The sequence below is a fragment of the Phragmites australis genome, chromosome 1 (genome assembly GCF_958298935.1).
Source record: "Phragmites australis chromosome 1, lpPhrAust1.1, whole genome shotgun sequence".
Lineage (NCBI taxonomy): Eukaryota > Viridiplantae > Streptophyta > Magnoliopsida > Poales > Poaceae > Phragmites > Phragmites australis.
In genome coordinates, this window is record NC_084921.1 from 43,983,640 (window position 1) to 44,126,679 (window position 143,040).

At 43.3% G+C, this 143,040-nt stretch overlaps 10 protein-coding genes and 3 pseudogenes across 16 annotated transcripts; 4 read left to right on the forward strand and 9 right to left on the reverse strand.

Annotated features, from left to right (window-relative positions):
- The first annotated feature begins 10,592 nt into the window (after nucleotides 1-10,592).
- Nucleotides 10,593-13,046, forward strand: LOC133921318 (protein CURVATURE THYLAKOID 1C, chloroplastic-like). Of its 2 annotated transcripts, none has more exons than XM_062366144.1 (5): nucleotides 10,593-11,104; nucleotides 11,412-11,498; nucleotides 11,614-11,676; nucleotides 11,805-11,872; nucleotides 12,749-13,046. In XM_062366144.1, the coding sequence occupies exons 1-4, from the start codon at nucleotides 10,781-10,783 to the stop codon at nucleotides 11,844-11,846; spliced, it is 516 nt and encodes a 171-aa protein (XP_062222128.1). In that variant the 5' UTR covers nucleotides 10,593-10,780; the 3' UTR covers nucleotides 11,847-11,872; nucleotides 12,749-13,046. The 2 variants fall into 2 exon arrangements, with proteins under 2 accessions (XP_062222128.1, XP_062222120.1); XM_062366136.1 differs by having other exon boundaries at nucleotides 10,597-11,104; nucleotides 11,805-11,842.
- A 2,284-nt stretch (nucleotides 13,047-15,330) lies between these two features.
- LOC133921331 (protein tesmin/TSO1-like CXC 5) lies at nucleotides 15,331-23,109 on the reverse strand. Of its 6 annotated transcripts, XR_009910261.1 has the most exons (10): nucleotides 22,378-23,109; nucleotides 21,884-21,988; nucleotides 21,134-21,308; nucleotides 19,597-19,953; nucleotides 18,442-18,533; nucleotides 18,265-18,359; nucleotides 17,050-17,472; nucleotides 16,336-16,388; nucleotides 15,752-15,859; nucleotides 15,332-15,637 (listed from the first exon to the last, which is right to left on the reverse strand). XR_009910261.1 is itself a non-coding variant. In XM_062366180.1 (9 exons), exons 1-9 carry the CDS (start codon nucleotides 22,776-22,778, stop codon nucleotides 15,827-15,829), a joined length of 1,734 nt encoding a protein of 577 aa, XP_062222164.1. In that variant the 5' UTR covers nucleotides 22,779-23,109; the 3' UTR covers nucleotides 15,331-15,826. The 6 variants fall into 6 exon arrangements, 5 of the variants coding, with proteins under 5 accessions (XP_062222164.1, XP_062222177.1, XP_062222140.1 ...); XM_062366180.1 differs by having other exon boundaries at nucleotides 15,331-15,859; XM_062366193.1 differs by having other exon boundaries at nucleotides 15,331-15,843; nucleotides 22,378-23,107.
- Nucleotides 23,110-28,375: 5,266 nt separating this feature from the next.
- On the reverse strand, nucleotides 28,376-30,726 carry LOC133921361 (protein NRT1/ PTR FAMILY 1.2-like). The gene is made up of 4 exons (XM_062366204.1): nucleotides 30,602-30,726; nucleotides 30,259-30,476; nucleotides 29,583-30,139; nucleotides 28,376-29,455 (listed from the first exon to the last, which is right to left on the reverse strand). Exons 1-4 carry the CDS (start codon nucleotides 30,678-30,680, stop codon nucleotides 28,549-28,551), a joined length of 1,761 nt encoding a protein of 586 aa, XP_062222188.1. The 5' UTR covers nucleotides 30,681-30,726; the 3' UTR covers nucleotides 28,376-28,548.
- Nucleotides 30,727-44,021: 13,295 nt separating this feature from the next.
- On the reverse strand, nucleotides 44,022-45,366 carry LOC133889725 (uncharacterized). The gene is made up of 4 exons (XM_062330185.1): nucleotides 45,025-45,366; nucleotides 44,877-44,926; nucleotides 44,562-44,643; nucleotides 44,022-44,466 (listed from the first exon to the last, which is right to left on the reverse strand). Exons 1-4 carry the CDS (start codon nucleotides 45,248-45,250, stop codon nucleotides 44,420-44,422), a joined length of 405 nt encoding a protein of 134 aa, XP_062186169.1. The 5' UTR covers nucleotides 45,251-45,366; the 3' UTR covers nucleotides 44,022-44,419.
- Nucleotides 45,367-49,229: 3,863 nt separating this feature from the next.
- On the forward strand, nucleotides 49,230-51,261 carry LOC133921380 (glutelin type-A 1-like). Its single transcript, XM_062366224.1, has 4 exons — nucleotides 49,230-49,766; nucleotides 49,849-50,123; nucleotides 50,238-50,747; nucleotides 50,845-51,261. Exons 1-4 carry the CDS (start codon nucleotides 49,439-49,441, stop codon nucleotides 51,259-51,261), a joined length of 1,530 nt encoding a protein of 509 aa, XP_062222208.1. The 5' UTR covers nucleotides 49,230-49,438.
- Nucleotides 51,262-54,115: 2,854 nt separating this feature from the next.
- On the reverse strand, nucleotides 54,116-56,549 carry LOC133921370 (mitochondrial import inner membrane translocase subunit TIM50-like; annotated as a pseudogene).
- A 19,228-nt stretch (nucleotides 56,550-75,777) lies between these two features.
- On the reverse strand, nucleotides 75,778-76,586 carry LOC133889733 (uncharacterized). The gene has a single exon (XM_062330197.1). It carries the CDS (start codon nucleotides 76,358-76,360, stop codon nucleotides 76,025-76,027), a length of 336 nt encoding a protein of 111 aa, XP_062186181.1. The 5' UTR covers nucleotides 76,361-76,586; the 3' UTR covers nucleotides 75,778-76,024.
- A 2,721-nt stretch (nucleotides 76,587-79,307) lies between these two features.
- LOC133889742 (probable UDP-arabinopyranose mutase 1) lies at nucleotides 79,308-80,531 on the reverse strand (annotated as a pseudogene).
- A 5,236-nt stretch (nucleotides 80,532-85,767) lies between these two features.
- LOC133921390 (uncharacterized) lies at nucleotides 85,768-88,918 on the reverse strand. Its single transcript, XM_062366234.1, has 8 exons — nucleotides 88,714-88,918; nucleotides 88,540-88,622; nucleotides 88,395-88,433; nucleotides 88,257-88,309; nucleotides 88,085-88,148; nucleotides 87,954-87,996; nucleotides 87,826-87,873; nucleotides 85,768-86,097 (listed from the first exon to the last, which is right to left on the reverse strand). The coding sequence occupies exons 1-8, from the start codon at nucleotides 88,792-88,794 to the stop codon at nucleotides 85,933-85,935; spliced, it is 576 nt and encodes a 191-aa protein (XP_062222218.1). The 5' UTR covers nucleotides 88,795-88,918; the 3' UTR covers nucleotides 85,768-85,932.
- Nucleotides 88,800-89,668, forward strand: LOC133885196 (rhomboid-like protein 17, chloroplastic; annotated as a pseudogene).
- A 25-nt stretch (nucleotides 89,669-89,693) lies between these two features.
- LOC133921397 (RHOMBOID-like protein 12, mitochondrial) lies at nucleotides 89,694-94,558 on the forward strand. Its single transcript, XM_062366246.1, has 4 exons — nucleotides 89,694-89,826; nucleotides 90,892-90,996; nucleotides 91,084-91,125; nucleotides 93,389-94,558. The coding sequence occupies exons 1-4, from the start codon at nucleotides 89,797-89,799 to the stop codon at nucleotides 93,455-93,457; spliced, it is 246 nt and encodes an 81-aa protein (XP_062222230.1). The 5' UTR covers nucleotides 89,694-89,796; the 3' UTR covers nucleotides 93,458-94,558.
- Nucleotides 94,559-102,809: 8,251 nt separating this feature from the next.
- Nucleotides 102,810-105,455, reverse strand: LOC133921403 (transcription factor TCP13-like). Its single transcript, XM_062366257.1, has 2 exons — nucleotides 104,982-105,455; nucleotides 102,810-103,994 (listed from the first exon to the last, which is right to left on the reverse strand). The coding sequence occupies exon 2, from the start codon at nucleotides 103,938-103,940 to the stop codon at nucleotides 103,122-103,124; it is 819 nt and encodes a 272-aa protein (XP_062222241.1). The 5' UTR covers nucleotides 103,941-103,994; nucleotides 104,982-105,455; the 3' UTR covers nucleotides 102,810-103,121.
- Nucleotides 105,456-125,127: 19,672 nt separating this feature from the next.
- LOC133921412 (uncharacterized) lies at nucleotides 125,128-130,750 on the reverse strand. Its single transcript, XM_062366271.1, has 2 exons — nucleotides 130,229-130,750; nucleotides 125,128-125,366 (listed from the first exon to the last, which is right to left on the reverse strand). The coding sequence occupies exon 1, from the start codon at nucleotides 130,633-130,635 to the stop codon at nucleotides 130,234-130,236; it is 402 nt and encodes a 133-aa protein (XP_062222255.1). The 5' UTR covers nucleotides 130,636-130,750; the 3' UTR covers nucleotides 125,128-125,366; nucleotides 130,229-130,233.
- Between the last annotated feature and the right edge of the window lie 12,290 nt (nucleotides 130,751-143,040).

Here is a 143,040-nt window from a genome sequence, read left to right on the forward strand (position 1 = left end):
TGGGCCGTGCCCGTGCCGGCCCGACTCGGTCGGGCCATGCCGTGCCGCGCGCTCGGCCCAGGCACGGCCCGTGGCCTCGTGCCGTGCCGGCCCAGCCCGTCTCGACTCGGGGTTGTGACGTGCCTGGGTCGTGCCTACAGTGCCATGCCTCGGGTCGACCCAGTAGACACGGCCTATTTGGGCATCTTTACCAAGTACTACGGAAAAAAATAAAAAATATATTATACTGTATTTATAAAAATAGATAATATAATGTAATATTTATAAATATAGTAAGTATATTTGATATATGGTGTGCCATGCTGAACACATAAAGAACAAATAGCATTCGACATACTGTATTCATAAATATAGCAAGTGTATTTAGTATGTGATGTGTCGTGCCAAAAATATATAGGATAAATAGTATTTGGCATACGGTGTGCTAAATACGTGGAACCTTAAGCGTATTGGCACACCGTGTGCCGAATACGACTAGATGCCATATATTCGACACATGTGTGTCGAATACGAGCAACAGTGCTGTATTCAACACACTATATGTCGAAAATGGTATGCTCCCCATCTTATCTGTCAGCCGGCTCCCTCACATGTTGAGTGTAGTGTGCTTCTGTCGTCCGGCTCCATCTGCCATATTCGGTGAAAGCATAGTGAAATCATATCGATCCACCGGCACACAATAATGAAGATGCATGCGTGCAGGATTGCTATAATTGCATTGCGTTGTGATCATGCATTTGCCCAAAGTTGATGTCAAAGGACAAAAAGATCATAAGAGATTGTTTAAGTCACAAACAATACCATCATATGCATAGTGCATAACTGTTGAATACCTAGATCATCTCAAGATGGTGGTGGAAAGTGACGATGCAAATTAGCGGAAGAATGTGAGTTATGCGAGTCAATGCTATCATGATAAGATGGTTGTCGTATCCGAGGTGGTGATGAGAAGTTATAAAGATGGATACAAACAAAGCTACTGTCATATTTAGGATCATCAGTATCCTCTAGAGATGGAGGCCTCGGAGGGAGGGGTCGTTGTGCCATAAAATCATTATCGTCATCATCATCTTGAGCTATAACGGTAGAAGCACGTCCTATTTTCTCATTAGTTGTATGCCATCTCAACGTGGTGCGTGAAAGTCCTCTTGCAATATTCCTTGAACCTTCTCTTATATTGTTGCTGGAACATCGAGATATTGATGGCATGAAATCATCATTCTTATCATCCTCGTTATTTTTTGAATAGTAGAGGGCGTCCCTACACCCTTTAGGTTCGCTGATCTTCGTTGTCTTCTACACGAACCAGACATCACACCTCCACTGAAGAGCATATATATCATCAAGAAATTTGGGATGTCTTTGTTGATAAACTCTGCGTCTTTCAGGAACACCTAACACAAAGGAGAATTCGAATCAATAGAAAAAAGGTAAGTAGGATGACCAAATAGAAAATGATGAACCTGAATGTTGGAAGCATATTGATCAGGCAACATCACTATCATTCTTTTCCTCCTAGAGAAATCTAGCACAGAATGATAACCATCTAGTTCGCATACCTTGAGATAACTTTAACGCCGCTTGTGCAAGAGGGTCTTAATGTCGTCGGTAGTTACATGTTTGAGCGAAATGGTTAACGCAGAATAGAAGGATCTTGCATGCAATTTGGATATAGCTTGGATCATATTGTTCTCTTTAAAGGAATCATCCTTCCCTTCACGCACAACCTGTAAGGAGACATTAAGTGCTATATCGATCGTTGTAGGTATCCATGCAAAGTCTGTACTAAAAGATCCCACCATAGATTTATTAATCCTTGACTGCAACGTTCTAGCTCTGTACCAAAGCACAAATCCTTGATTATTTAAGAAACATTAAGCAAGTATTAAATATCATAATTAATATGTAACAATGCTTAATAAATAGCTAATAAATAAATTTATGTGTCATAATTATTTAACAAACATTAAATAAATTAAAAGTAATTATATTGACAATACAGTGAATAAGACATAATAGAGATGACTACGATAATAAAATGAATAATACACATGTCATGAACAAGTACAAGTGCACTGAACAACAGAAGTGGCTACTCAACGATGCCGACACCGCACGCAATCCCTAATAGTGTAAGTGTTTGGCTGGTGTGTGGCCCTCATCCTAGCAGCCTACGCTGGCCCCTGCAACGTGTGCTCTTGCTTGTCATCATCATCGACCTATCCTATGGAACCCCTGCTGAATGTGTAGCTAGACCCTACATGTATCATGATGAAGGATCCTCATGCGGAAGTATGGACGCCTCTAATATGTGCTCCGATGGAGTTTGGTGTGCCGAAGGCTCATCCTTTGAGTACCACTATGAACCCCTAGCTGCATTGAGATATTAGGGGTACTGTTCGCTGAGGAGTCCGTGAAGCTAGTGGCCTGCATTACAGTAGCCCAGTTAAAATCATACATGTCACTCCAATTAGGCGTCAATTGCATGCAGTCAATGACATCCTCGTGATGAGTCGATACTGCAGGCGAAGGTGCCATCGTAGTCTGAGGAGGTTGTGTCCACTATGGGGGTTGTGAACCTGGTGTACACTGCTCGGGCTAGTACCTGCGTCCACTCCTCGGCCTCAGCTTGGGAATGTGACACATGATGCTCAGTAGCTGTAGGTGCCTCTCGCAAATGTGCTCGAACGGGTTTCTCATAGGCACTAGACGAGCGTTTGTTGTGGGAGGCGCAAGACGAGTATATGGTTGGTAGGTCGTACCCCTCCAACACGGGGCACAATCACCTAGACCACGTATAGCGGATATCAAGTGGGACCCTCTCAACCTCATGTAGTCTCGAAGAGGGTTACGATTCCTCCGCGTTGATGACCCGCTTCATTCTCCACAAGCTTACTTCGCATGCGTATGCATCTTGTACGCCTCTTCGATCTATATAGGATGAGGGTCATATCAGTAATACGGAGGTTTAACCAATAAAAATCATTATAAATACTGCATCACTTACCACAACGTGAAGAAGGTGGGCACAATCCTCGGCGAAGGGTCTGGGGATCGGCTCTATAAGTCCGCTGAGTAAGGTGACACGTGTACGCTGATGATACCATGAAAGGTATTCCTAATATGTGGTGTCATCGTATTGTTCAGCAGGAATGGTGACATCCACCGCGACTGACTCAGTCCATCTCTGTATGTGCTCGGCATTCATGGATGCCCAATCATGTATGCCTTCGCTCCCCTGCGCACTCCTCATGTATGTGACATAAACAGTTATAACTTCTTAACATGGATCACCTAAGGTACTAATGCTATATACAGTAACACACTTACTCGTGCACCCGTCTGGTGTCTCGTGGGGGAGGTACTAGCACCACCTATCGATACTCGAACTATCTCTATACACGCTCAGAAGAATATTGTCGGAGGATGAACTCGTGTCGCAGGGATCCCGAGAGACCCCTTTTTAAAAGATTCGGCCGGGGGGATGATCCTGAACGAGCTCGTCGGGGAAATAAATGGGAACGGAAATAAATGCAGCGGCTGGTGGTGGGGGATGATCGACCTAGTGCAAAAAAGATGGATGCACCGGGGTTTAGACAGGTTCGGGCTGCACGTGGGCGTAACACCCTACTCCTGTGTGAGCGCTATATCTTTCCTTGAAGGGAATTCTTCAAGGATGTATCTGGTTACAAGGGTGTGCTGTCTACAAAGAGCTTGAGGCTCCCGTGTTCTAGCTCTGCTCGAGCTTGTTTGCGATGTTCTTGTTCTATCGTGCTCGTCGCACTTCTTCTATGTCTCCTGTTTATGCTGTCTCGTCTGATCTGGACTGGCTTCTAATCTTGAATCATCGACTGGGGCTCTCTTTTTATGTGTTCTCCATCCTTTCCTTTTATAGGCGCGCCAACCTCGACTTATCCTGAATGGGAAAGAGGGGGCGCGAGTGCCAAGGTGCCACGGAGAAAGGTTCCATCATTCCGTCTTGGCGAAGTGACAAGGGCGGTGGAAAAATGCGGCGTGCATCCGACCACCCGCCACTGTGGATGTCCTCCGGCGCCATTAAGAGGGCCCACTGGGCAGCCATAGAGGTGCCCGGTGCGCCCACCCTGTCTTGTTCTTCTGCCGGGGCAGGGTGGCAGGCGGAGCGCTTCGATTCTGGCAACGTTATCCCGAGGCACCCGGATGAAACGGGACGGGACTCGTGCATTTAATGGACCCACGCCCCCGTGCCAAAGCATGGCAGGGTCTGACACTAGGGCGTGGGCAGCTGAGAATGTTAGGACGTCAGGATGTCAGGCCGCGTGTGCCTATTAAATGCGGCATTGGGTTTTTTGACTGGCTAACACCCCGCCGATGGGACCCTTCGGGTCGTCGGACGATCTTGCGCGAACCTTCAGGGAACCGAGTCCTCGGGGGCTGCCACGTGCAGCCCCGGGCACTCTCTCCCGAGCACTTGGGTGAGACCTTCGGGGAACCGAGTCCTCGGGGACTGCCACGTGCAGCCCCGGGCACTCTCTCCCGAGCACTTGGGTGAGACCTTCGGGGAACCGAGTCCTCGGGGGCTGCCACGTGCAGCCCCGAGCACCCTCTCCCGAGCACTTCGGTGAGACCTTCGGGGAACCGAGTCCTCGGGGACTGCCACGTGCACCCCCGAGCACTCTCTCCCGAGCACTTTCTTCCCGGTCCTTGGACTCTGCGGGTCATCGGGGGACTGGGGTGCTCGGAAACCGGAGGCTGCGGCCCCGAGCGCCTTCTCCCGGAACTTAAGTTTCTTCTCATTCTGCAGGGCGGACCTCACGGGATGGTGACACGTGGCGGACGGCCGGCCTGGTCTCGGGACTCAGGGACCCCTGGTTCCTGATACACCGACAAATATATTTCCACGTTATTCATGTACAATAATAAGCATATTGTCATCCATAAGTCTGAATAACGCAAACAAGAGGATACGATGAGCCCTCCGGTTAATTTTGACCACTCGTGGTATATGCCATGGATCTCACTCCACGAGATCGACGCTGAGGATATCTGGATCACTGATCATCCGAGAGTAGCTATCATGGTCTTATTGCTGACTTCATCTCAGCTGGCATGAATCCACCAATACTCTATCGTAGGCATCATGCCATCTATAATACCATCAGAGATGGAGACTGGATAGTAGCTCTTGCTCACCTAAGGCCGACAAACCAGCATGTACTCCTAGATCTATAGCTGTAAGAGGTGTAGGAAGTCTGTAACAGATCCCTTCTTCTTTGACCACTGAGTTGCATCACACAATCCTTTGTATGTTACAGCTAGCACAATTGATCCCCAACTGTAAGATGTTGGCTCATAAGGATGTGACATGAGCTGACCCACTAACCGTACAATATTGGGGAGGATATAATCATCTGTCGTGCTGCAAAACATGATGCCTTCCAGTAGGATGTACATGCAGACCTCATAGTGCTGCATAATTGTAGCCTCGTTTGCATCCGGTGGGCATGGACTAAACTGTGGTAACCTATGAATCTAGGACATGTAGAGTCCAACATTCTTCATGTCATATTGCATATCAAACCTACAAGATGCAGAGAGTCAATAAAGCTTGAATAACATTAGAACATTTGAATTTCATTACATAACAAATAATTACCTGCACTCAACGTAACCATTCCACTGCTCCTTTGTTGGTCGTGAAACAACTAATGGGGCGTCCCTGATCGGCAGCCCGGTCAGCATGGCCACGTCACTCGATGTTATGGTCATCTCGCCAAAAGGAAAGTTGAGCGTGTGCATCTCAGGACGCCACCGGTCAACGAGACATGTGAGTAGTGCCACCTCAATCGGCGGGAGAGGTATCCTGCCACCGCACGCCATGGGAGCTCCGGTCATCATGAGAACAAAAGGTAGTAGTCTTGTCCATGCGAGTGGCTCATGGAATCGAGGGTCTAACTCCTTAATTGTGTGGAGACTCCGGGCACGCAACAGAAGCAATTACAAATATATCCAATATATGTACTAAGTAAGTAATAAATTATCATTGCAATTAAAGAACACATATAACTATGGTGCCTGCTGCCATGTGAAAATCTTCTTTCCCCTATGGTTCTCCTCGTGCTGCTGCTAAAAAAGCTCGGGAAGACCACCACAAACCATGATAATGATTTCAAGCTTCATGGTTTAATAAAAAACATCGTCTGTGATGCCAGTATCATATGATATATTACAAAATAGGTAGTACAACTAATAGGTGAATAACAATTTAGAATATAAATCATGTCTATGAATAACTTTATAAAACAAACTAAATTGCAACAACCTTAATACAATATATTATGATAGTGGCCTGATAGTTTACTGCTGAGTTGGGCAAGTCCTCCTATCATGGTTAGGTTGTTTGCAAATTCTACACTTGCATAGACTGTCAATAGCATCTGTTGCATCCATGTAACCTTACAAACTCATGGCTCTAGGTCTTCCAAGATCCGTGTGTCGTTCTTGGAGATAAGGTACCCGCTTAGGCCCCTCTATTGCTTTATAGCTGCTTTCAATATTGAAGGAACACATCTTTAAAAGCCGTGTGCTTCTCAATACATCGATCATGAAGTACGATGATACATACTATGATTTACTGTTGCCGCCCATGTCCTTACAAGCGGTAAAGACATGGGAGCAAGGGATATGGTTCAGTTTTAGCTTATTGCATGTGCACTTTACCTCGTGAGATCCAAGTTGACATTGATGCACGGTGTCCCCAGCGGTATACCCTGAAGCATACTGTGGCGACACATGACCTTGAATTCATTGTTGGTTCAGTCGTAGATCCTTGCCTGATGAAAGTGTGCTTTGTTCTTCCTTCTAGATATGATTTCCTCTATCTTATGTGTGAACTGCGTGCTGCACTCCATAACAGTATTACCACGGTCTCGAAAGTAATCGGCTGTTCTATAGAATGTGAGCTCAATAATAGCACACAATGAGAGAATCTGTACACCTTTTAGGACTTTGTTGAACGCCTTCGCTATGTTCATTGTCATGATGGTGTACCTAATATGGGATACAATAATTTTAGAATGACTATTTGCACAAGAAAGGGTAAAATACGACCATTAAAATGCTATATGCTAACATGGTACCGTCAATGTCATGGATTAGGGTCCAACGTTCCGTCGGCTTCCCACGATCCACTGGCTAAACGTAGCATGTGAACGGCTAACAATAGTTTGGCCCCCAACCATTTGCATCTATAGATAGTCCTCATGTTCTTGTTGCTCTGCCATCATCTTGCGAGTGGTCTCATTTAACGCTCTCCATATCTCGTTGAACTTCGCCTGCTGGTTCTGAAGACATAACCTTTTGAATCTCTTTACAAGAGACTTGTTACAGTACCTTGTGTACATGTTCCCAACCAAGTGTCGTAAGCACCACCTTCTCTCCACATCAGGCTATAGAATGGAGTAGTTTGAGCTATCATGCAGCACGCCCAACGGATGCAGAAGACCCTTGTTGCGGTCTAAGATGATGCAAATGCGTTCCCTATTGCCCACGACAAGTGTCCTTACCAAGATGAGAAACCACAACCAGCTATCATTGTTCTCACTCTCAACTATTGCAAAGGTGAGAGGAATAATCTTATTATTTGCATCCGCGTCATCGCTGTCATAAGGGTGTCATGGTACTTGCTGCTTAGAAATGTGGCATCCACGCATACAACCAGCATGTAATATCTGAAAGCTTCGATGCATTATCCAAAGGAGCAGAATAACCTAATGAGGTATCGGTCAGTGGTGTTGTATAACTCATCCTCTAGTTTGCGGCTCATTCTTCATGGCCCACTGAGTCTCTAGATTCGTCATCGCAATCTTCTGCAGTAACCTCAGAGCATAGTTGTAAGACTCTTCAAAGCTTCTAAACAGCATCTTCAACATCTTCTACTTCGCTCGCTACACGGTGTGGTAATTGATCAGCATACTCATCTTATTATGCACCTCCTCCATAATCAAGTTTGGTGACAAACATATATCCGTGCCAACAAGGGCGATGAGGAGTTGGGCTATGAACCTCGCGTCAACGGCGTGTCTCACATTCCTAACAGCCTCTTCTCTACATGTATGTGGGGTGTGTCTACTAATCACAAAATAGTTCTCATATTTTGGCTTATGTGCTTGTACGAAGTAAAGATAATTTAGGTGCTTCATACACCTAACCTCATACTCCGTAGGGTTGGACCAGGTGCACTTGTGGTCCATTCTTGTGATTATAGTATAATTGCTAATAAAGTGGATGATCTCCTCCTTATTACGAAATCGTTGTCCGTCCTAGATGTCACTATTCTGACATCCACAGTTAGATAATGTGTTATACTCCATACAGCACAATCTAGTAGCCCGGCACCACGAAAGTGCTGGATCGTCCGCATTGTCTCATCGTTGTTGGCAGCTTTTTCATCCCCGCTACCACTGGCTTCATCACCCATGTATCTTGTATCTACCTCCAAAGGGTCCACTCTAGCTTCCTCTATATCAGAATTGTCCTCCCTGACATACCCTCCTCACTTCATGCATCACCTGCTAGCCTGATCCTTCCATTCTAGTCACTATATCATCTTGCACCAGTTGTGACACTATGTTTACATACACCCCTATTTTAAATTTCTCCTCTAATGTCTTGCGTGAGTACAAAGCTCATGCATTGTTCCTTCCCATCTCGAACAACATATGAACAACGACTGACCTATTTGAAACAAGTTGTGGCCACACACCCTACAGGACAACAGTATAAGACTGCTGGTTCACACGTAAAAGGATCACAACATGTAATTTCATGCCATCTAGGTTAATAGGTAGCTCAACCAGACTCTCTATGTGATGACAGTTCTGAATTATTACGAGCCCTCAGTGCAAAATAGTAGGATATTCTCTATAATAAATATATATAATTATACCGTATCTGTTAAACAAATGTACATATAATAAAATAACTACTTAGACATATGTACTATACACAAATAATTACGCCCCCGATAAATAATAAGTAAATTAACCATGCAAATTAAATAGTACAGCACTTAACAATGCTAAATATTTAAGTAATTAATAATGCTAATTAAATCATCAATATTGAATTCAAATCAAATAATTAATATTTAAGATTGAATTAAATATTTAATAAACATTAACTAAGTATTAATATACAACTATTATGATTAAATATTTAATACATATTAAAAGTAATAATAAATATTTACTAAATAACTATTACATAAGCATTAAACAGCAGGAATCCCAAAATAATTAATAAATAATAAATATCTATAAAATCAAAATTAATATTTAAAGTTATGTACCATAATTATTTAACAACTATTAAATAAATTTACAGTACCTATTTAAATAATCCAACTAATCATATTACTCTACTTAACCTAAGTGATTAAGCTAATTAATCAAATTAGTTGAATTAAACAAATTAATCCGATTAAACATATAATTCTAATAACTTTGATTAAATTACGTAAATACTCTAATTATACTAGTTAATAACATTCATACAATTATACTAAAAGAATAATCTAATTATACTTATTAATGAAATTCGTATTATTGAACTAAGTAAATAATCTAATTACACTGACTAATCAAATTTATATAATAAAATTAAGCAAATAATCTAAGTACTCTAGGTTATCAATTTAATATAATTAAACAAATGTAATTGAATGAACTAAACAATCTACTTACTCTAATTACTATTACCAATCTAAGTATTAATTAAATAGTAATCTAAGTACTTACTACCCTGAAGGGAGCGCTCACGAAGTATTCAACTCGTGCTACTGCTCCTCACGTTGCTCCTCTTCTGCTCCTCCTCCTCTCCTTGCGCTACTCCTCCTCTTTTCACGCTACTACTCCTCAATTGAAGCCTACTCTCACTTTATATCACTGGCTCACACCGAAAGCATCACTGAAAGCTGTAGCAGACAAAGAGACAATAGCTTTGTCGTGGCAGGGACAATGGTGTTTTCGTACCTCATATTCTGAATACGGTACTGTGCACCGTATTCGACACATGAGGCGTCAAAAACATCCGAGCCTTCCTTTTTCGGTGCACGGTGTACCAAAACCTATTTTCGGTTAATAAAATATCAAATACACGTACTATATTTATAAATACGGTAATATATTATCTATTTTTATAATATAGGTTTTGTATGCTATCTATTTTGTCAATAAAGCCAAGTACTACATGTTCATCGTGGTTAAGGAATCTGGTGTTTGTTTAATATTTATTTGGTATAGTTCTCATATAAGTTCTTGAGTAGAATTGGTAAGAGCTATGTAAAATAGTTTTTTTTTTAGTTTTTAGCTCTAGAGTGATTGTATGGGGTGATTATCCGAAATAACTGATTCACTCCCTCACAAAACCACTTTATTCATATAGTTACACAAAAATCATTTTCAACCATGCCATCACTTTTCAAAAAATCATTTCTCTTAAAATTTTGGATCGGAGTAAACTTTACCGAACAGCCTGATCTCCGTCACCGACCAGAGTCCGTAGTGCTTCCTTGTTGGTTGGTTCACATCTGGTGGAGGGGCGAGTCAAAATATCTGCAATAGGCAAGGAGCAATCCATGTGATGTTGCGTTAGTGGCTTAGTGAGCTCCGGTTCACATCCGGCGCAGTGCAGCAGGCGGAGGCCAAACAGTTGTTCAGTTCTTCCACGCACCCATACATCGCTCGTATCGCCACCTCCCAATTCCACCTCATCCCGCAACAATTCTCAGGCGTGGGCAGCCATGATGGCCGGCGCCCTTGCCGTTGCGCAACCCGCAGCAGCTCTCCTGCCATGCGGCGGGACGAACCTCTCCGGCCGTCTCCCACGGCTGCCGTCTCCCAGATTTTCAGGCGATTCATCTCTCAGTCGCTCACTATGCTCTGCTGCCTCTGCGTATTTTCCACCTGGTTTCTCTGTATACAGGCACGGTGTTGTGTTTACACGCATGATGTGCCCTGCAATGCGTGGCGCAGGTAGGAGCATAAGGAGCCGCAGCGTCGTTGCAAAGGTTGCGCAAGACAGTTCAGAATCGTCGGGGAGCATCGTGAAATACGTCAACAACTCTGTGAGTTTCTTGTCCTTCACATTACTAGTTCGCTAAGCAAATTTGGCTTTTTCAAGATTGGACAAGGCTACGTAGCTGGGGAACACCGTACTGACAATACAAGAAAAACAATACTCCATGTCTGAATAATAAAACTTAACAGGCGTCATCACTTCCGATGGCTTTCGGTTCAGCAGCCTTGGCGGTGTTATGCATTGTTCAGCTTCTCCAGTATATTTATTCTGAATTGTACTTCCATGATGCACCAATTTAGGATAAGAAACTCATCAAGCTCGTCTTTTTTTTTCCTGTTCTTGAACTGAAACAGTTCAGCGCTCCTGAAGACATCATTGCTCTAGTTGGTATAGGCTTTGCAGCAATAGCTGCATTATGGGCTTCAGTAAATCTTGTTGAGGTAAAATTCTAGATCACCTATCTTCAAATATGCAGCTTTTAATTTCTAAAAGAAGAAAGTATTTTGCCACTAGGCGGATAAGATTAATCTGATTCGTGAATAATTTCACCTTCAGGCCATCGATAAGCTCCCTGTTCTTCCTCTTCTCTTTGAATTAATTGGGATATTAGTTGCATGGGTAAGTTTTAGTCCAGAACCTTCAGGGTCTAGACTACAAAATTTTTCCATCTTTTCAAATATTTCTATATTATCACAATTATAAGTTTTTCCAAACCCTCACTATATAACTCCTTTTGACATTTTCAGCTCTTCATCTACAACAATCTCTTCTTCAAGTCAGATAGGTAATAACTAGGCGGATTGGCGCGCCTATGGTACTTTCATGCATACATGCATTTTTTATAATGTATACATACATGTACGTACAAAGCATGATAAAAGAAGATTAAAAAATTAGGTTCACTAATTTTAGCATCCCAATATTTATTTATAAATTTATCAATATTTAACACATTCATTTAATTATGGAGAAAACAACGGTACTTTCATGCATGCATATAATATTAACATGTAGACGATAGTAATACGAACCTAACTAAATTTTTTCATATTTTTTTGAGTTTTAGATATTTTCTTATGTATTTTAGGTTATTTCAGCCAATTTATCAATCTAACTATTATTACTTTCGCTATTTTTTCTGGAATTTCGCAAAAGAATATATGTGCGTACATGTATGTATACATATATATGTATATGGGTAAGTACACGTATGTGGGATCCACATGACCAGTAGCTACAACAACTTAGGCACCTAGAATCGCTTCAAATCTTAATTCTTTAATATATGTAATAGATAATTTAATAGCCATACACTTCTCAAGGGTTTGCAATGTCTTTGAGGCATTAATATGATAAATTTACAATTGCCGGTATGAACTAAAATTTGATTTATACTAAGCGGTATAGCAAAAGTTTTCGACATTCCTTTGAATTCTTTATTGAAATTCGACTACTTTTTATCCTTGACGTAAATGTAATGATAGGTAGCTCGCCATGCAGACATATGTTCACAAGACCATAATGTAATGACATTTTCTTCTTTTTCTTCTTTCTATGACGCACATCGACATCAATGAAAAATACACCCTACTCCTACATCTGAGTTGTTATTCCGTGCAACACTATTGTAGTTCAATTTAGTCTTGTAGTCTTGTACGTTACGGATTTACTCGTCCAATATTATTTGCAGGGAAGAGTTTCTGAAGAACGTCAAAAGCTCAGTATCTCGAATCTTGGGGCAGTAAATTTTTGAAGCAGCAGCTGACAGCAAGCATTCGGTCATTGGTTCTCTTTAGGCCTGGCGAGATGTAATGTTTAACTGTATGCATATACTGTGAGCAGCGAGTGCTACCATATTTCACTCTCTAGAAGCAATACCTTTTTCTTGTACAGCCGTACAGGTTAGTGTGATTATAATCATACTCCTAATGTGATGCCGGAAGTTTCTTCTATTATGGAAAAAAGAAAGACTTCCAACTTCCATTATAGACCTCTTGTACAAGCCAAATAAGAACCGACCCCCCAATTTCTAACAATCTAAACGCGGTCGCGTAGGGGTTGGGTCGAGGAATATGGAGCACCTGATGATGAGGATGTAGTGATTCGGCAGGTAGGGAGGAGAAGCAGTCGAGGAAGAAGCCACTGCATAAGCCAGTCGAGGGGCTTTCTTCAAAGAGCGGGTAGGAGGCATCAGAATTGGGGTGGCACAACCCATATCCGGTGACCAGCTACTGTCCATCATTACCCAGCAGCAACATTGCAGCCAGGTGGTGTTGCGTAGCTCCAAACAGGGGCTGCAGGGAAGGTACAATAGAGGGGTAGGGAAGGTTGATGGTGATGGGTATCTTGCTGGGAGTGTGGATCAGCATAACTTGGACCGGTGATTTCCCCGCACTCGAGCGGCGGCCGCACCAGGGCAATGACAGCCGCGCGCCACCTGCGACAGACGCAGGCGCATGCCACCACGTCACGATGTCGCGGTCACCTCTCAGCGCCGGCATGCACGCGTCGTAGGATGTCGGTGAGCAGCTCGGGCACCGGCGCGGACCACCTCTCCTCGACGGCCACCTATTCCGTTGAGATCTCCGACGAGACCCTAGCGTTGCCACCGGCGAGCGATCTCACAGGCTCCGAGGGAGCACCGGTGGCGCGGGCCCTCACAAGTTGCTGGTGGGGGATGGGATGGAACGGGGGCACAAGGGGCGCCCAACAGTACTACCATAGGTGCCAGACCAGGAAAGAGAGAGGGAGTTGTGACCGAGAAGGACGACTGGGGAACGAAGATGATAAAGTTGGGTTGTATGTAGTTATGTGGACATGTACAGAGAGAAGAGATTAGGGGAGCAGAGGAGGAGCTACCAGGTGGGGCTCGAGGGCGGTTGGTCCACATATGAGGGATTATTATCTGGCAACCTTTAGTGAAAACAAGCTGATTGACACCCTTTTTCTGTTTCTCGATTTTTTGTTTGGCTTCTTTTGCAAAAATGGACTAGGGCAGCTAAGGTTTGCAAAAAATTCTAAAACTTTTTTATATGTGAACTACAACTTGAATGCGACCCATTTTAACTGATGGCACTCAAAAAGTATTCACAAAATTTAAACCAAAATTCATCCTTGACCGAGGTTTTTAGCTGCCATTTGGATTTATATGTTTTGATTTGGTTTCCAAAAAGTTAGAAAATTTTACTTCAATTAATGTTACTGACTATAGTAGTTTAAAAAATTAGTTACAATTATATGTTGTATGAAAGATTTTAAAGTTACTTCACAATGCATAAGTTTCATTTGCTTCAATAATTTGAATTCTAAAATTCAAATGCATTAAAAAAAATCAACACTCAGTGTTGAAGCATATGATGCATGAAGTTCATGAACAACATTGTTGGAATTTTTGGCTGTGACCCTGGTCTTACACTTCCCCTCATCTTGACGTACCTCTCTCATCCATCTGCCCTCTGTCTTCTAAGTTCCACAATACGGCATCAAAGCCATAATGGTTCAAGGCACTAGAGAGCTAATGGACTGAAATAATACAAATACATAGCGGGTCAACTTGCAGCTAGAGGAATCACTCAAGAAACACTGGAGATAATATCCTATCATGACACAATTTAAAATCTTTGCTTCTCTGGGATGGCATAGGCAGCTCATGGCGGCAGCAACAGCTGCAGCCAGGTGGCAGCGGTAGCTATTGGATGGGGTGGTTAGGGTTTAGAAAACCCTAAGCCGCCTCTCTTTTATATACTGCAAGTGAGGAGTGTGGCAGCTGATCTGGGATAGGCCGAAAAGGACTCTTGAGCCTTTCAAGTTATGTTGGTCCACCACATCCGAATTAAAAAAGAAAGGATTTCAATTTACAGATAAACTCTCAGGCTTTCTTTAAATTCCATATAGATCCATCTACCTTACTTAATTGTTGTATTTTCCTATTTAAGTCCACAAACTTTTCCATACAAACACAAATCAACGTTAGATGAAAATTGCCACTTTAATAGTTCATCACCTCAAGAATATGTACAAGATAAGAATAATTGTATTAGTTCAATCTCCAAAAGATAATTTCATATCGGTGATGGGACATATGGCTCCATACTATATCTATGCACTTCTATGTTTATGTACAAAGTTTAGAACTTGTAATATATCTATACACCTTTATAAGTATACACTTTTTTACCTATGCCTTTTTTTTATGCTAAATATACAAAAATAATATATTGCATTGATGACAGGTTATAGAGCGCACCATCGGCGCGCCATTTTTCTAGTCCATTCTAGAACTGAATGCTTTGGCCGATCAATTTCATATTCAAGGATGAACAACATATTTTACATCTGAAATTTGCAGAAAAGTGCAGCAACATGGAGCGGAGTCAAAGATTCAGTAAGAACCAGCCCTGAACATAGAGGCCGGCTAAATTGTTCGTGGGTTGACAACCAAATGTCACATGAACTCAGGTTGCCACATCTTTCTCCAGCTCAAAATCCACAGTTCTGAACAATTACAACCGGTAGCTACCCAGTAACCAACTCAAATCCAATTGTAAAACCACGGAATTGATGTAGTGTGCCCATGGCACTAAAGAGATCAAAAATCATGGGATTTGAAAAATAAAATCAGTGCCTCGGTAACAAAAGGGCGCACATCTTTTGCAATGTTGCCCTTTCTTTAAAAAGCAAAGTAGGTACCCACCCTGCCACGCCTTGGTTCATCCAGGTGGATGGCTTTGCTACCCCACCTCCAGACCAACTGAGAACACATCCCGCTTCATCTTTGCAGTGTTACTAAAAGAATTTTTCCCTAGGAATTGGTCAGTGGTAAATAACACATAAAGTTATACGGAACGATCTCATATCAGCTATTAGTATGGTGGTCAGTGAAATTTCAAGAGGGAAATCGAAAAGAGTGGTAAATAACACATGATGTTATATGGAATAATCTCATATCAGCATTTTTGACTAAACTAACTATCTGACATTACACTTATTCTGGCCAATGAGAATAAACTGGAACTCTCTAGAATCTAAATTATCAGTCAAGACTGATACATGTATCTGGTAAACCTGTTAAGAGGGTGCAAACATGATTCTCTTGATCATTGCTTCACCCCAAATACAAACCTGGTACACCTATGAATTCTCAGGTTTCAGTTTTTTGTCCAAATGCCCAGTAACAGGGTTCTCAGCACCAGGTTGACTGCTGGAACTCTGCGGAAATGTTTTTAAAACAGCAGGTACATCTACTTTTGAATATGGTACCTGAGAAACACCATTTACCTGTCCGAGATGGCCAGATACTTCAGATTTTATTGCCATGGAATACCTTTCCTCTGCAGGAGAGAATATTCAGGATTAGACTCATCCCAGCCTTACAAAGCAAAAAGAAAAGATGCAACTGACACAATCATATATAAGTGCTCTGGCCTTCTAGGTTTATTAATGGATTTTCACCTCTCCGACAACAGGAAAGCAAGCACTAGCCAGGAAAAGTGTATAAATGAGACAGCAAGTCACTAAGTTAGGGCTGGTTTGTTTGAGCTTCTACTTTTGAGCTTTTTTGAAAAGCTGTGCTTTTTGGCTTGTCTGAAAAGCTGCTTTTGGAAATAGATTGTTGGCTTCTATAACAATTTTTTTGCTTCTCAACACATAGCTTATCAGAAAAACGTCTCTCAGCGAGTTTCTCAGCTTTAGTTTATTTTTCTCAGAAGCAGGCTTCTAATTTCTCCAAAAGCCACTTCTCCAGAACCTCATTTGTTCTTACTTCTGATTTCTGGCTTCTAGCAGCAGCAAAACCAGAACCAGAAGCAGGAAACAAATAGAGCCTTAAATTCTTAAGTCAGCCAACACGAAACTGAATAAGACCATCCAGTCAGATGAATCGAAGTTAATCAATACTACCATGTATAACTATGACTCAAAGTAACAGGATGAGGTCAGGTGCAATGATTTTGTGTTAGCAATTATCATGATGAATAAGAATGTTTGGTGTACCTTTCATTCTTCCACATGTGACAAGCTTACGGAGGCAATCACGAAATTCCGTCAGCACACATCTTTCTTGTTCTGCATACAGCTCAGATCGGTTCTGGTTGACAGCTACCGTCTGCTCAGCAACAGCATTTTGAGAAGTCGTAAACATTGTATCTCGTTCATTACACATCAGTGCTAGTGTTCCAGGAGACATAGGCCTATGGGACTTCTGATCATCAGAACAATTAGGTCTGAATTCTTCTCGAAGAGCTTTGTCTGTATGAGTTCCTCCACTTGAACGGTCATAAATTGATGCTTTTTTATCTAGATTCTGATTATTTTCTTCTCTATCATGATTTGTCGATGTCAGGGAACCTGCCTTATCTTCCTTCTTCCCTCCCATTTCATCTTCCTGCTCTGCCTCCTCTTCCTGGGTCTTCCTACCTGGTTTTTTAAATTTTCCAATGAGCAGCACATAACCATCAAATAATGTCCCTTTTAGCAGACTATGTAAATCACTCTTTTGATGTTCTTGGTTGCTCTATCTTAACAAGTGAAATGCTATTGCTGGTTCATAGGGGGGAAAATAAAAATAGTGCTACATATGATGTGACCATACCTTATTTTGATAAATAGACTAAAATATAGCAACTGAAGGACAAAACTGTAAATATGCAGTAAAAACACTTGTAGATGATTTAAGAAACGCCAAGTGTCACTATAGGTACCACTACTCACCATTAAAGTCTTGTACAATATGGTTTCAACTTTCAACAGAATGACAAATGGTAACCTTGACCACATTGTGCAATGCTTAGTAAATTATAAAACCACATAAAAAGGTAATAGCTGCACAACAAAGCAAAGCCCTAATAAGTATCTTACAATTATGTTTTCTTTGCGGAGGGATGAAACATTAAAACTTAGATCCCCTATATCTTTGTCCTCTGTTTTCAGAAGAAATTCGATACACCACTTCATCAGAATCCAAGTTCCAGGCTCAAGAAATGATGTGGACAGAATAAAAAAATAGGTACAATCCAAGTTTCCAAGAACAGAAAAGAAAAACTTGTATGCAACCTTGAAAAGTAAATATTGAAACCAAGAGGTTCTGATCTATGTGAGTTGCTTTAATGAATATCACCAAGATAGGTCATGCATACAGGGTCAAGATATTTGGCCATACGAACTGATAAACTGCAAAAGGTAAAACCAGCATAATGCCAAGAGCAATACCAGCGTATGCCTTTGCAGCCTCCCCTGATACCACCACCAAAAGCTTACAGAGCTCCTTTATGTCCTCTGCTTGAACAATATCTGCTAAAAGGGGCCTGAAGTAGGTTGGCATAAACCCATCAATAGAAAACAGATACCATAGGCATTCTAGGAAAATGTTGTATAGCTGACAGGTACCTGTAGGTAACTTTAAAGGGCCCCAGAGTAGGAGGATGCGCAGACTGGCTTGGAAGTGAACCATCATGTACTGCATTCTTCTGATAAATAGACTGGTTAAAGTATAAAGTAAGAGTATATACTATATACAACAAGTATTGAGCTGCATGCACCAACCAGTTGCACCTAAAAGCCTAAGCTGATGAGAAAAGATGAACAATTCACTTATACTTCAACCCTCCTACTAACATGGAGGCTCCCTCAGGCCTCACACATGGAACACAAGAGCGGGCGATAATTTTTTTATTTAAATTGCATTGGCTAGGACTCGAACTCGAGACATCTAGCTCTGATATCATATTGAGTTGCATGCACCAACCTGTTGCACTCAAAAGCCTAAGTTGATGAGGAAAGGTGGGCAATTCATTTATACTTCAACAACTAGCCTTGTTGGGATCTCATAATAATTGTTGCTATAAGTAGCTTTATCTTATGTCCTTGCAAAAGGTCAAGTTTTATTTGCAATTCTGTTCTAGAATAATTTGTCCTTTCTCACTAAAAAAATCTAATTTCATAAGCTGTAGCTATCTACTAGGAGCAGAATGTGATGAGCAAACACTGCTTTATCATGTAAAAAGAGAAGTGCCTACTCAAATACATGTTGATGATTAGTTAACTAAGTATTTAGTAAGAAATGTGGTATCATCACTCTTCTGGCTTCTTGCTTATGAAGTTATTATACTTCAGTAGTAAATAGTTGACCTCTTCTACCTAGTTCCAATGCATAAAACAGGTCAGGCAGTCTATGGCTCTATGCAGGCTGAAGAGTGGGGAAGATTATGTTTTCCTTATGTTATGCTCCTGGGGATGTCAGTAATAATGGTCATGTAACTGCTGCATCACTGTGGTCTTGGCAGTGATGGTGCAAAGAGACTGATTTCCTTTACAACCATAACCAAACCAGCAAACAGTGTTTGTTAACAACTAGATCTCAATGACACGGGCCTGATTCATCACTTCGATTCATGTTATGCACAACATAACATTCACACTCATAGTGATGAAACAGAGCGCTTCAGCTTACATCTGAAGTCAACAACTCAAAAACACAACGCTATGCACAGATAAAGAAATGAGACAAAAACTGTGCATGTTGAAATCATTGACTGGCCTTACCTGAGGTAGGTGACCATTCCTGTTCGATACATGTTCCTTATTCGAATGGTCAAGTGAAGGGTCTATGTGTTTCCTCTTCCTTGATGTGGAAGGAGAAGGGAATCCTGTAGCTCCAATAGCACCATTTACTGCTGCATTTGCTGCTTGCTGCATGTGAATGGCATTTTTCTGATCCCCTTGGAAAAGAGCCCTTCTTTCTTCGCTTGCTTCAAAATTCTTGCAATCCATACACTTGCAATTTTCAGAGCATAGTATATTAGCTTGAAAGCATTCACAGTACTTCTTGAGGCATCCTGACTTCTTGCAGTGGCACCCTTTATTATGCTTCCCTACTAAAGGGAGGTCCCCAGATGCCTCCTGGCAATTTCATGGACTAGTATCAACCACACAAGTCATAGCAGCGCAAATAACAAGAACATGTCCGTATTAGACAGTAAACATTTGGATAAGGTTAGGGTAATGGAGCCTAAGGTTAGTGGAATAAAATATTTGTTTTTTATTGAAAATCTCTTAGTTCTCACTTTTTATTATTAGTTATGAATAACAAGTGAAAACATGCATTTGTGCTTCCTATTGAAAACATGATCTGTGTTTGAACTAAAAATACTACCGCCGGTCTCTTCACTTGTTTAGGACATCGATAGAATCTCTAATGCCCACCTTTTACTGTTACTTTATCTAAGTATATGTTACAGAAAATTAATACAATTATAATGACATAGAAGTACTTTTGATGGTGAATCTATTAATATTGTTTTATTGTGACACATCTAAGCAGTTTAAAACTTTAAATGCAGAAAGAGCCAATCTTATAAAAGTTTGACTGCATGCATTCTAGAGTGACATCTATTTTTGGCTGGAGGTAGTACTTCATATTAAAAGTGGGATGTGAAAGGAAACATGCACCTTTTCACTGTTGGTGGCAGAGGTGGCAAGCATTTTGCATCGAGGATTGGATATTGGACTTTCACCTATTTTGTCTTTTTCCCTACTTTATTAGAGTAAATTTTTTACAAGACTTCAGTTATTCAATAGTCAATTGAAGTTCAACACTGGCATGTTCCATTTTAAACAGTGTTGAAGATGGTATGTTAATATTTGATTTTAAGGATTCAAATTTAGTTGCTAAAGTATGAATCTTTTAAAACCTTAAGCACATGTAGAAATACACTTATACACATTTCCTATGAGGTACGACGTTTCTGAGAACAAAACAGAGAAAATGACTTGCAGAAGAAGGCTTCTAAAATTGAAAATTCATAGTTGTCAATAGTAAAAGTTTTAATGCTTTCTAATTCTAAGGAAACTTCTGGTGTAAATTTCTCACGCCTCACACTGTTCTGTTTTCCCCCCATTCAGCTAGAATGGTATTTCAATTCAACTCCTTTTAATTAGAATAACTGAATAAGCTGTGGATCGCCAACATGTGCATGAGCATTGCTAGTACAAGCAATTAATACTCAAGGAATAACAGACAGCAAGTATAAAGTCCCTTAGCAAGCAACTATTAGAATAAGATTTGGACCTCAAAACATACATTATTCCGATTTGCATGTGGGCTACTCCCAATCTTAGGCCTGAATGCATCTGGATTACGCTCCAATGTAGCATCAATGGCTTCACGCCTGGCAGCATCATTCTCAACATTATTAAAACAGTTGGTGCAGTTGCATCCATCACAGTGGGCACCAGAAGCAAAACATTCACAGTACCTGTGCATAAACAACCATAAAAAAATTTCAAATGGACAGTATCAGTAGACGCAAAGATGTACAGCTGGAAAAAGTATTGAAACAGCAAAACATGTTTCATATTGCAAAAAGGGAGGAGGTCTAACTCGAGATAGGAAGGTCCAAACATAACAAACTGTACAGATTTGTGAAAGTGCGCAGAGAGTCGGAAATTAGAGTTTTGGAGATGATATGAAGGATTGAAGGAGTGTTAGATTTTTCAATTTATCTGTATAACTATTACTATTAATCATCTAACCTACATGAACATCCCTACATAATGAAGCATAGAACTGTCTAAACTCCATTTGAGTAAGCTCTAACTCCTTTTGAAACCATGGATAAACTTCAGTAATAAGGCCATAGCTCAAGCAGGTTCCGCATATATTACGCCATATAAATATTTTGACTGGCCATACATTGCTCTTTCAGCTCAGCCTCTTTTACAGTATGTCAAAGAAGGCATGCGTTGCTAAGGAGAACACTATCCTCATTGACAAATCTCCCTTTGCGATATTCCATTCCTCTCATGATAAGAAGGATAGAATCTGACTTACAACTTCAAACATCTGGAGTTCCTGCAATTGCAGCACTTCTTCTTCGTGGGGGTGCCATCTTTCCCTTCATAGAGGCTTGCTCGCGGCTTCGGTGACTCTGGCTTCCTATAATACAAGGTCCCAAAGCATAATTAGAACAGAATATCGCAGGAGAATGAAGCGAAGTTAAGAAGAAGGAAAAACTAGGAATAGAAATATCGCATCAATGAGATCATCGACAGAACGTACGTGCTAAAAATTTGTTAGAAATGCCAGAGTAAAACCAAGAAGTTCATCTAATGCAGACATGTGTCTACGTTTCCAAGGAAAGACAAGTCCAGAGTAAAATTTGTAAACCAAGTTGCAGACTCGTGTAATGCTCAGAAAAAACAGGAAACCTCCAAGTTCAGCTACGTGATTCAATACGAAAACGGAAGCCCCAAAATTACCAAACAGAGAAGTGGAAAATTCAAAACTTCGAGGCTAGATATAAATCTCAGAACGGGGACACTCACAAGGGAACGGCGACCGGGGGCCGTGGCACTGGCTGCGCCTGTGCCGGGCGAAGCTGCGGTACGGGGACCGCCACCGTCACCGCCTGCCGCGGCAGCGGCACATGCCCCACGACCTGATGCGGGCGCATCACCGGCAGCCCCCGCGCCTGCAGCTGCTGCGGCACCCCCAACGGCACCGCAGCCCTCGCGTGCTGCGGATGCGGGAACCCCACGGGAACCGCCCTCGGCTGCAGCGCCCTGGACACGGCGGCCGCGGCCGCCGCCATCGCGGGGTTCCCCGCCAACGCCGCCGAGTTGAAGTCGAGCTGCCTCACTAGCTTCTTAATCGGCGGCTGCGTGGACGCCGCGGGCACCGGAGATCTTTGCAGCGGCCCGCCGCCGCTCTGCTCCTTCCCCTCCATCCACTCAACCCCGAAGCTACTAGATCAAAACGCCCCTGCCCACCGGTAACGCCAACCCAATTAGCGGGGACCCGCGGCGAGATCGCGGCCTCCGCCGCCAGATCGAAGGGGGCGGAGGCCCCGCGGCGGAGGGCGGGGCTCGCCCGCGAGCTTCGGCGCGTGTTTGCGGCGGAGGGGAATGGCGGATTTTGAGAGAGTTCGGGTGGGGGCTTAGTGGATTTTTCCCTCTCGCTGCTGCTCTTCTCTGCCCCTTCTCTCTCTTCCCCCCACTCACCTTTCTTTCTCTCCCACTCCTCGCTCTCGAAATCAAATTCATAATCTACGGCCGGATCCGCGAGGCGGGCCGCCATCGGACGGCGGATCGCCCCCCAAGCGCATCCTGCGGCTCGAATTCATAGATGTGGGGTATTAGGGCGGCCGCCGTTCGATTCGACGGGGGCGGAATGGTTCAGCTGGTCGCAGGGTGGACGCGCACGCTGCATCTACTACTGACGCGTGGGCCGCAGGAGATAAGGGCTCGGTGGGGCCGCCCAGTCAGTGTGCGCTGGTGGCGTGGCGGCAGTGTCGCCATCGTGCCATGTGATCCGTCCTGTCATTTCTGGGCTTCTTTTGTAGGGAACGATCTGTGACACGTGATATTTTCGAGTCTATTTCGATGACATATTGGTCCAAGGTAAGGTATGACCCACCTGTCAGTTACGTAAAGTTTATATTCAGCTAGAGATTTTGAAAAACAGCTTTAGATCGTGTATTATAAAAAGTTGATTATGAAAAACTTTTAATTGTAGATTCTAAAAACTTTTATAGATACTTTAGTAAAATAAATTTTTACAATCTATAAAAAGCTGAGAGAAATCAGTTTTTTAATTTCTATAATTCAATAAACGAATTATAAAAAACTATAAAAAAAACTATCTGTTTACTTATCATAATCTAAAATTGAAACAAATACATCCTTAATGGTGGTTAGCCCGTGGAGGTGAACACCATTTGCTTCCTGAGCTTTCTTTGTATGGGCTCCGCTGATTTTCTACTTCTAGAGGTGAGAAGAAGTGTCCAATGCGGCAATGCAAATGACTATTGCTTAGATTCTCGGAAGGAAAAAGTCCATCGCGGCTCGTTCCCGCAGAACTCCAACACCAGATAACAGGCTAAATATGGGTGTATTGTAATGAAAATATAGATATTAAATATAATAATACTAAATATAGACTTAAGTACGACGATGTAGATATGTTATATGAGTATCACTGAATAAATACGTCGGGAGCGTTACCGTAATTTCATTTTCGATAGTATCCAATAAAAGAGAAGAAAATTATTAACTAACTTTTCTTTTAATATTTTTTATTAGTAAAACGGATCTCATATATATAACCGGTAATGAGACGGAAAGGTTAAAAGACAATAATAGTTATTAAAAATGAATAAATTATTCAAAAAATTAAAAAAATTAAAGGAGATAAGAGTAAGAAAAAAATGACATGATAACCGCTCATAATTTATATATAGTTGATATTGATAGCGTCCCTGGACCATCGATACAATACAAATTACCCACTCGACCCATTTCACTCTTGTTTTGATCCTACACGGCAGTTGTTTTGCCACGTAAGCTACCTAGACCACACTGTCATCAAAACAAATAAAGAATATGACGTGGGTCCCATCTGTCATCCTCTTCTAACCTCTTCCTCCCTCTCTTTCTTCCCTTCTCTCTCCCAATGTCTTTCTTCCTCTCTCTCCCAATGCGTACGGTTATTCTATGAATATGGTGGTGTTCATATTCATGTGCGCTCAACTCTGATACTGGTCGACTACAACGCCTGGGCCAGTGGAAAGAAGTTCAAAGTCGAGGAGACGAGGACACGCTGGGTACATACGTGTGATCGACGCCGGCACAGCACACTAACATGTGATCAGTCAATTGCAACGGTCGCATGATGTTGTGTACGTATGCGCGCGGTGACTAGTTGATTATTGATTCGCAGAGTGGCCTTCGGAGACGACAGGGTGGCGCTGCGGCTGGCCAGACATTAGCGAGAGAGCCCCATGAGCGCCTCGATTGCAGATCAAGTAGTTCCAGATAACGGCATAACGGCAAAATGGAGGATTAAGACTGCAGCAAAACTAAATCAGTACAGAACAACAAATTTTCCTATAATAATATGTCCAGTAGAAGCAGTTATGCGCGCAGTGGTGCACGAACAACTTCGTCTCTAAGCCATCCATAACCATAGGTTGAATAGCTGAAAAACGTGGCATGTCGCCATTTTCAGGTTACTGAAGAGAAGACGGTCACGGCCTTGTATACAGACAGCACGTTGCAGATCACTTGGAGTGACGATTTCTGCTTCTCCTCGCCGGCTGCAGTTGGGCTCCAATTCCGGCACGCCATAGTGTCGTGTTAAGGCGGAGGAACATGTCCTCAAGGAGCTTGTCAGGTAGAACCGGCTGCGTAGCCTAGTGCGCCGTCGTCGCTGTGGAGGCCATCGCGCCGTGGGTGAGATGGGCTCACTTTTGATTTGATTGCGGAGCTATAGTGAAAATGATCTTATTAAAATATAATTATAATTTTGATGATTAATGATAATATAGTTAATAGAGCTAACATGTTTGTCAAGAATATATATTAGTAGGTCTTATGGATGCAATATATGGAGAAGTTATTTCAGCCGAAACAAAGTTGGTCTGAATTTGAGAAGTCCCGAAAAAATTTACCTCACCGGATGATCCGATGCTCTGGGTGTTAAACTCACCAGAGCATATTTGACAAATGTAAGAGAGGCTTAAAGACCTCACTGGAAGATCCGATGATCAAAGAAGATACACACTGGAACATTTTATCCAGAGAGGGTTGCAACCATTGAAGTTGAAGATCAAAGCACTGGATGGTTCGGTGATCAATATGTTGCACACATCGGATAATGAACAGTGCAAAGAGGCAGAACAAAGATCAACACATCAGATGGTCCGGTGATGAAGGTTGTACACACAGAAGCATTATTTTCAGGGAGGGTTGCATTAGCTAGATTGACTGAAGTCAACTCACCGAATAGTTCGGTGATAAAGTGATGTGCACCGGATGTTTACACCGGAGCAATTTACACAGAGAAAAAGGAAAGACTCGGATGATTCAGGATAATTCACCAGATCGTTTGGTGATGGAGATAAAATATACACCAGAGTGTCCGGTGTTCATAGATGCTTGAGTGGGGTTCTAATGACTAGTTTGTGATAGTGTACTCATCGAATGATCCGGTGTTAGTACTATTATTCTCACCAAATCATCTGGTGTTAACAACTTTTCTAAGTTGTTGGGTTAACAGCTAGTGCGCGGGTTTGAGGCTATAAATACTCCCCCCCCCACTTGGCTATTTGAAGATGCTGGAGTCCAGAGAAGTTCATATACACGTGAGAAGACATCCAAGCCATCAAAGTGCTTAATATGATTATCTAAGTTGATTAAGTATAAGATTATTGAGTGATTAGTGTTTATAGGCTTAGAGAGAGTGTTACTAGGTGATTGTTGCCTAGAGAGTGAATCAAGGAGTGATCCAACCTTGTACAACGGTACTTTGAAGTCTTGGTGACTCGTCGGCAAGCTTGTTGACCCTCCGACTTGGTGTGGAGCGGTGGCAAGGCGATTGTACGGGGACGCGGAGAACTTTGCTTTGGTGGTTCAAGCTTCGAAGTGATCACGACAGTAAGGAACCGGAAGAGAGACTAGTGGTGAGATCTTGCCTTGGTGGATTGGTGTTTCATCCGAGTAGGGGCCTTATCTTTATGACTTGGTGGTTTAAGAGCCATAACTGGGTGCCGACCGGGAGTATATCTTTTGTGGAGCTCTAATATGAACTAGGGGTGACATTCATGCCATCAATACCACAGAAAAAAATTCATATGCCAAGTTTGCTCTCTCTACCTGATTTACATTTTCGTATTTACATTCTTATAATTTACCTTCTTAGATAGGTTGCAAGTACTTTGATCGGTACAGTAGGCATACTAGATTAACCTAAAACACGTCTAGATATAATTTGATATGGGTTTATTGTGTTATTTTTGGAGCCGAAATAGTTTTTTTTCCTAATTCACCTCCCTCTTAGGACGTCACTGATCCCTTCAAGAGTGGGATTAGGCGAGCGGGAGCAGGAGCGGGGGCAGTGGCGGCCCGATGCGCCATCACTGTGGAGGCCATCATGCGGTGGAAGAGATGGGCTCGATACTTTTGATTTGATTATGGAGTGGGACTCGGCGAGTGGGCGCGGGACTAGGAGTTGAGCTGGGATGTTGAGCCTAGCTATTCTACACTTGGAACTGCTCCCATACCCTTCTCCTGCGCCTGCTAGCCAAGCATGCCTTCGCGCGCATCACTTCGTCCTTAGCTCGACGCTGACACACTTATCACCGACGATTGAGCCACCGCCACCTCTGTTCTCTGTAGACTGCGTTTAGCTGGGGGTCAGCGGCAAGAGCATCAACGCATGCACGCGGATCCATTTGAGGCACATGTGGCAAATGGCGATGACCGGGAGGTGGCCAGTAATGGCACATGGCGACAACTATTACGGTGGCGATGCACGCACGAGGACAAGGCGGAGGAGCACGGGCTTTGGCTGGACAAAGGCATGGTAAGCTGCGGCGGGCTAAGGGGAAACCGGCTGCAGGCATTATTACCTTATTTGAGAGAGGTTAAGGCAGTTCAGTTGGAAGAGATGCACTTCAAGTTTTCCACACAAATGGATACCCTTAGTGCAGTTCGATTTAAATGTGCACTCCCATCCTATTAAATATATGTGTGACTTATAATTTGTACAGTCAAACAATTCTATCTAAAATTGTCATTATGGACATTAAGATCAACCATATCAAAATGATAAATGTGGGGGAACATATTAAAATAATATATTTTTCTTTAATTTTATTAGGTTTCAGGATCATGTAAATATCCAAAACCAACATTTTCTTTTGCTGGGTGGAGTATATGATGTATAAGCATAGTTATACAAATATACCTATAACACTTTCATTTTAAGATGCATGTCACAAGCGGGGCGAGATACAGATACCCTAGAGTTTTTATTAGGTGGACTTTATATATTTGTGTACGAGTACTGCTATGTTAGTGAGGCCAATAATATCTGAAATTACAACTTTATATATCTAATGTTAACAAGTGGTTCATTGTACCTCCCAACACACATACAGCCCTGTTTGGCTACCCTGCAACTTGATTATTTATAGCTACCCTGGCGTTTTGATTCAAAAGTTTGAATTCAATTGCATTGAGAATTTAGTTGTTAAAGAAACAATTGCATAATTTCAAAACTTTGTTTGGAATGAAATGTTTTTGAAATCAAACTCCATCAGATGAGTTTGCCCCTTGACTCTAAGTAGATCATCACACACTAGAGCTGTTGGCGGTGGCGCTAGCAGCTACATCAAAAAGGCGTTGTTGAGATGAGGGGAGGGAAACGTGAGGTGGGGAAGTGGGAAGGGGAGCATGGGGGAGCACATGGCCGGCTTGCGAGATTGAAGTCCTCTCTAACTTCATTGGCAAAAATCTATATAATATATGCATATGGCGTTGCATATTCACAACAATCTATAGAACACTAGGTCCCATAAATTTATTTTTTGATGAAAGGATTATCTTTCAGTAAGAAAATATCAACATTTAAGTTCACATACACACACAATTCAAACCAGAGAGGGAGAGAAGTGCCCACAGTGCTCACGCAGCCACCAAGGCTTAAAATGGCTCAATCTAACGAATTGCCGCCTTGTGCTGCTGCTCTTCCTTGGCGTCCTCCACTGCATCGGCCGCCACCACCCGATTCTGCCCCTCCTCGCCGTACGCCCAGCCGCACACCACGAAGTACACCACGTTGGCCGCGCACAGCACCGCGAGGACCAGGTAGTAGTAGTCATAGTGCCCCTTGTTCAGGTTGCTCACCAGCCAGCCGTCGCGCCCGTCCCTTCCGGTCGCCGCGCCGATGATCCCGACGATGGCGCTGCCCAGCACGCCGCCGAACCCAAGGCCGAGCGCCAGCAGCGACACACCGATGCTGGACATGGTCTTGGGAAACTCGGAGTAGTAGAACTCGATCTGCCCGATGAGGTTCAGTCCCTCGGCGAGGCCGCTCAGGCAGTGCTGCGGCACCAGCCGCATGGCTGACATGTGAACCGTGCGCCCCGAGTGCGGGCCGAAGTCCCGGAGCCCCTCGGCGATAGCGGCGGCGCGGCGGACGCTCTCGGTGTGCGCGGCCACGGCCATGGCCACGGCGAAGAGCGCCAGTCCGGCGCCCATGCGCTGCCGCAGGCTGAGCCCGAGCGGGTGACCGGTGAGACGCGACAGGGGCCGCACCAGAGCGCGGTCGTACACGACCACCCACACGGTGAGCGTGAGGATGCTGAATACGCCGAAGGAGGCAGCAGGGATCTCCAGCTTGCCCATCTGCCGCTCCATCGTCTTCGCCTGCAGCACCGGGAACATCTGCTGCCCGATGATCACGCCGGGCATGATGCCCGTCGACCATATCGGAAGCACGCGGATGGTGGCCTTCGCGTCCTCCACCTGCTGCACCGTGCACAGCCTCCACGGGTGGCACGCCGTCCCGTCGGGGCTGAGCTCCTTGCCCGGGTTCCTAAGCACGCATGCCCGGTTCAAGTACCTGCGCCATGAACAAAGCCATATTAATGTCACAACACAAAACCATGTAACGGTTTCACCTTTGCACACATCTGACATCTGTGCGGTGCTTAATTAAGATCATATCTTTGTTGGCAATAGTCCCGTACCTTAGCTTGTTCGTGGGAGTCCTGGGATTCGAGCCTGCTTTGTTATAGAAGCTCGAGGAATCGGCCGTCTCCAGCGGCAAGGGCTCGTGGCGGTTCTTGTAGCTAGCGACGAGCACCTGCACGAGCCCGACGAGCACGCTCCTGTCGGCCTCCGCCTTGAGGTAGAAGGGCGAGCCGATGAGGAGCAGCGTGAGCGCGGTGACCATGAGCACGACGGGCACGGCGAAGCCGACGACCCAGCCCTTGGCCTGCTGGATGTACACGATGACGGTGGCCGCGAACACGATGGAGAGGCCCAGCACGGTGTAGTACCAGTTGAAGAAGGTCTGCAGCGTTCTCACGTTCTTGGCGCTGTTGTCCCGCTTGTCCAGCTGGTCCGCGCCGAACGCCAGAGCGCACGGCCGGATGCCTCCCGACCCGACGGACATGAGCACGAACGACGTGAACAGCAGCGGAAGCTGCCACGGCACCAGCGCGCACTCCCCCGGCCGCGCGGCGCACTCCGGGGTCTTCTTGAACACCGGCAGGATCGCCGTCAGGCACAGCAGGCACATCCCCTGATGCATGCAACACGCCACCAAGACCAACAATTAGCATGCCGATCGTTCGTTTGCGACCGATTGGGCTGCCGGCCCGGTACTGCACGGAACGCGGGGTTGAGCTGATGTGCGCTTACGAAGAGGCTGACGAAAGAGCCGAGGGCGATGACCCGGAACCGGCCGAGGTACGCGTCGGCGAGCACGGCGCCGAAGATGGGCAGGAAGTTGGAGAGGGCGTTCCAGAAGTAGAGCACGACGGTGGCGAGTGCGCTCGACATGCGGTACCGTTCGGTGAGGTACAGGATCATGTTGGCGTGCAGGCCGAAGGTCGCCACCTTCTCGAAGATCTCGTTCGCTGCCACAAAATCCCCATCAGGCCAAACAACTCACACATACTAACCATGTACGATGAAGCTTCACTCAATCAAAACGCGATACGAAAGGAAACAGCGTTGCGGCACGGTTGCCTGATTGGCTTACAAATGATGAACGGTATGGTTCTGAGGCCTCCCTTCTTGTTCGCCTTGGGGAGGGCTTCCTCCATGGCTGAGACCTCCATGCTCAAGACGGAGCGCGCAAGGCTACGACCGGCACTGTGCACAAGCAACAAGAAGGGCTACCGAATATTTATACGCAAAACGTATATATGTACGGCAGTGGCCACTGGTGAGTGGTGATCCCAGTCCCGGTGCTCTCTCCCGAAAGGAAAACCGTTCAGGTTCAGAGCATGACAAGCTCCTAATTTCTGGCGGGTGTGTTTGCGATAGGTGATTAATCGACATGGATCTGTGATCGATCGGCATGGACAAACAAACACTGCCGTCAAGGCACGGCTGGCGACGGTAACTGCAGTGAGTTTTGCAGTGGACTAGCTGTTGCTAAATTTTAGCATGGGCGGGTAAGGGTGACACAAATTGTAGTTTGATTTTGCTTCAAAACATGGAGCATATTGATCTGATTTTTTCTTGACATGGATTTTAATTTGCTTTCCGACTCTAGTCTGATTTTAAAATGCTTTTATGTATCTAGTGAATTGAGAAGAACATACGATCTTCCCATCTGCACGAGCAAAGCGCGCCGGGGATGGGGAGATGGAGAGCATACTGGTGGTTAGTTAATTAATCATTTTCCTTAAATAAAAAGAAAGCATAGTTATTTAATTAATTTTCTAATTAAGGTGTGCATGTCCAAAGACTAATGTATGTACGTGCATGCATTAGCCTGGTCCTTATTTTTTATATTAGGAGAGGCACGGATGAAACTTTGATTATGTTTCTATTCTTGGTCAGATCCGTCTAACACGACGACTCACCTTTTGAGCAAATTAATCCAGATACAACGTGTTAAAAATGGTATCAAATCGTCAATAGTACAAGTAGTGGGGAAACATATGTTTTGCTATATTTCATGCCTAAAACAGAGCAACTATCAGTTGATGAATGTCAGTGATCTGATCTCCATCCTACGACCATAGTTCTTTCATCTTCCTCTAGTTCTCCCTGTACTATTCGTCTTCTTGCTCGAGCCAATATAATTTGCCCACCCACCACCGCTGGGCTATCTCCGCTCACCCTCACCATCCTCCACCACCCACGGCTGGTATCGTCTCCGCGGCCTCGCCCCTTCTCTTGCCTCCTCTGTTAGGCCAGTCTCTCTCTTAAGACCTCTTCTAAGTCATGCGACGAAAGAACCCCTCAAATCATCAACCCCTCCCTGACCCCGCCCGTGGCTGCTGTTCTTCATCGCCTGATCGATGATCTCGTTTTCAGCATCTGATCATTAGGAGTGTGGGAAAACATAATATAATGTAGCGGAGCAAGCCGCGGTTTCCCTCCCCATCGTTGCCGAGTGACCACCACCTCTTGCAGGTTGGACGACGACGTACGGTCGAGGGTGCGTCGCAGGTTGGGCAAGATGGCGAAGGTGCAGCGCCTGACGCCGCGGAGCTTGGGCAGGCTAGCGAGCGCCTGCATGCGCTTGGGAGTGTGGCGTAGGCTGAGCATAGCATCGGAGGCGCGCACGATGCCGGCCGGAGCCCGGAGCTTGGCCATGGCCAGGCAAAACGATGGAGGGCGTGGTGTCAGGCTAGATTCTAGCAACTACGGATGAACAATTCGATTTTCTTTATTCTACCAAAGGTTGAACGTACACCTAATCAATTGCTAAGGACGCTGGACGCCACACATATATTTGGATCATGCTCCATCTGGTCAATTGCTAAGGACGTCGTCCGACCTATCGCAGTTTGCTATTTTCTCATATATTCCCCACGCATAAAAATATAGCTGTGGTAGGAGGAACTAGGAATATATAGGAAGTATACCTAGGGCCGGGTGCATTTGGCGCCACAGAATTTCGCGCACTAGCTCGAGTGCACAACGTACGCGACATTTTACACGGCCCATTTCACTTTTATCGTATCACTGTACGTCTGGTCGCGCCAAGACCGGACGGAAGGGCCTGCACTGAACATGCGTAAAACATAGGATACATCACCTTGACCGCTTCATTGGATACATCACATCCGGAGCTGTCTTGTCCCTCGCCGAAAGAACGCCCACAAGGCTTTACATTCCGAGCCCCGGCCCTTTGATTAATATCTTTTCGTTGGACGTTGCTATACAGGAAAGATGGATATGAGCGGCACACAACATGCATGAGAGCATCTTGCTTTGGCGCCCTGCGGTGGATTCCACCGAGGTCGCAACTCGCAACCAAAAGTGATGAAACACACTCGAAAGCATGATTTGTCCGCAGCTGAACCACGTCAATTGTGTCGAGCCGTTTGCGATTGGCACACCAAGATAAATACATGAGCGAGCGATGTGTGAATTAAAGCGGATGGGATCGATCGAAACTGTGGAGGAAAAAGATCAATTCTCTTTAATTATGGATGGAGCCGGCAGCGACCGGAAGTTCGGCCCGCAGGTACGCGTCAAATGATTGCCGTACGCACCGGTTCAACAATCGAAACGTTGGGGGTGACAAGAAACTGGCAGGTCGCTCGGTTGCCGCGTGAAAAGATTGCAACAAATGCACCGTGAATGGGAAACATCTGGTACCATCGACCGCGTGCGTCGTCGCGCAAGAGAGGCCGCGCGCGCGCCGCATCCGTCCAAACGTGTCGTCGTCGGGCAGCAGCTCACTCAACGGCCGGCCGGCCTCGATCGATCAGCCGCTGCATGCACGTATGATTGCAGCGTGATAAAACAGCATAGCCGCCGCTGCGGCCCACGGCGCGTGACACGACGACTCGTGGGCTCGATCGTCGCGTCAGGAGAGGAGACATATCCCAACCCCCGGAACCCCCCAACTAGCTGGAGCGCGCGCGGCGGCAGCGTCACCCGCATCGCGCGGATGCATGCATGATTCGCTAGCTCCAGCCAGGCGAGCCGCGCGCCCTGATCGGCGCGGTGCAAGGCGCCGCAGTAGCATACGTGAGACTCTATCCGCCCGTGCCGCGAAGGACGACGACGCGCGCGCTCCCGGGGAGGCTCCCGGTGAGCCGGTGATGATCTATGCCCGCACACCGATTTCGCATGATTGATCAGGCAGTCGCGTACGGTTCCGTGTATGCTGGCACGTGTGCTACGAGACGCAAACACGGCCAAAATCGTAGCTGCTCCATGTATGTCGTTTAGGGTCGAGGCGCCGTATATGTTGAAGCGGATCACCCGTACCCGTACGAAGAATCAAGCACTAAGCTACCATAACTGTAGCAGGCCATGGCGATGTATCTCCGCCTCCGGTCGAGACGCGCGAACGAACGCGCGTACGGCTCCTGATCGATCGATAGCTGTGCCCGGCCGGCCGGGCTTGGTATCACAACTGAAGTCAGTGGGTCGACCGACTTGCGTATGGAAAAGTCCAGCTGCTATCTAGCAGCTCCGGCGCGAAAGGCGTGAGCAGAGACCAGGTGAGTGCTCCTTCCGATGGCGTCTTGGGCTCTTGGCGTCACGTACGTACGTACGTAGCTGAGTGTAGGAGCGAGTGGGCGGATTCAACACGCATGCCGAGGGTGATGCGTGTCCAGTACCGCGGGTGTGAGTGCGGGGGCGTCGCCTGCGCCGGTGCCATGAGATTCTCAGAAGCAAGGTGACGAGCACCGGACGTCGATGCCCTGGATTTCACTCTTTCACGGTACTAGACTGATGACGACAAAAAGTCTTCTCTGAACTGATAGATGAAACAATGGGAAGCAATGATTTATGTCCTGTAATTAAGCCCTAAATATTTAGTCACGGCCAAACAATAGCTGGCAATATTTAGTCTCTCGCAGCTAAAACAATTTGAGAAGCAAGTAATTCTCCGATAAGAACAAGACCAACAGTTCCCGCCTTGTATCAAAACTATTGTCATGGGAGTAATAGTAGCTTGGTAAGAATATGATATCGTAGATTTTTGGTGGAGCACACATTCCATCCACATCAACACTCCCTCTCAACATAGACGATGAATATTTATCATTCACATCTTGCTACAAGCAGAACGATTCGGCGATAGCTTTCTACATCGAGGGTAATAGGCTTAACAAATTCGCCCATCGCTCAGCCATGGGCACCCGGGGGGGGGGGCTTCTACTCCTATGGAATGACACTTTTGTCGACATTCGTGATGTGGACATTCGTGATATGGTCCTGGGGGATCACCATATCAGCGCCACGGTGACAATTAAGGAATGCTTAACTTCTTACCTTCTGACTTCAATCTACGGGCCTTCATGTGATGCCCAAAAGTTGACCTTTTTGCAAGAAATTCAAGATATTAGGCCACCAGCAGGTCACAAATGGCTCATCCTCAACGATTTCAACCTTATCTATAGGGCACGAGACAAAAGCAACTGAAACCTCAATGGCAGCCTTATGGGACACTTCCGGTCGGCCTTAAACTAATGTTAACTCTAAAAAATTTATCTTCAAACCAAGAAATTCACATGGAGCAATGAGCGGCAAGACCCCACTTTGTGAGGCTCGACAGAGTTTTCTGCAATATAGAATTAAATTCCTCCTTAGATAACCATATCCTACATGCACTGTCTACCTCCTTATCCGACCATTGCCCGCTCCTTCTCTCAAACCAAAGTGGCCCACGTCGGCCGTGGTCCTTCAAATTGGAGAACTTCTGGACTAAAATCCCAAGGTTCATGGACACAGTGGCGAAAATCTGGAACTCCCTGACAACCCACCACAAGCATGTGCATCATATTTATCATAAAATGCTTCCTACAAGCCAACACCTCAGAGAGTGGAGCAAGAACATTGTCTCAGATGCAAAGTTGTAGTTACACATGGCACTTGATGTTATACTACAATTAGATACAGCTTAGGAAAGTAAAGGTCGCACTACATCAGAACACAAACTATGGACGCAGCTCAAAAGGAGGATTATAGGCCTAGCCATCATTGAACGATCTCGGAAAAGGCAAGTGTCACGCATCACAAACCTAAAAGAGGGCGACACTAACACAAAATATTTTCACCTTGATGTGAATTCAAGGCGAAGGAAAAATCACATTCAGTGTCTGCAAAAAGGAAATGGCTCAGGTTAGGTCATCATACATGTGGAAAAGGTCATGATCGCCCAAGAACACTTCACCAACATAATGGGCTACCCACCTATTCGCCCGGCGGACTTCAACTGGGAAGCCATGAACATACAATCCACTGACCTGCACTCCCTTGACGAGCCTTTCTCTGAGGAGAAAATTCGCGGTACCATCAACCAGCTACCCTCAGATAAGGCACCAGGCCTGGATGGTTTCATAGGAGCTTTCTTAAAGAAATACTGGGATATCATAAAGCATGACCTCATGTAGGCCATCAACACCTTCTGTGATCTATGTTGCACAAATTTTCAGATGCTCAACATGGCCAACATCATCCTTCTTCCAAAGAAGGAATAGGCAGATAAGATCAACGATTCTAGGCCGATTAGCCTCATTCACTCCATCACCAAGATTATTTTCAAGATCCTTGCTTTGCGTCTAGCTCCACACATGAACTCCATCATCTCAACTTGCCAAAGCGCTTTCATCAAATGTAGGAGCATACATGATAACTTCCTGGCAGTTAGGAATACAGCCAGATGCCTCCACCTGCAACAAGACACCCACCCTCCTTCTTAAATGAGACATTGCGAAAGACTTTGACTCAGTCCGCTGGAATTACATCCTTAACCTAATGCAATGGGTGGGGTTCCCGACAAGATGGCGGGATTAGATCTCTATGCTCTTTGCAACCTCATCATCGCGCGTGCTCATCAACGGCATCCCAAATGCCCCCATCGGCCATGGGCGTGGCCATAGGCAAGGTGACCCGCTATCTCCATTACTCTTCATCCTAGCAATTGACCCATTGTAACGTCTACTAGAGCTAGCAACAGAGTCTGGCATCCTAAGCTCATTGAATGGGCGTGCCCCATGGATGTGAATCTCAATGTATGCCGATGATGCAGCTGTGTTCATTAACCCAACGAAAGAGGACGTCTCAATCTTGGCTGAACTTCTGCATCTTTTCGGGGAGGCCACGGGGCTTTGCACAAACATCAATAAATCTTTGGTTGCATGTATTAGATGCGAGTCAATGGACATGGATCACATCTTGGACGATTTTTGGCCAAGCGCTCACATTTTCCAATTAAGTACCTTGACCTGCCATTAGCCATCAGAAGACTCCGCCACATTGACTTCCAACTGTTGTGGACAAAGCAATCAACAACTACATGAATTGGAATGGACGACTACTTGCTCCTTTTGGTCGCCTCACTATAGGACCAAGAATGGCGACTAGAGGGGGGGGGGGTTGAATAGACACCTCACAAATTTCTTTGATGGTATTCTCCTATCTTGTCACCTAACGCACCTCAAAATCAAAAGCGAAAGCACAAACTTAAGAAAGACAAGCTGCAACAAAAGATTCTCAAAGAAAGCTTAGCTCTCTTGGATGTAGATGAACACTAGGTTCCACTAAAACACATTTCACGAGTCATCGCCACATAAAGATAGCAACTTGAAGGAAGAAACATTTGCTCCAAAGAGAAGATCCATGAACAAGAAGTTCTTCGAGTTGATGATTTAGAGGTAAGGGAATTCAAGACCCACTTGTATACATTTTTATGTGATTTTTTATGACTGTAGCAATAAGAAGAACAACTTTCCAAGGTAGAAAAATCTCAACTCATCAACAAAAACAAAAATCACAAACAAAAAAGAAAAACTCGCTACGAAGCAAGTGAGCCAATAGAAGAAAACTAGAAGGAGATGAACACAAGAATCGAAGGAAACATGCACTTTATTTCTTGCAGATGTCAGCTCTCTTTTTGGAAGATTACAAGATATTTTTCTTACAAAAAGCTCTCACCTATTAAAAAGGCTAAGCTCCCCCTCTCCTTTCCTCTAAAACCTAGCACTCAAGCTCAAATGGTTGTCCTAAGCCTCCCACACAGCCCTACCTCTCTATTTATAGGCATAGAGAGGTAGCTTAGCCTTTAAGATTTCTTCTTTTCAAAATATCCCTCTTCCAATGGCCTCCTACCTACCACCGGGGTATTTTAGTCTGTTTTTCGCTCTATCCATCGAACGGTCATGGTGCCTTCATGACTTAGCTTTGTCTCAATACAAGCTTCACCATGATGTCATGTGTCCTCCATCCTTCCATAGTTTTGAGATCAAACCACGAAACTGCCTTGCATACTTCTCAAAGTGTGACTCACTGCCACTTACTTTCACCTCAAGCATCTTGATGTAGACACGTGTACTCCGTCTTACGATCTTGACCATCTCCAAGTCTCTCCCACTCCCGATCCCTTAGTCTGCCTTGTCACGTGCACCGGTATCCCCTTCTCTTGACTTCGTCAACACACCGTCTTCATCCTTCCTTCCATGCTTTGCTTAATCTCCACAGCTAAAATCACCCTTGACTCCACCTGGCCCTCTTGATCGTCTGGCACCAAGCACTCCGCTTGGCCCCGATTATCTCGCCGTCGCCACCAAGTTGCATCCATCACATGCACAACATTAGATAAGCACATGCATATCTACAACTACATTATAGATTAGTCCTATTCAAAATCCTCCGTCAATGCACATCTCAGAAAAAATCGTGAATGCCGATTATTCCGGCATTGTCACCTCCCTAGTGTCAGATCATCCGTCGTGTTCAATCTAGCAGACCGGCCATCTTGCAACCCTTCTGCAAGAAATGCTTTGGCATACACTTCATCCCATCGCGGACCATCCGGTGAGTTCACTTTCACCAGACTGCCGTTCTGCAACCTTTCTGCAAGAAATTATCCGACGTGTATTGCTCTCCATCGCCGGACCATCCAGCGAGTTTAAGTTCACCAGAGCCGACTTGCAACCTCTCTGCAAGAAATGCTCCGGTGTATATTACTACCCATAGCCGGACCATCCGGCGTGTACTTCAATTTTTGCTTCTGAGTTGAAAAGCTCCAGCGTGAACCTCTTCTGCATGCCGAACCTTTCGGCGTGTACAAAATCCCAAGCACCGGATCATCCAGCGTGTAAAATTTTCCTGGACTTAGAGATAAAAATGCAAACTCCATTTTCTCTAAAACTTTGGTTAGTCATGATAAAAAATGCAGTACATAACCATATTCATGCAACCCACAAATTAACAAACCAAAATAACAACATTATCAATCACTCATCACATATAGATCAATGCACATTTCAACTTGGTTTCTCACTCACCCTTGTCAAAGCAGTGATCATGTCACACCCAATCTTCTTCCTATCAGTTTTACGGGTGCCTAAACAAGTTCTAAAGGAGATTGATAGTAAACACAAGCAATTCTTGTGGACTGGAATTGAGGCTCTCACAGTGGGGGGGGGGGGGGAGTGTAAGGTCAATTGGAAACGCGTCACCTGGCCGATAGCAAAGGGTGGGCTAGGTATCATGCACCTAGGGAACTTTGCATGAGCACTACGCCTACGTTGGCTCAGGCAGGAAAAGCAGGCTCCGAACAAGCCATGGGCCAGAACGGAAATACCATGCAACGAAACAGACATGCAACTATTTGCAGCATCAACCATAGTAACCCTTAGCAATGGCTCCCAAACGGGCTTCTGGCAAGATGGGTGGCTGCAGGGCCGCCAGCCTAAGGACATAGCCCTGAACATTTTCGCTATCACCACAAAGAAGATAACGGTCCAAGAGGCTCTCACTGCCAATGCCCGGGTCCGTGATATAAACCTTTCATCTCCCAACATCATGAACCAATGCATTGCAGACCTGGTGCACTTTTGGACACTTGTACAACAACTACAACTACAACCATAATTGCCTGATGCCACAATCTAGAAGCTCACACACCATGGGCAATATAGTGCCTCTTCGACCTACTATGCGCAACTCTTCGGTACCACTGACACTAACTACAACACCTTGATCTGGAAAGTGTGGGCACTACCAAAATGCAAATACTTCTCTTGGCTAGTCGTCCAAAACCAATTGTGGACGTCTGACAGGTTAGCGGCTCGAGGGCGCCCAAATACCTTATATTGCCTCTTATGCAGACACACGTTGGAAACTGCCCATCATCTATTTGTGGAGTGCAGATACACACGACAGGTCTGGGAAGAAGTAGCACAATGGCTTGCTCAACCACAGTTACGACCTGCTATATGGAGCCAGAGTGACTCGATCCACCAATGGTGGACAACCATGGCAACCATACAAAACACGCTGAGGAAAGGACTCCAGATAGTCATCATCCCTCGTGTGCTAGAAGATTTGGAAGGAGCGGAACACACACATTTTTTAGTACAAAGAGCTAGTTGTAAACTCGTTGCTTTCAAAGATCAAAGAGGAAGCGATGACTTGGATCATTGTAGGGGCGAGGCACTTTAGGCGCATTGTATCGCGAGAGTAGGCTTTTGTATCGGCCGCTACGCCACTATGTAATTTTGCCTGTCTGGGCTTAAAACCCTCCTTTTTAATATAATTGGCAGCTCTCCTACTGATTTGTTTTTAAAAAAACTCCTAAGCCGTTTGTTAAATAGTCTTCCACTTGATTGGCTGAAGCCACATAACTTACTCTAAGTGTTCCATCATCCAATCCTTGTTTGATGAAGAAGCGATAAATCTCTACATGCTTGGTTCTATCATGTTGAACTAGATTATTAGCGATGCTCGGTTCTCTACATGCCACACCAAAGCTTCAAGGTACCTTCCGATAGCTTCAATTCAGATAATAAGTTTTTTTATCCATAACATCTCACTTAGGTCTTAGGCACACTAACATGGCTATATACTCTGCCTCTACAGTTGACTGAGAAACCACTTATTGCTTCTTGCTTCTCCACAACACTAGATTTCCTCCAACAAAAATGTTTCGTGAAAACTTTTTCATTAAACATTTTGTGAAAACTTTTTCACTAAAAGTATTTTGTGAAATTGGTGAAACTTTGTATCTAATTTTTTGTGGAAAATTTTCATGAAATTTTACTGTAAAAAATTTCTCACAAAAATATTTGTGAATCTTTTTCTTGACATTTTCTTTAGTCAGTTTCCTTTTTCTAGGTGGATTTCACATGGTTTTTTTCTCAATCATTTAAAGGGAAAGGAGAAACAGACCAACGTGCCACACAGGACGAAGTCTGAAAGGGAGATCGGTGGGTGGGACGCAACACTCCAGAAAGGGGATGTCAGGAGCTATGTCGGATGGTGCTTGAGGAGTCCTGCGAGCGAGCACGCTAATTAGCAGGCTCGAGATGAATGTGACATCATGATTTTTAGAATTTTAGAATATAGTAAAATTCACTATTTTTTTAAAAAATCTAATTATTAAAGCACATAAAATAAAAAATATATATATTTGAACATATATATATACACACACACATTTGTATGCATATATTCAAATATATTATTTTGGCTAAGTATTCTATATTGTACAAATTAAATTTTAAATTAATCCCTGCAATAATTTGAATCATATATATTTTGGTTTATTTATTTTTATGGTTCTTTGAGGGAAGATTTGAATTTGAATGTCTCTTAGATTCAAATATTTTCTTAGATTCTTTTCAGCTCAAATTTAAACTGAATTCAACTCTTTGGATTTAAGCATCTCCTAAATTCCAAAACTTCAAATTCAAAACCCTTATCTTGATTCAAATAAACATATTTGAATTGAGGCCAAATCCAAATTCAAATACTTCTATTTGAATTTACCAAAATCAATTCCTATTCTTTTATTGTCTCAGGTCGTTTTCCTTCTCCTTCCTTTTTGCGCAGCCTAGCCAGCTCTCTCTTTGTCTCCCTCAGGCCGCCTTCCTTCTCCTCTGCACAGCCAACAACACGCGTTGGCCCAGCTTCAACCCCCAACCCCCTGCTCACGCTCGCCTGCGTGGCCCATCCAAAGCGCCAGCCCACTGCACGCGTTAGCCTAGCGCCACCACGCACACACATGAGCAGCAGCCGCCCGACACGTCACCTCGCTCTCTCACCAACGATGTCGGTGTCTTCTCCCTCCTCCAGCACACCGCCATGCACTACTTCTAGTCGTTGTCCATCCCATCGTCATTAAGCCATATATGACCTTCGTCGTCCTGCTGCCATCTCTCCCTCCCTCTCCCGCCATCCGCATGTGCAGCCGAGCTGCCCTCTGATAAGCGCTCCGGCGACCACCACACGTGCTGGCCGACACAGAGCTGCCACGCTCTATGGGAAATCTAGTGGACGCTATCCCACCGTCATGCCACTCACCGATCACAGCGCTACACCGCACCACACTGCCTCTCTACTTCTTCCTCTCCCTCCTTCTATAAAACGGGGAGCCGGTCACCCATTTCCCCCCTTTTTCCACCACCACCACAAATCAGACGAGCCCAAGCTCAAATCAGCCGTGCTCGAGCTACATGGAGTGAAGAGAGGTGTCGTGCATGGTTTCTCCATCCGATTTGGCATGTTTCCCCGCCGAATTGGAGCTCGCGCCACCTTCTTCTTCGTCTCCAGGCACCACCCGATTTGCCCTCACTGTCAAGCCACCTCATCGTTGCCGCTTCGCATCAACCAACCCCACAATGAGTTTCCCCTCGCCCTCCTCCTTCTTTTGCGCGCGTCGCTTTTCCTTTGGCCTAACGCTGCCTCGACCGCACGCTGCCGCCCGGGCCACGGCCAGACCCTTGGCCCTTGAACCCCCTGGCCCCTCGTGTTGCGCTAAACCTGTAGCCACCCTTAGCCGACCAAATCTCCTTCTCCTCCCTCTTCTCCACCAATGACTGAGCCACCGCCACCTAGTCGACTTCAGCCGCCACTTGGGCCCGCTCTGGTGGCCATTGGTCGTCATTGACCGGCAAAACGAGTTGCTCGTGCCTCCCTATCACCCAGCTGCGGATCCCTTTGGTAGCATGTCGCCTATGTCCCTAGTCGATGAGGCTCTAGCATAGTGCCGCCATGAAGCCCCATCGTGTGCCTCTCCTCCCAACGCCAGTGATCGAGCAGCCCAGCACGCCACACACATCGCACCTGCACATGAGCCAGGCCAGCTCGACCTAGTCGAGCAGGCCGCATTAGCTCGGCCCAATAAATGGTCGGCTTGCTAGCCAGCTCGGAGGCCCGGGGCCCTTTTCTTTCGGGTTGATCTATTTCCTCAGCCCATCAACTTGAGCGGCCCAGCAATGAAAAGCCTGGGAAGTCGGGCGGTCCAACCTCAATGGGCCGCTATAGTGCAAACTCGGCCCTAGCCTAAGTCCAGCCTAGATCCAGCTCAAACCCGAGTACTGTACAGTGGCCCCACCAATCAACTGTTGTCACACCCCAAAACCCTAATATAGTCATTAAACATGCATAATCATCATGACATCATGCTTCATGTGGTTGGTTTTAATTTAAGTAATTAAACATATTTTGAAAATGTTACGTTATTGATCAATGTGTGTTTCCACTATGTGTATGTATATAATATATTATGAGTGGAAATTGTTTAGACATAGTTAGGAAGACCCCAAAGTCATTTAAGAAGGAGAAGAAAAAGAAATGGAAGAAATGGGGAAAAGAATGAAGGCTTTCAGCATATGTGCCTTTCCCACGGTCTGACCGTCAGAGTGCAGAGGCTCCACTTAAAGCCATCGACTAACTCTTACTTGCTCTGTCTTAATCATTCACTCCCTCACTTCCTCCCCCTCACCAAACCGAGAGAGAGAGAGAGAGAGGGAGAGGGAGAGAGAGAGAGAGGATCACCTCGACGCCCAGAAATTGACAGAGAGGACTTCCCCAAGCTCCCCAAAGGTTTCCCTAAGCTCCTTCCTGCCGTCTTCTTCATTCGAGACGCTTCCACGTGACTTCTTCAATCTCAAGACCAAACCTCACCCCGGAGCCCAATCTTTGAATAGAAGGATCCCCGGAGTTGGCCAAGCCCCTAGAAAGCTTTCCCACGCTGATGTGAGACTTCCTCTACCATTTCTCCGGCGTTCTCGAGCACTAACCAGCCCCGATTTTGTTTAGAAACGAGCTCCACCCTAGCCATGGACGTTATTCATGGGGTCCTCGAGTTTGGCCCTGTGTATATTGCCCAAATCACCCAAGAAATACTTCCCTAGTCTTGTAGAATGTTTTGGTACCCTTCATGATCGAAGGTATCGCCGGAGCCTTCGCCAGTGACCTAACCGAGGTGTCGTCGGCCAGGCCCAGCGGTCTGACCGCTAGGCTGTGACTTGGCCGGGTCGACCTAACCGCCAGACCCACAATCTGACCGCTAGGTCTACTCAATACATTTTCTTCTCTATTCGACCCCCATGGTCTGACCGCCGAGGCAGTTTGACCACCAGCTACTCAATACAAAATGTGGCCTGTGGAGCATCTTGTTCACTATCTGATCTATATTTGATGATCATGTACTGCAGTAGATAAGAGAGATCTATCTATTTCGTCTCTGATAGTGATAAGCCATAGTCTCACATAATTAAATTCAAAAAGGATGACTAGAAAACCATTTCCTTGCACCGATCATTACAGGAAGGCCACGGAGTTACAGACTCGCGGTGAAGCTTGAGCGTTGTTCTTGAAACGCAAAAATGAGCACCACCGGAAGCCCGGAACGCAGGGTGATAACTCTACAATGACCCCATCTGTCTATACGTAAAAGTCGACAATATGCACGAGCAGCTCTGCAGTTTTACATTACTTCTTTGATGAACGGCAACTGACAAGGCATTCCGAATGCAGTGCTGATCAGTTTATATAGAACTTTTTGCTGTATCCTCATCCATCTTTAGTTGTACTGGTACTCTGGTAGTAAAGTACTAGTAATGATCAGGGTGCCAGATGACCACGTTCAGCCTGTGAAGAATCTTCTCCAAGACTGCCATGGAAGGAATCCACCTGAGAAAGAGACAGAGCAACTCATCTTGTCACGGGTTAAGGTCTACTGAATCTGCATTCGCAAAGCTTAAGTGAAACTGAAACATAGTACTTACCACACCCTTGGCATCGGACATAATAATCGTTCTTCGCTACAAGACCAGAGCCTCCACAGACTTCACATTTCTTTTGTGCAATCTGGATAATCAGGAAACAGCAATCATCAAATAAAAGATGAAATTCAGTGAGTGAAGACTCTTCAAGAAAACCGACATATAAGGCTAAGTACTAGCGATTTTTTAGACTAAAATACGAACTTTAGTATCACTAATTATATAACATTTACTCAAAATCGGGATTTTTTTTGGCAATGCTCAAGACTGATTTCAAAACTTTTACTCAAGAAGTCAAGAATAAAAAGGCAGACTTACGATTTTTTTGCCGAATTCGACTCCTGCAACGACGAAAGGCGTCACTCCAGCTGCACAAAGAATAGCCACGAGCCGATTCTGTCAGGCACACGAACGGGAGGAACTACCAACAAGCAAGTCACTCAAGGAAGGAAACAAGGGACCCCACCTACAGCGCCGACGACAATCTGCCAGGTGACCTGCGCGGGCGGGAGCGGGGCATCGGCGGCCGCGGCGACAGCGGCCGCAGCGGAAGCCCCGTCAACGGCGTGAACGCTGGTGGCACCGCCTCGGCCGGCGGGAGTCCTCCTGCCGCGCGGGAAAAGGCCGCTGCGCCCGGCGCCCGCCAGTGGGCCGCTGCCCAGCAGGCACGCCGGATAAGCGCGCGCCTGCATCGCCACGAGCTGAGCTACTGCTGCCGTGCCGCACGGCCGGTCGCGCGAGCGCGATGCTTGCGTACACAAACCACCTGGTGCGAGTTGTGGGGATTCGTGCCTCGTGCGAACGTCCACTTGTACGCGATTTTGTGTTGGAGACGGTCCTCAGCCCGTCCGGGGCGAGGGGCCCAGTCTCTGCCACGCGATGCTCGCACATCCACGATTAATAGTTAGGGACTGATATGCTTCCATATGGCTCAGCTGGGCGTGTCGGATACATGTAGTGTTTAGTTATTTATATTTTCTCTTCAATCTAGTTCTAAGGAGATAAAAGAGGTCTCTCAACATGACTCTATAGATATATAGATTTAAGATGTTTTTGCAGAGCTAAGCTTACTGGATGCATGCTGTTGCTATGCTAATTATGTTATTAGTGTGTAATCAATGTGTATTAAGTGATATTTGATATATTTTGAAGAATATTAAGACTTAATAAGATAAATTAAGAATTATAAAAGTATAGTTACATAAAATAAATATTATTGTATAGTTACATATATATGAGTCAGGCTACAGCATGCGAGCAACCAATGAGACCCTTAAATAAATGTTAGTAAGTTACTACAAGACTTAGGGCAATTAACAACTAAATCTAGTAACTAGCTACCCTGTCGAGGAGCAACATCAAACACCTAGAGTGCCCTCAACAGAAGTTAAATCTTGCATGGTGAACTATAAAGCTATACACCGCAGCCTATCAACTACGAGAAGTTAGCAGCAAGAATGCCCTAATATGGAATCTTCAGCGCTGATAATAGCAAGTAAACCCTCTGGATCTTATCAACATTACCATGTGATAGGGCTTCTCCTTCTCAGATTGTACCTGTTCTTTCCAGTCACTTGGGGCTTGAGGATCCTGCTAGTTGGAGCCATGATTACCTACTTACCTCTGGGTAATCATGGCAGAGCTGTAGCAGAGGTGGAGGGGGTCGACAGGGCCAACAGAATAGAAAGGAGAGGGAGAGAGAGAGAGAGATCGGCCGTGAGAAAGAGAAACTAGACGAGAGGGAGGAAGGAGGAGGAGGGAAATATATCTATTTTCATTGATATGATCAGCCAGGAGGTCCTCCGTATTTATAGTCGGTTGGACATGACCCCAGCCGGCCCACACAATCTAATTGATCTCTATCTCTTAAACAAATCTATCTCTAATACTTATCTCTAAATAAACTGATTTATTTTATTTCTTAATTGTAGCCGAAATTCTGTTGGACAGCCTTTCTAATTCCGAATTAACCTCCTTTGCTGCTGCTAGCCACTTTTGGTGCACCGTCTATAGTATTTGCCGGTCATAACATCACTCCCCCCTCGGCAAACCGCTCGTCCCCGAGCTGAACCAAGGGGTAGGCCTTCCTGAACTCCTCAACAGGCTCCCAGGTAGCGTCTACCAATTCCATGCCTTCCCGGCGGACCAAGACATGCCACACGCCCCCACGGAGACTTGCGCGAACCACTTGAGCGGGGATCAGGATGGCACGAGCACTTTCCAAGGGTGGCAACGTAGGAGGGAGTTCTTGAGGCGTGCCATGGAAACACTTGAGGAGGCCCACATGGAATACATCATGAAAGCGAGTGCCATGAAAGCGCTTGAGGAGGCCCACATGGAATACATCATGAAAGCGAGTGCCTGCTGGAAGGTGGAGGCGATATGCCACTGAGCCTACCCGAGCAGCCACCTGAAATGGCCCGACGGAGCGCAGACCAAGCTTGCCTAATGGGTACATTGATAAGGACTGCACTTGGTGGTGGAGGAGATGAAGCGCCCTGGGTTATCCCGGTGCTTAAAACTATTATTATACCAATCTCTGGATCAGTCACTAGTAAATAAAAGTTTTACAACAGATGATATCATAGTCATACAACACGAGGGGCAGTGATAAAACTCCACCGGCCTAATAAGGCCTCGTTTGGTAGAGCTCTGGGAGTTGATTCCGCTCTGGAATCCCTCCCAGCGCTGCCAAACTGGCTGGTCAGGGAGTGATCCATGCGGGAATTACTTTCCGTTTTGTATAGCGAGGTGGGAGCTGAAAAAACTAGCTTCCATCTGATTCCCAACTGATTCTCCTCGATTTCAACACAATATTCTCTCAGGAATCACTTCCACCACTAGCATACCAAACGATTTTACAAACAGAATCACTTCCACCACAAAATCACTCTCACCACAGAATCAGAGCTCTACCAAACAGGCCCTAAGACATAGAGCACTAAACAACAGTGCATAAACAATAAGATCCATGACATCAGAGTACACAGCAGAGACATCATGAAGGCATCATAGGCCTTGCGGTAGTTGTCTACACAGGAATATTCTGAGTTTTCTTGGACTTACGATGTTACTACTTCCTCCTTTTTTCTTTAACTTGAAGTCCTAAAATGCATGCAGTCAACATTTCAAAATATTAGCCACAAATTTACATCACAGTTAGATGGAAATTACATTGTTAGATCTTTTCATCAAAAGCAGTCCCTCCGTATAAAAATACAAGGTGTATCTTATCTTAGCACATACATAAAGGAGTATCAAAGATGACTAGACTACCCCTAATTACTCTCTCTAAGGACAATATTAAATGCATGCATGTAATACGTGATAGGGTATACGTGATGATATACGTGATAGGGTAGGGGTAGCACCAATTGAAGAAAAACTTATCCAACATCGGTTGAGATGGTTTGGATATATACAACGGAGGCTTCCAGAGTTACCTATGCATAGCAGGATACTGAGACGCACTGATAATGTAAAGAGAGATAGAGGTTAACCAAATCTAACATGGGAGGAGTCTGTAAAGAGAGACTTGAAGGAATGGAATATCTTCAAAGAACTATCCACGGATAGAAGCGCGTTAAAATTAACAATCTACATGCTAGAAACATAACTTATGCATCAGTCTCCTTATACCGTTATTACTTTTATTTTGTTACTATTACTAGTATCTTTATTATCATTATAGTTTTCACATCATCATTTTAATTAGATCTTGTAGATTTTATCTCTAGCCTATCCCAATTTGCTTGGGACAAAGGCTGCTGCTGTTGTTGAAAGTGAACTAAGCCTTATTTTTGTGAACAAGACCATTCAAAATGCAAGCCTTGTATTTTTGGACTGAGAGAGTACTTTAATATCATTATTCTAGTTTTATAAGTTTTCCTAACATATAATTAAGGAAATGTCAAAAGAAGTATTGGAGACTGTATTGATGCCCAGAACAAGTAAATCAGAATGAAGTTAGTGGTAAGTAACTACGATGGACCAAAAGCATAGCAGTGGCAGTAAAAACCTAGCAAACAAGACTACGAGTTTACAGTCGCTACCTCACGTACCACTCCAAATGCCCCCTCATTAAAGTACTTACTAAAACAGAAATGCATGATATGTCATGACAACCAGCAACGATGTATAGAAAATAGCAAACCAGGTTACAATGGAAGAAAAGCTTAAACCATGTGTGCTGTCCGTATACAAAGTTTCACAGCGTATGTGTCATGTCGCAAAAAGAGAGCAGGTAAATGCCATGAAACTCACGCATATTTGTATGTCTGTTATTATCCCTCCACCTTCCGTCTAAGACACTTAGTTGTCGTGAGTCATTTCATGCAAGGACATTAACAAACTATACTTTACAGCAAAAAAGAGAGCGAATACAGCCTTTTGTCATACATGTGTATGCCCATTATAATCCAGCCACCTTTTTTCTATGGCACTTCCAATATCATGAATCACTTCATGTAAGGACATTAACAAACTATATCTTTGCGGCATAAAAGGGAGCAAATACGACGTTCTGTTACACATGTATAGTCATATGTCCATTATTACCCATCCACCTTTCATATACCCCAATTCTGATGCATGAGTTACTTCATGGAAGGACATTAACAAACTTTATCTTTACAGCATCTATGCCATGTTCCAACAAAAGAAAGCAAACACGATGTTTTGTCACTCAAGCATATTTGTATGTCCATTGTTATCCATTTACCTTTCGTGTGCCACACTTATATCATGAGTCACTTCGTGTAAGGACATCAACAATCTCTATCTCAACCTTTAGATATAGACAACTTTACTACACTATAAAAGCCTAGTGATGTGCCGTTGTTTTTCACAAAAGCATCGGAGTTCATTAGTCCCACAAGAACATGGCGACCATTAATCGCTCCATAGTTTTCTTCACTGTTTGCTTGTTCCTGTTGTGCCATGGCTCCATAGCCCAGCTATTCAGCCAGGGTACTAGTCAGTGGCAGAGTGCTCGTCGTGGAAGTCCAAGAGAGTGCAGACTCGATAGGTTGCAAGCACTCGAGCCGCTTCGAAGTGTAAAGTCCCAAGCTGGTACAACTGAGTTCTATGATGCCTCTAGTGAGATGTTTCAATGTACCGGTGTATCTGTCGTCCGTCGAGTTATTGAACCTAAAGGCCTTCTACTACCTCGTTACACCAATACACCAACTCTAGTGTATATCATCCAAGGTTTGTGCAATGATTTAATTAGGTGTTGATCAATAACACGCTTCTATCGCTTGTGATTGACATGGATGTACCAAACTTGAAGGGAGAGGTATAACAGGGCCGACCTTCCCAGGATGTCCCGAGACCTACCAACAACAGTTCCAACAATCTGGGCAAGCCCAAGTGTTCGAGGGTCAGAGTCAAAGCCACCAGTTCAGAGATGAGCACCAGAAGATCCACCGTTTCAGACAAGGAGATGTTGTCGCATTGCCTGCTGGCATAGCTCATTGGTGCTACAATGACGGTGAAGAGCCTGTTGTAGCCATATATGTCTCTGATACAAACAATGGTGCAAACCAACTTGAACCAAGACAAAGGGTAATTAAGCATAGCCTATCCAAAGTCAATATTACACAGTATTTTGAAATTTTGATTATATCTTTCTTGGATGACAATCTGCTAGCACATTAATGCCTCTTAATCAATCGCTAGGATTTCTTGTTAGCTGGCAACAAGAGAGGCCAGCAAACATACAGGCCTGAGGTTGAGGAGCGCTCTCAGAACGTCTTCAGTGGCTTCAGCGTCGAACTGCTTAGCGAGGCTCTTGGCATAAGCAGAGGGGTGGCAAGGCAACTCCAGAGTCAAAATGACCCAAGAGGGGAAATAGTTCACGCCGAGCGTGGCCTTGCGTTTCTCCAACCATATGCATCATTGCAGGAGCAGGAGCAGGAGCAGGAGCAGCAACAGCAACAGCAACAGCAACAGGTACAACAGGAAGAGTATTACCAACCAAGACCATATCAGCAACAACAATATGGGGCTGGCTCCTCTAACGGTTTGGATGAGAATTTCTGTACCATGAGGGTAAGGCAGAACATCGATAACCCTAACCTTGCTGATACATACAACCCGAGAGCTGGGAGGATTACACATCTCAACAGCCAAAAGTTCCCAATTCTAAATCTCATACAGATGAGTGCTGTCAAAGTTAATCTATACCAGGTAAATAAACACAACATATTTTTCTTGGTGAAAAGATAGCACACGTATTATTCTAATTGCTAACAATGTGTTCATTCACAAAACTTTTCTATGGCAGGATGCTCTTCTTTCACCATTCTGGAACATCAATGCTCACAGCGTGGTGTACATTACTCAAGGTTCTGCACGGGTTCAAGTTGTTAACAACAGAGGGAAAACAGTTTTCAACGGAGAGCTTCGCCGTGGACAGTTGCTAATTATACCAGAACACCATGTAGTGCTGAAGAAGGCACAGAGAGAGGGATGTGCATATATTGCATTTAAGACCAACCCTAACTCCATGGTGAGCCACATTGCAGGAAAGAGTTCCATTTTCCGTGCCCTCCCAAATGATGTTATAGCAACTGCATACCGCATCTCAAGAGAAGAGGCTAGGAGGCTCAAGAATAACAGAGGAAATGAGTTTGGTGCATTCACTCCAAGTCACTCCTACAGAGGTTACCAAGATGTAGCTGGTGGGGCTCAATCCTCTTAGGCTTGAATTGCTAGAATGGTACGCAGCTAAAGAATAAATAAACAAAAGATTGCAAGCCAGTTGCTTTGCATCTATGTACCGTTCAACCATTCCAATAATGATAATAAAGTCAGTCTAGCATTATCCGTTATATTTGCCTTTCCGTCTAGCATAATGATATTTCAAATTAAGCAATTGTTGCTGTATCATCCATGCAAATTATACCGTTTTGAGAAAGGGCAATTTACATGTCAGAACCATAAATACCTAAAATTGTGTATGGTTTTTTTTGTTGGGGGGGGGGGGGGGGGGGAGTAAACAGCGTACTCCGGGTGAATATTACGGCGTTTCCCTTAGTCTGTTTCCCTCCATCTGCACATGCTACCGTAGAACTGGAAACTCTTGTCATGCCATTGCAAAATTGGAACATACATGCAATTGTGACAAGGGCAAAGGCCCTGAGCAAGATGTAAATGAGAAATGACCATATCACTCTTTGAAAAACTAGACTATATTAACTGAACATGTAAATGAGAGAGAGAGAGAGAGAGAAGGAATTAGACTATGATAAAATAGAATCTCAGAGATAGGGCACAAGCTATGACTTGGTTGTGAAAGCCTGGAATGCAAAGTGAAAGCAAGACGAACACCAGGTAAGTCACATATAGCTTCTGTTAAATACCTAATACATGGACAGAAAATAATTTTATCATAACAACATTTTCACTTCTCACATCCTCGATCAGTTATTTCGAGAAACATATACCATATTTCAAGCTGATGCTATGCCTATGTTAGCCGACCATGCTGTAAATTATTAGCAAGAGTATTCCAGTCTTCCAGAAAAGCATAACACAGATAACATGGGACTTATCTGACAGAAAAGAGTTTTAAAAGATCAATACATGAAACTGTTCCAACCAGCATATAACACTCCCTCCATTCTCAAATAGATGTCATTTAGGGATACGTGCAGTCAAATTTATAAACTTTGGCCACTAATATATACAAAAATATTAAGATTTGTCACATGAAAATGATATTAGTAGATTTATAATGGAAAATACTATCAAACAATTGTGTTTTCAATAACTTTGGATAACAAATACTTAGAAAAAGTAATGGTCAAAGGCATGCATTGGATACTGAAGCGATGTCCTAAACGACAAGTAAAAAAGAATGGAGGTAGTGTATTTAAGCACTGCAAAAAGGATAAATATCTGGGTATATAGTAGGTAAGATTTCCCATACCGATAATGCTTCCATTTTCATATTTAGTCACAACTCTTGATAGTCTGTGCCGAACAGTACCTTTTGGATCCAGCCTGTCAACAACAGGATCAACATACTACACATGTAACAACATTTCATCCAGGTTAGATGTTTGCAAATACAAGCGAACAGTTGAAAATTCTGATAAACTTACCATACTAAGCTGATCAGAATACACAACTATTTCATAGAACTTCCCAAGATGTTCCAGAAAGGCGTCCACACCTGGCCTCTTGAAAGTCCTCCACCCTCTCTCATGCTATACACATATTTAACATTAGCTAGGGATTCTTGATCAAGCAGTCTCCCAAACTCCCAAAGGAGCGAGCGAACATATAAAATGAACGTGATAGAAACCAAAATAGAAAGAATTGACCATATGTTAATAAAAGAAATATAGCCCCTATATAAAACCTAGCCTACATATTTGTAGTCCATGTACATTAGATTTTGGCTCATTTTGCGGTATACACGAGGTCCATGGCAACAAGATCGAAAAACTTTGTACGAAACACAAAAGCTCACCTTCCAATCTGAGTATAGGAGAGTCTCGTTCAGATCCAGAACTAGGGTGAAGAGAAGATCTGGAAGAAGTTTGTCTGATACCTTCCAATTTGTATGTCTGTATATATATAATTGTGTTGCTATTCTGTGCCTATGCGCAGCGTATGTGCAGCATGTGCACAGGCACAGAATAGCAACTCACGAGTTGCAACTCGCCGTATACTGTATTGTAACTGTCCACTGACCCAACACGCTCCCCTCCACCTACCCTGCGGGCCCACTAGATGACCTATCACGTTCTCACCTCGTGAGCAGCGATTTGCAGCCAGTTACAACTAGGTGTATAGATGAGTTACAACATGTAGTATAGAGTGATTGCAACTACAGATAGAGCGGTTACAACTATTAGTTGCAATCACAGACAGAGCGGTTACAACTATATGCATGTTGTAACTAGATTGACTATCATGTTGTAAGTGTAGTGTTCACCATATTGTAACTGTTTTTAGTTGCATGATGCAATTAATTTGATTTTATTTTTTCATGTTGCAACTGTACTGCTTGACCATATTGCAACTGTAATGTTCAACATGTTGTAACTAAAGAGTTCACCATGTTGTAACTAAAGTACCTACCACCACCAGAAAACACTGCAGTTCACCATGTTGTAACTGCGATGTTCACCATGTTGTAACTGTATGGACGTAACTCCTTTATGATTCTAAAACTTTATCAAAATATAGTCTTGATGGATTTTATTTTGTTAAGCACATTTTTTCTAACAATATGCATCAAACGGGCCGAGAATCGGATCTATAGTTCTAGAGATATTGCATTTTAACGATTCGAATCAACAAAATATTCTCCGTATGCAACGCTCTGGCGGGTGGATGATGGGTGACGTGGCACAAGCTGGTTGGCTGGCTCATGTTGTTTGGTGCATGTTGGAGGCCGAGTTATAACTCAGAGTTGTAACTGGTCTATGTAACAAGTTGTAACTCGCAATTCTTCGGATTATAACTGGTGGTTGCGGGATGTGCACAACGCGAATGATAACTATGCATAAGCGCAGAATAGCCTCGTCGTGTGTGTGTGTGTGTGTATTAACATGATTATGGACCTTTCTGACAATATCCAAGATGGATCACAAAGGAAAAAAGTTTTACCATTTATTACTGAATACTGACCTGAATTTGATCTTCAATTTGGCTCCTGACATCCAAGTATACCTCAATAGCAGCAACAGGAACTACAGATAAAAGATACAATTCTGAGTACTAAAGAGGAAGGAAAGGGGAAATACAGCATGCAGCATATAATCTAAGCCAGCAGTTCACAACAATGCAGTGGATGAAGATGTTACCTGAAAAACTTCAATGTCTAGGGTGCTCAAGTTAATCAGTAAGCTCATAACCATGCTCCTTCCCTGTGACATACGTTTGTATAGAGTTATCTACAGTATGCAGATACAGTCATCATCATTCATTAATTGACAGTCGGTACGACTTAACTTTTCACTAATGTTTTTTTGTGCCAATGACACTTGCCCTTCTTAGCAATTGGCTGCAGTAAACGTTACACATATAACTAGATAGAATCTAATGATTTGGTTGCTACAATTATCAAACCTGCTCTAGTCAATCACAAAGAGTGATGGCTACAATTATCAAACCTGCTCTAGTCAATAACAAAGAGTGATGTAAGCTTCTGCTATAAAAGGTTGGGTGTTCTTGTTACCTAGCTATTCCCTCGGCCCAAGAATATAAGGCTTATATTTTGTTCAATAATACAAGGCTTATTTCACATTCCAATGCAAAATGTGTGTTGTACCCTATGTACCGCTAATAAATACTTATTTTTTACTTTGCCATACTTACATGCATCCATTGAATATAGTGTTTAGAGATAGTAATTAGGGGTAGTCTACTCATCTGCAATGATTCCTTGGTCTATGTGCAAGACAAAATAAGCCTTGTATTCTTGCACGGAGAGAGTACTTTACACACTTGGGTGTAGTGTAGTATTCACAAAAGCAAACTCTAGTATCGTCTTTTCGTCTTTCGGAGTTTATGCATAGAGATTGGAAATTTAATAATTGCAGCATGCATACAGTAAGCTACTTCTTACTGACTACCACTACTGTTAGGGCATACGGAATTATATTTTTTAGAACAAAGAGACCTAGTTATTCACTGTGAAGTGGACAGAAATTGCCCAAGGATACCCAAAAGCTCCATAGTTTATACGCAAAGAAACAATAATAGAATGGTGAATTGCTTATTGGGTGGATGGACACCAACTCCAGAGTCCAGAGGTAGCAATGAGAGAGATTAGGAAAGAGTATGTTGTAGTCACTACCTTTCATAGCTGCCGAATAGGCCATAGCCTGAAACTTCTGCAGACAAGAAAAAAAATTACATTATTAGACATGGTTGAAATACAGTGGAGAACACTACTGGTTCTGAATCCCAGTTGTTTTCCCCTATATTCCCGGAATTCAAGCTTACCATAGAACATCCTGTGTCAGACTAAAACTGAAACCTCTTCTTAGTTATCAAAGAATCCCCCCCCCCGCCTCCCCCCTCTGAAGCAGTAAGGAAATGAACTAAAACCAAACTGCCCCATATGTAAGTTCAGCATATGCAAATTCCTAGCAGAAGATCTAATGCAAAGCTCAGCCATGAAATAGCCATATCAACAGCTTCACCATGTACCATGATCTGTGGAAAGTCTTTTATACCGCTAATAAGATCTCCCTCCAAGGTCACATTTCTTAACCCCCTCTAAATTATTGCATAAGGCGCTGCTGCTCATGACTTTACACAACTAACCAAATATTAAGTTGAGAACAGGCACCCAAACATGACATGCTACCTCACTACCTCAAAGCCAGACGCGTCCTCACGGATGGGATGCTTCGAGTTCCTCCCGCGTCATCTGATCTACTTCCTCCAGAGAATAAGCTACAAACAGCAAAACGGAAAAAAAAAACGAGAGAACGAATCACACACGGAACACTAAACCAAACCGAGGACGCATTTAATCTAAAACGGGGAGCGAAACCGCAACGCTAAGTATTGGAACCGCAAGACGCCGCGCTGGGCAGGGATCGGGAGCCGCACCGTAGCTGACGTAGCCGGTGGCGCCGAGCGCGGACACGGCGGCGAAGGCGGCGAACTTGAGGGCGCCCCACGGCTTATGGGCCACCGGAGGCGGCGTGGCCGAGGGGTCGCTGGCGGCTGACGAGGCCTCGGAGGAGGAGGAGGAGGAGGAGGAAGCGGCGAATGCCGCCGGGGAGGGGGTGGAGAAGGAGAGTGCGGAGATCCTGAGAAGGAGCGCGGGGAGGACGCGCGAGCTCGCGACGCGGGACATGGCTTGGGTTTTGGTTTGGTTGGCGCCGAGGGTTTAACGAGACGAGGCGGCCGAGCCCGAGGGAGGCGTAGCCGTGTAGGTGATGGCGTGAGATGGATAGCCGGACGGGCGATGGCGAAGGCGGAAGATGAGGGAGGAGTTGTGACTTGTGGCCTCACCTGTCAGATGGGCTGGCATAGGATGCGTTCTGTTCGGAGGGAGGGACTAACCGTGTATTTGGTTCACGGTAATACTACCGGATAGGATCGCTCCATCAAGTTTTTTTTTTTTTACCGCTGCTTGGTTCTGGATAAGAAAAAAACTAAAAATAGGTAATATATCATATTATATTTAAAAATTAGTTAATATGATGTTATATTTATAAATGTAGCATATGTATTTGGTGTATGGTGTGCTAAATCAGTGTTCGGCACATAATGTGCCGAAAATATATAGGATAAATAGTATTCAGCACATGGTGTGTTGAAAACGAGCAACACACGGTGTGTAGAAAACGAGCAGTTTTCAGCACACAGTGTGCCAAAAATATATATAGGATAAATAGTATTCAGCACACGATGTATCGAATACGAGCGTATTTAGCACATCGTACGCTGAAATGCACCTAGATGCCTTGTATTCTGCATATAGTATGCCAAATACGGACAATAGTGTCATATTCGGCACACCATATACCGAAAATAGGCTGCTCCCCATCTTTTCTATCGGTTGGCTCCCTCCCGTATTGAGTGCAATGTGCTTCTGTCGGTCAACTTTATGTGCCATAATTCGGTGAAAGCACAGCAAAATCTATCGAGCCACCAGCCTGCAATGCAGGATTGCTATAATTGTATCACGTTATAATTGTATCGTGTTGTGATGGTGTCTTCGCCCAAAGTTAATATCAAAGGAGAAAAAGATTGCAGGAGATTGGTTAAGCCACAAACAATACCATCATATGCATAGTGCATAGTTGTTGAATACCTAGATCATCTTAAGATGACAATGAAAAGTGATGACATAAATTAGCGGAAGAATGTGGGTTGTGTCAGTCAATGTTGTCATGATAAGATGGTTGTCGTCTCCAAGGTGGTGATGAAAAATTGTAAGGATTGGTATAAGCAAATTCATCATCATCTTCAGGGTCATCATTGTCTTCCGGAGATGGAGACCTCGAAGGGAGGGGTAGTTGTGGCATGAAATCGTTGTTGTCGCCATCATCTTGAGCTATCACCGTAGGAACACATCATATTTCCTTGTTGATTGCACGCCATCTCGATATGTTGCATTAATGTCCTCTTGTAGTATTCCTTGAACATTCTCATGTATTGTTATTAGAACGTCGAGGCATTAGTGGTATGAAATCACCATCCTCATCGTCCTCGTCTTTTTTTGGTTGAATAATAGAGGGCGCCTCTGTACCCCTTAGGTTTGCTGATATTCGTCGTCTTCTACACGAACTAGGCATCACACCCCCGCCGAATAGCATATACATCACCAAGAAGTTTAAGATGTCTTTGTTGATCAACTTTGCATCTTCTTGGAACGCCCAAAAGAGGAGAATTCGAATCAATGAAAAAAAAGGTAAGTAGTGTGATCAAATAGAAATGATGAATTTGAATGTGGGATGCATATTGGTCGATCGACATCACTATCCTTCTTTGCCTCATAAAGAAACCTATCATAGAAGGATGGTCGGCTAATTCGCACACCCTGAGATACCTTTGACGCCGCTTGTGTAGAAGAGCCCTAAGATCGTCGGTGGTTATATGTTAGAGCGAAGCGGTTAACATAGAACAGAAGGGTCTTACATGCAATTTGGACCCAACTTAGATTAGGGTGTTCTCCTTGAAGGGATCATCCTTCCCTTCACGCATAACCAACAATGAGACATTAAGTGCTATATCAATCGTTGTATGTGTCTATGAAAAGTTTGTGCTAGAAGATCTCGCTATAGATTTATTGATCCTTGACTGTAACGTTCTGATTCTGCACCAAAGCACGAATTCCTAATTATTTAAAAAAATAAACAAGTATTAAATAGCATAATTAATATGTAACAATGCCTAATAAATAACTAACAAATAAAGTTATGTGCTATAATTATTTGACAAACATTAAATAAATTAAAAGTAATTACATTAACAATGCAGTGAATAAGATGACTACGACAATAAAATGAATAATACATGTGCACCGAACAATTGCACTTGCTACTCAGCGATGACGATACCACACGCAATCCCCAGGAGTGTAAGCGTTTGGCGGGTATCGTGGGTTAATCCCAGATAATGATTTGTATCGTGGGTTAATCCCGGATAATGATTACAGGGTGTACTGGTCGATGGATGTATGAACAAAGCTTACGGTGTGATGAACTCAAAAACACCAGGGGTTATCTAGGTTAAGCCTCCCAAAGGATAACAACCCTATATTCTGTGTATTTTGTTATGAGTGTTTGTGAAATAGTTACATATGAGTTCTTCTTTCTCCTTCTAGACCCGTTCCTCCCCATTTTATATACAAGAGAAGGAGAACTTACAAGTAGGCCTCTTTCAGTAGACCCATACCTAGCTAAATATTCTTTTCTCAGGCCATCACCACGCAGAGCGTGTGCGCTGCACTTGCGCCAGTGGTACTGCGGGGCCCATCTCATCCTCTTGGACACCTTCACTTTTACTTTACCTCGGTATCCCTGCCTGTCCCCTCGCCATGAGCCGCAAGCTTATCCGTCAAGCCATTCTGTCCTAACCTTCTATGAGCCTGCCTACGAACTCATCCATTTGCCTGGTCGTTCTGCAGACCTTATCTTATCTATTGCGCGGTGCCAAGTCATTCTGTAAAACCCCACTCCATAGCATTTAATGCTACAGGACAGGGCTTTACCGCCTATATAGTAAAGATGTCGACTAGCGAATTAGTGCACATAGAGCTACTCTTATCAGATGTTTCTAATTACTTTGAGTGGATTACTCACATGCTTAATATCTTTAGGGCCATGGGTTCTCAAACAGAGCGAGTTGTAGATGTAAGTATTTCTCCTCCCAATTACACCTTGCTAACCCCCGGAGAGAAAGAGAAATGTATACATCTCAATGCTCAAGCTACTAATATCTTATTTGATGCTATGAGTATAGATATGGTTGAATCTATCATGCCACTTCAAGATGCTTATCTCATTTGAACTACTCTCAAGAAATATATGGCAAGCCCAAATGTGATAGAGAAGAACTCCTTTCAGAGGCGCCATTTGAGGAGTGCTCTACTTCATCAACACATCATGAAGATCCTCAAATGATTTCCTCCATCAACCACATTGGTCTTGCCGTGCAAACCGCCTCACCAACATATTGCTCCGAGGAAGGTAATAAAATTGTGAGTGAGTTTAGTGAGTGTCCAATTCTCTCTTCGGACTTTAACAACTCTTACAATGAAATTTCTAAATCTACTAGTGTTGTTAGCTCTTGCATATCATCTAGTGTAATTATGCCTATTTATCATGAGGATATGGTTAATTGTCCTCATTGTAATGAATTTATTTCTATTAGTATTTGTGAGACTAATATTTTGAAGGAAATAGAAGCTTATTTGAGACAAAGCTTAGGTGGAAAGACTTCAAGAAAAATCAAGAAGAGAAATTCACCTAAGAGAAGATCAAAAAGGATGTGTAAAGGGATTGGTGACGTCCTAAGAGGAGTGAATTAGGATACTTAGAAACTATTCGGCTTCAAAAACTACACAAGATAAACATATATCAATTTCTATTTAAATGTGCTGTAAGTTTATTTAGTGTGTCTACTCTACTGATCAAAGCACTTGCAACCTATCTAAGAAGGCAAATTGTAAAAATGTAAATGCGAAAATGTAAATAAAATAGAGAGAGCAAACTCGGCACAATAGATTTTTATCTCGTGGTATCAATAGTATGAATGTCACCCCTAGTATACGTTGGAGCTCCACAAAGGATATGCTTCCGATCGGCACTCGGTCACGGCTCTTGAGCCACCAAGTTACAAAGACAATGCCTCTACTCGGATGAGCCACCAAGCCACCAAGGCAATGTCTCACTACTAGTCTCTCCTCCGGTTTCTTGCCGCCGTCATCACTTCAGAGCTTGAGCCACCAAAACAAGGGTCTCCGCGTCCCCATACACGCTTCTCGTCACCGCTCCACACCAAGTCACAGGTCAACAAGCTTGTCAGCGAGTCACCAAGACTCTAAGGTGCCGACGTATCACTTGGTACAAGGTTGGATCACTCCTTGATCCACTATATAGGAAACAATCACCTAACAACACTCTTTCTAGGCATATAAACACTAATCACTCACTAATCTTATGCTTAATCATCTTAGATGATCACATTAAGCACTTGGTGGCTTGGATGTCTTCTCAAGTGTGTATGAGCTTCCTCTAGACTCCAGCAGCATGCCACCCCTTCAAATGACTGAGTAGAGGGATATTTATAGCCTCAAATTCGTGGACTAGCCGTTAACCCCACAATTTAGAAAAGTTGTTAACATCGGATGATCCAGTAAGAATAATAGTACTAACATTAGATCATCCGATGAGTACACTCTCAAAAACTAGCTGTTAGAACCCCACTCAAGCCTCTACACTCTCAAAAACTAGCTGTTAGAACCCCACTCAAGCCTCTGTGAACACTAGACACTCTGGTGTATACTTCATCTTCATCAACGGACTATCCGATGAGTTATCCTGAGCCATCCGAGCCAACTGCATCCTCTCTGTGTAAATTGTTTCGGTGTTAGCATCCAATGCACATCACTTAATCACCAGACTATACGATGCCTTGAACTTCATTCTGTCTCTTTGCACTATTCATTGTCAGGTGTAGCCTTGCTTCATCACCAGACCTTCCGACGTGTTGATCTTTGATCTTTCACAGCTGCAACCTTCTCTGGTGGAAATGCTCCTATGTGTATCTTCCTCTGATCATCAGACTATCTGGTGGGTTGTTCCATTTTGAATTATGGTTAGAAACACTTCGGTGTTGCCATGTTTTGATCACCGGATTATCCGGTGAGGCTTAGCTTTCATTCTTCAGCACGACACCCTTCTCTAGAAGAATTGCTCTGATGAGCACACTTGCTAATCACTGGACCTTCCGGTGAGTTATTCAGGCCTCTCTCCCTCTTTTCCAAATATGCTCCGATGAGTTCAACACCCAGAGCACCAGACCATCCAGTGAGGCAAATCTTCTTGGAACTTCTCCAATTCAATTTAACTTTGTCTCAGCTACGGTGGTTTCTTTATGTATTACATCCATGAGACCTGCTAACATATATTCTTGACAAACATATTAGTCTTATTGACTATGTTATCATTAATCACCAAAATCACAATCATATCCTAATATGATCATTTTCGCTACTATCATCAATATAGACATTATAGCATGAATTATTGTCAACTTGGAAGAGAAGCATCCACCTCTCTAAGGTGCTTATCCTCTCACACCGATTCTCCATTGTGCCTCATAGTAAAAGGTAAAAACAAAACGGTAAGTGAGGTTAATAATGCTAATGCTAGTTCTAACGCTAGTGATAATGATAAGCTCGGGTTTGATCATTTGAGCAAAAAGGATATGTCTAAAATGATCAAACTCATGCGCATTATAGAAGGCCATAAGGAAAGGCTCGAGAGGCAAGAGGAATTCTTCATTGAAAAAATTGAAGAGCTTAAGAACTCAAATATGAAATATGAAAACTTCAAGAATCTCATAGTTCTTTATCTAATATTTATGGGAATCTTAAAGTTAAGCATATTTCTTTTCTTAATAAATTAGATGCTATGTCTGTAGTGGATTTAGAAAAATCATATCCTAATTGTAACATTTTATCTAAGGATAAATCCACTATTTCTTCTATTGATGATGCTTGTGCTACTAACTCTACTTCTTAGGTAGTATCTTTGGAGAGAGAAAATATTGAGCTAAGGGCTAAACTTGAAAAGCTTACTGGCAAGTATGTGAGCCTACAAGAAAGTCATGACAAGATTTTGTGCACTCATGAGGATCTTGTAGATTCTTATGCCATGCTAGAAATAACTCATGAGGTAATGGTCATCACGATAAAATTCTATGAACCTCATGTGAACATCAGCACATTTTATTTGCTGAATGTAAATTTGACATGTGCTAGTTCTGACAATTCATTTGATGTCAATTCTATATCTAATGATGAATTTCCAACAAGAAGAACAAGTCCAATAATTTTAAGATCAAGAGGTAAAATCAAAAGAAGATCAATACTCTCATCACTTGCTTCAAGTGCAAGAAAGAGGGCTACTATGTGAGAGATTTCTTCTTGAAGAAAGATAAGGACATGAGCAAGAGCCAAGATAAGAAGATGGCTCATATCAAGTGCTTTAAGTGCTCAAGCATGGGATACTATGCCTCTATGTGTTCTTACAAGGTTGATGACAAGGCCATACTTCCAAAGAAGAAAACAAAAAAAAGCAAGAGGAAGTATTGTGGATGCAACGAGAAGAGACATGAAGTTGCATCATGCCCCTACATGAAAAATGAAGGTCTTATCTCATCAAGGAAGAGGCTCATTGGTAAGGAAGCAAGCAAGAAGCAAAAATGAAAAGACATCTTTCAAGGACATGCATCGCATTTGCTACATTTGTCGAGCCAAGGGATATATTGGTAAAAATTATCCTAAAGGTAACATTTCTAAGCCTAACTCTTTCAATAATGATCAATACTTGCTTAGGAAGGCTAAGAATGATGCTTGTGTTGCTAAGTTGATTAGTTCACCTGATGTCAATATAAAGATCATTTTGGTGCCTAAGTCTCTAGTGACTAACCTTAAAAGATCTAACATGGTTTGGGTACAACAAAGTGCTTAGATTGCTAAATAGGTACCTAGAGACGCATTGAACACTTGGCCCACTTGAGAAGAATTATATTACACATATCTTGTCAAGTTTTCTTTCAAGTGGTATTTCTCATCATTTGTGGAAAAGGCACCAAGTATAAAGATTATTGTTCTAATATCAAGAACCAATGGTATCTCATTGGTTAGGCAATGAATGTTTGGTGGGAGTCATCAAGAAAAATATCAAGAAAGATTAAAAGCTCATCAAGTATCCAAGATACTATTTCATCAATGATGTTCAAATAGACATTTCAAAAAAGATGGTAGTTGCTAAAATCTTTAGTTACAATCTCTTATGAATTTTACCTTTTATGTCTTTGTGAGATATAAGGTAAAAGAAGCACTAGAGGATTTGGACTTGGTGATGGCTATGGAAGATGAACTTACTTTACATGATCTCATAGTTTCTCTTGATGAAATGGAGGACATTGAAGACTTGTCTAAATTATTTGAAAATTTATCTAATTGATTAAAAGGGCACAATTGTGTTGAAATATATTTATTATTATCCAATGTCACTCTATAAAGGTAACTCTCTATCATAATACCTTAAATTTATATTCTTATTTATTATGTTAGATTTATTGTTCTACACATTTTCTAGAATGTTCCAGAACTCGGATGTTCTGGGTCAGTCTGGAATATCCGTGTGTTCCAGAATCTGAAAGTTTCGGGTTGTATCCGGAAACTCTATGAATTAGGTTATTCTATAGGAGATGCATAAATGATGAAGCTTAGATTTGTTGAGAATTGCTATGAGTTCAAATAATTGTATCAAAGTCATTGAGATCTTAGTGGTGCTCATAAGAGGAAAGAAAAACTCATAGAAGATTGGCGATAAGCGTGAATGTTAAGTTACTTGTGGAGATCAAGCAACTAAAGGTATGTCATTGTTAATAGAGTATTATGGACTAACTTATGTACTTTGTGCTTGAGAGTGAGTTAGGATTAGGATCCATAAGAAGATATAAGTTGAATTGAAATCATATATTCCAAAAGTGAAGAACAACATTGGACTCCGTATATGATAAAGTGAATTAATTGAAGATGTCATATACAAAATGGTTTTCTATGGAAAGACGGTGAAGGCCAAGCAAGACTCGGTTGCAATGGATCATCCAGTGGTGAAGAATAAGCAAATGACTTAGCATCGAAGGACCAAGGCGATGGTGAAGAGCAAGAGAAGGCTTTGCGTCAGTGGACCATGTGGGGCTATAGGAAGCTATGGGTGACTCGCATCAGTTATATGAAGAATCAAGAAAAGATGGAATAAAGATTATATGGAAGCCAACAACCCTCAAGGTTTGAAAGAAATAAGCGGTACTTGAAAGTACTCAAAGGCTCAAATTGGTTCAAATTAGTTTTACATTTGAATTTGAGTATAGGTATGCCACACTATTAAGACGGATGTAACGCAGAGCTAATTGTCATGTATAAGTGCTCAAGAGTTTTCTAACCAATCCAAAGTGAGAGTTAGCTTAAGGAGCCCGGTGTGAAAAGTATGGAAGTATCTGAATTGGGTTTCGGAGTGTTCTTAGCTTGATCAACTGTTTTTGAGGTCATGAAGTCAGTTGGGATGTGTAGACTTCTAAATAAGCTTTCTATAGAGTCCAAAATCGTTGAAATTGAACTTCGGGATTAAAAGTTATCGCCGTTTTTTCATGGATCAGTTTTGTTGAACTCGGAGGTTCCGGGTGGAATCCGGATTTTTTGGTTTCCGGACCCTCTGGCTGAGGTTCTAAGTTGGGGTCTCAATTTGGGCCTTTGCTAGTTCACCCAAAATCTCCAGGTTGACCCGGATACTCCGGGTTCTGGTGTTCTGTCCGGAGTCTCCGAGATGAGCTCTAGCCAGGGTTCTCGGTTAAGCGTTCTAGTGCCAACCCGAAGTCTCCAAGTTGATCCGGATACTCCAGATCAGTACAAAAAGCTGTGTAACAGCTAGGTTTTAGGATTGGGTATATATACCCTCTCACCCTCATCCTTTGTTATGGCTGAAAGAGCACGAAAAAGAACATGTTTAGAGCCAAAAGAACTCCCTCCTACTCTAATCTAGTGTGTGATTTGAGAAGAAAAGTGAGTTGGGTTAAGGGATTGCAAGTTTGAGTGCAAGTGAGCGTATCTCCCATCTTGAGCACTCGAGTTCATCGGCAAGAAGTTCGCGAAACGTTCGTTACTCTTGGAGCTTTGAGCTCCTAGGCGGCTAGGCGTCGATGGCGAGCACATAAGGTTGTAGTGTGCCGCAGAAAGTTTGTGAAGCCTTCGGTTTCACCTCGAGAAGGAAAAAAAATCAAAAGTGGAAGCCAAGCTGAAGTGTGACCGAGCTTGAAGAGGAAAATAGTTGAGAAAGATCTAGCTCAAGTGTGACCGAGCCCCTCAACGAAGATGTAGGAATCTCTAGAGGAGGTGTCTGAACTTCGGGAAACAAATCTTGTGTCTCCTCTCTTGTTTCCTTTTTTTTTGAGTTCCTACTCAACATTTATGCATATTGCTCGATCTATTTGCTCGTGTGAAATTGATGGTAGGTACTCCATGGCTCTACTTAGAATCATCACTTGGAACACACAACTTCATTTAGTTTGAGCTAGAACTCTTTAGTCGTACTTTAATTTCAATTTCAAGATCATTCTGTGTTGAACCAGGAGTATCCGAGTTAGCCCAAAAGCTTCGGATATTGTACAATCAGATCTAAACCCAGAGTATCCGGGTCAACCCGGAGTATCCGGTGAACAGTATTTTAGGATTTTCAACTAAACTTTTCTTGCACATCTTTTGCTAGTTTTAGGATTGTAACTTTTACACTTATTTAGGGTGATTGTGCACTAGTTGAGCCTGATATATTTAGGATTTTTACATGTGAAAAATCCGTTAGTTTATTTTCCACTACAAGTTTATACCAACGGTAGAAGGGGACGATTTTTTTAAAATCTTCTATTCACCCCCCTCTAGGCGACATCATTGTCCTTTCAGGTTCTACCACTCTTTAATCACGATAATCCTCAGTTGGCCAAGTGAGGCTCGATCAACTGACTCCTACATGACTTGCAACTTGTTCTCTTGACCAGCTTGTCAGGAGGATCTATTCAAGGTACGGAGAGACCTAGAGCAGATAACACAAGACAACGAGCAGCAACGGGTATAATTCTATGATCGCCTTAGTTAGGCCTAAGAAAAAGAATAACCAGTCAATGCGACAAGAAGGGTTTGGACCCTTTGACTCGCTGCTGGTACCGCCGACGTCAGGTTCGCCCCACTCCCGGAGACACTGTGACTGGTCACATCGACTGATTTTTGGCAGGCTCCGAGGAGGCGAGTGCCCTTGAGGACAGGCTACATGTGACGGTGGGTGACCACTTGCTGGATGTTGGAACCATCGATGTCTGTCTTGCCGTAGCCTGCATCCATGAGCACTTTCCAGATATTAACCTTATCCCGGCAGTCTCTGAGGGTTTTGGCAGATCCATGAAGAACACGGAGGAGCTCCACGACCTCACTGATTCGTATCTGCCTGCAATCCACTCCCTTCTCTTGTTTGTTCAATTCGAACCACTGTCCTGTATTTTTGGGTCTCGTGTGTACTGAATAGATTGTTTAGAAACAACTCCCGAGAGCTGCCTGAGTGGTCGCTTAGTAATGAAAGGACTGGTCCTCATGTAAATTTCTACTATGTTCGAGTGTCAAGTAGGCTCGGGGTGCTCGCTAGTAAGGTTCTTGGCACTTAGGATGCCCCTTAGCATGACAAGCTCTTCAGGGGTGACCAACGCTCAACTCGATCTAGGACTTGTGGCCTCGTGGTCGTCATCCCTCGGACGCCCATACCTTCGACATTGCACGAACATCAATTTTGACTCACACTCAATCGATATGATCAATCGGGTAGAACAAAACATGTATGCTACATAAAAACAAACTACATATCCTAAAAGCTCTAGCTCCTGACCATCTGGTTAGGCAAAAAATTGCTGACCAGGTGGTCTAGCCTATGATTCGGAAAAACTTACAATTTGGTGAGACCGTTCATACTCGGGTTATCCTGCAAAATAGAGTTTTATTTTTTAAATTGAAAAAAAAACTTACAAGTCATGTTCCACGCTCACCCGAAAGATCATGCAAAATAGAAAAACAGGCTCATCTTCAATCAGCCTTATACATAGAACTCGTGTTCTACGAGTTTGTGTAATTTGTAGCTAGCCATTGTGGCTCAGTCGACCGTGTTAGGTCACGAAATGCAGACTACTTTGTAAGACCCCTCCCCCTTAGGGAAGAGCATGTTATGACCTACCTTATTCCTGGACTCGTCTGAGGTCGAGATCGTCTACGACCAGTGTTTGCTTCTGCACCGTATGGTCACGGTAGTGCCTGAGGCCCTGTTGGTATCGGGCTACCCGAATTTTGAGCACGTTTGTGGGACTCTTAACTAGTGGGCATTTTACCCCTCGTGCGGATGATGCTCGTATTCCAGATAAGAGGCCTTCATACTCCTCAACATTGTTTGGTGGCCTGAAAATTTAATTTAAATGTGTACCTAAAGGTGTCACTGGCTTGTGGGATCGAGATCGCTTCAGCCCCCAGTCCATTCAACATGAATGACCTATCAACATGTGTGGTCATGTGCCTGTTCATCTCTGGTTGCAGAAACCCTCACCGCTCGATGACCAGTAACGCTCCCACGACCTGTGGGGGTAGCTGCAAAATAGGGCAATGACTCCTCGTCTGGTCGAGGAGTGATCAATATAGGAGGAGAAAAAGGTTACCTGTTGAGATCCTGAAAGGTTTCCCCCATTTCTGGTATCCACCGAAAGTGGTTGTTCTTTCTATTAGAAACTTAAAGAGCGGAAGACCCTTTTTCTATCCTCGAGATGACCCTGACCAAAAGGCCACACACCCGATTAGTTTTAGGTTACCCTCTTACATGTTTGGGGATCTTGCCCGGTGCTGATCTGATTCCCCTCTGGGCGCATGGACTAGGGATCATTGCTAGCACTCGGAACATGGGAGCCTTCGTTGCCCCCATTGCATGAATTGTCATGCAAACTTTCCATTGAGCCTTGGAGCCTACAGACTCCTATTTGATATCCTATTTCTGAGCACATCGGGCTCATCTGGGTCGCATCCCATGACGAATACCTTGCGGTGACTAGGGTCCTCAGAACAGGACTCAGCGGTTGCTGTGGATCCGATCATGGATAGCCCAAGCTAATCTCCAACACTTACTGAAACGTAGAAACATGCCCCTACCTAGTGTGCCAATGTGGGTTAATCCCAAACAATGATAACAGGGTGTACCGGTCGATAGGCACATGAACGACGCTTACGATGCGATGAACTTAAGAACACCAGAGGTTATCTAGGTTTAGGCCTCCTAAAAGGTAACAACTCTACATCATGTGTATTTTGTTATGAGTATTTGTGAACTAGTTACAGATAAGTTTATCTTCCCCTTCTATACCAGTTCCTCCCCCCTTCTTTATATACAAGAGAATGAGAACTTACAAGTGGGTCCCTTTCAGTAGACTCATACCTAACTAGATATTCTTTTCTCAGGCCATCACCATGCAGAGCATGCGCACTGCACCTTCCGCCGATGGTACTGCGGGGCCTATCCCATCCTCTTGGACACCTACTTTTACTTCCTCGGTAGCCCTGCCTGTCTCCTCGTAGTGAGTCGCAAGCTTATCCGTTAAGACGTTCCATCCCATCCTTCTGTGAGCCTGCCTGCAAACTCATCCACTTACCTAGTTGTTCTGCAAACCATGTCCCATCTGTTGTGCGGTGGCAAGTCGGTCCGCAAAACCCCACTCTATAACATTTAATGCTACAGGATGGGACACTGCCTATTTGCGTCAGCCACGATATTGTTCGCTGAAGGAAGTGCCTTGAGAAAGAAAACTCTTGAGTAGAAATTAATAAATGCGATTAGACAGGTTAGGTATGGACATCCCGTGATCAGTCCTTGCTGGTCACGGGATCACAATATATCGCAAGGAGGCTGATCGCACAAGCCTCGCGCTGGTCGAGCGAGCCTTGACCTGGTCACACGATGGGCCAGGGTTCATGAAATATCCCCTGTCGGTCGTCATATTCCTCGTGGGACCCATTAGCTAGGATGCCCACCTTACTCAATACTCCGACAGCGGGTGTGTGGCCCTTATCCCAATGGCCTGCGCTGGCCACTGCCATGTGTACCTTTGCTCGTCATCATCATTGTCCTGCCCTATGGGACCCCCATTGAGCGTATATCCAGACCCCCTAACTCGAACCTGGATGTACCATGATGAATGATCCTCATGTGAAAGTATTGATGCCTCTAGTACGTGCACCTATGGAGTCTGGTGTGCCAAAGGCTCACATGCTGATACCACTGTGAACTCCTAGGTGCATCAAAATATTAGGAGTACTGTCTGTTGAGGAGCTTAGTGAAGCTAGCGGCTGCATTCCAGCAGCCCAGTCAAAATAATATGTTTCGCTCTAGTCAGACGTCTACTACGTGTAGTCCATGGCATCCTCAAGATGGGTCGATGCTGCAGGTGGATTTGTCTTCATAGTCTAAGGAGGATGTGTCCACTATGGGGATTTTGAGCCCAATGTACATTGCTCAAGCTCAAGAACCTACAAGAACTCCTTGGCCTTAGCACAGTAACATGACACATGACGCTCCGTTGCCGAAGGTGCCTCTCGCGACTATGCTCGAACAGGTTCCTCACGGGCACTGGACAAGCCCTTGTTGCAGGAGGCACGGGACATATCCATGACTGGTAGGTCGTACCCCCTCTAATGCGGGGCACAACCACCTGGACTACGTATAGCGAATAGCAAACAAGACCCTCTCGACCTCATGTAGTCCTCGAGAGGGTTCTGATCCCTCCGCGTTGATGAGTCGCTTGCTTCCCCACAAGCTTGCTCCTCCTGCATATGAATCTCATATGCCTCTTCAGTCTGTATAAGATGAGGGTCATGCTAGTAATACAGAAGTTTAACCAATGAAAATTGTTAGAAGTACTGCATCACATACCCAAACATGAAGAAGGCGGGCACAATCTTCGGGGAAGGGTCTGGGGGCCGACAATATAAGTTCGCTGAGTAAGGTGGCTCACGTGTGTGGACAGTACCACAAAAGGTACTCCTAGTATGTGGTATCGTCATATTGTCAAGCAGGAACAATGACATCCATCACGACTGACTCCATCCACCTCTGTATGTGCTCGACATTCATAGATGGCCAGATCTGCATGCCTCCGCTCCCCTATGCTCTCCTCCTGTACGTGACATAAACAGTTAGAACTTCTTAACATAGATCACCTAAGGTACTAATGATACCTACAATAACACACTAATTCGTGCGCCCGTCCAACGTCTCGTGGGAGAGGTATTGGCACCACCTATCGGTATCCGAACTGCCTCTATACACGCTTAGGAGAATATACTTCCACGTTATTCATGTACAACAAGAAGCATCTGGTCATCCAAAAGTCCGAGTCGCGCAAACAAAAGGATGTGATGAGCCCTCCAGTCACAATTTCGACCACTTGTGCTATACGCCATGGATTCCACTCCACGAGATTGGCACTGAGGACATCCAAGTCACTAATCACCTAGGAGTAGGTATCATGGTCTTGGTGCTGACTCCATCTCGGCCTAGTATGAAGCCACCGATACCCTATTGTAGGCCACATGTCTTCTACAACGCCATCCGGTTTCGGGTGACTGCGTGCTTCTACTGGCCACACCTCCTCGGAATCAAAACCCTAACGGAGCAAGGGATCTAACGTCTCCTGATCATCCGCAGGGGCTCTCCCTAGATCTAAAACATGATTCATCTAAAAGATTGATTAGTAGTTAAGACTAGAGTTTTGAGATATGCTTGTTGGCATTATGTAATTCTTAGAAAAGTTATGTTACTGATGTAATAAATAATACAACTTTTTTTTGCAAGTATCTTTCTTTATGCTCTTTTGAGATGTGCCTTTCCTTGTTCTATCATTGTACCAAGGTGAGGAACCACATCTAGTTCTCATTGTTCTCACTCTCAATCATTGCAAATACGAGAGAAATGATCTTATTATTTGCATCCGCTGTTATCATTGTCATAAGGGTACCATGGTACTTGCCGCTTAGAAATGTGGCATCCATGCATACTACCGGTCTGCAATGTCTGAAAGCTTCGATGCATTGTCTAAAGAACCAAAATAACCTAATGAGATATCGGTCGGTGGTGTTGTATGACACATCCTCTAGCATGATCGGCGCATCCGTCATGGCCCACTAAGTTCCCGGATTCATCATGGAAATCTTCTGCATAGCCTTAGAGCACAATTGTGAGACTCTTCGAAGCTTCCAAACAACATCTTCAACGCCTACTGCTTCGCTCGCCACGCAGAAGGTTTGTATTTCAAGAGAAATATAAACATGTCCAAAAGATAGTATGCAAGTTTTCTACATTTTGGCATTACATAGCCAATCTAGGTTTGTATTTCAAGAGAAATAGAAACATGTCCAAAAGATAGTATGCAAGTTTTCTACATTTTGATATTGCATAGCCAACATTTAGCTTTAATGGAACTTAATACCATTTTGGCAATATATCATATCAATTGCCCAAACATATTTGTTTCTATTTGTGTACGAAGCAACTTCTAATAGCTTTTTTTAGTGACAATATAGTGCGGCAAACACTTGTTCCAAAAGAAGGTAGACCTACTTGTACATATGTCTTGTACTTAGTATTCAACAGTGATTGCATTACCTATTTTCAACCAACCAAATTTGGCCCATTATATGAATGTGTTCGGATTCTCAGTTAGCTTAATTGGTCTGGTGAGGAGAGGCGAGGCTAACATTGCTAATGCAAGTGAGTATGATGGGCTCTTCGTAGCAAGAAAGCAAATCCTTGCGAACATGAACTAGCTTCCCCGGCAAAGCTGCTCTACCAAACAACGATACTTACTAGGCTTACCTGTTGCTAGAGATCCAAACATGACCTATGTTAACGACGGCGTCCGTACAGAATAAATAATGAAGGCTAACCAAACATGCTTTTGGGCACCTCCAGCATTGGGTTTTTGAGGGTACTAGGAGGAGAGGGAAAGAGATATCACGTGGAGCTATAAGCTAAAAAAAACATCGGCACCAGTGCCAAATTAGCTCCGGATCTAAGGATTAGGGTATTATTTCAGCCATCTTCCTCCATCTACCACTCCTGGCTACGGCGACACCTAGTGGAGAGCGAGGCCATCAGTAATTGTGGTAGTCATCGAGTTGGATGTTGGGGAGGAGACCATCGAGCTGAAAGCCGATCGAGGTGGTCGCCGGCTGCGATCGCAACCATGGACCAGTCCCAAGTTGACGACGTTGTCAATGCGTTCAGATCCAACGCCCGGGATCTCCTTCCGGGTTTTCGTCGGACGGGATTGGGGCAGGAGGAAAAGGAGGTAGGCATGGTAATGAGCTCTCCATCACCATGGGAAGCGCGTAGCGAGGTGCACCGTGGAGCTGTTCCGACTACGCTGTTTAGCCCCGACGATGGTGGGAGCGGAGATCGTGTCGCATGCCATCATTGAAAAAAGCAAATAGGCGGTCCTTATCCCAGTCCCTTCCATTTGAATCCATCAGCTCAGAAACCCAAGGAACCATTCCCTTCGGGTGACAAGCACAAGACATAGATGCAGGCTCCACTGGGTTTCTGAGCTGATGGATTCAAATGGAAGGGACTGGGATAAGGACCGCCTATTTGCTTTTTTCAACACCGCTGATATTGAGGCTATCTCCAAACTGAAACTCCCTCCAAGGCACTGTGAAGATTTTATTGCTTGGCAGCCGGAAAAAACTGGAGTCTTCAAAGTGCGCAGTGCTTATAATCTAGCTCTTCAAATGCGCTCTACGGCATCAATGGCTGGGAGCTCCAGCACAGCGGTACATGGTGAACGAAAGCTTTGGCAGCATGTCTGGTCGGGGCACATACCGCAGAAAATCAAAATCTTCGCATGGAAGCTCGCTCGAGATGCTCTCCCTATGAAGCACAACAAATATAGAAGGAGATTAGAAGTTGATAACATCTGTAATCTGTGTGGTAATGCAATTGAAGATAGCCACCATGCTGTTGTTCGATGTCCTAAGGCGCTTGCACTTCGTCAGGCTTTGAGGGGGCACTGGCCTCTGCCGGAGGAAAAGCGTTTTGACTACTCGGGACCTGACTGGCTTCTTTTACTCCTCCAAAATGTGACGATTGAACAGCGAGATCTGGTACGGCTCTTATTCTGGAGAGCTTGGGCTACTCGCAACGATATTGTGCATAACTCGGGTGCTTCCTCGGTTGAGAGCTCTGTCCATGTCTTGTTGTCTCTTCGGGGAACTCTGATGGATATCCGGCAACACCCGCAAATTTATGATGTGAAAGGTAAAGGTCTGCCCTGGAAACCAGAGGGAAATCTGCATATGACATATAGCTCTGTTGAGAACTTGGCTAGGAACACATGGACACCCCCGAATTTTGGATGGGTTAAAGTAAAAGTTGATGGTGCGTTTATTGAGCAGACTGGGGAGGCTGGGATTGGGATGCTGGCTAGAGACCACACAGGCTCGGTCTGTTTCTCTGCTTGGCGGGTCCTGTTCCATTGCTCTAGTTCAATTGAAGCTGAAATTCGAGCATGTGTTGAAGGATTGAGGCTTGTAGCTCAGTGGGTTCATATGCCAGTAATTCTGGAATCCGATTGCTCTCATGTGGTCAGTGTTTTCAAAAGCCCAAAGGAGGACAGGTCTGAGTATGCGTTTCTTTTCAGAGAAGGCAAAGATTTAGCTCTTTCGCTTCAAGAGGTGGAGTTTGCCCAGGTAAATCGCGAGCGTAATTCAGCGGCGCATTTGTTAGCGCATCTAGCTAGGAGGAACGTTCATTCTGCTGTCTGGCTGAGGCAACTTCCCACTTGTATTGCCCAGCTGGTTGATGTTGTTTCTATTACGCCTCCTTAATCGAAAATGTTGTGCCCGGGTGGCCTTGACACAAAAAAAAAGGAGATCTCCAGCGTCGTGCAGCTGCCCGGGCCGAAGTCGTGCTCCAATCAATTGTCTTGCTCTTGAGCTTGGTCGAGGTGGAGTCGTGGCGACCGTCATCATGCTGCTGGCTTTGAGCTTGCAATGGGTTGTACAGGACGAGGACAGAGCTTGGGGAAAGGAGAAGTTTTTTTGGGTAGTGCTATATATTTCAACTGACTAAAAATAAAACTTTTCTAAGTCAATCATTCATAGCCAATGAAACAAGATCAGACGTTCCTCATTCTTTCTTCTTCCATTAGATGCCTAGCAATGTTTTTCTTCTCTATGCTTCCACCTGTCTTTCGTAGCTCTCCTATTATTATATCCATCCCAGCCGTCTATTATCAACACCATCCATTGGTTGTTCTTCACCACCCATAGCCAGCAATGTCCCTATCACCTCGTCGGCCGCACAACTCCTCCACTGGGCCTGCCTGCCTCCCACGATCATCTCTCTAAGCCATGTGATGACGAAATCCCCTAGAAGCAAACCATCGCCGGTGAACAAGAAGACCGTTGACTAAAATTTTTGCCGTGATCGGTGGACTGAAATCTAGAAAACGTGTTTTTATTTTACTGTGTGGCCCACACGAAGAGCTAGGTAGTGGAGCATTTTTTGCTAAGCTAGCTCTTGGTGATGTCTCCTGTTATAGCACTCTTTGAAAGAGAATTATGCACTAAAGTTGCCCTCAGCCATTCCCAAATCTCAACGCCACGGAGCATCCGAGCACGCGGAGCCACGACTTCATTCCACGTCGCACGCATTGACTGCTACACAGTGAGCATAGCCTGGTAGCGTCGTTACTTTAAACTAGCGTTTAGTTGGAGAACCAAATAAAATGAGATTACTTTATCTATATATTTAAAAATGAGATAATTTTATATTCTTATCTAGTAGAAGAGATAAAATAATTTTATTTTAAAATCTCGATCCTACCGTCGTACTCATGTTCCAAGTGAGATGAGTGTGTTTCAGAATTTTCTAAAATTCTCTCATCCAACATAAAAAAAAATACTTTCTATAGAAATCATCTCATCTTACATCACTCTTCAATCAAACGCTTAAAAAATAAAATAAAATCATCTCATTTGCTCTCTAACAAAGACTACCTTGTAACAAACCAAAATTTAGTACGTAGCTCCTTCGTGAACGAGCCGAATTTAGCATGACTGGTGGGGCCTTACGAGGACAGCGACGGGAGGCGTCGGTCATCAACTCATTCTGCGATTTGGCCGTCGTCATCCCTAGGAGACTCAATCTGTCCTAACGGCTGACGCCGAGAAGGATGCAGCAACCTACCACCTTTTCTCAGTGATGCTCAGCTTTGAAATGAGATCAATGAATGTAATGTACCCAGAGCTTGATCTCTGGTTGCAACCTCTCGCTCAAATCTGCTAGGGACGCAAGACCTTGGAAAGGTAGATGCAGACATGGAGTTTTTTGAGAAGAGGCTTTAGAGTAGATGACCCAAACGAAAGCTAAGGTTGAAGTTCTTCACCTCTCGATGATTTATTATTGAATTCCACGGTATTATTGACCAGGGAGACATGGAGGAATCCTACGCTACTGAGCGGCGTACGTGCGCCGGCCGGGGCCGCCCGCCACTTACAGGTGGGCCTGTACAGGTTATCCCCACCGTCCCATTCGAAATGCCCCCCGGCGACGAAGCACCCACGCCACGCACCGCAGCTCGGCCGCGCCAACCTCCTTGGCTCCTCCTCCGGCCGTCCGCTAGATCTCTGGCTCCGGCGGCGCCTCCACGGAGGCCGCGGCTGCGGCCAACTCCGGGACGAGGTGCTCTGGGCGGCACCCGGCGACAAAGTCGATGAGCTCCTTGCCGGACTCGTCGGCGCCCGCGGGCGGCGGCGAGATCCGGAGCAGCACAGCGACCGCCACGAGGAAGAAGCCCGTGGAGACGAGCAGCGGCCAGAAGAAGGAGACCACGGCGCCGAGCCTGAGCCCGACGGCGGAGATCGAGACGGTGGCAGCGGCCACGAACGCCACCGCGGCCGCCGCCTGCAACCGGTGCTCCCACATTAGCTCCCCGAGCCTCGCCTTCGTCGCCATCGCCAGATCGGCCGCGGCCGGGAGAGAATGAGAGATCTAGGAGGAGGGAGGCGAGGGGAAGCTTCTGGAGCGAGCAAGCGAGCTAGCTAGGAGTTTGGCTCTTGGCGAAGGAGGACGGGGGAGTGGGGAAAGGGATGGTGGGAAGCTTGGGGTTATCTGAGACTGCGGAGATTCGCCCTGCCGCCGCCTCCAGCCAAGGTTCTGTGCTATTTTGGCAATGTTTTTTTTCTCGTAGCGCCGGGGTGCTGCGAGCTGTGGACGGCGGGCCTACGTTTCTTTGCAGTTGGTGCTTACCAAATTGCCCTCCTGTCAGCGGTGGCATGTGTGCATAGTTTTTGGTTCCGAAGTAATTTTAGTGGTTTAAAGGAGTGAATGCATATTTATTGTTTGTACGTTAAAAGTTACTAAGCACATAGTAACGTACTCTAACAGTGGACCACGACCGTTAAAATATACCATTATTTAAATCTTGTGTAAGTTTTAGTGGTGTATGAGTATCTAAATAAGTCAACAAGCTACTATCACTATTGCCACCATTTATAGTATCTACCTTTACATGACTACACCCATTTAACTCCTAATGAAGCTACCTACCGGAGAAGCAGCCTCTTGACTCTGTCTTTATCGGATTTTCGTTGCTCCAAATTAGCCTTCAAAATATTATCACTTTTATTAGGATCATCTGCATAAGAGAATAAAGAACATGATGAAAAAGATCCAACGATAAAGATCTATAATTATTTAGGACATACTTGAATTCTTTACCAGGCTAAGCTAGCTTGGCAAACCTAGCTTAACCTCACTTGTCAAGGTTAGGCAAAGACTACAAAGTTAGGTCTCGTTTGGTTGAGTAAATCGCTTCTGATTCTCAGCCGTTTCATCGAATCCGGCAACCAAATGTGATGCGGTGGAACATTTCTTCTCATGTGATTCTGGAATCGATTGTCAGAAATGTGAAACGGCCTCCGCGTGGTTTCTACGAGAATCGAAAATAGCTGCTTTGTGAAATGTTTCTCCAAGAAACGAAAACCGAACCAAACGTGGCCTTATTTGATTTTTCATTTCTCCTCATCCTTGTCACCTCTGGCGGCAAATGAAAAAGAAACAAATCACGTACAAATGAACAGCAGATTGCATCCAAGCAAAGCTAGCTATCTACAAAACAAGAAATCGATCGAAGTACGGATGCACTCCGTCACCACAATAATTTAAAGCTGCACTGCTAAATTTGGATGGGCGTTCAGGCATATGTTCAATTTGGCTTCAATTTCACGGCTGCAAGGTCGGTTTGAGCTCAACTTAACAACAAGGAGGTCGTGCTGGTCCGTGACTATGAACATTAGCTCCATTCATAAACGAGCGAAGCTTACACGTAAAAGATAGCAATCAAAACGTCTCTCCTATACGGATAAGGAAATTCTTGCCAAACCAATCAAGCTTGCCAGGCTCGGGAAGAGTTAGCAAAAAACCAAGCACGCCCCCCCCCCCCCCCCCCCGGTTTTCTCGTACTAGTTGGGTCTCAACTTTGGAAAGGGCATTTTGGGGACCTTGGATTATCAGGACCCGTTTGTCAGTACAAGTCGTAACGTGGGGACAACAGTGTTTGCGCCCCTTTGTTCACGTGCCAGGCACTCGCTCAGCGGCAGTTTCTCCCGATCCCGATTGGGCCGGATTGCTTAACAGGCTGAAGGAGAGACGCCACATCTACCCATTCCCAAACGTGATCGTGCGGACATCTGTTTGGTACCGTTGCATTTGCATGTTTCTACCGCAGGATCAAATTCTTGCGAAATGTGACCCGTAAATTAGATTGAGTTGAGCCCATAGAAAAAAACATGCTACTTGCTTTTATCGACAAATAAAATCCTAATGGGTAGCTCCCCCATGAAATTGGTTGCCGCATCATATTCAGACTTCAGGATGTCGGGCAAGAATAGAACAGAATAAAGATGAACGTGTTAATAAAAACTGAAAAGAAAAAAAGGGTGAACATCTGAAAACATAAACAGCGCCGTTGACTAGCAGGAGCAGGGTGGACACTCGCATATGACTCCCAAATCCTAATTAACTTACTTAAGTATATACTTAATCAGAGGAAAAAAAGAAAAGACAAGTAAAACTCAATACGCGAACGTGAAGTGAAAGAATTCTGATCAGTCTCAACAACCGATCGTGGTCCGTGAATTCTGATCGATCCTGTTGTTCGCGCACCCTGCCCTGCCGCCGAACCCTACCGCTGCCGTCGTGCGGCTCGTGCCGAGTTGCCGACGCCCTCACGCCCGACACATCCTGTCCTGTTACAACCTAAACCATAGCTATTCTTATCTTCTGGACCTGAATTAAAATGAATCTTCTTGGTGCCTCTTTTAGTCAATACAGACCTTCGCTCCCTGTGGACAGTGGACTTCTTGGCTTCTCACCTCCAACTCCAAGTCCGAGATTTCCACAGATTGATACATTGCAGCAACGATTTAAGGTTCAATCTTTTTTCTTTTGATCTTTTCTTATCTTGCTAATCCTAGAATTAATGTACTGTTTAAATCATTAAGTGAAAGTATACTTTGGTTATATGAAAATTTCAATTTTAAGATCTCATTTTGTATTTCAAACGGGTCCCTCAAATCTCTAGAGACGGCCCTGAATATAGAAGTCACTTACACTCCCAATATTTATTCAATTATTCTCATGTTTCAGTGTAGGCAATATAAGGAAACTCTCATCTTCCAAGAATGAACGGTGAATCTTGAGAAAATAACCTCAATCGACTTGACAAAAGAAAGAAAAGAAAATAAATACCACAAACTAATTAATGTTTTCGGAGTTGTACTCCATGTGGAAGAAACACAACAGCTTGAAGAACCTGGTGCACGCAACCTAGCTACATGAGAACCGTCGGCTCACGGGCCGGCGGCATCTATTTCCCCTTGGGCTTGCCGTTGGCAGCGGCCTAGCTGGAGTTGAGCATGTCCCAGGCCTCAATCCAGGTGACCATGGCGTTGGCGAGCATGGTGAAGTAGGGGTCGACCTTGCTGAGCTTCTCCTTGACCTGCTGCGAGAGCGCGACGTAGCACTTCTGTATGGTATCTCAGTCCTTGGACAACGTCACGGCCTGGAAGAAGGGGATGATGTCCTCCTGCCAGAAGATGCCCTTGTATTCCTTCTTGAGGTTCACGAACGGGTTGCTGGCCTTGTTGTGCCAGATGTAGGGCAGCCCGGTCTTCATAGCCAGTCCCAGGCTCGCAGATCACCTGAGCTTATATGTTTCGATGCGAATTAAGTGTACGTGCACGACAACTACAAGACGACCAAGCAAAGCGATGATCCATCCATGGCACAAGCTGTGCAGGGCATTGTTACCTTGATACACCAGCCGGCCCACACATCGTCGTAGCGTCTGATGGGCTGTCTGTCGCCCATGAGGTCGAAATACATGGCCGGGCCAATGAGGTCGCGGTCGAAGGCGAGGTTCATGCTGCACATGGCGAAGAGAGTGCCCTTGGGGATGGTCATCACGGCATTGACGTACCTTTCATTCCTCTTGCGTGGCTTGACCAGCTGCGTCGGGGCGTCGTAATCCGGGATGTTGAGCCACAAGCTGTGCGACATGGCGGTTGGCGCGCCCTCCCAGTGGCTGAAGGGGTAGCCGCGCACAAAGTCGATGCCCTCATCAAAGGGGTCGTACAGGGTGTTGAAGAAGAGCGGCATGGACGGGCAGACCAGGTTCTTGATGTGCTGCGCCAGCGCGTCGATGTCCTTCCCCGTGGGGTCCTTGGCCACCTGGATGCAAATCCATTGACACAGTACTCGCATTACTACAAGGAAATGCACATACCAAATGGCCCGACGGCTGGAGGCTCGCCAATCACTCACGAAACAGTCGTCGTGGATGGTGTGGATGTACTTCTTCTTTAGACCATGTAGCCGAAGCAGCGGCAAATGGAGTCCTTGAAGGAGATGCAGGATGCCCTGGGGCCGAGGATCTTGTTGATGTCGTTGCGGTTGTAGAGCTCGTAGTCGAATCCCTCGGGCACCTTGATGGTCTTGGCTGGGTCACTGTCTTGCACATGATGAGGTGGTACGGCTGGAAGAAGGGCCACCACATCTCCAGGAAGTTCAGGTTGCGGATCGTCGGGATCACGATGTCCAGCTCGTCCTTGAGCGACGGCGCCATCACGAACCGGCGGCCGGGGGAATCGATCCGAGACGCGAGCAGGAAAGGTGGGCGGTGAGAATGGGGTAGGAGCAGGAGCAGGAGGCAGGCGCGGCTATATAACGCCATGTGGGTCATGCTGGTTTGGGGGTTCCATGCGTTAGCCAGCCGCGAAAAGGGGTGCCTTGAATTGGCGAGGGCCGTGGAGTGGCACGCGGGAATGGTGAATCGGGAGCCCGGTGGCTGAGTGCTTGCCGGGGAAAGGAGCGGTTGGCTTTGCTGCGGTCAGCTACCGGTGAAGGGCCGCTGGATCAGGAGCCAAAGGCCAGATCTGGCAAACCGTTGTTGTCTCGGATGCGTTTGCTTTGCTTTGATTTGCAAAAAGGTAATTTGTACGTTGCGTACAGAGAAGTGGCCAACCATCCAGTGTAGCGTGGTCCCTAATGAAGGAGCTCAAGAGAACCTTCGACTTTAGATTTGCTCACACTGTTGCCCGAAATTTAAAGCAACCTATGAAATCAGCGTTGACTTAGAGCCTATCAATGTCCCCCTGGTCCGCACAGCCCACTAGATCCCTGCCACCCGGATCTTGTCGATGCTACTGGGAGCTTGACGTCGTGTGTCATTAATATATATATATATATAGCAATAGATAATTCTAGCGTGATATGTATTTTGGATGATAACATTTATGACACGGCAAGTGTTATAATAGGATTAACTATTACAAGCAGATTGTAAAAGCGCAATACATAGCACATGTGATATAAGTCCAGTTTTAATTGATCATGTAGATTAGTTGAAAACATATATTTAATATGATCAAGGAGACAAGACTTGCCTTCTCTGAGGTTTTTTTCAAGATCTTAGTTGTAGTCAGGATCTTCCTTGCTCCTAACGCTTTCCGCGCAGCACTCGTAGAATTCTGACAATTCTGCAATTATGACTACGATCATTAACAGGCTATACTAGGGAATAATCAAATAACACCAAATGAAAAGCCAAATAAGTCACACTATTATGGATAGATAGATCTCGAATTTAGATGAATTTCAGGGAAAGAATCATTGGAATCAGAGACAGAACAGAGAAGTTATGACTCTCGAAAGATTCAATCTAAAATTAAATCGGGACTCGGTGGGCCCACATCAATCAGAGCCAGAACAGTAGCCTAGGCCTACATGAATAGTGACTCAGTGGAACCCACATAAACAATACCAGTTGGGCTGAAATGGGCTCGAATTGGGCTGGGTCGGGCCAAGCTTGGGCTACATAGTGCTGGGTTGCACAGTGTTGGCCCACTCGTGTATGGGCTAGTGGCTTAACGGGCTGCAAATATTGGTCGGCCCATTGAGGTGTGGCCTGTGGGCGGCTGGGGCCAGCCTGGTAGGTCGGCCGCTACCAAGTCAAGCCAGGCTGAGCAGCGCGCGGGCGATGACCCGGCTGCACACGCGCGGGTGCGTGAAGAAGAGGGGGGGGGGGGACCGCAGCGGTGAGGGATTGCGGTGGAACATCGTTGAAAAGCTCACCAGAGCGAGATATCCGCCAAAGTTCCTTGACGATGGACGATGGGCTTCTATGAGATTCGACGGATGTGGCGGAGAGCTCATCGACGTCGCCCGACAGTGGGAGCAATACTAGATGGCGGCCAGAGCAAACGGCGACAACGCACAAAAATTGGGCAGCACCACCCCACTACTACATGTTATCTTCATGCAAGGAAAAGGGTTCTAGCACCCCTGGACACGAGAGGGGACTGGGAGGCTCACCGTGCTCAGAGACGGTGAGGAGATGGATGGTGGCCGGTGGAGAGTCAATGCGTTAGCGGCGAAGCGGCTCAGCATCGGCTCAGACGGCCTCCCATCGGGCTTCCGGCCAACGGAGAGCGGCACTGGGATGGTGTCGGCTCTCTGGTGCTCCTCAGCGGCTTGTGGACGGCAGATTGGCGATGGCAGAGGTGCGGTGGTGAGAATGGCGACAATGACGGTGAAATGAGGAAGAGGGGAAAGAGAAGAGCTGGGCTACGCTATTTATAGAGGGAGAGGCGCACAGAGGTGAGCAGAGAGGCGGTGAGCGACACACTGTATTTCTCGCGGTATGCGGTCATCAACGGTGAGGTGGTGGGGCAGTGCCCACAATATTTCTCGCGGCAAGGCCGCCCTGCACTGTCCACGCACGGGCATGGACGCGGATGTCGTGCGGCATGGGCGCACGAGCATGGGCGGAGAGAGAGGGTGAAGAGAGAGAGAGCGAGGGCGTGGAGGCTGGGCGGGGATATTTTCGGGGAGGGGAAAACAGCGGCCAGCGCGGCAGTGAGGTGGTGGAGGGAGGAGAAGGCACAGTGGGCGATGGCGAGATGACTGACATGTGGTTGACCGAGCGACGCACGATGCGAGAGCATGAGTGGGAGCTGGCCAGCGCGGTGCGAGCTGGGCTGAGTGCGCGCGGGCGGGAGGAACGACCGCCTAGGTTGAATGGCTGGGCCGTTCCAAAGAGAAGAGAGAGAAGGAAGGGAGGCCATGCCTGGTTGCATGTGGGCTGAACAAGAGATGGGAGGGGGATTTCGGCCCTGGGTAAAAAGAAAAGGAAAAGGAAAAGGAAAGAGAAAAGGGTTTTGGGATTAAACTCAAATGGGGGATTTGAATTTGAATTTTGACTTTGGATTAAGATCAACTCAATTGAACATATTTGAACTTTGATTTGGAAATGGATCTTTATTTTTGGGGAGAGGATTTGAATCCAATTTGATTTGATCTAAATGGATACTATGAGTAGATTTGAAAGTGAGAGACATTTAATTTCAAATCTCTACACAAGAACCATAAAAACCTCAAACCAACATACATGAATCAATTCAATGCAGAGACTATTTTGGAAAATGACTCTAGAGCATTTTGGAATACCTAGTTAATTTGATACATTTATTACATATGAAGGTATACATATTAGTACATATACATTCATATGCATATCCCCTTGACTTTAGTTAGCCTAATTACCACAAAAAGTTTTAAATTGGAGTGAAATTTGCAATTCATTAACATGCTTAAAACTCAGGATGTTACACCTACGTCCTATCTTGCATTGATTATCACACGAGCAAATGTTACACACAATATGAGGAGTATGTGTGTATCTAGTCCTAAGGATCAAGGCAAATTGCTCCGTGTTTTTTGTTCTAAGCCCTAGTCAGATGATGAGGCTTTCTATCATGGATCTTCGATGGGTATGTGGTTTCTACCCGACTAGGCTTGATCTAGGGTTTCACAACTCTGTAGATCTTGAAGGCACGAGTTGCTATGCTGTTGAAAGGCTTGTAGGCTTCAATTGACGTGGCTTGGACGTACCCCTCCCCTCCTTTTATAGTTAGGGTTAGGTGAGTGTAAATTACTCAAACATATCTGAGCGTATCTTCCATGTATTGTAGATCTTCCGGATATCTTGGAGAGACTTGCTAAATATATGAATAACTTACTTATTGGGGACGATTTGCCTACCTGATGTTTATCCATATGCCTTAGATACTCTATGGCGGTTACGAACTATACCGAAATGAGTAAACTACATGTGCAGTGTGGGTATCCCTTGTACATATACCATATTTATAGGATATATAATAAATAATTATATATCCTCATCATCCGCTGACTGCGGTGTGTTGGCTGATGTTTCTAAGGCTAAAACTCAGCTAATCACACCACCCATATCCGCAACCTCCCACCACACATTGTGGGCAGTCGACTGCAACATACCCACTTGACATGTCAGTGCCCTCAATTCCTACACCAATTCCGGTCATTGATGAAGTTATGCGATGTTTTTCGTAGGGATTAACCATTTGCTATTGGAGGTGCCTCGCGTCATGGGTACATCAGGCCAAGGCTCAAGGACGGCAACCATGGAACCCCTGCATGCGATGTCTCCCCTAAGAGTAATCATCACGAGGGTTGAGGACCTCTTCAGCACTCCAACAAGGCCTCTCCTGCAGAATCCCCAGCAGCCTCCATCGCCGATGGCAGCACAAGCGAGACACCGACCGACGTCAGACCTTTAACATGTCCTCGGTCCGCTGTAGCGCATGCCTTGCCTCATGGTGGCTAATAACGACAATGCAACATGCCCAACATAACTTATGGCGCAAGCTCGGCCTACTCCAAGATGAACTTGAGCCCTTGGAAGCCGTTCTATAGAGTACTTAGCTATGTTTGACTATCTGCTACCTCCAGAGGTGATTTCAGCACTAATGTCACTCTTCAACCTTAACAACGACGATGTCATCTGGATGGACAATGCCCTTATTGAGCTGGTTGGAGAAGGTGTCGACGGCTTGCAGGATGTGGTGTGCCTTGGGGGCTGCTCCATAGGCAGCCCAATTGACCCGAGGTGCTCTAAGTGTTCAGATTATTGTTAGAAGTGGAATGTGGATGGAGTGCAATGCAAGGTTAGCGTCAAAATAACGAGCCGTCCACACAACTGCTGAGGGCCAATAGGAGGTGAGAATGAGAACCTTTGTAGGGGCTAGGCGATTGGTTTGCTTCCTACCAGGAGATTGGGTGTCATTTCCTTTTTTTTTTTCTCACAGGCCTCGTTGCCCCTTTGTATTTTGTCCGTTTGGGTTTTACTCTTGCTTTATTAATATATAAAAGAAAATAATGGTATGGACAGTACCAATTTATATAGTATGGAATGATTTAAATTAGAATGATACAAGATTGTATTTAGACATTTGTATAGGATGATCCGGATTATACAAGTTGTTGTTTGGTTGGAAGGATATGGTTTAATCAAGATACGGTGATAACACATTTCTTTTTCCCCTATTTTTTCCTTTTTTCCCCTTTTCTTTTCCCCCTTTTTATTCTTTCCTTTTTATTATTTTTCTTTAATTTTCTTTTTTTCATTTTATATTTTTTCTAAGGTCCATAGGCATGGCTCGCATCTCGGCATCCTCTCTCCCATGGGTGTCTCATGGGGCTATCTATCAGAAGCGCCTGACTGTTTCGACCCTGTATTGCGATAGAACATGAGTTCATCCATAAACCATTCCATTCTGTTCACCTTGATTCTTCAAACCAAACACACCAGAACATGTGTACGATGATTTCACCTTTTGTGAATATAAATGCTGAATCGTGATAAGCTTATAGTAACAGCACATTTTCGCTACCTATCTGGCGATTGTTTAAACTAAGTTCTGTTTTGTAGTAACAGAATATCTGAACTAGAGATACATCAATACGCAGCAAAAACAATCAGCGCGGTGGAGCAGCAAACTGCAATTTAACAGCTTTCAGTTCTAAGCTTTGGAGAAATACAACAGAAAGAGTCGAACAATCCCGATCCATAGCATTTTGCCTGGAGTCTGAAATATCTCGTCACCTCATGAAAGAGAAAATGCTTTTACAACATAAAGCACCCAGAATTAATCTTCTACAAAATCTCTGGCCTCTTCATCAGACTCATCTTCCTCTCTAGCTTGTTCAGCGTATTCATCAAGTGATGCGACAGGGAAGATGTCACCTTCTCGACTTCTGTCAGCAATCTTTGGGACCGACGGCCCACTCTCCCCACCGTTGCCTTTGTTCATCTGCCAGGAAATGTTAACCATATCAATTAGTCACATGTTTCCAGTGTAGAGTTTTTGTGCAAAGAATAACAGATTATCAGTGTGAAAACAAGAGTAAAAAACGATCCGAAGGTTCAATTTGGTTACTGAAATCAAAATTCGAATACTGAACAGGAGTTCCAAATTAAGTAAGGTACCACAATAATTTGGAACCATATTCCAGTTCCATCTCAACAACTTCCAAGTAGAAATTTTCACTTTTTCACATTTGAACATACAAAGCAGCCTACTTAAGCATGGACGTCTCAAACAAAATACCACATCCCATGAATGAGGGATTCTCACCAATATTAACACTATATAGCAAAACAGGAAGATTATTCCTATTTATTTCAAGACAAGGCACAGAGAATTTCTATATCGCATAATAGTTTCTTTATTATGACATTTCAACTTCTTTTCAATGTAATGTAAAAGAATCTGAGCACAGCAGAGTATAGATTAGTGTAAAAAACAATGGCGATAGAATGTGTGATACATGATGAAAATAGATGGTTGATAGACACAGTAATAAAATGATTATATCTAGGTACTAGTAAGACTGATGCAAAACGGGGGAATCAATAACTGTTCAAAGGAGATATCAAATGGAGCATTTTTTATTTTTATCCCAACAACTTTTTATTTTTATCCCAACACATAGCTCACTTAACAATAGACTTTCTCGCATCGTAGGGTTTCTTTTATTTTTTGGATGGAGACAAGAAACAAAAGATAGTTAATGATGAATTAACAAGGTATTGGACTTTCCTGGTAAATTAGTTGCGACCAGTGAGGGAATATTGCACAACAGAATGCTCATAGCATGGGTAGATTATAAAATTGCTGCCTTGGTGTTCCATTGCATCTCAAGGTTCATCAAATGGAACCTTGTCAGAACGTGCCCCAAGTTCAAAGGGGAAAGCTCTGGAGCAGCACTGATGCATAATAGAAGAATCAGATGATTGCTTATGTTGACTTTACAAAAAAGGATAATGCCAGCAGAGTCGTGCAAGTCAGCCTATTATAAGATTAACATAGCACTGCTTCATTGATGATTGGCATGCCTATATTTTGTTGTTAATAGCAGAAAAGCTCCTGCCGCCAGGACTATCTTCCAACAGACAATTACCCGCCAAATCGCTTTCAATACACTGAAGGGACATGAGAGTTTTGAGTTTTAAGCTTTAACCAGCTCTTTAATAAGCAAGCCTTAACAGTTTCCACCAGGAAGGTGAGTACAGATCAACATCCATTATCTAGATTTGGAAAACCCAAAAGACATTTAATCACTCGAATAGTTGTTAGGAGTCGACAACGTAGAGTACAATCACAGTACAATCACGTCTAAAATTGAACAATTCATCTTGAAATGACGTGCTACATAATGGAAAAATAGAACCTTATATAGCATCTACATAAAGAAAGAATAGAATGTACATATCTCCATTCAGTTCCAACGTCATACTAGGCAAGGAATAGTTTAGTCAACTGAAAGCATAGCCACAAGATATCCAGAATTTGTCAAACAATGAAACAATCAGTCAACTACAGTGATGGAAAGGAATTTCCCTTTTCATACTAATGGGTTTCCTAGTCCTATGTCAATTCAGACTTAGCAGTTAGCTTCAATGAGAGCATAAATAGAAGAGGCAAGCGCAAAATAATAAGATTTTATTAAGTGCGAAGAGTTGAACAGTAAGTACTCACCATTCGAAGAAGGGTACGTCTTTCCCTCTCCCTAGCACCTTTGATGGCCTGGAAATACAATTGAGTGGTCAGCACAAAACATACATTTTTCCATGTTTACAGGTTCAAGTATAATAACACAATCAAACCTCCTCTAGTGCCCTGCGTTCACTCTCCTCTTCATTAGCATCCCTATAATACACACCAAATAGGTCACATTTCAGACGCTACATAGCTATTGCAGTACTACTATTACAACAAGATTAACAGCAAGGATCACCTTCCGACAAGCTCGTTGACACGAGTGCAGCACTTGGCACATATCCCGAGGTCCTTGGAGCAATCTGCATTGAACAGAGGCAGCAAAAATCAGCAAAAATCCATGAATCCAACAAATAACTAGTTCACTACTAGACCGAGCGTCACAAAATGACTGAGCTGCCAAAATTCACCTCTGCAGACGTTGTGGTACGCCTGCCGGACGTTTCGCTTCCCGCACTTCTGGCTGCCAAACCAAAACAATCATCAGCATCATCTAGCTGCTCAGTATACGTGCTAAATAGTAAACACGCAGAGGGAAAGAAAGCTACCATTTGGCGGGTTCAACGATTGGCTTGTACTTGCCGTATCTGCAAAAGGAGACGAACGTATTGGACCCAGGAGCAGCGAAACAGTCGAAACCATGCTAACTGCGAGTCAAGACAAGATAACTGATGAGGGACGAGAACTCCCGACCTGCGCTTCCAGTCGATCTGGTCCCGGCAGCGCTGGCAGACGCCGGTGATCTCCGACAGTGGCCGGAACCTGCCCCCGGGCTCCTGCGGCGGCGAGGGTTTCCAACGGTGAGATTTCGACGGTCGAGAACTACAGGGAGGAGGGGAAGGCGAGGGGAGGCGGTGGTGGGCTTACGGTCTCGTTGATCTTCTGGCCGAGGTTTGGCTTCCACGCGTAGCGGTTCTGGTGCTTCGGGGGTCCCTGCCGCTTCGACATCTCCGATGAATTCTGATCGCTCCCTCTTCGCTCCGCGCCGCCGGGGGTTTTTCTCTTCTCCTGGTCGCGCCCCGCCCCTCTCGCGCTGCTTGCCCTCAAAACCTCGCTGCGGCGGCGGCACGATGGGGGTGCCATCCTATCCGTCCGATCGAAAAATATTTCTACATGCAACGGGCCCGAGCTCACAAGGTCAAGGGCCCAAGAAAATCCCCATTGGCCCAAATGAAGCACACCTGCAGGCCCATATTTTCCAGACCTGACCTACACCGAGGCCCGAGCAAATTCGTCAGTTACGGCCACGGCAACCAAGGACGGCAGGAGGAATCCGGCGATCTCCCATTTCTGAGTTGGCCCCAAAACCCAGACCCCAACCCCATCCTCACCACCGCCTCCTCCACTCCCCCTCGGCGTCCCCCTCCCCCTCCCCGTCGGCCCACCTCCTATGGAGGCGCCCCTCCGGCACCACCGCGACCGGCTCGCTCCTCCCGTGGAGCGCCGCGGCGGCCGCGCGGGCCGCCGCGTCCCGGTGGCTGGCCGGCTGCTCGCGGCGCCAGCTCGCTAGAGCTCTTCTCGTTGCAGTGGCGGAGGACCTCGGGGTCGGGGTGGCCCGTCTCCGCGCCCACCTTTGTCCAAGGCGCGCCCTGGTGAGGTTTAAGGTTGGCGCGATTTCACTAGGGGAAAGTTTTGGTCGTTTCGTGATTTTGGTTTCTGGTGTCCCCGGAAGGGCGCACTGGATGGAGTCCGCGGACGGGGTGGTGTGGATGCTCGTCGTCGCGAATGTGTCCGTCTTCATGCTGTGGCGTGTGGCTGATCCAGGTGTTCATGAGGAGGCATTTCATGGCAAGTGAAGTGATCAATCAAGGGACTCATGCATTATAGCAGCAGCTACTTTATCATTGTTGCAATGAGCAGATTTCTCTGGACAATTTCAAGAGCGGACGGCTGCACACGTTTCTCACAAGTGCTTTCAGCCACGCACAACTTGATCACCTCTTCACCAATATGATCGGGCTCTACTTCTTTGGGACCAGTGTAAGTTACACACTCTTCCTTTATTTTACGGGTAGAAAGATGTATAATTCGTCTGGGAGGTCCCAACAGGGAATCAATGTGCAAAGAGTATGTAACAAATGGGCAATCAATCTGCAAATGGTATGTGTAACCTTAGGTTTTGTATGTGTTACATTGGGTGTTCTTAAACCCAAGAAAGAAAAAAGGAAGTAGAGGAAGAGACAAGTTGAGATTCTTTAATCTTGGTTTTACTTGAGTCCAGCACCCATTGACGGAATATATGGTTCCTGAAAATCTAGTGAAAGAATGTGCAACACAGATTACACTTTCCAAACATATGAAATAGCCTCAATGTTTTATCAGCCAGACTGTAACTATGCTTGCTAACATTATATCTAGAACATGATTTAGCATCAATCACAATAATGTATTCTTAAATGATCATTTGAATCACATCATTTCTTTTGTTATATTATCTTAGTTTGAAGTTAGGCCACAGTTCCAACCACCTATTTCCAAAAGAAATGATGGATGCACATGATCATACGAAATTACAAAACGACATTACATTTTGAATGCGGTGAATTCCTTCTGCCATGATTTCATCTTTCCTTCTCTTCTCTCCAGCGTATCAAGAATACAATTTCTTGAACCAAAGCGTGTAACTTAGCCTTTAAAAGTGATTCTGCCTTGAAGGAGGATACCCCAGTTAGCTAGGCTTTGCCAATTTCAACGGGGTCCTTTATTCCATTAGGACTAGCCTTCCATGACTTCAAATTAGCTTAGTGAGATGTTTGTCTTTTTAGGGGCCTGTTCCAACAATGTAGTCTTTATTCATGTTGAGACTCTAAACAAGCCACGTTATCTTGTACTTTTGTATGGGTAGTTGAATTTTCTAAAGGTAATGAATTTGACCAAATGTACCAACTATTTTATTCACCATTTATCTAGGAAGAAGTAGATAGGCCAATGTATGATGATATGGCAATTTAGTTCAATCTAATGTTTGACCACTGTATGGGCATTATTGATGGCATTGCACGTAGCTTACTCATCCTAAATATGACTCCTGTTCATATCACACAGGGTGCAAGTGCTGCAGTTAATGCAACTATCCTTCTGGAGATTTTTCTGTATCCCAAGAGACTAGTCTATCTTTACTTTCTCATTCCTATTCCAGCTGCATTCATGGTGAGAAGCTTTTCATTTTTCTTAAAAAAAATTCCATTATGCATTTAGTTGCTCAGAGCAGAATTTCTTTGTTTCTTCTCATTTCAGGGGGCTGCTTTGATTGGTGCTGACTTATTAAGGGTCAAGAAGGTATGTGTTATGGCTTTGAATATAACCTTTTATTTGGTTTTCTTGTACAGTAAGTGAATGTTTTTGTGCCACTCTATTTCCTGTGTTCATCGCCCATGAGTTTTGACATGTAACTTTTTTTATTTGTTTTGTTAATAGCATGTGAATGTTTTTGGTGCCACCATAGTTATTAGGGCGTCGTCAAATCATCGCTATATCGATGATATGTCGGCGTGGCGGTGAATCGCCATGGCTTGGGCGTGTATGGCGTCTGCCATAGCGGTGTGGTGTCGTCGTGGCACCTCTGTGGTGTCCTATGGCAAGAAGAAACCCTGTGGTGCCCACCACGGGCGAATGGAGAAGAAGAAGAGGAAATGGAAAGGGTGGCGCCATTGGGGCTGAGGGCCAGCGGCAATCACGGCGAGTGGGCGAGTGCGGTGGCGCAGGGGCAAGCGGAGGAGCGCTACGATGTTGAGGCAGGCGGGAGAGGGTGGCGGCGCTGGGGCAAGCGGGCCTGCACACCAGCCGTGGGACCTCATTTGCAGGCAGAGGCGGACAACACCTAGGGGAGGAGACGATGTCGATGGGGAAAGGGATCGAGATTTTTATTAGATATAGAACGGACTGATAGAGTTTGCAAGCAATCAGGTGCTAGTGAATTGGGCAGAAGACCCAACCTAATATGCATCCGACGATCCATATCACGAGTTTGGCGAATTAGACGGTTGACACTTAACGGGCGACATGGGTTAATGGGCGTTCAAAAACTCTGCGGGTTTTAGCTTGGTAGATATTCTGCAGGAAATAGAAGGAAATTACTCCCCCATCGCATAGACAAAATCCAGAATACTTTTTTTTGTGCTCAAATAATTCTCCTGCAGTCCTGCTAAATCAAAGCAGAAATTACTTGTTAAATCTTTGGATACTATTTGTTAAACAGATTCCTTGCACATTCCTTCTTTTTCTTTCCTCCTCACTGCTGCTGTTTTGGTGTTTCTTTAGCTCGTATGCCGTCACCATGCCGCACGCCATACGCGATATAATGTAAAGGTGGTGGGATGCCACGCCTCGCCACACCTCCATAATAACTATGGGTGGCACTCTGTTGCTTGCGTATATCGCTCACCGGTTTTTGACAAGGTCAGGGGTGCCAGTTTACCTCGTAAGGGAAGAGACATGCGGGGTTAATCCCCACCGGGATGGGGACAGTGCCCCAGTATCCTGGGGAGCTGTGGTGTCCCAGTAAAAGTTAAAGACTTTGTTATATTATACAATTTTTATATGTTTGGGTTAATACTTGTATATGCACAGTAGAACTGAAGCCTTGAAGCTATGTTTTGATGGGGAAAAAACCTAAATACTTAAAGACTAGTGAAATTCACATTTACTTTCAAGAAAACTACTTGCAACATTTTCTATCACCATGGGATACCCAAAGCGGCATGGACGTGGGAGGGCCTCCCATGTTACTGTTAGTTTTGGTGTGGACGGTGGTGAGTGCAGGAAATGCTTGTGAGCTGCATGTTCTGTGTGGTTGACCATACGACATCAGGCATGCCGTGTGGGAACGTTGGTGGTTGTAGGGGATGTTTGTGAGTTGCATGGTCTATGTGGTTTCTTCAGCATACGACATCAGGTCTTACATCAATCTGATCTATTAGATACAAGAAAATATTCATCAAGCTGTTTAGTTTGCATAATTGAGTATATAACTATATGATATTTTTGTTTCCTGGGCTGTAGTGTTTCCTATCTGGTATGCATCTTTTGCACCTTTGTGCTCAACCTTCACATTTTTTTTAATACATATTTTGAAATGCGCACACCTTTTTACTCTATAATATTGTCAGTATTGTGATCTGCTATGCAATTAAGGCCTCGTTTGGCACAGCTATAGATCCAAGATCTATACTGGATCTAGAGTTTGTATAATAAAATAATGTAGTATAAATAATTATTTTTTGTCCAAAATAAAATCAGATAACTTAACTAAATACCCTCAATCCACCCACAGTTTCAGATCTTGAATTTTTTAGAGCTGGTCATATCCAGCTCTAAGAAATCTAGGATCTGGATCCGTGCCAACTGGTTCGTAACTATGTCTTACTGTCTTACTGATACATTCACTATCAATGAAGCGGAAGCTATCGTTATCTGTAAACCTGTATTTCTTTGAGCCATACTATTCATATACTATAATTGATGATCTAACACCCATGAAATACGTGTTTTTCGCCCCTTTTTTAAGAAAATGGGGCTAACTGATTCCTCTTCCTCTTTTTAGGGGCAGGGTCATGTATCTGGTTCTGCTCATTTAGGGGGTGCCCTAGTTGCTGCTCTCGTGTGTGCTTGAATTGGGAAAGGCTGGATCTGATCTTTTAGCTTTATAGATGGACCAAAAGTGCAAACCCAACCAACTGCGCCCACCTTGTGGCCCCTTTGGTTGAAATTTGTATTTATTGTTATTTGGTAACTTACTGAGGATTGAGGGATGACTCCTAGAACATGCTGCTTACTGTCCTAGAAAATATCATGGCGGATATTGTCAACTTTGGCTGAAATTTAGAATTTAATTCTGTCAAAGACCATCCTTGAACAAAGAAGATCCCAATCTCAGTTGGCAGGTAAATTTTGAGTAGTGGAGATTATGACGGGGCTACCTGTGCTGCCAGAAAGCAGGGAAAAAAGGATGGCAGGAGAGTAATGCAGGAATGGTTCAAGGGGCGCGTTAAAGGATGCCTGTTGAGTGATAAAGATCTTATGGATGTCAAAAGAATTATTGCCACTCCTAATTATTATCTTGTCTTAACGGTGCTTTCCTTTCCTCTCCTGTCTTATGCTACTTGTCATACATGCTGTTCGAAGATGCTGCATTTTGCAAATAAATCACTGAGTGTGAGGCCACGCACCGTAGCGAACTGCATGTATCTGGGGAGCGTTCTTCGAGTCATGAGCTACCGTTGCAGAGAGGTGCACGGCCGTTGATCCACTCTAATTTGATTTACTGATGCCCTAAGTGCCTCATCTTTTGTTTTTCGAGGACAATCAAGTTCCCTGCTTCTGGCATTGTGTGCCACGAGATTGGGCAAAACTGGGGTGTAATCCACTGAGCGCTGGCGTTTCCTCCGGCGTTTCCACTGGGTTTATGATCCCCGGCGTGACCCGAATTTCCTCCGTTCCGGCGGCCGGCGCCGAGACGTTGGCTTCCTGCATAAGCAACACGAGTTCAACGTGCTGCCTACATGCTCATATGATTCAGCACGAGCCGTCTCGTCCCAATCATCAGACGAGATAACACTACGGCGCCCGACGAGCCTCAGACGACACGTCGACCCGTATGCCTGCCAGTGCTAGGCCTGTAGCCCTTGATGAGACCACAATCATCACGAACGCAATCTGGCATGTAGCCCTTGATGAGACTACATTCATTACGAACGCAATCACAACTGGCAATTCATATAGCCTATGCAACAAGTATATTTTTGTGCCCATAATTTTTTCGTTTATATGATAATAAATTTGTTGCAAGGATGAATAATAGCACACTATTTCTCCCGCTTCAGAATGATCATGATATGGTGTTGCACGGATATGACTATAACTACTCTAACATATATGGTCGAGCATTCCTCTACTTCCCCTATAATGATATGACTGTAACCAATTTAGGACAACCTAACAACATTGTCTCCCAAAGACCATAATTATTTCACCCAGAGTTTGATGGGGTGTATAAGTACTTGATAAAAAACTTATTTCATGATATTTTCAATAGATCCAGTCCCACATCAAAATTTGACCAGGAAAGACTTCAAAACACTGCAACAAAACGTTGTTTGTACTATGTGTTGCATCATCTTTTATCGGGGCTTAGACCTTATAAATTCGTTTAGGGCCCAAGGCTAAGTTGATGTGCGCCCCCACCACTACGAGCACGCTCAAGAGTGCCCTAGGGCATCCACCCCTTTGTTGTTGCCATCTGCTCTCTTATATAGTTTGTTATCACCATTTTTAGACTTGAATTTCGATTAGATTGCATCTATACACCTTGCTTGTAAGATTTTCATCTCAGTATAGGGCCGACTAGAATGATACTTTGGTTTGTAAAACCTCAATTGAGAAATCAAATTAAAATATGTCTTGATTTATATATGATGAGTGATTAACAAGGTTAATAATTTGGTTTGATGATTTTGGGATTGCATAAGCATGTCTATGTATTGTAATTATGATCATGACTAATCTATGATAGAGTTTGAGATACGTTTGTGCTTGTCTTATCATGTGTAGATAATGGATGTAACTTGACGGTCAACGACGGTATGGTCAGGGCTAAACAGGGTGCTTGGTGCCAGACATTCAAGGAAGCCGAGCGGAATCAGGGGTGATCCTAGCTGTACACATGGAGATCAAGCAAAACATGAGAAGGCGGATAAAAACGGTGTGTTGACAAAGTCAAGCGAATGGGATGTCGGTGCAAGTGACAAGGCGGTTCGAGGGATCGGAAGCAGGGGAGACTTGTCGACGGTCAAGATCACAAGACGGAGTACATGTATCGACATCGGATCGCTTGCTAAAGGTGTAAACAAGTAGCGATGAGTCATGCTTTGAGAAGTGTGCAATGCGGTTTCGCGGTTTGGTCTCAAAATCGTGGAAGGATGGAATGCACGTGACATCATCGCGAAGCTTGCGTCGAGATGAAGCTAAGTCATGAAGACGCCACAACCGTCCGATGGACGAGAAAAAAGATGAGCAAAAATGCCCTCGGTGGTAGGTAGGAGTGTATTAGAAGAGATGATTATTTTGGAAATAAAGTAGAAAACTTAGGGATCAAAGAACCTTGTCTATAAATAGAGAAGAGGGATGGTTGAGCCATTCGAGCCATCCATTTGAGAGTTGTGCGCTCGAGTTTTAATATAGGGGATGAGTGCTTAGCCTATGTATTAGGTGAGAGCTTTTGTATACAAAACATTTTGTAATCCGTTGAAAATAGAGCATTCCTTTGCTCCTAATGAAGTTGTTGGTTTCTCTCATGCGTGTGTTCATCTCCTTCTAGTTTTTCTCTATTGACTCCCTAGCTTGGTTGTAAGTTTCTCGATTTTTGTTTTATTTTTCGTTTTTGTTTGAAAACTGAAATTTTCACTTGTTGAAGTTGTACCTTTTGTTACTAGAGGTATAAAATTCACATTCAAAATTGCTCTTGAATTCCCTTATCTCTAAATCATCAATTTAAAGAGTTTCTTCACCGGTGACTATCTCCTTAGATTTAAGTGTTTGTTTCTCAAATTGCAAGCTTTTGTGTGTGATGACGTATGGATTAGTTTTCAGTGAAACATAATGTTCAATTCTATCTATGAGAGCCATGATTTCTTAGAAGTTCTTTTTGGTGTAACGTGTTTCTCTTGAGTTTTTTTACTTCTGTTCTTTGTTTTGATATGCGTTGGATGAGGAAATAAGAAAAGGTCATCCGTTTTGAAAGAAATTGGTTGATGCACATATTCTCCCTCCTCTAATCGTTGTTCTTGGTCCTACACCAACTTCGAGTACTTAACCCAATTCGTAATTTTTAGATTAATTTTTTTTACGTTCTTACTCATGTTCTCGGTACGCTTACAGGGAATTAGCCTTATTGATTAGTGCAACCGTGTAACCGGGTTTATACATGATTAATAACCTACAGTGTAATGTAATGATTATAAGAGGATCAATTTATTCTCATCAGAACCCTTGAATCATTAGTACCCAGTTCTCCACGACCGATATATTGCTGTGTTATTTCAGAAGATCCAGCCCATTCACCCATTAGCCATCGCGAAATCTGCTATACTATGGTGGCCCAACCATTCAAGGGTGGTAGTACAATACCGTGCTTGTTGGGAGTTTTTTTATATATTTTTTAACATTAATATTTAAATAAATAGATCTATGATGAAAAAAGTAAAAAATTGACGTTGTAATTTTTTATATTTTTTAATATTAATATTTAAATAAATAGATCTCTGATAAAAAAAATAAAAAAAATAAATTCAAAGTTAACAGCCCGTTACAACAGGTGGGAACAGTATTTCGTAGAAATCACTGTTCACACTACTATTTTTCTCAGATTTACCTTATTTATACAAAATTGTGGTCTTCTGTTCCTCAAAAAATTTAAAACTTTTTTACTTGTTTCATAATTCATGTGCAATCCATTTTAATTGGATTCATCTAAAAATCATGTGTAGAATTTAAACTAAAATTCTCCGAAAAAGACTACTTTTATAACTTTTAACAATTGTTAGTGTCTCAAATAAAATTTCAAAAATCTGAGAAAATTCACTAATATTCATCTTATGTGATGGAATAATTTCTAAAATTATTTCTAGCCCTAGGATATATGGTGAAAAAAATGAGTTTCTTTGTAATACTCTATTTATATGCATTTTTATCATTTCATGTGAATAGAATTACAAAGGAACTCACTTTTTCACCATATATCCTAGGGCTAGAAATATTTTAGAAATTAGTCCATCACATAATATGAGTATTAGTGAATTTTTCCAGATTTTTGAAAATTTATTTGAGCACTAACAATTGTTAAAAGTTATAAAAGTAGTCTTTTTTTTGAAGAATTTTAGTTTAAATTCTACGCATGATTTTTAGACGAATACAATTAAAATGGATTGCGCATGAATTATGAAACACGTACAAAAAGTTTTAAATTTTTTGATAATTGAAGACCATAATTTATATAAATAAGCCTTGAATTGCGCATCAGCCTGCTTACTGCTCTCTGAGAGGGTGGTACTGCTCTTTGAGAGGGTGGTAAGGGGCTAACAGCCCTCCCCTATTAGAAAGTGGTAGTCGTCTATTTTATAATTTTTTTTATCAGAGATCTATTTATTTAAATATTAATGTTAATTTTTTTTTAAAAAAAAAACTCTGTTTGTTGGTGGCTTTGGTGTTGTCCCTGTCCTGGCCCGGCCAGCTCGCGCGCAGTCGCTCTCCAGCGAGCGGCGCGGAACGCGACAAAACCACCGGCACAGTTCGTCAGCTAGCTCGGTCCTCCCTGCACAGCGCTCAACAGTAGTGCACATGCGTAGCGCGCGCAAAGCCTGACGCCGTGTACACGTACATGCGCGCGCGGTGCTCCTCGTATGGCTGCTGTATCACATGAGCACGAACAGTACATTGGTGAACCGAAACCTGCCTGTGTGGGGTGTGCTCATGCTGCCGGCCGTTTGATGCATGCGGTGACAGCGCTGTGCGGTACGGGTCCATGCATGTGCTCGGGGTTCAGGACAAAAGGGATGGCCCGAGCCGTGGGTTAGTCAACTCAGGAGTCGGAAAACGTGTCACCGATCGTCCTGCCAGCGTTTGTAGCTTTGGAGTTTGGGGGGCATGTTTGGATGGCTGTCAATGCTAACCAAAATTTAATTTTGATCATGCTTAAGTTTTTTGACGTGTGTTTGGATGGAGATTAACAATTAGCTCGCTCAACCCAGGTTTGGCGCGTCCAGCTCCTTTTTCATTCACGTGCGGACGAAAACGCGCCCAGCTCTTTTTTCGTTCAGGTGCGAGTGAAAACATGGGCGCCAAAATCGTTCGACAAAGAATTGGCTACCTAGCCGATGGAAGCAAAGCCAAGTAGCAACAGCTTAGATGGAAGACAATGCTGCACAGATTTCAAAAACATATATTAACGAGTTTTAAATAACTATATCTGCTGAATAGTATATTTAATTTGCTATCCGTTTGCACCGTTATATTCTTACAGTTAAATCTATAAAATAAAATCTCATATATCATACATACAGCTTTAGCAAGAATTAATAAGACTAAAATATAAACAACATTTTTTCTTTCGCGTTTTGATATTGCTCGTGAGTTGTCAAGCTGCAATCCAAACAATATTTTTTTCACCTTCATTTTGCATTGTTCACGTTGTGGTGAGACGGGCTCAAACCAAACAAGCCTTGAACTTTTGACCGCGCATCTTGTCTAAACGTGTACGGAGCGGGGCGTCTCGCGGGCGCGCAGGCCGTTGCATCGCCATCTCCTGTGCACACGTCGAGTCGCTCCCTAGTGCTGCAGGGACAAGACAAGTCGATCTAAAGCGAGCTGAGAGCCTCTGCCACTGCAAGTCTGCATGCATGCAGGATATACGTACATCACCTGTAGTGTAGCTACATGTCGTCCATCGTCTATTCATCGTTACAGGTGTGGTTCTGAATCAAAGGCCCACCGGGGGAAAATCAGTGCTCCCTACTGCATGACTATATACTGCGCGCGCAGTACGTAGTCGATCCGTAAACGCTAGCGCAAGCGTACGCACACAGACAGCCTAGAAGTTGCCATGTATATACAGTAGTAGGACACAGTAAGTTGATGAAGAATGATCCAGCGATGCAAAACTGGATGCGAACCTATGTAGCTACGCATCTGCAGTAGGCCACTTCCCTACACTGATCCCTACCCAAAAGAAATCCAACAACTGTGCAAGATAGATTGTGGCCAACTTGCTCTCCTTTGTCAAGTACCTCCAGCCGCCCAAAGACACTGCCAAACACCACACTGCTCGTCATTTATCTGTACCAACATAAACAACCTAACTTAGCCATCACACTACCTCTAGCTATACTACTCCATAACCATCTAGGAGTAGCATGCAAATGCAATCATCAAGATAGCTACTCCATAACCTAGCTATCACACTCGATCCGTATCGAATCCATAACTTAGGCACAGCTTTCTGCAGCACGGGCAACAGCTAGCTGCTAGAGCCTAATGACAACTTGGTGCTACTCGCTATAGCTAGCCGCTACCCCAAGTTAACTAAGCAAAAGAGAAGAGATGGATTGATGCGTGATGATGCATGGATCATGCATAGCTTAACCGGGGGCATGCAGCATCTCTCAGGGGACCAATATTCATGTGAAGAAGGGTATATATTGGTCCATGGCAAAAGATATGGACAGGTGCATGTGATCGTTCCGCTGCACGCACGCATGCAAACCCTAGCTAGCTACAGGGCTATGCAGGGTCGTTTTACTTCCAAGAGTTCTGCCTCACCATGCACCAAGTCCGCCAGCCCACGGCCCCAGTGACCCACCCCCGCCGGGCTGGTCTTTTACTACTCATCAACCCCACGTCCTCAACCCCCTCGGATCCTCTCTCTCATGTGGCTGCATACGCTTTTGTGTCTTTGCAGATGTGCCTGTCTGTCTTGTCCATATATGGAGACAGGGGGAAATGTTTGGAAGGTTTTTTAGGCTCTCTTTGCAGGTAATGTTTTCCTCCACCTCCAGTAAGCATCTAGCAGTAGTATCTTTTCCTCTATAAGCTAGTAGCAGTAGCGAATCATGCGTGCATGCATGAGCATGGATAGATTAGGTATGCCAGATTGCCAGCGCAGAAAAAGAAAGGCCGCTTTGAGATTTAGCTAGGTTCAGCTTTAGCAAAGGTGCAGGCCGGAAAAAGGAGCTCGACGATTGCGCCAGGCCACACATATCTAAGGGGAGAGATAGTGAGCAATGGCTCTCTATTTTTTAATATAGTAATTAGTATGATTCTCCATACCTTATAGAAAATAGAGCGAAGCAAATACTAGTTTTTAAAAAGAAAATATAAAGAGCTAGTTCTTGCAAGTCATCTCAACATTTCTATTCTTTGTGAGATATGAAATATTATAAAACATATGACCTATATAAATTTTAAGAAGTGTGCTCTCTCAGCTAAGAAACAATAGCTATATATATATAACTACTGGAGATGCCTTTAGGTTTTCTTTCCTGTTGGTCAAAACAGACAGGATGGCACACAGTATGTACCAGCTGAGCACTGCTTTAATTTGTGATTTAAATTCAGGATTATTGTTTAGCACGCGATTAATCCGTGGACATGACTTAAAATCACATGCAGAATTGCTGATAGGATAGCTGCTGGGTAGCTAGCTATACTAGTTGTGCATTAGTTGGTGGGTCTGCACCAACAAATGCGTCCATCATGTCACATTCTCTTGTTTTTATTTGGCCGTGTCAGTGCTAGCTGGTGGGGTGACGCAGGATGATGTGGGAGAGAGTGTGTTCGCGCTCAGAGAGTTTACATTGAATATCCTCGTGATTTTGCTCTTACCTCTCGCCGCTTTACCATTCTAGAATGTAATTTAATTCAGGCTCCGGCATGATAATTTCCCCCGAATCCTATTCGAATTGAAATATTTTGGTAATTTTTCTGCAATTCATGTGAACTTCCTACGTTCCAAACAGGGCCTGGCTAAGTGTGTGTATGATTATCTATATATGTTCTTAAGTTCGATGCGTCCTTCTTTCACCAAACAATCCAGAAATTGAATTTGTTTTAGATGACAATACATCCGGCAATAGCTGTCCCTCTCTAGTCTCTACACAGAGAGGCATGGCTCTACCCCAATTTAAAAACCATTTAACTCTACAAAAATACCAGTCTTTCAGTTATAAACTATAACATATATGCATTTTACAGAAAATAATATAAATGATTAGACTTGACAATATATGCATATATAGTTTCAACGCATATGTAACACACTTCACTCCACAAATGCACAAGTAAGGCTGATCGAGTTGTCTCAAAGTTAGCAATGACGTGAAGATTTAAAAATTAGACCTGTAAAATGAAGAATATGAAGCGATATGATTAAGATGACTAAATTAAGTACATTATGTTAACTAGACATCAATATCACCCTATTGTTAACTATCCCATTTTGAGCCCTTTAATAGCTAGGTTTGGTTAAGTTGGTATGTATAAATTGAAACTTGAGATAAAAAAAAGCATCAATATAATTTTTAGCACTTCTATAATATATTGGCTAAGTAATTAACATTTTAATTGCTAGAGTACTCACCTATAAATTTAAGATGAATATAGATGCTCTAATTAAAGAGGCTTAGTACTGTGTTAATGTTCACCATATATCGATCTATGGAAAAATGTTGTTCACAAAGCTCGAAAATGTGATACCATGAAATACAGGTGTAGCGATTCTAGTTCATGAGTAAACTTTTGCTTGACTATCATGTGAAGATACGGAATATAATCCCCTTGTTTTGTTTTGTATTTAAAATGTTGTTTACGCCACAAATGGGAAGATAATCGATAAGGTAGAATAATTATTTGAAATATCGGCTCCAAAATCAAGTACATCTGACACACCTCTTCTATGCTCTTCTGTGGCGCATCCATTGCATATATGCTTAGGGGTGACAGCCTTTTTTTAAGAATGGAGAGGTGAGATCTATGATCTATCGCATCTACCCAGTGGCAATATTACCATTAAATGTAAATAAAGATGACTTTAAAAATAGTTTAGAAGTAACGGTGTTCATTACTCATATATCATATTTTTGTCATTTTCTTGACACATACTGACTACATTTAGAATTTATAATTCAATTTATTCAGTTTCCAATTGTGCCACTGGAATATATATGGGTTATGATAGATCAACATTGCTGTTTAGGCACTATTTCGATATGGATGAATTCATTGGGAACAATTATTTCCGGATTTAGTTTCCTAAGAATTCTAGGGGGGAGCTCCTCATACAAACATGTCCTTGAACCCTAGATTGCTCACTATGAATGCATACAATGAACTAGCTAGAAAGTATGTGACATGCAATGCTCAATTCTGCAATGTAAAAGAATGGAAGTAGCAACAGAACGCAATATAGCCAATCAAGGTTCTAACTAAAAAATCAGAATATTATGAAAATTCATATTATTATTGTACAAGCCAGCAAACATTAATATTACTCCTTTGTGTATAACAGAAGTAACAAATTCGTATTGCACACACCCGCTGCAAGCCCCGCAAGTTTACTCTGTTTCATATCTAGCAACGTATCAATTATGAAACCACGCGCTTAATTGTCCCTTGAAGAAGCACTTAGAAATTGATGCCACACTTGTACCAGGCAGCTAGATTGTACTTTGGGATCAGAGAGCATTATTCTTACCTTAATCTCGACCGAAGAGTTCCAGCAGTCTAGCTAGCTAGCTTCCTGTCTGATCATGGAAAGCCCTCGCCGACCTCAAGGACAAGCCATGCGAGGCAAGGTTATCCACCTGGAACTGCTGGTCTGCTTCCGAGGAGTAGAACACCAGCTGGTGCGGGTGCGGCCCTGGAGCCAAGGACAGCAGCGACGGGAACGGAAAGTGGTGAGCCGCCGCAGCGGCTGCTACCTGCGTCGAGCCGGCGCCGCTGTCATGCACGCTGCTGTTATTCCATGACTCGCCGGTATAGTTGTTGTACGGCGCCATTGCGCTACTACTGACCATGCCCAGGGGATCGTTCAGCCCCATGAAGCGGTGGTAGCCACCGGGAAACCTCCCCAGGTGGTGTGCTCCGCTCCCATCGACGTCGCTCTGGCCGGCCTTGGCGCCGTCGCTCGCGAGCGCCACCGCGGCGGCGATGTGGCCGAACTTCTCCTCGTGCACCAGAGGCATGGGCGACGGCAGGTGGCCGACCATGAGGTGGTCCTGCGGCGGGAACTGGAGCGGCGGCAGTTTGTCGATCTCGTGGCGCGCGGCGTTGAGCAGCCAGTCGACGACCTTGCTGGGCTGGTTAAGGCCGAGGCGGTCCTGCAGGTCGTAGAGCTGGATCGCCGTCGGCACGGAGAGACGCACCCGGCGGTCGCGCAGCCCCTTGACGGTCTTCACCTTGCTGTGGCGGTCCTTGCCGCCGAAGACGCGCGAGACGCGGACGATGCGCGACTCCGTCTGCGCCGACCATTGCCGCGAGGTCGCCACGGCGGCGGCGTACTTCCGGGCTGGCTCCTCGTCCGCCGGCTGTTGGTCGCTGCTGCTTATCATCTTACCGTGACGGCGCTCGTCATCAATCGATGTGTTATCCTCGATTCACAGCACCTAGTTAGCATCATCAATTAGCACGTTAATTATAACATCGCATGCACGCAGCAACAGAGATTAGCATGAAATGGTGCTCCATGACTGAACACTGTGCATGCACGCCAGGGTCGATCTACCGCTGCTGTTCCATTGAGGGATAGGGAAAGCGCTGCAGCTTTATTCGCTCCATGGAACAGCAAGATAGCGCTATGGACTGGTATGAAATAGTGCAGGTGAGCGCCGAGCAGCAGTAGTCTGTGTATCGGTGCGCGGCAGTGGCAGCGGCACTATATGCGCACATGATGCTCTGCGCAACGGGACGATGATTCCATGATTGAGCGGTCTCCACATCTTTGCTTGCTTTTGCAGTCAAAAAAAATATGAAGACATCGTACACAGATTAATTTATTTGATTTGATCTTGGACATGAGCAGCGTGAGAAGAAACGGTGTACGAAGAAATACTAATTAGAGCGATTAAACAAAGAAATACCTGGCTAATGAGGAAAGTCTGGACGATTTTTATGATTAGTTTAGTACAGTGGGTTGGGGATTTTTGGAATAAAGGTTACCGAAGCAAGCCTTCACTGGGTTCTTGAAATCATAAGGTTCAGATCCACACCGTCGTAGGTTGTTCCAAAAAGAAGAGAAGAGAACAAAGAGAAGGAACCATGATATCTGGCTGGGGATCCAGTGCATGCAACTTGGGTTTGGAGAAAGCTCTCAGCAGTGGGTAAAGGAAAGAATTTCAAGTGGTGCTTCAAAATTCCAGAGAATTAATTTGTGCAGTAAGGAAGCAACTGAGTGAACAAATCTGCGCTTAGATCTGGGCCTGATAATCTAATTAACGACCATCAAAAGGTTTCGAAATTAAAAACTCCCAAAGAGAGGCCGAAAACTTTTATAATCTTATTCGTCAAATCCCCAGAAGAAACCATCAAGAATTAACAAATCAAGCGACCAAACCAACTGCGGATATATATGTTCCGAGTCAAGAAACACTTACAAGATCTTAGGAAATGGGCTCCAATTCCTTCAAATCAACCGAATTTCCTGCGCGCGGGCGACCACCGGCAAGCAGATCTCGCCGCCGTCGAGTTCGATTGCCCACTCCCGGCCGCTAGCGCCCGGATCCCGATCGGCGCCCTGCGTAGCGTAAACCCTAGCTAGCTAGAGAGCGGCAGCAGCTGAGCTAGCAGTGGGAGATGAATGAGAAGGATGTGGAAGCCGACCTGCGAAGCTGCTAGCTTGTGGTGGGTATCGACACGGCCGCATAAATGATCAGCGTCGCTGTCGCAGCCCCGTCCTTTTACCACCACCATGCACTGCTAGCTGCTACTGCTGCTGCTCCCCGTCTTGCACGCTTCACTCGCCGTCGCCGTAGTGGCAGCGCGCGGCTGCTGACCAGGACCTGCAGCTAGCCCAGCTGATAAGCTAAGCTCCATGGCATGGCTTAGCGTACATGTGCGTGTACGGGACTACGGGTCATTCGCGTTAGTGCTCATACTAGCTAACTGCCAAGTACTCCAGCTAGAAATATATAGGGGGACAGAGGAGAAATATGCATGCAGCATGGTATGTACGTAGGTAGAAATGTATTTTCAGGGTATACCAGCGGCATAAAATATGCTTTCTCTAACTTTCACCAGTGGCAAAAGCAAAGTATTGGATTAGTTGACATTTGGAATCGAAGGGAGTATATGGATATTAGCAAGAGATATACGCACTGCTTGCTGCTTTGGCCTATATATGCTCCCTTTTAATTGATGCTCAACCAAGTACCCTGTCTAATGTTGCATGGGTGCATTGTTTAATTAACCTGACAGAATTTTCCATTTCGAATAACAATTGAACTGTTTTTCTCTTCAAATTTTGGTTAAGCAGCTTGTGCAAAATTAATTGAACATTACTATTTATTTTTCGAATGTTTTTTTTGGGGGGGGGTGGGGGACCTGACTATATCGGTACCTAAACTCATGTTTTATCCGAATCATGGGAAGAAAAAAGCTATTAGCAATATACTGTTGAGTTGGTTACCTAATGTGCTCAGCTCATTCCCTGTTGAACCAAAATACACAATCTTTACAAATCTTTCAACATTAAAATCTAGGAGACTAGTTTAGTCTAGGGACCATCCTTCTTTTGGGCACCAACTTGCAGGACCACTCTCACTTTTATCCACAGCTCAGTAAAAGACACAAATTTGGGAAAAATCGTTTCAATGGAAAAGGTAAAATAGTTAGGATCCATTATCATTCCCGCATGCTAATTTTTTTAATAATTAATTAAGATATACATATATGCATTTATATATACCTCCTCTTGTCCTAACTAAAACTGACCATTTCTTAACTTTCTGCATGCAATAAGAATAAATAAATGAATGAATAAATTACATTGCCTCCCCAAGTATCGGTCCGTGAACTCCTGATAAGTTGCACTTGTCCCCGGCCCTCAACTATATATCATAGGTACATCGTTTCTGTTTCATGGTATACATTGTTTTTTTTGTCATTTTTTCCGGATGTGGATCTGAACGAATGCTATATGAAGTGCAAGGTACGCATAGGGCTCAACCTATATAGCAGGTCTAGTGTACCATGCATGCATGCATCAGATCAGAATAGTCAAAGTGTTCTCTCAGATAGCTAGCACCCGTTGATGCCTAGCTACTCACTTGAATGAGCATATAAAGAGAGTTACAGAGTTGATCATATATCAAGTTTACATAAACTCTCTTCCACACACACATTAGCATATATACACTTTTTCGTCAGTAGTTGGTCCCTCATTTTGCAATGTTTCTCGCGTTCTCGCCAAGAGGGTGGATGATTCCCACATACTGTATTGACATTTGGCGTTTCCTTCGATTCCCAACAAGGAGCCGTCTTTTGATCATATAGGAGTATGTACTATGCAGGTAGCAATCTTTATCTTTTTTACTGGGACATATGAACCTGCATCACTGGCTCACTGCAACATAATACCCAGAAGCGATGCATGCTTCTCTGACATCACATTCACAAAGTCGATATCTTGCATGCATCATAATAAGATAGATTTTTGCAGAGAGTACCTTCCCATATCTTGATTCCTAGCTTGCAGGAGGCTGTCTAGCACTGTCATGAACTCACGATAGTATATCCTCCTCGGTATTCATGTAATCATGTCTTTAAGCACTCACCCTTTTGATGCAAAGATGGATAGCTAGTGTTCCATCAGATAGTAAGCAAAGATGGATAGCAAGTTTTCCGCAACTGTCTGTAATTATCACAGTCACGTTGTTTTAGTCGGTTCGAAAACCGACTGCAATATGGCTCAGGAACCGACTGGAATCAGCTTTGTTTTTTTTTACTTCTTAAGACACATCAAGTGACACAACTCTCGTTGGCCATCACAACACCATGATAGGTTGGTTCCTTGGGACAGATCATCCATCAGAGGTCCCCTAGCCAGCAGCAGTAATGGAAAAAGGAGACATCTACACCTGCTGTAAATGTAGGAAAAACATCGGTTGGATATGGACTCGCCTGCTTTAAATGTAGGAGAAAAACATCGATTGGGCATGGATTCGCCTGCAGTAAACGTCGGAAACACGCATAGCTTTTCCCTGCAAGGTTGCAATCCGATTTAAAAGGACCAAAACAAGATAGACATGTTGCGGCGTTCCGTCCATTTCTAGGACATTTCTCTTACGAGTAGCTAGCATCTCCCCGGCCTGATCACTGCCTGCTCCCAATGCATGGAGACACTCCAGCCAGCTAGAAGACATGCGGGAAGAGACAGAGCTGCCGTGCCTGTGGACATGCATGCAATGCAGTCCGATACGGCGAGTAGTGGTTGTCCCCGCATGCAGTTTCATGATCACGCCCTTTTCCTTTTGAGCTCGTCCCAGCAGTGGTCGCCCAGTAACTGCATGCTTCACCGCAATGCATGCCGACCAGTGAACACTAAACACACTGGAGCAGCAGCCAGAGAGAGAGAGAGAGAGAGAGAGAGAGAGAGAGAGAGAGAGAGAGAGAGAGAGAGAGAGAGAGAGAGAGAGAGAGAGAGAGAGAGAGAGAGAGATCAGGAGCTACTTGCAGCTGGGCGTTGTAGATGAAAAAGAGGGAGGAGATGAGATCGGTGGTCCTGCACTGTTCCCGGAGGAGGATGGTCGATGGATGCAGGCAGGCAGCGCTAGGGACAGAGAGACACCGGCCAGGCCTTTAAGTTTGTGCGAGCAGCGCTGTGCTGCTACCTGCGTGCGGCAGCAGCTGCAACGGAAATGCATGCATGTACACAGGACAGGCAGGACGGATGCATCATGCATGCATGGCTCCCAAAGTCAGATCCCATCATGGATAGATCCAGGCACCGATCGAGATGATGAAGAGTCGCAGCATCAGCATGCATGCAGGCATGCAGTGGATGCACGGAGGATCGATGGCTGCAGATAGGCCGGTCCTGTCTCGGTGGATATTAATACGCAGTTCATCCACCACGATTGTTGTATCGATCCACTGATCTGATGCGTGGATTAGATCTTGCAGGCCATGGATTCCATTGGCCGTTAGCTACCGCTACGTCCATTCACCCGGCCGCTGGCCAGTGCCCAGCTATCACACGTAAGTAAGCTAGTAATGGCGCGATGTTTGATTAGGCCACGTCTAATGTTTTATTTCTTGGATGATTTTTTTTTAAAAAGTGAGAAACTAAGTTGAAATATATCTTGATTTACTTGTGATGAGTGATTGATATTGATATTTATTTGGTTCGATGATATTTAGTTTTGTATAATCTTTGACGTGATTTGAATTAACTTGGGATTTCTTTTGAACATATTGATTATGAATTAATTAGAGTTGGGAATATATGTTTGCTTGTCTCATAGTGTGCAGGTGATGGATGCAACTTGATGGTCGATGGCGGGATGATCGGGGCCAAGCGGAGTGTTTGGTGTCAGACGATCAAGGAGGCCGGACGGAGTCAAGGGTGATTTTAGCTGAACACGTGAAGGTAAAGCAAAGCATGAAAGACGGATGGAGATGGCGTGTTGACAAAGTCAAACGAAGGGAATGCCGGTGCAAGTGACAAGACGGCCCGAAGGATCGGGAGCGAGAGAGACTTGTCGATGGTCAGGATAGCATGATGGAGTACACGCGTCGATTGAAACGCTTGCTTAAGGTATAAGCAAGGCAAAGAGTCACGCTTTGAGAAGTGTGCAGATAGTTTCGCAGTTTGGCCTCAAAACCGTGGAAGGACTGGAGGAGTACGTCGCACCATCGTGAAGCTTGCATCAAGGCGAAGCTAAGTCGTGAAGGCATCATGACCGTCCAATAAATAGAGAAAAAAATGGAACAAAATGCCCTCAGTGTTAGATAGAAGTGTACTACAAGAGAAGAGTATTTTGAGAAAAAGCTAAGAAACTTAGGGGTGAAATTTTCTAGGTCTATAATTAGAGTGGTAGGGCTATGAGAGAGTTTGAACGAGCCACTTGAGCCCCCTTGTGCCACCCATTTGAGAGCTTAGAGCTAGGATTTTAGATGAGAGAATGATGTGTGCTTAGACTATGTAATAAGTGAGAGTTTTGAGAGATAGATCTTTGTAATCCGTCTAAAATAGGGTTGACCTCTTTGAGTAATAAAGTTTATATTTTTGCATATGCTTGAACTCTTCTCCTTCTAGTTTTTCTTTATTTATTCCCTTGTAACATTGCAAGTTTTTTGTTTTTTGTTTCTGGTTTTGATTTTCATTTTGGTTTTTTTGGCTGAATATCTCGAGCATTGAAGAGTCATCAAGTTATGACACGTTAATTTGTGATGAACTCTTCAGCAAGCTCAAGTCTATCGAGATAGACAAGGTGGCTCAGATTGGTCTCGGAAACCCCCTGTCTCCGAACATGGCGTTGGTTTCTGGACCTAGTTGTGGCAACCAGTCTAGAGTTATTATTTCTTGTGCTAACATTTTATCTGGTGGATTTGCTTTGTCTTCTTTGATCTCTATCACAGAGGAGCAGGTGGATGTGCTTGATGATGAGGATCTTACACTGATCGTGAAAAAATTCACCCGCTTCTACAACAACCACCGAGACTGGAGGAGGGTCAGTTCCCATGCCTGATTTGAATGTGGTAACACCACCCACTTCAAGGCAGACTGCCCCAATCTCAAGAAGAAGGAAGACCACGACCACGACTACGACAAGCACAAGAAGAAAAATAAGAAGCCCTTCTTCAAGAAGAATCGCGATAAGATGGTCAAGAAGGCAGCTAAGGCGGCTTCTAAGGCGTTCGTGGTAGCTCTTAGCGACATTGATACCTCTTCAAGCGAGGAGGAGAGCTCAGAGGAGGAAGAACCACAGGTGAAGAGCAAGAAGAAGGCCAAGGACTGAAAGGACAATGATGTCACCTAGAGGGGGGGGGGGTTGAATAGGCGTTTTTACAAAAAATTATCCCTTTTTACCGTTGGTCTAAACTTATAGCGGAATATAAACTAACGGGTTTTTCACAAGTGAAAAACCTAAATATGCTAGGATCAACTAGTGCACAATCACCCTAAATAAGTGTGGAAATTACAATCCCAAGGTGACAAAAATTACTCTATTCTAGCGAGAGATATGCAATAAAACTTAAATTGAAAAAGTCTGAAAACACTGTTTATGTGCATGAAATTACTGTTCATTCGGATACTCCGGTGAAGACCGGAGTCTTCGGGTTGTACAGGTCCGAAAACTCCGGTGAAGTCCGGATTCTCCGGTTTCTGTACAAAACAGAGCCCAAAACTGAATAAAAAGGATGGGTAGAGAGTTCTAGCTCAAACCAAATGATGTCGTGTGTTTCTGGAGATGATTCCAAGTAGATTCATAGAGAACCTACACTCAAATACACACAAACAAGTAGATCGAGCAATATGCACAAAGATTTAAGCAAGAACTTAAAAGTAAGGAAATAAAAGAGGAGACACAAAGATTTGTTTCCCGAAGTTCGGATTCACCACCGTGAATCCTACGTCTCCGTTGAGGAAGCTCCAATGAGCCAGGTCTCTTTCAACCACTTTCCTCTCCAAGCTCGGTCACACTTGAGCTTGGCTTCCACTAACTTGATCTCTTCCCTTCCGGAGGCGAGATCGACCTTCACAAACTTTCTCGTGGTTCACCACAAGCACGGGAGCTCACCGGTGACACTTAGCCGGCTAGGAGGCTTCACCTCCAAGAGTAACAAACGCTTCGAGAACTTCTTGTCAAGAACTCAAGTGCTCAAGATTGGATTTTAGCTCACATGCACTCAATCTTCCAATCTCACAACCCAACTCTCTTTTCTTCTCAAATCACACACTAGATTGGAGTGGGAAGGAGTTCTTTTGGCTCTAGAGGATGTTCTTTTCGTGCCCTTGCAGCAGCCCCAAAGGATGGGGGTGAGTGGGGTATAAATAGCCCACTTCAAACAACTAGCCGTTACTGTTCTGACACACCTACCCTGAAGTATCCAGTGAATACCGGAGTCTCCGACCTAAAATCCAAAACGGCATCAGAACGGTCACAGAACTGTGTCAGAACTAGCCGTTAGGCTCTTTTCTGGACTTTACCGGAGTATTCGGCCTACACCGGAGTCTCCGGTCGGCACTTAACACAGAAAATAGCACCGGAGACTTCCCGGAGTCTCCGACCACTCCAGGTACCGGAGTATCCGGACTTCACCGGAGTCTCCGGCCACTCCAGGTACCGGAGTATTCGGACTTCACCGAAGTCTCCGAGCACAGCACAGCTAACCTCCGAAAAACGGCGATAACTTTTGATTTCGGAGTCCGATTTCGACGATTTTGGACTCTATGAAAAGCTTATTCAGAGGGATACACATCCCAACTAAATTCATGACCTAAAACACATAGGATCAAACTAGGAACACTCCAAAACCCATTTTAGACACTTCCACACTTTCCGCTCCGGACTCTTAACAAGAAACTCACACTTTGGGTTTGGTTGGGAACTCTTGAGCTCTGAGACGCGATAATTAGCTCATGTTGCATCTCTCTTAATAGTGCGATATACCTAGACTCAATTTCAAAGATAAAACATATTTGAACCAATTTGAGCCTTTTGAATACTTTCAAATACCGCTTCTTACTTTCAAACCTTTGAGGGTTGCCAACTTCCATAAAATCTTCACTCCATCTATTCTTGATTCCTCATGTGATTGATGTGAATCACTCATAGCTTCTCATGGCCTTGCACGGTCCATTGGCACAAAGCTTCACTTGCTCTTCACCATCGCCTTCGTCCTTCGGCGCCAAGCCATTTGCTTGCCCTTCACCACCGGATGGTCCATCGCAGCCGAGTCTTGCTTGCCCTTCACCGTCTTGCCATAGAAAACCATTTTGTATTTGACATCTTCAGAGAATTCACTTTTTCATATATGGAGTCCATTTTTGTTCTTCACTCTTAGCATATGTGATTTCAATTCAACTTATGACTTCTTATAGATCCTAACCCCAACTCACTCTCAAGCACAAAACACATGGATTAGTCCATAAAACCTAAATGACAACATTTATACCTTAAGTTACTTGATCTCCATAAGTAACTTATTAGCCTTCATGCATATTGTCAATCTTCATATAGAACCTAACTCCACTCATTCTTAAACACATAGCACACAGGTTAGTCCATAAAACTCTATTAACAAGTCATACCTTTAGTTACTTAATCTCCACAAATAATTTAGCCTTCAAGCTTATTGCTAATCTTATTGAGCTTCATCTTCTTTCTATGAGCATCACTAAAATCTCAATGACTTTTGATGCAATTCTTTGAACTCATGGCATTTCTCAAAGAATCCATGCTTCATCATCTATACATCTCCTATGGAATAACCTAATAGCAATTCTCAATATGATTGTTAGTCCATAGGCATTGTCATAGAGTATACAAGCTTCAGAAAGCTTTGTATGGGCTTAAGTAGGCAGCTAGGGCTTGATATGATAGGCTTAGGTCTTTCTTGCTAGGGCATAGGTATGTGATGGGGTTAGCTTATAAAACTTTATTCACTCTCAAGCATGACAATAATTTTTTACTTGTTCAGATTTACGTGAATGATATCATTTTTTTTGGCTCTTCTCATGCACTTGTGGGTAAGTTTGCAGAAATTATGAGCAGTGAGTTTGAGATGTCGATGATGGGCGACCTCAACTTCTTTCGTGGGCTGTAAATCATGCAATGCAAGCAAGATACATTCGTACACCAATGATTTGATGAAGAAGTTTGACATGAGCGATGCAAAACTATTACCAACACCAATGGCTACCTTGACCGTGCTTGATCCGAATGAAGATGGCGAGGACGTTGTCACACCCCGAATTTTGAAATTTGCATGATTAATATTGAACGTGCATCATTAGCTTCATATTTGAATCTGAATCGCTTTTGATCGCCAGATTGAAATTTGAATTGCAAATCCGCGATTAGGATTTCCTAAGGATTTAAATCATGACATAAAAATTTCATGAGTTTTTGGAGCTCTACCGCACCTCGATTAGGATTAATGAGGTGGGAGAAAAGAAATTGTGAGAGATAAAAGAATCAGAAGCAAAATTGGATTTGGTTACTTGCATGTGGGCCCATTTGAGTGGAAATATCTCTCTCTCTCACTCAAAAGGGGCAGCCCACCCTCACTCTCTCCTCCCTCACTCCCCACCGCCACCAGGATGGTCTGACCACCAGGGTCATTTTGCCACTGAGTTGTGGCGGTCCAACCATCCATTGGGCTGGTCTAACTGCTGAGGGCTAGAACCTAATGAGTGGGGGTGGTCTGACCTCCACAAGGGGCCGGTCTGACCGCCAATACACAGAAGCTAGGGTGAGTTAGGGTTGCTTGTTTGGGGTTTCGAACTTCGGAACCCTAACACTTTAGCGATCTTTTACATATATAATTGAGCCTTGGCTCTCTACCACTGCTAGAAGTCGCATATTTTCATGCATTTACATTTGTTCGTATATTTATGCATTGCACACATGTATGTCTTATAGTGACCGCCGATCCATCGATTCCGGAGGCCGAAGGCGATCCCGTCGCGTAGTATCTTTCTGATCCAGGGCAACAAAGCAAGCATCTATCATATTGCACCGTGTTAACTTGAAAGTCTAAAGTGTTATCTATGCTTATGTATGTATGCATGTGTCAGGTGCCCTTGGGTAGAACCTATGCTGTTGCATTCTTCTACCTTGGTCACGAGTTCATGTGTGTTCCTTGAAGCCTAGAGGTGATGTCGATGTCTAAAGATCTTCGCTATGGTTAGTAATACTTAGGTATTTCGGTAGAAGTCGAATGACGACGTTCTTCGTTGTTCACGAGAATAGGATCTACTACTGTTTACAATTACATGTTGTTGGTGATGGTATGGTTGGTGAGTGGTGAGTATGAGATGAGATGTGGGCGGTGTTAGGGGTGTCGTCTGCCTCGGTGGAAAGTCCAGGGGGCAAGTCGGGAGAGGAAACCCGAGCACCATAAACCGCTTGCATCGTTTAAGCCGATCGTCGCGGTTGTTGGCTTTAGCACTTACCTTACTCACCACATGCCGATCTAATGGTAAGGCGAGCTGAATACCTTCGCAGCTGTGGTTTTATGGGCATGAACATCGACGGTGTGAGAGGGCGGGCTTGTAAGCAGTACTAGTTTACTCCGGGAGTAGTTCTAGTATCGCCGCGCCGAGCAATGCATGCCCTCACAAGGTTGGGGATGGTTGGGAAAGGTTGTCACGAGTACCCCCTTGTGTGCACTTTGGCCGGTGGCACAAGTCGAATGGTCCTCGTGTCGTGTGGGGTCCAGGAGTATCACCCTGCAGGGTGTATAAACAGTTTGAACTGCCGCGCTCTCGGTCATGAGCATGTTATTGTGGTTTGTGGATGATGGCATGAGATTGATGGTTGGGCATGTGATTATGGTCTGAGTATGGTGGTTGGTGGTTCGAGTTGGCACTTGTTCACATTGATATACTTGTTGTTACATTTGCATATGCTCAGTTGTTGGTTGTGGCAGGGTAGTTTCATATAAGTCGGTTAAGTTAGTTGCTCACACCTATGTCTAGGATGCTTACCGCTTAATTAACTTAACCATGTTTAAGTCTTGTTACCAGCTTAAATGCATGATCCTTGGAGTCGGGAATATGTATACCTATATTGTGTAAGACTTGCGAGTACCTTCGTACTCAGGGTGCTGCCCTTAAGTTGATGCAGGTTCACAGGTCAGTGAGGAAGAGGCGGTGTTCGGCTACTTTGTGCCTACCGATCAGGGTGGCGGGCAGGAGTAGCACACTCTACTCCGAACTCAGTGTTTTGGTATGGAGCCTATGGGCATGTGGCTCTATATCCTTTTGTTGTATAAATTTCTCCCGTTGCGTAGTTATTGTTTCCTTTTTGTTGTAAATTATGGAAACAGTTGCATGTTTAAATTTTTTTAATATAATGTTAATTATTCACTCTTTCTTAAGCTTTGTTGTGATATATATGTTGAAAAGGCATGCGTTCCGATCTTGGGTACAAAACACATGCTGGGACTATCGGGACGATATTCTGATTAATCGTCAAGGTTGTGATTATGAAAAATAATCCGCCTGATGATTAATTTGAATACCGTTTGGACAGTTCCTTACAGACATGGACCAGCGGGATTACAAGATCATGATCGGCTCCCTCCTGTACCTGATGGCGATAAGACCCTACATCCACTTCAACGTCTGTTTGTGTGCTCGCTTCCAGGCTTCACCGAAGATGTCTCACGCCAAGCGGTGAAATGTATTCTGAGGTATCTCAAGCACACTGTCGAGTATGGTCTTTGATTTTCTGTATCCTCTTCGCTTTCTCTTTGTGGATTTTTTGATGCGGATTTTGCTAATTGTAGAATTGACAAGAAGAGTGTCTCTGGTACTTGTCATTTCTTGGGTACTTCTCTTGTGTATTTCTCTTGTGTATTGGTCTTCTCGCAAGTAGTCTAACATTGTGCAGTCTATTACTGAAGCTGAATATGTAGCTGTTGCTAGTTGTTGCTCACAGATTTATGGATGGTTGCTACCTTGAGGGATTTTGGATTCGATTTCAGGAGTGTGCCATTTTTGTGTGCCAACACCAGTGCCATAAGCTTAGCCAATAACCCAGTTCAACACTCCAGAACCAAAAACATAGATGTGAGATTCCACTTTCTAAGAGGTTGAGTTGAGCTACATAGATGCCAACATCAGGTAGCCGACATCTTTACCAACCTTTTAGATGCAACAAGGTTTGTCTTTATGAGTGGAGAGCTTGGTATGTGCCATCCCTATTGTATTGTGTGAGGGGGAGTTAATTTTCTACATACTCTATCTTATTTTTGTTGCATTTGCATTGCATAGCATTTTTGTAAGATAATCATGTTAGCAAGCTTCACTTATATGTTTTTTGCACTTTCTTGTACTAGTTGTGAATTTGTGCTAAGTGTAGCGGATGTATTACAATTTGTGCAAAGCTAGACTCTTATTAAAACATGACATAAAATCTGTTGAGCAAGCTTATCTTTTCTGAAAATGAACTTGAAATGTGAACATAATCTCTTATCACCATTGAGCATTTTCTTTAGCTTGATCGGTGCTTAAATTAGGGATAGTTTTGTGAAAAGCTTGTGTTAGGTCACTTTGTTCAGTTCAGCGGATTGGGGGTCTTTGACTTTTGTCTATGTAAATGTTTAGCTCATGATTTACCCTTGGAAGAGCATGCACTCTTTTGTATTGCAAAGGCACAACTCGTTTTGGCTTTGTAAAAAATTGCATATCTTGAATCCTATGTTGAGTTAATAAAATGAATGATCAAGTTTTCAGCTAAAATTGAATCGAATATGGTGGCTTAAGGCTTCATGTGGTTTGCCAAATAAGTAAACACATGGTTGCTTAAAACTCACTTGAGGATAGTTAAACGATCAAATGAGAATGTTAACTTGTGCTTTTTAATGTGCTAGGAAGGTTATTTTTCATGTTATCAAACTAAGGCTTGGATTGATATGGAGGTGTTTGTATAGCCCGTCGGATTGAACTTGGTTGTCTAGTTTGAACTTGTCATAGCATTAGTTTCTCTAATCTTTGTACTAATCATGAAACGATGGATACTTTTGTGGTGGTATCTTTTGGATAATTGAACAACATGATCAAAACTTGCTTCACTCCCGGTGCTTGTGATATGAACTCACTTCGAGACTTTGTGCACCTTTGAGTTATATTGTTTACTCCTCCTAGTGCTTTGACATATCTAGTCCTTGCAAGTGTTTTGTGATCTATATGTGGAGCTTTCTAGGCTTGTATTTTATTTGCATATATTTTGCATAGTCTTGTATCCTTGATGTTTGTATTGTTAAAGGGGAGAAAATATGCCTAAAGATATTATACATAAATATTCAACAAAGGGGAAGAAAATTGAATTTATCTAGAAATGAAAGAATAAAAAAAATATGTGCAATCATCAAGGAGGAGCATGTGTTATTAGGTTTTTGAGTTTTTCTTACTCTGTTGAGGTTTTTGGCTCGTCTTTTCCTCTCTTAGGGCTTTTGCAACATTTCTTATGCCAAGTGACGTATTTTGCTCTTTCTTGAATTTTTGATCACTTGAATGAGCTTATCTTAATTTTTTTCAAACCAAAATCTTTGTGCTTTGAGGGTTGTCAATACACTCATCAAGGGGAAGATTGAAAAATAAAGTTGAAATATACTTTGGTTTACTTGTGATGAGTGATTGATATTGGTATTTATTTGGCTTGATGATCTTCGGTTTTGCATGAGCTTTAATGTGATTTGAATTGATTTGGGGTTTCATTTGAGCATATTGATTATGGACTAACTGGAATTGGAGTTCGAGATATGTGTTTGGTTGTCTCATGGTGTGCAGGTAATAGATGCAACTTGGTGGTAGACAGCAGGATGATCGGGGCTAAGCGGAATGTTTAGTGCCGGACGATCAAGGAGGCTGAGCGGAGTAAAATGTGATTCTAGCTGAACATGTGGAGGTCAAACAAAGCATGAAAGGCGGATGGAGACGGCGTATTGACGAAGTCAAGCGAAGGGGATGCCGGTGCAAGTGACAAGACAGCCCGAGGGATTGGGATTGAGAGATAAATCTTTGTAATCCGCTTAAAATAGGCTAAACTCTTTGAGTAATGAAGTTTATATTTTTGCATATGCTTGAATTCTCCTCCTTCTAGTTTCTCTCTATTGGTTCCCTTATAAGTTTGCAAGCTTTTCGGTTTCTGGTTTTTTTAGCTAAAATTTCAGCACCTTATGAGGTCATTTATTCTTATTGCTAGAGGCATAAAATTTATATACAAATGCTTATGTGATAGGGTCTTGAATTTCCTTGCCTCTAGACAATCAACTTAGAGAGTTTCATTGCTCGGCGTTCATCTTTTCTTGTTTCTTTGCAAGTTGTAATCTTTCGAGTGCTAAGATACATGGATTGATTTTAAATGGAACATATGGTTCATATATCATCCGTGAAGTCTATGTCTCGATTTTCTCTGGTTAAACTTCTCTCTATTTTTTTTCTTCCGCTTGAGTTTTAAGGTGCGTTGGGTGATACAAATAGGAGAAGACTATCAATTTTCTAATAAATTTATTGAGATGCCTATTCACCCCCCTCTAATCGTCAACCTCGTTCCTACAATGAGGAAGAGTAAGAAATTGCTATTTACAAAACAAACTTCTAATGCATGTATATTTTCTATGATCTTCCAAAATAATTAATTGTCTAAGTGGCGATGTCTTACTTCTAGAATTGCTAAAAAAAAAAGTAGTTTCTTCTATAAAAAATATGCTCACTCTTTCATCTTTAAATAGTTTATCACATCAATTTTTACTAGATGGATAATTAATTAATACATAATAAATCATTTACCTGTATCACTCGGAGACATCTTAGAGCATCTCCAAGAGTCTCCATAAAACCCACTCACTATATCCTCGTATATGGAGCATTCCTAATAAATTCACTTCCTATATTGCTTTACTCTCCAACAGACTCTCTGTATCTTACTCTCTACATTCAAACGACTCTTTTTCCTATCTCACTGATAGATAGACCCTACCTATCATATCCTTTTCCACTTTCTATCTCTATTTCATCTCCCTCTCCTCTATTCAGCACACAAGAGCACAACCTATCGCTCGACATTCAGGACAACGAGGATCTCGTGCCTGTCCCGTTGAAGCTAGCACCGCCCAAATGAGCTTCATGAAGTCTGCATCTCCAAGCTCTCCTCGCTCTGCCCATCGTTGGCTCTGTTGAAAGGTGGCTCAGTGGGGAGGCCGATAAGGAGTGGTCATGGTCAGGGAAGGCGGCGAGGCTCGCCATGGCCGCGTGCGGACAGCTTGCCCAAGCACGGTAAGTTTGAGCGTGACACGGAAGTCGAGTGCGACGCGGGCTAGTAGTGTTGGGAGCACAACAGCCAACGTGTGCTCCGAGGGCACCGAGGAATGGCAGGTAGAGGCAGTCGGAGGGGAGGCGGAGGCGAGATGAGCTCATCAGGAAGGTCAGAGGGGAGACGGTCGTGCTCGCTCCTCCCAAGCCGCGTCGCCGCGTGCACGCCATCCCTGAGCCGCCGGGCATCTCCATGGATCTCCGAATCGTGATCGTAGCCGGGAGGAGGACGAAGAGCTGCTTTGGAGAGGGGTGGGCTTGGGGGCGCTTGAGCTTTTTAGGAGTGAGGAGATGCTCCCTATAAATAGATAGTGAGATGGATGATTTTGGGATTGGTAAATATTAGAAATGGTGTTAGGAAGCTGTTGAAGATGTATTTTAAAGTCAAAATCAATATATTTAACTATAAGGAGTTATTTAAGAAACCTCTTGAAGATGCTCTTAGTCAAAGAGTATATGTATAGTTGTCGTCAGGCTATGGCAGCTGTTGTACTGCTCTGCTAATGTGTTGGGATTCTGTGACAGGTAGTGGGCAAAGGGCAGCTTCATATAATGGTCGAGCTATATTACCTTGACATGTGTATGTTCTTGCACTACTATACAATTTATTTAATGGGTCATCCCTGTACAAATGGATCTATAGAGCCGTATGTACAAAGGGTACCACATACGGCTCCAAACTAGAACTGTCTGTGAAAATGGTAACGAGTAGTTACAACAAAGCGGGACTCTACAGTACATACGGTATAGGGGGCTGGTGTGGGTAGAAAAAATATATTTTTAGATTTTTTTTAGCTCTAGAAAACTTAATACAAACAATTTCAATAACGAGTCATCTGTATAAATTATTTGTACAGACGGTTCCAATAATAAACTATCCGTAATTTGTACATACAGTTCTAATAACGAGTTATCTGTACAAAATATTTATACAAACTTTTTTCGATAGATAGTTAAAAAAGTGTTTCGTACGAGATTTTTGAACCATCTATACAAATTAATTTTCTACTACTTTTTTTATGGATCGAGACCGTATATGTAAGTACGTATGCGTGGATATGATATTTATGCATGTACCTGTGAGAAATGCGTAAGCAATATAATACAATGATTTAATTGAGCCACTTGCAGGGGCTATATTACTTTCAACTCACGTATTAATAAAAAGAGAGGGTGGCAAACAAACTAGTGGTGCACTGGTGCATGCAGATATATACATTATACGCGCGCGTGACACCCTTTTCTCCCTTTGCCTGCTGCTGCTGTCTCCCGGCCCGTCCAAGCGCATGGCCGAGAACGCCAAATGCGAAATGCAATCCGGAATGCCTATATATTAATCCTAATGAATATTAATTCTCTCATGTATACGTGCATAATCTTTATGACTTTTTCTATAAATGTTAATATAAATAAACAATCTTTATAGCCTATACATGCACAAGAGCTAGCGTAATTTTCCACTCCACGGCAAATGGGCCACCCACGCGGCTATCGATCAGGTTCACTGCTGCTTGTCGACGCACCCTTTTGCACGATACTTGCAGACCATGCACAGAGGAAACCATCAGCCAAACCATTTTTTTTTTTTTTTGCGAAGAATCGGCCAAATTAAGCTGCAGTGCGCTCCTCACGCGTACGTGAACAACAGGCACGTCATGTTGTGCGAATATATCGACCGACCGCGCGCGGCAGACCGGCCGGCCGTGTTGTGCCGCATGCACGCGTACGTACTACGCGACCGCATGGAGAGGCCAGGCGACGGCCGGCGGCGTGCATGGACGCGATCCCCGCGCGCGTTGAGGCCTGCCTGCATGCGCACGCAGCGCGAGAGTGAGCAGCTGGACCGGTTGCAACCGCAATCCATCGATCAGCGCAACGTGTTTTCGCTAGCTCCCGTGTCATGCTCAGCGGCGTGCAAGATTTTTTTTTCTTGATAGATATTAATCGGGAAAATTGACACTGATGGTTAAGTGCACGAAACTGGCAGGCGACATCGCTCGACGATGTAGGCTTTGCCTGCCGCGTACATGCCAATGCAAGGTTTGGTGCACGGTCGTAATCCTTCTTATGACGCACAAACTATTAGCGGTGCACAGTGCTGCTTGTTAACCGATGGCTGATAGTCGTGATGAACAAGACGGTAAACGGCAGCCGTGAAGAGTTGAGAAATGATAACACGTCTGAATTTCAGACTTTTTTTTTCAGAAGGATGATACAAACAGGGCCTTAATTGGCAGCAGTGATTCGTCGCCCCAATTCCCTAACCAGCGCATGCAGCAGAGTGAGATACCTGTTTCCTGTGTTGGATAATGCCTCAAACACTCTAGTCCTAGTCGGATGCGACTTTATAAAATGCCTATAATACATGACACTTTTGTATTTGTAATAATATTGGACCATTGTAATAAGATTTGTTTCACGTAGTTTTTTACCTCTTCATTGAAGGGTTTTTCTACGTAAATCGTGTCCAATTTTATAATACTGTACAAAAATTTGTTAAAGGCTACAGATTAATGTTGCAGAAACATGCCAAAGTTACCCGTGATCCTCCACCCGTCAGACAATTTTTTTGTTTTGAACTCTACTAGCAAAAATTAATGTCTGATAATCAAAAGACAAGTCAAATGGTTTTTTTTTTTCATGATGTCAGTTCACACCTACAACATGCCAACACTACTGCAGAATACCTCATCAGTATCGGTTCAAATCGTCATCAGTAGTGGGTTTTGAACCGACACTGATTACTCGGTACTGATATTCAGTGACTATCAGTACCGGTTTCATCCACAAATCGGCACTGATAATGAATTATCAGTGTCGGTTCCCTGTTAGGAACCGGCACTGATAGATCTTGGCAGTCAAAAAAATTTGCACAATCCAAAATGCATCACATGCACATGCATCCATTCTTCTAATATTTAAGTCACGATAAACACTTAATACATTAATTCAAACTACAGACATTTCTAAAATTATATCAAATACCATTACATACATAGTTGATATCTAAAATTTCAACTCTAAATATTACATCAAAATGATTCAATGTGTAAATGAGCGTACTAGCTGTTGCTTCAAACAGAAGTTTTATTGGACTTCCGTAAATAACAAAACTGTTACTATCACATTGAAACTTAAGGTTTGACTGGTACTTTCCTTCCCGGACCTTCTTGCATTGAGGACCAAGTAATGTGTACACTCACTGCTGGGCAAGAAGATGTAAGATTGAAATCAAGCTATGATCCATCCGCATCCGAGTGTTCCAGTAAAAATCCTATAGACAAAGAGCAACAATATAGAGAAAAAATTTAATATTATTGAAATAACCGTAGCTACAAACTACAGGTTCATGTCACCAACCGTTTCAGCTGCATGTAACCACGAGAGCCTATGAGTCATTGCAAACACATCCTCATTATGTTCAAGCACTTTCAATTTGAAATAGCTGTAGTCAGAAAACATGTATCCAAGTTGCGGGTTAACCGCTTGTAGAAACGTATGAACAACAGATCTTTCAGTCATAAGTCTTTGGTCTGTTTCAGAGCTTGATGTTGTTAATGTGACATATCTTTCTTTAGAAAAAGTAATGTTAAAAGAGATAGTGATCTTTATTTTATTGTTATCAGCCAATATAGTCGTCACCACAGGTGGTGTGCCACCAAGGTCCGCAATAATGTCATATAGCTATTGTAGACAAAAAAATCATCTACATCAATTGGTATGTTAGTTTCTAAGTTTGTTAACTGCAAACTGCAATCTTAACTGAACTTCTTATCATTTATAGCAAAGAAATTTTCATCTCTGAGTATGCAGATATACCTAAGACAAGTCACAGGTATGTCTATATGCTAAAAAAAACGCCAATGCATATCAATCGACGCATATGGATAATCTCGTAATTATGTCAAGTCATCAATTGCAGGACAAGGAAGTAACAAACTAATTACTCACTGAGAAGTGATGGTAACATCTAAAACACCGATATAGCGATACATATCTAATATCATGCCATACACATCTAATAATAAACCAACATATTTTAAACTAAAATACATATCTAATTTTAGGACCTAAATTGGCTAACTAAAATTGCTAACTATAATTTGCTAACTACAATTTGCTAACTTGAATTTGAGAATTAACCCAAATGTTTCATGACCCTTCTGGGTAGGAAGGGGATACGCCGTTAAGGATCTGGAGGCCGAGAGTACGAGAGTAAATGGATTTTCATCTCTGAGCATGCAAATATACCTAAAACAAGTCACAGGTATGTCTACATGCTGAGAGAAAAAATATCAATGCCATATCAATCGGCACATGTGGATAATCTCGCAATTATGTCAAATCATCAATTGCAGCACAAGAAAGTAATAAACTAGTTACACACTACGAAGTGATGGTAACATCTAAAACACCGATATAACAATACACATCCAATATCATGACATACACATCTAATAATAAGCCAACATATTTTGAACTAAAATACATATCTAATTTCGGGACCTAAATTGGCTAACTAAAATTGCTAACTACAATTTGCTAACTTGAATTTGAGAACTAACCCAGGGGTTTTGTGACCCTTCTGGGTAGGAAGGGAATAGACCGTTGAGGATCTGCAGGCCGGGAGTACAAGGGTGGTCACCCGGACCGAGGTGGCCAAATAGGATGGAACAGCCGCCTACACGCTGCCTAGATATACGCCCTCCACCTCTACTGCTGTTGCTCGCCATGGGGACGCCAAGGAGGCGACAAGGAGGGGGCGGTGGGCCGACGCGCGATGAGGACGAGGAGGCGGCGATGGGTCGACACACGACGAGGACGAGGAGGCGGCGGTCGGCGCGCGACGAGGACGAGGAGGCGACGGTCAGTGCGCGATGAGGATGAGGACGAGGAGGCGACAAGGAGGCTGCAGACAGGGAGGAGGCGGTGGTCGGAGAGGACAAGCGGCGTCAGGTTGAATGGAGCAAACAAGGAGAGTAGCTAAGTTCTGAATATAAATATAACACAGGCATCAGTACCGGTTCTAATTCTAACCGACACTGATAGTAACTATCAGTGCCAGTCCTTAAACTCCCACACGCGAACAATAATTGAGGTGTCAAGAACCGGCACTAATAGACACTATCAGTGTCGGTTCGTAACTGAAACTGGCACTAAAGTATCAATACCAGTTCTTGACGCCTCAATCATACGCGCGAGAGTTTAAGAACTAACACTGATACATCAGCAATACCGATTACATTCGAATCGATACTGATAAAACGCTACTTATAACTTGCTTATAGTAGTACAAATCGTTTAGAACTTCGATCGATTCTCATCTCATAGTCTTCTAGTACATCATCATTCATCACAAATTGCAGCAGCACAGCAAAGCTAACGACCGGCACAAGTAACAAGAATCAGACACTGCAGTGACGTTTACCGGCTTGCATGCGTTGCAAGGCATAGGCATTGCCACGAGGAGATCGGGGAAGCATCAAGCAAGCAAAAGATCAGTTGCTGACCACCAACGACACGGCCGTGATAAAGCCAATATAATTTCGCCAATGATAGCGCAGTATCAGTCACAGCATACCAGGCGTACGTGTTCCCTGATCAAATTGAAGAAAAAACTCACGAACTACAGATGGAGTATGAGTTACTACAAGCAATGTACATAATAAAGTTCTACATTGTACAAAAACAAAAGCATTCAATTTGGTTCTTATAATCATAATAATTTTGCAGCTGGGCAGATGATGTGCACATTCGAGCAGAAACCTCGCATCGTTCATTAAACCATAGCACCAGTGTCAGGTCGAAAGAGTTTTCGAATGCAACTTACAAGAAATATGCATTTGGCGTGCTCCACAAATGCAATATTATTGCCGCCATCATCTTTTACAACCAGAAAATTTTCTGAGAACGAAAGAAAAAGGGATGTTTAAGGCCAGAAATGACGACGGTGCAGCTTCTGATGGAGTCCAAGTACAACACAGACGATTACCTGAAATTAACCAGCATCAAATTAGTAACCTTTGTTATAACGATACCACATGAAAGAGAACGATAGTTAGATGTGGCTTCCACTTCTGCAGTAGCTTCAGCTGTCTAGACTCGTTCTGAATTAGTACTAGAAAGTACATAACACATTAAAAGATAAAGGATAGATAGCATATACAATTCCAGAAATAGGTATACAATCTTCACCACTCAATACATGACAATGCTGCCACTGATACCGTGCAAAAGTTCAAAAGAAAACAGCACTACTAACTATTGCTGTAATGCTGTTATTAGACATTGTAAAAGGGCAGACATGGGAAGGTTGATATTCATGAAAGCAAATGAGACAATGCAACTGACATGAAATCCAAGGACATAAGAGATCCTGAAGTTGAAAGTGTGATAGAAAGCTTGCCTAACAACAAATGGATGATAGTTATGCACAAATAATCATTTAGCTTCAGTTTAAATGTTGAATTTCCATGCAGAGTTGTAACATGGCTATATTCTATCAAAATTGTCAAATAGCGGACGCCCAATAGTTAGCTTGCATGAGGATGCCCTCTTAAATAGCGGACTATGTATGGATCAGGTCTCCTATTGGATCCAGCTTTTGCTGTGTAGTGAGGTGTCTATGAATCCATTTATTTCTGAACAAACCAGCGCGAGGGTTCCTTCGCCTCAACGCCACCCACAACCTGCCACCAGCATCACCATCACCCCTAACTACACAGCCAGCTCCACTTCAGCGCTTGTTGTCAACTCATCCTTAAGGCCTTAACACTAACCGATTCAAAAATATAAGGTGATTGCTAATGAGCCTTCATCAGCACTGTTTGAGCTTCCCTCCCCTCCCTCAACCCATCAGCACATGCCTCTGACACCATCAACCGCCATGGCCACAGGGTTGAGAGGAGACCAAAGCTGGTAGATCCTGGCTCAGGTAGCACAGGAGAGAGGGGGACCAGAGAGGGAGAACAGCACAGAGGCAGAACAGAGAAGAACAGAGAGGAGCAGAGGGCTGACGTGAGGAGGTAGAATCAGGAGATAAATAGGGGGTAATTGATTTCTTTATTGATTTCTCTCGGCTGATGCCAAGCAACATATATAGCCGGCTGCAGATATCCCAGCCGGCCTCATGCAAATCCAATTCTATCTCTAGTCTTATCTCTAATTCAAATCCGACTCTATCTCTAATCTCATCTCTAATTCTAAACTATCTTATCTCTAGCCGAATTGATTCTTATCTCTAATTCTAAACTAACTTATCTCTAGCCGAACTATCAAACCCAATCTGGACTCTTCTTGTTGCGTGGTTACTGCTCACGCGTCTGAACACGCAAACAGTAATCCTGCACATAACAAAAGCGATGTCCATTATTCTTAAGGTGGTGAGGCGAGGAGCCAAGGCGGTAAGGTGAGGCGTGGCAGCTTGCCCCTTTCCAACCGCTTAGGCGCTTAAGGTGAGGCACCCCTTCCAATCGCTTGGGTGCTTAAAGCGATATATTCTTAATTTTGTATATATAATAGTAGCTCTAAAGGAGAAGAAAATGAAAATAATATAAGAAATAGATGGGAGACTCTGCCATCCTAGACTATCCATCGCGTCACCCTTGCTAGGCCTATGAAGCTCAGCAAAAGCCCAATCCAAATACACCACTCAGCAGCCAACACAAGTACCGAAGTACGTACTACTCCCAGGCAAGCTCTAGCCGCATTGACTCACCACTCATCGAGCAGCACCGCCTCCATCTCCCTCACCGCATCGAGCAGCGCTTCCTCCTCCATCTCCCTCACTGCCAACATTGCTGGAGGCCACGCCTCCGCTAGTCCCTTACCGAATCAACCACTGCCGCCACCTCCTTCCAGATCGACTGCCGCTGCAGTTAACCGGATGGAGTGCTGCGCTGGCCATCAGTGCTAATGGAGATGCTGAAGGTGACGGCTGCTTGGCCCTGCTGGTTCCCTCCCGCTCCTCTCTTTGGCATGGGAAACTCTCTTCCGCCTCCATCTTTCTCACTGATTTTGGCAAGGCGATGCCGGCGCCTTGCCCTCCGAGACCTTGACGCCTAGGCGACACCTTAAAAACACTGGCGATGTTTTCAAATGGAAGTTGAAGTTTGAACTTTTGAGTTGAAAGCTTTGGAAGTTTCAAAATGATATTCTGTTTTCTCGAGTGGTAAGTTTGAGTTTGCTAGTTGTAAGGTATAAATTCTACCAGATTTCAAGCTGAAAGAGTGAATTTATTCAAGCCCAAAGAAATTTTCTCCAAGATTGAAGAGTGCAGTTGTCGTGGTCAAATTGGTGAGGCTGACATCTGCTAAGCGGCAATTTTCATTTCCATTTACCATTTAGTGGCATGACAAGGAAATCAACAGACAACATATGGCAACATTCTCGTTACGCATAGTACAAATCTTTGTTAAAGCTTGTGAACACCAAACCAAAAAATTACTGCAAGGGATAACCTAGATATTGGGTTGGAACCAAACACGAGCAGAAAATAAGAATCAGCTCGCCCCTCCAAAACAAAAGAAAAGAAACAAACCATTCCTACTTCTACTTTACAGCTCAAGATTGCATTTGTCAAAAGAGAACATATAGATCTTCTCGTCTTCAGAGTTCAAAGAGTAATAGTATTAATAAATGATTGTTGATACCCACTAGATAACCCACAAAGAAAGTGGAAAGCTCACAATTATGTTACATTTATACCAAAGAAAAACTGATTTGTGATAATTTACTTCTTAGATGTTGAAAGTTCATAACATCTGTCAACTCTATACATGTCAAAGCAAAGATCACTCTCAATCCCAGTCCAAAGGCCCAAATATAAGACACGATAACAGAGTTTGTAGAGAATAGAATAGTAAAATTAATCTTCAGCTAAAAAAAACATAGTAAAATTAATCAACTCATACAAAAATGACTACTCTACTATGAGAGTTTACTCCTACAGGTATTACTGTCAGTAAGTCCTGTGTGCGTTAGATAGTATTCAGTTAGCTGCATTTTTAGTTTCGACAGATGCATTGTTAGAGTCAATTAGGCAGTTGCATCCGCACACGCCCAGGCTATTGGACGTGTGCTAGAATTAGGGGCCACTAAGGCCATGAGCAGCTGGCATTTAGGCCATGATCTAGATGCATATATAAATATAGTGAAAAGGCCCAGAAAAGCTGCAGCTTCGTCGCAGCACAAAAATTAACATGTGTTCTAGAGTCCTATAGTGAGTGCTTACCTGTGCAATCCAACAATTACATGCATGAACCAACTGAATTAAGACAACCTGATCACATATTAAATTACAAGCAAAAACAGATAAGAATCTCGGGATCCAGGCATGGCAACTTTACCAATTAGCTATTCGTATTAACCTAATAACCGCAGGTGTAGCAACTTTCTGTAACTATTGACAGACTTGAGCTTGACTTCAGGTCATGAATTAAAAACCTGCTGATGTCAAAATCAACACACAAGGTCACAAATAACCAGATTGCTTCACTTCCGTAGAAGCGCACGACTAGTTTTCAAGCAAACTAGCAAATGGGATAATTCTTCAATTACGGTGAAGAACCAGCTGTTTTACAAGCAAGAACAACAAAGGAGCCTCGCTTTTGTGGAGACGCACGGCCTTTTGTGGAGACGCACGGCTGATTTACGGGACAAATCAGCAAAGCATAGCTATTCTATATCTACTCCTAAGAAGAACAGAAAAGAAAATAATAGACGCGTTTTGTGTTTTGATCGATTGGCTAATCTCAATCGGCCTTGACCCTTTCTTTATATAGGGCAGCTGGTCTTCGCTCAGGACTCCCTTTCCGTGTTAATCTGCGTAGCACCCGAGTTTGCAGGACCTAGACGTCGGCCTAATCCACGCATATGGAATTACAAATCAGCATCGCTCCTTTCTTCTCCCAGGCGAGATTTGTCTCCTTATCTTGCATGCAGCTGCTTTGCTTCTTGCTAGACCTTCTATCTTGACATTCCAGTGCATGCATGCAGTCCTCCTGCGCATCCCTTCCTTAGGTGTGGGTTGTCTGTGGCCAGGCCTGCCATCTTGCTGCCGTTGCTGTACATCATCGCGCGCAAAGAAATCCCACACCATCCAATGCATGCACCAGCCAGCCGATAATCACCTAATCATTGCATGATGATTTTGATCCACTAGACCCCATTGATTATCCTCTTGCCTATTTTCTCTCTTTTTTACTTTTTCGCTTCGCTGATCCATGCATCAATCACTTGATTAATAACTTCAACTAAGTAACTAAATTAATTAGCATATGTCCGGCTAATTATTCCTTTGCCAGCCGAATTAAAATTATTTACCCTTAAACATGAACCTGATTGACACTAGCCAGACCGACCAAAACTAATGTACTGAATTAAACTAACCAGAAATCAATCAATAATTTGGCTAATCACCTATTCATTTGGCAATCAAATTAAGCTAACCAATAATAATAATTCGGCCACTAAAATACTTGATAATCTAATTAGACTTTAGACTATGACATGTCAAAATTGGTTGTCAACAAAACCCCTCAATAGGAATCAAGCAGCAAGTCAAGTGCAACCGATTATCATGTTTGAGTAACTGTTTTGCGACTTTAGTTGCAGCAAACTATATCCCTAATTCTAATCGCGATTCTGATAGACACCTGCTGTGTCCAGTGATTACTGACTAATGAAAAGCGATTTCCGTCTAAAGAAGAATAATAGCAAAAAAGAACACATTGATCCATTAGATCCGTATGGCAATGAATTGAACTATATTTGTAGCATGACAGCGGTAGCAGCAGAGATGAAACCCTATATGCAACCTCAGATCTAAGTGTAGCACGAGACGTCACCCCTCACCTGGCTCACTTCTGGTATCCGCCGCCGATGGTGTTATCGTCCTCCTCGACGGTGGTGTTGACGTAGGGCACGGGGAAGTCCTTGGCGGGGTCGAACTGCTTGGCGGCCATGTAGCGTTCGAGGTCCGGCTTGCGGAGGAGGGTGCGTCGCACGGGCGGGCGGTCCCGGCGGCGGTCGCGCGTGTAGTACTTGATGTCATAGACGGTTTCCGGGTCGGAGGTGGGCACGATGGCCATATCTCGGTCGTCGCGCACGGTAGCCGGGCACTTGACGCGGTACTCTAGGGCGCCAGGGAGCGCGCTGCGGTACTCGGGCGAGGCGCAGGGTCCCGTGATCTCCCATGGCTTCTTGAGGAACCTGCGCAGGCCCTGGAATAGCGACTTGCCGGCGCCGGAGGCGGAGGCCATAGGGTCGCGGTGGTGGGATTGGTGGAGAGGGGAGGGGAATTGGGAGAACGGCCGCTGCGGAAGGGAAGATGCTGGAAATGGCGATGGGCCTGCAGAACGTGGTCCGCAGCAACGGCAAGCCACCCGGCCCGTAAGACGTAGGTCCGGCCCGTGAAGGCGTGGACAGGCGATATATATACACTTAGGCTCAACTTAGTTACGATTGCGCTACCCTCAGTCCCTCATTTACAATTTAAAAATAATAGAGTTACAATTTATAAAATAAAAAATTACAATCAAACATAAATAAAAAAATTAAGTTACAATTGTGTTATAAATAAATATAACCCCTAACAAAATCTTTACCTAATGATGTATAACTTAGGAACACGTTGTAATCGTAGTTTAATTTAAAATGTAACTTGTTATCTTCTCGTGTTGCAATTATATATTTTTGACACGCGGTTGTAGCTGGTGTATCTAACAGATTGTAACTGATAGTTATTTAAGTTTAACTGGAGGATGATGTAACAGTAAACTATAATATATCTAGATGTACTCGTCACGTATGTGTGTATATATATATATATATATATATATATATATATATATGTATATGTATATATATATATATATTATATACTTATACTATAGTATAATATTCTACACCTAAAACCCAACACCCAATCTACCTAACAACCTGGTCTAACTCAACCGTCCAACAAATCAATCTAGCCTACTTTCATTCCCCACTATTTAATAAAAAGCTTATTCAGATAACTACATACCTCAATTGAATTCATGATATTAAATATACAGGATCAAACTAAGAACTCTCCAAAATCCAATTCGGACGCTTCTACACTTTCATCACCGGGCTCCTAAAGTGAACTCTCACTTTGATTTTGGTTAGAAACTATTAAGCACTGAGACACAATAATTAGCTTCATGTTGCATCACTCTTAATAGTGTGGTATACCTACACTCAAATTTAAAGATAAAACTCATTTAAATCACATTTGAGCGTTTGAATACCTTCGAGTACCGTTTCTTTCTTTCAAACTTTGAAGGTTGCCAACTTTCATATAATCTTCACTCTATCTCTTATTGATTCTTCATATAATTAATGCGAATTATTCATACCTTCCCATGGCCTCACATGGTCTATTGGTGCAAAGCATTCACTCGTTCTTCACCACCGACTTAGTCATTTGGCACCAAGCCATTTGCTTGCCCTTCATCACGGATGATCCATCACAGCCGAGTCTTACTTACACTTCACTGTCTTGCCATAGAAAATCATTTTGTATCCGACATCTTCAATAAATTCACTTTATCATATATAGAGTACATTCTTTGTTCTTCACTCTTGGCATATATGATTTTAATTCAACTTATGCCTTCTTATGGATCCTAACCCTAACTCACTCTCAAGAACAAAGCACATGTGTTAGTCCATAAAACTTAATTGACAACTTTATACCTTTAGTCACTTAGTCTTTACAACTGACTTAGCCTTCATGTTTATTTTCAATCTTCAAGCTTCTTCTTTTTCTTATGAGCATCACTAAAATCTCAATGACTTTGATGCAATCCTTTGAACTCATGGCATTCTTCAACGAATCCATACTTCATTTCTTATGCATTTCCTATGGAATAACCTAATAACGATTCTCAACATAATTATTAGTCCATAGATATTGTCATCACTTACGCGAGCATCACCTAGAGCTCATTGATCTTGATGCATATCTCTCCTCTATGCATCACCTATGGAACATCTACCAATAATTCTCAACAACACAGCTAGTCCATAGGTATTGTCATTAATTACCAAAATCACACATAAGAGCTACATGCACTTTCAATCTCCCCCATTTTAGTAATTGATGACAATCTCACTAGATGATTATATTTGATAAAATTTAAAGTTCTAATTATACATCTAATCCGAATACAAATGTATACACAGAACAAGTTTTGAAAACATCAAACATCACAAAGATATTTGAGATTACCAAAACTAATTTTACTAGCATCAAACATCACAAAGGTTTTGATGTTAGTAGAAATAATATCTACATAGTAAACTCCCTCACAATCTATGCATGTGCGGATGAATCTTGAATATCATTGCATATATTGTTATCTCAAATTTTTGGACAGAGTTTTCTTTATACATATGAAGCAAGCGTGATAAAGTATATATCAAAATGAATACGCTCCTACAAAGCAAAACTTTTTAAAGATTTGCATGTTTTTGCTTTTAAAACTCTTCCAAATGACATAATCTTTAAAAACATAAGGGATTACAAATTCTTCCCCATTGGGCAATAATTCTCCTCCACAAACAAAGCCCTCTTACACCAAAATATAACATATAGTCCAAATTCTCCCCCAATTGATATCAATGCCAAAATGGAATCATCGAAACAAATTCTCTCCCAATTGACGTCAAATTGGCAAGAATCTTGGAGGACTTGCTTAAAAAGAATTTTTCTTCAAAACACATTAGCCATATCCCACAAGAGGTAATCATCGAAAGCTAGTGCATGACCATATATACAGTGCAAACTCCTCATGATATGTGTATTTCTCATAATTTTAGTTAAACCAAATACACTTACCTAATTATAAACTATGTGATGAGAACAAGCTATTCAAAGAGATGCTAAATGAGATTTTTTTTTAAAAAAACCAATTAAAATTCGAAGGATATCAATTTAATACCTAAAAGAGATACCAATTGAAAATACAAAGCATTTCATTTGAAAGAGATACCAATTCCAATTGAAATAGATGACAATTAAAACAAATTTAATTGAAGGCAAATTAAGCATGAGTCCGAAATTAACATCCGAAGCACAAGTGCAATGGATTAGGCTCAAGGTTGAACATAGCAAAATTGTTAACATTATAACGAATTTCTCGTTTATCACAAAGTGTCAACATCATATAAGCATATATGTCCAAAAGAACCATTTAAAGCGGACTATAAATCTCAAGCAAAAGACTTTGTCAATTTCATCAATATTGCATATAAGAGCAACTTAAGCATTTGATATAAACCCTCTTGCATATTTGGGATTGGATGAATCATAAATATGATTATACAGTTTCCACAAAAATATACTACTTCAAATTGCTCGTATTTGAAATAAAGAGGTTTTTTAAAACACTTCCAAGAAAAACACATTTTCGTAAGTTATTTTCATGCTATGACATTAAAATATATGAATTACGAACAAATTACCAATAAGAATGACATTGAATTGCTGGCTTTGATATGGTCCTTTTTTTTATTGCAATTGAAATTGAAGGTGATGATCTCATTTATAAATACCAATTGAAAGATAATGAGCATTTTATGAATTTTAATTGAAATGATCATCTACTTGAAAGGACCTTCATTATGATTAACCCAAGCTTGCAATGCATCTCCATTATACCTAAAACTTATTCAAGTACAATTTAGTCTCTAAACTCATTGGGTCCAAAAATGTTAGTGAAACCTACCATATAGAGCAAACTCTCCAACGGACGGTGCATATAAAATAGATACCAATTAAACATATGTACTAATTGAAATCAAAAGAAACCATTGTGCACCTTTTAACCAATAAAAACTCTTGAGAGAGGCTTACTCTATATATTGGATCAAAGGAATCAAACATGCTATGAATTTTAACATTTAAGTCAACGAAACATGCTTGTTATTTTCAAGATACCAAACGATATAATTTGGACAAAAATAGCATATAAGTTATAAAAATACCAAATGAAAGACAAATATCAGAAGGTTGTCCAAATTACATCTAGGATAAAAGATCAACAAATGATCACTCACAAAATTCAACTACAGAACCGAGTGAATCGATTGAGCATATAGAGAAATAAATAAGTTCCAAATATGCTCAAAAACTTATCTCAAGCAAGTATATTGAAAAAGATACAAGCATTGAGATAGCAAGCTTTCAAAAACTCCAAAAGAAAAGTTTCCTTCAAGAAACCAATATCTCTAATAAAGGAGTTAAATGAAGACTTTCACAAAGAAATAAATCACTTTGAAACAAAGATGATCAATAAGGATTACCACTTGTATTACTACCAATTATAAATAGAACAATAGTATATGAAGATTTCACAAGTCGGTAATTGATACAAGGCATAGATCAACTTTCTTTCAAGAAGCATGAGAAAAAAAATATTTTGAATTTTAAGCATCATGCTTCAAATACAGTCTTCACAAAATCAACTATTACAATAAAAACACATAAAAACAATATTTGATTTGATTCGAATGAGAAATGATTCAAATTACAATTTTGAGATTAAAAGATCACTAAAGAAACGCCAAGAATCTCAAGTTTTAATTTAAATAAAAAAATAAATCAATTAATGGATATTTGCAAAGATGAGCTTTATATGAGCTTGGCATATCACATAGATGCTAGATAAGTAATTACATCAATTCTAAATGGTATTTCTCAAATATTCACACTTTATGGGTTTTAAGATGCACAAAGCATAATACTCCCCTATAATGTGACATTTCATTAATTTCTCCAAAAGATCCAAAATAGAATTCAATAAGACGGATAAGATCGAACAAGGCTCAAGACCACACAGTCAACAAATAAAAGTGCACATCATCCTATCCATACTAGTTATATGACCTACACATACTAGTTGGTAAGAAAAGCTAATTCATAGCACATTTAGCAAGCAATCAAGATATGTATGGATATGAAACATAGGTATGCCAAGTTTGCAATAGAGTCTACACATGTTAGGATAAGCATAAACTCTAAAATAAGTATAGATGTGAAACCTATATATGCAACGAGCTATGAATCTCCAAATTCCGGAATTTGTGTAGAATTACAAATCTACCATAAAGATGTAAACTATGAATTTAAAGACATTGTAATAGAAAGTTACCTTCATAGAAAGACATTTGATAGACAATAAGCATAATTCTACACTACTTGACTCTATGAACAATTAGATAAATTTTTAAATAATTTAGCCAAGTCTCCAATACCCTCCATTTCACCAAGAGACTAAACGCAAATTTCACCTGAAGAAAGATTAGTCTCAAATCACAAAACATGGAATGAATTCCCCATATATATGTGCATCCAAGTAATTGAATTATTTATAACATGCACTTAGTTTATTCAAGAATCTAGAGGAGTTTACCCTATATTTTGAGTTAAAGCACAAAAGAAATTTACAGAGGAAATACTTGTGCCAAAAATGAACTTACAACTATGAGATAATGTAGATTACCACAAGATATGAATTATGGTTTGGCAATCATGTTTTTCCATTTTTCTGGCAATATGCGGATCCTCCGCACATTTCTGCGGATTTTCCGCAAATTTGTCCGGAGTCTCGCATAATCTTGCAAAATCTCCGCATTTTGCCGCAGCTGAAGGTATTTCACCATCTTCTTCAGTCTCCTTTTTGATTTTGAGCTTCTTTGGGCCTTATTTCACCAATGTCTAGCTTCTTGATTACATCCCTCCTTTTAAATGTCTCCTTGAATATCATGCATGGAATGGTCTTTTTGACACTTGATGAACTCTCGAACGAAACACTTGAGGTGGAGGTTAAAAAATTGACTTCTTCACTTATCTTAATATCCCTCCAACCTTTTGCAGATTTTAGAACTTTCAGATTCAATCCGAAATATCCAGAAAAGCTAAGATGCTTGGAGTTTTCTTGAGTCTTGATTTTTTTTTTTGATATTTTTCTTGATGACCACCACCAAGCATTTATTGTCTGCATCACTCACAAGACTTTGCTCTAGTAGAGCACAATTAAACGCACCACTTTATAACAATATAAAATTTCAAGCAAAAACTACCTAACCAACTTCAAGTGTTCATAATCACAAAAAGATTGTGAACGACTCACACTTACACAAGGTTAAAGAGGCTAGATATTTAAGGTAGGTACTTGTTACCGAGATATCATTAGTTCTTGATATTGGATCAATAATATTCATACTTGACACATTTTCCATAAATGATGAGAAATATAACTTGAAAGAAAACTTGATATGAGATTTGCAATAAAATTCTTCTCAAGTAGACCAAGTTTTCAATGCATCTTCAAGTACGCACTTTGTGGTACCTAAACCATATTGGTCATTTAAGGTTAGTCACAAGAGACATAGGCACCCAAATGACCCTTGCATTAGCATGAGGTGAACTTCCTAAGCAAATGTTGATTATTATTGAAAGAGTTAAGCTTAGGAATGTTACTCTTGGGATAATTTTTACCATATGTCCCTTTTCGCGGTATGTGTAACAAATTTTGCTAACAAGCCTCTTCACTTGAAGCTTCTCACCTTGATGACCTTTTGTTTTACCCCTTGTCATGTGTGATCTTGACTTAGCTTGGGGCCTCTTCTTTTGGCGTTTGTCATCATGATGAGAGTTTGCTTGAATTCTGGATGGTGATGAAGATTTTTCCTTCTTGTAAGGACATGATCCAATTTCAAGCCCCTTCTCATTGCAACCATAACACTTCCTCTTGCTTCTTCTAGTTTTTTTCTTTGGAAGTGTAGTCTTGTCATCAACCTTGTTAGAACACATAGACGTATAGTGTCTCATGCTTGAGCACTTGAAGCACTTTACAAGAGCCATCTTCTTATCTTGGCTTTTGCTCATATCATTTTCTTCCTTCTTGAAGGAGCAATCTCTCACATGGTGACCCTCCTTATTACACATGAAGCAAATGATGAGAGATTTGTTCTTCTTTTGTTCTTGCTCTTTGATCTTGACATTATTGGACTTGTTATTCTTGTTGGATTTTGCTTCAAGTCCATGACCCTTGTACTTCTCATTTTTACCTATATGATCCAAGTCATATGTAGTGCTCGGGAAATGTTTGCTTGAGAGCAACAAGGATTAGCACAAGATAATTCAATATGAACTAGTGAGTATGTGCATGTAAGGTTGATAAAATTTTACCGTTATTACCACAACCTCATGAGCTATTTCTAGCATGGCATGTGAGTCTACAAGATTTTCATAAGAGCACACAAGCTCATCATGATTTTCTTATAAAGTCACATGCTTTCTAGTGAGCTTTTCAAAATTAGCCCTTAGCTCAACATTTTCTTTCTCCAAAGATGCTATATAAGAATTAGAGTTAGTAGAACAAGCATTATCAATAGAAGAAATAGTGAATTTATCCTTAGATAAAATATTACAATTATGACATGATTTTCTAAATCCACTAGAGGCATAGTATCTAATTTATCAATCAAGTAAACATGCTTAACTTTAAGATCCCCATAAAGATTAGATAAAGAATTATGGGATTCTTGAAGTTTTTCATATTTCACATTTAAGACCTTAAGCTCTTCAATTTTCTCAATGAGGAATTCCTCTTGCCTCTCAAGACTTCCCACATGGCCTTCTATTATGTGCAAGAGTTTGATCATCTTAGGCATATCCTTTTTGCTCAAAAGATCAAACTCGAGCTCATCACTAGCACTAGAACTAGCATTAGTATTATTAATCTCACTTACCAATTTCTTTTTACCTTTTATCATAAAGCACAATGGAGAATTGGTGTGAGGGGTTTAGCACCTTGGAGAAGTGGATGCTTCATTTTCAAGTTGAGAACAATCCATGCTATAATGTATGTGTCGGTGACAAATGTAGCAAGCTTGACTTGTCCTTTATCTTCTCCTAGATGAAGCTTTCTTGTTGATTTTTTTTTAGCTTCTCCACCTAGGCTCTGTCTCTCATAGACTTCTATTTCCTTCAAAATATTAGTCTCACAAGTATTAGTAGAAATAGATGCATTGCGATGAGAATAAATGACCATATCATCATGATGAATAGATAGTTTTATACTAGATGGTATGCAGGAGTTATCAACACTAGTAGATATAGAAATTTTATTGCAAGTGTTGTTAAAGTCCAAAGTAGGAATTGGACAATTGCTAACCCCACTCACTATTTTATTACATTGCTCGGAGTAGTATGTTGGTGAGACGGTTTGCGCGGCAAGACCACTTTGGTCGATGGAGGAAATCATTTGAGGCTCTTCAAGATGTGTTGATGAAGTTGAGCAATCGTCGAATGACGCATCTAAAAGTTCTTCTCCATCACATTTAGACTTGTCATATCTTTCTTTGAGAGTAGTCTAATGAGATGAGCGTCATCAAGCGGTATGATGGATTCAACTACATGTATACTCATAACATCAATAAGACATTAGTAGCTTGAGCATTGAGATGTATGCTTTTCTCTTCCTCTTTGGGTGATAGCAAAATGTCACTAGGAGGAGAAATGCTTACATCTACAACTCGCTCTATATGAGGACCCATGACCCTAAAGACATTACGCATGCGAGTATTCCAAGTTGAATAGTTTGAACCATCTAGCACGAGAAGTTATAGATACATGTTACCTCTTGTCGACATCTTATCTCTGCAAGATGACCCTTCTCCCTACAACGATAGCACATAACGTTTTTCCCATACTTGCACGGTGAGGAGGACGAGGCATTGGGCTTGCCCGAAACAAAGGAACCTTGGTGTGAGCATCCAATTCGTCAGTTACTGGCATGTCTGTGGTGAAAGCACCTTTTTTCAAAGCAAAGGCGCGCAGGAGATGCTCTAGCTCGGACCATTTTGATCATTTTATTAACTGGGCTTGGACTATTCATTGTCTCTAAGCGGTGAAGCCTTAAAGAAGATTAAGCTCTGATACCAATTGAAAGGACAATGATTTCACCTAGAGAAGGAGGTGAATAGGCATATTCTGAAAATTTTACAAACTAAATACAGCAGATTAGCAATATGCGGATAGTCCGTAGATTTTTTCTGAGTCACCGCAAAAGTGCGAACACTCCGCAGAAATCTACGGATACTTTGGAGATTTTAGGAAAAACTCAAGAGATGCCTATGCAATACAATGTGAATCAAATCTACGAATTACCCGGCATCAATGGATGTATTCCAACCTATTTCATTAAGTACCTGTAGCTCAAAGTTCAAAAGAAAGTAGATTGAGCAATATGCACAAATATTAACCAATAACTCAAAAACAAGGAAATAAGAGAGGAGACACGTGATTTATTTCCTGAAGTTCGAACACCTCCTCAAGAGGTTTCTACATCTCCATTGAGGGGCTTGATCACACTTGAGCCGGGTCTCTCTCAATCGTTTTACTCTCCAAGCTCAGTCACACTTGAGCTTGGCTTCGACTCTTGATTTCTTCCCTTGTGGAGGCGAAATTGAAGCCTTCACAAACTTTCTGTGTCACACCACAATCTTGGGCGCTCATCGGCGACGCCTAGCCACCTAGGGGATTGAATCCCCAAGAGTAACAAATACTTCGTAAACTTCTTGCCAATGAACTCGAGTGCTCAAAAATAGAGTTTAGCTCACTTGCACTCAATCTTTTAATCTCTTAACCCAACTTACTTTTCTTCTCAGATTTCACACTAAAATGGAGTGGTAGCTTTGGCTTTGTGTATCTTCGTGGAGGCACCAGCAGCCCTTAAAGGAGGGGGGTGAAGGGGTATAAATACCCAACCCCCAAAAGCTAGTAACTGATTGATGTGAATTATTCATAGCTTCTCATGGCCGCACACGGTTCATTGGCGAAAAGCCTTCACTCGCTCGAGACCATGTTGTCGTGGATCATACTCCTCGAGACCGTGTTGTCGTGGGTCTTGGTGAACAAATCCACCCAAACAACCAAAGGAGGTACGCCTCCAAGTGGCAGGAGACGTCCTCATCACCTAACAGTGGATGGATGCTATTTACCTGTCAAAGAAGAAATAATTCGAAATATATTCATCAATTAGTAATGGATATGACAAAATAATACAAGACTGATGTACTACAAACTGAACAAGAAAGGCCTTTATCAGGCCGTGCTTCTCGGACACAGGAAAAGCCCTAAACGGGGTTAGAATGTCCCTCCGTTGAACGATGGAGAATCATCCCAACAACTCATCGTGCCACATCATGCCCACATCCCTTGCTCCAACAGCTGCACCCACGCAAGGTAGGCCCATCAATAAGGATACGTCCTTGAGCGTGGGCGCCATCTCACCGCATGAGAGGTGGAACATGTGCGTCTCAGGACGCCACATGTCCACAAGGGCCATGAGCAGGGCCCTATCTTAGCTGAACCACGTGGCCAACTCTGCGTGTCCCACCAATGCGTCTACCTCCACCATCTGATAAAGCGGAAGAAGCCATTAGCATGTAATCTGCAAACAAAATACATTTAGTGATAACAAACCATACACAACGTTACATTCAAATGGTACAAACCTCGGGATCCAGCGAGCATCAACCCCCATGGTCCTAATGAGAAGAAGCATCGCTTCAGGACATACTTGCCAGGTTGGGAAAGCAATGGGAACTTATCAATGTCGTAATACGTCCCTGGGTTCCTTCGACCATTGTCTGCAGCAAACATGGAAGATTGTCATCTTAATTTTCTCATCTCAATTTCCTTCCTCTTCGCCCTTCATACCTTGTTGTAGCTAATATTGTACTTGTATTCCTCCTCAGCGTACAAGTGCGGTCCACCATAATCGACACCACCTAATACTCAACCTACTTCCCCTTGAAGCCATGCACACGTCATGGGCAACCCTCCTTCACGCACTTGACATAATATTCCTTCAGACTTGACTTAACAACATAAAATTATCATCGAAGCGATGTCGCCCATTGAGTTACAACATCCTTCATAGACTGACTGGTAGGATAGCTAGCCCCCTCAGTCACCTCATTATATGTATACTCAGGGCACCTGATTCCCCTTATTCACTATAAGGTTGTTAAAGTTGGGATTACTTCAGTCTGCTGGAATAGGAACATCGTCCTCATCATCCAATATGTTATACTCAAGAGCTTCGTTAGCCTCAAGATCGTTCCGCTCCATCTGTTCGATTAGAGAAGGGATTCGTTCTCCCTCGTCTGCCTCACCAGTCGGTTCAGTCGGATCGTCCGATGAATGTGCAGCATCCGGATCGCCATCCTCATTACCCTCATCCTCACCATACTCTTCCTCATTGAAAGGATCTAATGACCCTAGAGAGGGGGGTGAATAGGGCACTAATTTAAAACTAAACCAACTACCGATTTCTAGAACAAGAAGCAATCTTAGCCTAGAAAGCGACTAGACGACATAGCAAGCTAGAAAGGTAAGAACACACATGCAAGAATATAAAACATAAGTAAAGTGCGGAATTAAAACTTGCATGAAACAAATGATAGAAGCAAAATATGTAATAAGAGTAAGGAAAGAGGACACCGATTTTTTTTTTCTGAGGTATCGAAGAGTTGGCACTCTCCACTAATCCTCGTTGGAGCATCCACACAATGATGTCTCTCCCCCTTGAGTCACTGAGACTCAAGTGCTCACTAGTGATTGCCACTTCTCCATCTCTGGATTGGCGGGCATCAAACCAAGTACACGAGCTTCCCGGGGCTCCCACAAGACCTCCAAAAGCTCACCGAGAACACCTCCAATCTTAACGACCGGCTAGGTGTTGCCAACCACCAAAAGTAACAAGCTAATTGGTTCACTTGATCCCAATCAAGCCTAAAACAACAGCTAGATGTACACTCACTACTCTTGGAGCACTAATGGAGTCCTTAATCTTCAAATAAGAACTTGCAAATCACTTCATGTGCTCCCCCTTGCCTCTAGACGACACACAATGTGTATGAATGCTTCTGAGTTGCAAGAGGGACGAATGAAACCAAGTGAGGAGGTATATATAGGCTAGAGGTCCAAATCTAGCCGTTGCCCAACCACTCACTTTTTCTGTGAACATCAAATGATCCGGTACACATGTCTCTGTTAACACCGGACAATCCGGTGAGTTAACTTTATCCACCTACTGATTTGACAGTTGTCAATAGGCGTTACAAAATGCTCCGGTGTTCTTCCATATAACATCACCTGATAGTCTGGTGAGTTATACTCTATTTCCTCAAAAATATGAAGCTTCTGTTAAATGGTCCGGTGGTGACTCTTTTAAGTCATCGGACAATCCGGTCAGTTCAACTCTGATTTTCTCCAAAAATACTGAGCTTCTGTTAAATGGTCCGGTGTATGAACCCTTCAGATCACCGGACAATCCAGCACATATAACTTCACATTTATGTGAAAAAAGATTCTTCTCTTAAATGCTCCGGTGTATAGTTCCTTCCATCACCGATCAATCCGGTGAGTTCAGTTGAAGTCTTCTCAGAGAAGACAAATAGTCTGGTGAGTAAAAAACCTTCTTACACCGGACAATCCGATGAGAATAAACTTCCTGAAACTCGTCAAATTCAATCGACTTTGAGTTCTCAACTTCTCACCCATGGATTTCTTTGAGCTACCTAGTGCTAGATTTTCGCAAGTGTGCATCCAACTATGTCTA

What these genes read in the sequence shown, in the direction of transcription:
- LOC133921318 (XM_062366136.1), top strand. Translation starts at nt 10,781, where the DNA reads ATGATGGCCGGCGCCCTTGCCGTTGCGCAACCCGCAGCAGCTCTCCTG. An exon ending in TGAAATACGTCAACAACTCT is followed by an intron (nt 11,105 to 11,411) that starts GTGAGTTTCTTG and finishes GAACTGAAACAG; the next exon opens with TTCAGCGCTCCTGAAGACAT. An exon ending in CTCTTCTTCAAGTCAGATAG is followed by an intron (nt 11,843 to 12,748) that starts GTAATAACTAGG and finishes TATTATTTGCAG; the next exon opens with GGAAGAGTTTCTGAAGAACG.
- LOC133921397 (XM_062366246.1), top strand. Translation starts at nt 89,797, where the DNA reads ATGATCGGGCTCTACTTCTTTGGGACCAGT. An exon ending in TCTACTTCTTTGGGACCAGT is followed by an intron (nt 89,827 to 90,891) that starts GTAAGTTACACA and finishes CATATCACACAG; the next exon opens with GGTGCAAGTGCTGCAGTTAA. An exon ending in CTATTCCAGCTGCATTCATG is followed by an intron (nt 90,997 to 91,083) that starts GTGAGAAGCTTT and finishes TTCTCATTTCAG; the next exon opens with GGGGCTGCTTTGATTGGTGC.
- LOC133921380 (XM_062366224.1), top strand. Translation starts at nt 49,439, where the DNA reads ATGGCGACCATTAATCGCTCCATAGTTTTCTTCACTGTTTGCTTGTTC. An exon ending in TCTAGTGTATATCATCCAAG is followed by an intron (nt 49,767 to 49,848) that starts GTTTGTGCAATG and finishes CCAAACTTGAAG; the next exon opens with GGAGAGGTATAACAGGGCCG. An exon ending in AACTTGAACCAAGACAAAGG is followed by an intron (nt 50,124 to 50,237) that starts GTAATTAAGCAT and finishes ATCAATCGCTAG; the next exon opens with GATTTCTTGTTAGCTGGCAA.
- LOC133921390 (XM_062366234.1), bottom strand. Translation starts at nt 88,794, where the DNA reads ATGTCGAAGCGGCAGGGACCCCCGAAGCACCAGAACCGCTACGCGTGG. An exon ending in GCCAGAAGATCAACGAGACC is followed by an intron (nt 88,623 to 88,713) that starts GTAAGCCCACCA and finishes TCGCCGCCGCAG; the next exon opens with GAGCCCGGGGGCAGGTTCCG. An exon ending in GTACCACAACGTCTGCAGAG is followed by an intron (nt 88,149 to 88,256) that starts GTGAATTTTGGC and finishes TGTTCAATGCAG; the next exon opens with ATTGCTCCAAGGACCTCGGG.
- LOC133889725 (XM_062330185.1), bottom strand. Translation starts at nt 45,250, where the DNA reads ATGCAGGCGCGCGCTTATCCGGCGTGCCTGCTGGGCAGCGGCCCACTG. An exon ending in TCGAATTCGGCAAAAAAATC is followed by an intron (nt 44,644 to 44,876) that starts GTAAGTCTGCCT and finishes CTGATTATCCAG; the next exon opens with ATTGCACAAAAGAAATGTGA. An exon ending in TGTCCGATGCCAAGGGTGTG is followed by an intron (nt 44,467 to 44,561) that starts GTAAGTACTATG and finishes TCTCTTTCTCAG; the next exon opens with GTGGATTCCTTCCATGGCAG.
- LOC133921361 (XM_062366204.1), bottom strand. Translation starts at nt 30,680, where the DNA reads ATGGAGGTCTCAGCCATGGAGGAAGCCCTCCCCAAGGCGAACAAGAAG. An exon ending in AACCATACCGTTCATCATTT is followed by an intron (nt 30,477 to 30,601) that starts GTAAGCCAATCA and finishes ATTTTGTGGCAG; the next exon opens with CGAACGAGATCTTCGAGAAG. An exon ending in ACTCCCACGAACAAGCTAAG is followed by an intron (nt 29,456 to 29,582) that starts GTACGGGACTAT and finishes TTCATGGCGCAG; the next exon opens with GTACTTGAACCGGGCATGCG.
- LOC133921403 (XM_062366257.1), bottom strand. Translation starts at nt 103,940, where the DNA reads ATGATAAGCAGCAGCGACCAACAGCCGGCGGACGAGGAGCCAGCCCGG.
- LOC133921412 (XM_062366271.1), bottom strand. Translation starts at nt 130,635, where the DNA reads ATGGCCTCCGCCTCCGGCGCCGGCAAGTCGCTATTCCAGGGCCTGCGC.
- LOC133889733 (XM_062330197.1), bottom strand. Translation starts at nt 76,360, where the DNA reads ATGGCGACGAAGGCGAGGCTCGGGGAGCTAATGTGGGAGCACCGGTTG.
- LOC133921331 (XM_062366156.1), bottom strand. Translation starts at nt 22,778, where the DNA reads ATGGAGGGGAAGGAGCAGAGCGGCGGCGGGCCGCTGCAAAGATCTCCG. An exon ending in AACTCCAGATGTTTGAAGTT is followed by an intron (nt 21,309 to 21,883) that starts GTAAGTCAGATT and finishes GTTTATGCACAG; the next exon opens with GTACTGTGAATGTTTTGCTT. An exon ending in CCCTTTAAAGTTACCTACAG is followed by an intron (nt 18,360 to 18,441) that starts GTACCTGTCAGC and finishes AACCTACTTCAG; the next exon opens with GCCCCTTTTAGCAGATATTG.